Source organism: Boleophthalmus pectinirostris, unplaced genomic scaffold, assembly GCF_026225935.1.
Source record: "Boleophthalmus pectinirostris isolate CB_2022bp ecotype Guang Dong unplaced genomic scaffold, ASM2622593v1 HiC_scaffold_7, whole genome shotgun sequence".
Taxonomy (NCBI): Eukaryota; Metazoa; Chordata; class Actinopteri; order Gobiiformes; family Gobiidae; genus Boleophthalmus; species Boleophthalmus pectinirostris.
Genome location: NW_026571473.1, coordinates 29,502,399 through 29,646,577, shown reverse-complemented (window position 1 = coordinate 29,646,577; position 144,179 = coordinate 29,502,399). Strand labels below are relative to the sequence as shown.

Genomic DNA, 144,179 nt, shown 5'->3' with positions numbered 1-144,179 from the left:
GCTGCTGTTGGCAATAAACTTGTAGCGGGGTGCAGGAGCGTGTGGGGCGTCTCAGTGCAGCCTGTGCGCTCATTTGAAACCCGCGGAGACTCTACGGCACATCACAAACACACACGCTCCCTATGCACGGCTCGTCTGCAACAGCGTGTGCCCTCGTGTACCAGCGTGCATCACAGGGCAGGTTCAACTTCCTAAACATCCTACCTGTCCATCTGCCTCACGTCAGCACGCCGCCCCTCGCCTTTTCACGCTCTCGCTCCTTCCTGCGTACAGCGAACACAAGCTCCTTCCACAGTGCGGCTGATTAGAAGAGCAAGACGAAACGTGAAGCAAAAACGAGTCTAAATTTGTGCTGGCACAGTGTTGGCACAAAGCAGGTCTACAGCATAGAGCAGATCTACAGAACAGACCTACTGCCACATTTGACTGAAGTTTGCCTAACAAAAGTGCACAAATGCATCTGTGTTTGTCACTGTTACGGCCCCAGGCCTTAGTTGTAATATTTCTGCAGAGTTCTCTTGATTCCTGCTGCAGGAGTCCTGGTCTGTGATTGGTGGGGCAAGTCGACGCCCCCTCACCTGCAGCCACCTCTCCCATTTAAGGAGATTGCAGCACCTGTTTGGGCTGCTGGCCTTGGTGGCCAGTATGCCATTTGGTTTCGTGTAGTGTTTAGTCAGTTCTGTTTTGTGCCTTTTTTGATTTGGTCACTCGATTCTGTTTGTGGGTTTATGTGGTTTAATTTGGGGAACTTGTGTTTTAGTTTAGTGTGTGTCCCTAAGTTTTACCACTCGTTTTGTGTAAGCCTGCGTGACCCCTTTTCTGGCACAAAACTCTGTTTATTCTGTTGTTCTGTTTCTTAGTTTAGGTTGTTTTCTGTATATCTTTAGTGTTTTGTTAATTTACCTTTACATTCCTGTTAATTAAACATTACTTAATTTATTCCATTTTACATCTTGGTTTTATTTTTGTTACTTCCCTCACCCCAAACGAGCTGGGTCGTAACAGTCACGATGTGGGTGAGGGTCCAAAAAAGGGGCACAGAGTGTTTCAGTGCAGTTTGCTTGGCTTTGTATTAGGTAGATCATTATGACTTGGTCATTTTGTAAGTAGCTCGCACGCTGAAAAAGTGTGAGCACCCCTGCACCAAACATACACACTGACATAATTTTAATTAAATAAAACAAAAGTAATGTTTTATTTATACAATCTTAATAAAGCAGAGTTTGTCTTTTAAATATGTAATTGAAACAAAACACAGCTCTGGGTATTTTGGCTCAACAAAATATAAAATGTTTAAAAATCAAATGTTAAAAAAAAACAAAAAAAACAGGACAGATGTTATCCTTGGTTGGTGTGTGTGGGTTTTTTTAAGGTGACACCCATGCTTACATTTTTAACTATGCCCCGATGAAGAGCAGTCATGGTCGAAACATACTTTTCCTCGAGCAACTTTTACTTTTTTGGAGTGCCTGGATTTCATTGTGTCCAAATTTTTTTTTTCCTTTTTCCAAGAGCGCTCTCTACAAACAGCCACATTTTAGTTTTTCTTTACAACTCCAGGTATGTTTTTGGTGAGGAAACAATCAGATTAGAAAATAGACTAATCAGATCAGGGCCCTTTAACTTTGATTTACATGGAACAGTAAGTCCCAACCCTGCACGAGCTAAATGAATATTCTGAAGTCAGACTATTTAAACCGTACATGTTAAATCATCTTGTACCCTTAAAAAAAAATTGAAATATCAAACCTCCTTGGATAGATTTTCACACTTTCCTAACAAACTAGAACAAAAGTGCAACTAACTATTTTCAGTCTCGCAGCTCACTGATTCCCATTGGGCCCCTGTCAGGCTGGTGTGGAGTTCGCGTGTTGCTGTACGGGCTAATTAGCAGTGCTAGCTCAGCCTTCTCTGTACTGTAGAAGTCTATAATGTAGGCTACATGTGGCACTGGGCTGTCAGGAGTGTACAGTGTGAGGCAGAGGGGCAGGCTAACCACTCTGCTAATGTGACGGGAGATACAGGGGTTAAAGGGCTTATATTACGTTATTTTCTGATCTAAAGGCCCTGTCACACCTTGACGTGAAAAGAGCATGGAAGATTGTGTCTTCTTGTGTCAGTCATAATCTGAGGGACATTTCTTTTTTTTTTTTTGCTTTATGGTCATTCACAAACATGGATTTCTGTATTTTGGCTAAACAAATGACAATTTATGCTCCACTTTACTGTTGGCAGGGATCAGATTAGTCAAAAAAAAAATTGTGATAGTCCTGTTTTAGGGCCTGTCCACACGACAACATTTTTTGGTCGAAACGGTGAAGTTTGTATTAGTTTTGGCCTTTCGTCCACACGGAGACGGCGTTCTGGGTGGGCAAAAATTGTGTTTTTTGAGAACGGGTTCCAGAGTGGAGAAATCTGAGAATGCCAGCGTTGCGTTGTCGTGTGGACAAACAAACCACAGCTTCTGGACGCTACTTCACAGCCTTTGAACTGGCCTCTGTGGACAACAAGAGCGTTGCCGAAATGGGACAGGTGTAGCCTACGGAACCGCTCCTGTCGGCCAGCGACCAAGTCACGCTGTTAGTGCTAATGTTAACAACACGCACCACAGAATACACACACGGAAAAATGACAAAGATTACGCACGGGTAATTAAATTGTTGGATTTTGAGGCCAAGTTTTTCTAATAATTCTCATCTAAATCTTATGGCTAAAAACTTATGTTTAACTTCTGCAAAACAATACAGCGATATTTCTGGGATACTTCTAAAATCGGCTTAATTACCTTAAAGTAAAAAAAAATAAATAAATCTGCATTATTATTAAATATTATTATCATTGTTAACAGCGCCACATACAGGTGTGGCAGATGTATTACATGGTTTTCACTCAGTGCTCCGTTGTCGTCTGGATGTGAATATTTATTGATCCGACACATGTGTGGACGTACATTTTTTTCAGGCCATAAAATAAAATCCAGGAGCATTGTCATGTGGAAGTAGCCTTAGTGTTGATGTAGTCCTGGTTTAATCTTAGTTTAGTCCTGGTTTAGATCAAATTGTTCAAAAAATAGGGACGCCTGGGACATTTCTTGTATAAAATTGGGACAAATCACTGGCTTTGAATAAATCTGCTGGGACAGGGGGCACAGGCCTCAAAACTGGGACTGTCCCGGGTAAATAAGAGCATGAAAGATGTTAGCTTGAAAACTACCACCCCATGACATCACAAGGTGGATGGGATTTGGAGATGTAGAAAGACTAATAATAAAGGGTTACTCAAACATGTGTGAATGAAACAAAACACAACTCCAGGTCTGTTTTTGAGGAGGTAACATTTTAACATGGCTTAAAGCTCACAGGAGTTTATTTTGTATAATATAGGACCTTAAATTGAGGATTGTGTGACAGTGCGTGGAAGTCTGATGAATAAGTGGATGGATATAAGGCATAATTAAAGAAAACAAAACATCCAAATTAAAGCAATATGTAACTTTTAGCCATAAAATTGGTTAAAATAAAGGAAAGTTTGTTTGTTTTTTCAACTTGCTTGTGTTTAATGCACTGAAAAACAAAAAACTGGCCTGCATCTCTGCAAACCTGACACTTATTTGGTCTGGAGGAGGGTCTCCTGCTGCTTGTTTCCATGTAAATGTGTTTTCTTTGGCTACAATATTCCACAGTATAGCAAAAAACATATCTCCATGGAATGTTTCAAAGTATGGTTTTAACTTTATATGGGTGTGATGTGCCACCTCTAGTGAGCTTGTCTACTCTTACAAATAACAAATAAAAAAATATTAAAGGTAGACTATAACCTTTCTTTTCTGGTTGATGGCAAAGATGCTTTACCTGGAAAGTTCCACATTATAATCTCTATGGCAACAAGTGGCACAATCAGGCCATGTCACAAGTTAGATCTGTGGAGGATATTCAATCAATCAATCGCTTTAAGCACATTGAAAAGTAAAATACAATACCAACAGAAAGTTCAAACAAAAGTCTCAAAGCAGCTCCAGCAGGTCGCGTCATCAGGTCTAGTCTCAGGGCAGTTTGAGGAAAGTAGCAACCCTCAGGACAAAAGTGTTACCAAATTATGTCACAGAAAAGTTGCACAGTGCGGCATATTGTTCTCTGCAATATCTCATTTTATTACAAACAAGCATTTTTGCAAACTCACAAAATGTTCTGAAATAATTAGCCATTCATCTTTCAGTCTCTCTCAAATGGACTTTTTTAATGTGTACTTTCGCAACTGAATCTCGAAATTATAACATAAAATGCAAATGTAGTCAAAAGAGTAAATGCCTAAAATAGTAATTAGATATTTGTCCACAATTGTTCGACTCAAGTTTGTTAAATGAGAAGTCACATATAGTACGATTGTGGTGTTTTTGTTGTTATGTCTTTTTCCCAAATTTACTTGCACAAATTGTCTCTCATTTATGGATTTAAAGGTGCATTGTAAAACTTTTCCTAGTGGAGGGTTCGTCATCTAGCCAGGCTGGCGCCACCTAGTGCCTCCGCTCAATTTCATTTTTCTCCAGCAACTGGGTCAGGAATCAAAATACAATAGATGGTTCGCAAAAACCCCGGAAGTGCAAGTTCGGGCACCAGCCAATCAGCGAAGAGTCATACATTCAGTGTTGTCAATGAATCCCGAGATCGAGGATTTAAAGCCAGAATAAAGAGAATGTTTGGTGAATTTCATCCAAGCCCCGGGATTTCAAAATGGCTGCCCATTCAAGTCAATGGGCTGAGCTCAATGGTCCATGCAGTCCAGATTCGCCATTACTCCGGCTACGTACTTCTAGTGGCTATGGGCCGACCGAGCATGCGCAGTAGTGCTCTTTTCTCCCGCGGGCACACACGAATCTATGCAAACACACGGAGCATGGTCTCATGTGTCACTTGATCGCTTTGACCAATCAGAGTGAGAGGAGCTAGAACGGAGCAGAGCGGAGCCGATTATAATACAGCTGAAGGATTTTGAGCTGAGTAAAAGTTTATGATCTAAAAATAGGTAAAAATCGCCATAAAATCCGACTTTGTTTTTTGAAAGTTGGAGTCGCCCTGTCAGACGAACTCGAGCAGTTTGTCATTACATTGGACTCTATGAGAAAAATCCTCTCTCAGCCCATGGGTTTTTTTTCCACTGTAGTACCAGTGAGTGACCATTACATCAACCGGAGGCAGCTACAAGCAACAATACCCTATCCAGTTAATTTAATAGATCCATTATTTCATCAAGGGCAAAGACATTATTGCCCTTCTTCCTATGGGATTTGGGAAAAGCTTAATATACCGGTTAGCCCCACACATTACATACGTCGTGACCAAATAGCAGTGATTGGTTAAATGATTAAAAGTACCCGTCTACCGTCAAGAAAACAAATTCTAACACTGCGAGGTCAGACGGTTTCTTCGAAGTGAAACCGGCTGATGAATCAGGCTATCCGTCATCTGCGTCTCTGTGGAAATGTTATTGCTTTGCCTGGAATATTCCACGGTATGACATTCAACACTTCTATCTAGCGTTTACTCATAACAGGTGTTTCTGTTGCTCAAAAATACAATAATTCTCTCTGTGAATAGGGTCGCCTCTTCACAGATCTGACCTGTAAAGATCCCTATAGTTGTTTCCCTTGTGATAGATGCTGTATGTTTAGTCCATACCGTGGAACATTCTAGACAAAGCAATAACATCTCCATGGAGACAAGCAGGTGATGGACTCCATACCAAAAAAAACGCACCTTTAAAGAGGGGGTATTATGTTAAACGTGTTGATTTTTTTGTTTTGCTTTTCTGCCATTGTGAATTCTGAACATTGTTTCCTCCTCAAAAACAGCAGGTTTGAGTCATTTAGCGATCTCTCCCGAGCCCTATCACCCTCCTTAAGATTAAGATTATTCTGTACAATGCTCCGCCCACAAGCCTACGCCACCCATGACCCCACTCGACAATTCTCCATAAATATACAAAAACATGATACGAAACTGAACATAACAACTTGACAAACTTGATGCTATGTGCACTGGTTTTATTAGACAATTTCAAAACAAGTAAAGTTACCATGGTGATCTAAATATGTTATGTATTAGCAGTTAATACCCCATAGAAGTAAAATACCCCCCCTCTTTAACTAAATCTAGTCCTAGTAAAGACCGTTGTTTATAATACATGGTTTGTGTGTTACAGGTGAGCTGGCTGGAGGAACTACTTTACTTAGAGGAGAAACGTTACTTCAGCCTCGTCAAGAGAAATCAACAACAAATGCATTTTAAAATGGTGAACTCATTTTTTTTAATTAAAGGGACAATATTGCACTATTTATTATCTATGTTATAATGTTGTTTCCTCATCAAAAACAAACCTGGAGTTGTGATTTGTTTTGTTCACACACGTTTAACACACAAACCCAGCTGAGAAAACATTCTGATCCATCTTGTGATACAGAAAGTGCTTTTACACTCCATACCCTCAACATGCCTTAACATTACGTAATTAATGTTAATGTAAGCATGCGGAATTAAAAAACACAATTTGGAGTCAGAAAAGTTTGGTAATGATTTAAGGCGCAACAATCCTGGGAAATTTCAAACCGCTTTCTTTTTTCTTTCTTTCTTTTTTTTTTTTTTTTTGAGGCTCAAAGACAAAGGATTAGAGAAACCAGAATGAATTAAGCTAAAACTAACCCAAGAGGAAACAATGGCCATGTTTACATGATGTTTTTTATTTCAATTGAATTAATTAATTTGGAAATTAATCATTTCTTTCAGGTTTCTATGGAAATGATAATTCCAAATTAAGGTTTACATGGAACATATTAAATCGGCTTTATTTAACATTTAATTCTGCTCAACGTCTGGCAGTGGGGAACGGTTCTGATTGGACAGGGACACGAACGCATTTACGACCGGAAGAAAACACACTCTTCAGCTGCTACCGTTTTTTTGGGGGGGGTTTTTTTTTTTTTTTTGAGTGATCCAGTGAACATGCGCTGAACGACCGGAATTATTTTTTAAGTGGAATAAACGTTTACATGATCGCGGAATAAATTAATTCAGCTTTAAGATCGGAATAAAGCACCCATTTAATTTGGATTTAAGTTTAATTCTGAATAAATTTTATTCCGGATAATCATTAGGAATGGTCTTTTTAAAGCGGAATAAATTTTTATTCCGAATTAAATTATTTTTAATCAGATTTAAAGCTGTCACGTAAATGGGGCAAATGTTAACAGGGACTCCACTAGGTTTTCAGGGTAAAATGGGAAAAAAAAAATCTCCCCTGTACCTGATTTTTACTTTATTAAAAACATGAAAAACTGTAGATTTTTAAACATTTTGCAGTGGTCCAAAGATATTCCTCACTTACCTTATACATCCTAATTATCCTAATTATTCTCCAACATAAGTTTATAAGCCCCTTTTACCACTTTCAGAGGCCGGAGTGGAGTTTTGTAGGGTCAGCTAACAACAACTAGCATGCCAACACACACTTCCTGATTACAATAAAATGCTTCTTAACCTGTTTACTCAAATACATGGGGGGGGACAGATCCAAGGCCTTTAAAGTGGCACTGTGTAACTTCTAATGTAAAGGGCCGGCTATTTGCTTGTCATTTCTTTGCATGGAATGTTCCACAGTATGGAATTAATACGGAAGCCTAGAGGGGTCACAAGAAATACAAATGCGACAACACAACAAAAAAAGCCACGACGGAAATGACCACGGGACTCTATTTTAATGCAAACGTCGCAACAAATACAAACGCCACAACACAAACGCAAATGCCGCAACACATTAAAAAGCGAATAATCATAAAACAATAAATTACTTTTACTTACATTTCCAACTTCTCCGTTCCTTTACTTTTCACGTTGTAGTTTTTCTTCTTCACTTGCCGCTTGATCGGTCTGTTGGAAAGTCCCGCGGTCACTTCTGTTGTCGCTTTTTAATGTGTTGTGGCTTTTGTGTTTGTGTTGTGACGTTTACATTAAAACAGAGTCCCGCGGTCACTTCCGTTGTGGCTTTTTAATGCGTTGTGGCTTTTTAATGTGTTGCGGCATTTGTATTTGTTGTGGCGTTTGTATTTGTTGCCGTGTTTGCATTAAAATAGAGTCTCGTGATCATTTCCGTTGATGCTTTTTGTTTTTTGTTGTGGCTTTTTTTGGTTTGTTATGGTTTTTTGTTGTGCTGTCACATTTCTATTTGTTGCGGCGTTTGCTTTTGTTTTGACCCCTCGGCTTCCGTACGTTAAACTTATCTATTCAATTGCAGGTGTTGTAGAGCTCAAACATACCTCGAAAAACATGAATTCTCACTATGTGCAGGCTCGCTTCTCCACAGATCTGACCAGTAGCTCATCTCCATCGTTATAACCAAGATTATTTCCATACTACTTTGTCATAGACTTACATCACCATGGAAACAAGCCAGTGGCAGATCCTCCACCAGAAAAGTTACACAGTGCACCTTTAAAGAGAGTAAACTAATATTGGAAAGATCATGGGGTTTGAAATAAGAAAAAAACGACTGAAAATAAAAAAATAATTGCAAATCACATAGAAAAAGAGTCAGGTTCAAAACATTCCAGCTATTTTCATTTCAACTTTTATGTTAATGTAAGTTAGCGTTCCCCTTGCTGTTCTGGGGAGCAGCTCTACCTTCCAAGACATTTCAAAAATCACTGAATATTTATCGTTCTGTCTTTATTTGCCTTTTCCATATTTATGAATTGTTTTGACCAGCAGTTGACACGACGTCGTGTTGTGATTTTGACCCGGGCGCTTTGTAAATTTGAATATTTATTAAACAAAAGCAGGGCAAAGAGAGGATGGATGACTTCAGTTAGTAGGATTTTGTTACGCATTTTGACAGAATAACACTGCGTTTTACTTGGTTAAATATATAAAGAAAAATAAAGCAAAATAAAAAAAAGGTTATTTTCATTTGACGGAGATTTGACATTTTTTAGAAAATTTAAATAGTAAAAGTGTTGAATTTCTCACATGTATTTGAGCAAAATATGCTTTTCCCAAGTGTAAGTAGCTCTTCAGGTTAAACTAACTCTGTTTTGTTCTGTCTGCATCTAATTAGAAAGCATTCTGTATTCGATAATCAGGAAGTGTATGAAGTTAGCATGCTAGTTGTTGTTAGCTTTACCATCTGAGCAAAAAAAAAAAAGAGTTGTGAAGAGAGCTCATAAACTCATCATGGTGAATATGTAGGATGCTCTGAATGCATGAGGTTAAACTATTCTAATATATGGAGAGGTGATGTTCAGTTAAAAAAAAAAAAAAAAAAACAAGACCACAAAACCAAGTATACCTAACCAAATAAAACGTAGGGGAGAGTGATACTGTTGTAAGTATTTCCTGTAGATGCTGTATGTTTTAATAGCTTTTTTTGTTTTTGACCTGTTTTATTGTTTGGAAATATTGTTGTATTTGGTTTATTTTGAGCCTATTTTGTTTTGTGCATATGATATTTGGCCGGCATGATGAGTCTGAGGCTACGTTTATAGGATGACGGTCTGAACAGAAGACGCAAAACTGGCGTCGCGTCTTCACTTTTTATTCCGCGTTTAGACGAGAGTTTTCGGGAGGAAATCTGTGTGCATACGGTGATGCAAAAGTGTGTGGAATTCGATTGGGTATAAATGCCAGGCGCTAGGTGGTGATGTATGTGATGTAAACATGTACGTGACATGGGCAGTGTAGATGGAAACGCTACGGCGGAGCGTATTCAACTTTTACACTCTGGAGGGTGGTTTCAGATTTTCGCATTTTTAAGCCCCAAAAACGCTGTCACGTCAAAACGAAAGGCACTTCCGATCAAATATTTTGTCGTTTTTACCCGCAAACAGAAATCTTTGTTAATGTAGGGGAACAGGACGTCACTTTTCTTTATTTTTGAGAGATGAACTCAGCCTAAATATGCAGGATTTGTGTATTTAACATGTGTGAATGAAACAAAACACAACTCCAGGTCTGTTTTTGATGAGGAAACAACATTTTTATACAACATAGATCAGTAAGTAGCGTAATTTCAAACCTTTACCCAAACTAACAAAATACTTAAAACATTTTGTATTCTTTTGTGTTACAGCAGGAACCCAGACCCTTCAAATACTACAATCGATTCTTCCTCTACCAATTACAAAACGCAGATTCATTTCCTGGTCCATATCTTCTGCTCGTCAGCTCTCCACTTGGCATCTATCCCGGGTTTTCATCGCCAGAATAAAGCAATTGATAGAAATATGGAATGTGATTGGTCTAATTGAGTGGGATTAACTGTTAATTTTCTGTATAATAATTCTATAGGAAGTCCATTAGAGGAAAAGGAAGGAGCACCCAGGGACAATTTGTTTTGAATGGTGCTCTTTTGTTTAATATGCAAAGAATCTGACAGCCGCTGTGACATACTGTATGTTAATGTAGTGTTCACTGAAGAAGGCTCTACAGATATTGTCCATGTGTAAGAAGGAATTAATTACCACTTAAACTTCTGCGTTAATACTGTTTACCAGTACTGTGTTGACTGAAATACACTCAAACTCACAAACAGAATCTTTATGTGAAGCCAGAAGGGATTTGCTAAATTTAAAAATACTACTTCTTGCCAAATGTGTAGGAATGATGTAAAAGGTCAAATGAATTTCTTCTAATAATTCACTGTCAAGATCATTCATTATTTTGTGTTTTTAAGGTGCCGTGCGTTTTACTGCAATTTGAGAAGTGCTTTTATTTGGTTACTCGTCCCACTGTGAGTAAATGGAGCGATCTGCTGGAGGTCACACTTCTCTCCGCTCTCTGCTCCTGTCTGCAGACTCTGGCTCCTCCTCTGTCAGGTGCAAGTGCTCCTGTCTGCAGACTCTGGCTCCTCCTCTGTCAGGTGCAAGTGCTCCTGTCTGCAGACTCTAGTTCCCCCTCTGTCAGGTGCATGTGCTCCTGTCTACAGACCCTGGCTCTTTCTGTGTCAGGTGCATGTGCTCCTGTCTGCAGACCCTGTCTCCTTCTGTGTCAGGTGCATGTGCTCCTGTCTGCAGACCCTGTCTCCTGTGTGTGTGTCAGGTGCATGTGCTCCTGTCTGCAGACCCTGTCTCCTGTGGGACTGTCAGGTGCATGTGCTCCTGTCTGCAGACCCTGTCTCCTGTGTGTGTGTCAGGTGCATGTGCTCCTGTCTGCAGACCCTGTCTCCTGTGGGACTGTCAGGTGCATGTGCTCCTGTCTGCAGACCCTGTCTCCTGTGTGTGTGTCAGGTGCATGTGCTCCTGTCTGCAGACCCTGGCTTCTCCTCTGTCAGGTGCATGTGCTCCTGTCTGCAGACCCTGGCTCCTCCTCTGTCAGGTGCATGTGCTCCTGTCTGCAGACCCTGGCTCCTCCTCTGTCAGGTGCAAGTGCTCCTGTCTGCAGACTCTGTTTCCCACTGTGACAGGTGTATGTGCTCCTGACAGACTCTAGTTCCCCCTCTGTCAGGTGCATCAGCTCCTGTCTGCAGACTCTGGTTCCTCCTCTGAGACTGTCAGGTGCATGTGCTCCTGTCTGCAGACCCTGGCTCCTGTGCTCCTGTCTGCAGACCCTGTCTCCTGTGCTCCTGTCGGGTGCAGAGCGGGTCAGCAGATCTCTCTCGTTGGTGTGAGCGCTGCATACATTAGCGTGAGTCTTTATTGAGTGTTGAGACGGAGCGGGCGGCTGCAGCTGGCACTCTCGCTCTATCGGCATGTGAGAAAGATGAATTGTGCCCGTGCTTCTTTCCAGTAGCTAAACAATGATTATAATTCCACGAGCTTCATGTTTCATTAATGAGAGGATTAAAAGGCTGACGCAAGACTCTGGAGCTTTCCACGCGGAGGCGACGCACAGCAGGTACAGGAGAATATACAACTATACTACTTCAGTGGATATGTCACCGCTCTGCCTGGAATGTTCCACAGTGTGACATTAAGCAGCTCTACCTTACGTTTATTCAATTATAGGTGATTTTAAAGCTCAAAAATACCTCGAAAAACAGGAGTTCTGACTGTGAGCAGGGCTGCCTCTCGAAGATAGAAAGGTTTAATGCCATACTGTGAAACATTCTAGACCAAGCAATAACATCTCCATGGAGAAAAGCATTTGATATTTGACAAACCCTCCACTAGAAAAATTGCACAATGCACGTTTAAGTAAAAGCACAGATACACGGTCAAAAAGTGACTCAAAAGTAAAAGTATCACATGAAAAAATCTACCTAAGTAAAAGAATTAAGGTGCCTGTTTAAAAAAATGCCCTTAAAGAGTATTTTGTGGAGATCTTTAGAACAATTAAAAGATGAAATGTGGTGATTTTGATAAAGAATTTAGCTGATATGAAGTGATTCGACTCATTGGCGGAGTCACTTCGGATTAGTCAAGTCAGGTCTTCGGTTTCTCAGTGCAAGTCCAAGTCGTCAAGTTTAAGTTTGAGTCCATTTATCTTCTAGTGTCCAGTCCATGGCAAGGGCCCAAATTCAGCCTTCAGTCCTCCCGCTGAACTGGGCCAAATGATCACAGTTAGTTTTTTTTTTGTTTTTTAACTGGGAATTGTGTGGAATTGTTCTCACAGATACAGCAACATAAAAGTGTGGTAAGTAAGTAATGTAACCGCCACCACTGGACAAGAAAAGAGCGGCTCGGTTGCAAAGAAAGATGGAGATGGAGGAAGGAATTGGTGTAGTACACTTTTTTTTTTCCAACACAGAAGTGACCAAGTGCAAAAAGTGCATTTGTGATGAAGTGCATTGGAGGATTGCAGAGATTATGTTCGTGGGCATCAAGATTTCCTGGGGTTGTGATAATAACTGTAGGCAGTGCTTGGTCTGAGGCTTTCTTAGACTTTAATCCATGCTTTATTTGAGGATCATGAACGTGAACAATCGTATTAATCACAGAAAATGTGTTGCTTAAATCCATTTTATATTTTTTGTCAGTTTTCAGACATATTGTAAAAACATTTTTGCCGCGTTTTTTCTAAACTCTGTAACATTTGGTCATTCATTTTTCTAAATAAACCAAAAATAAGAACGAAAACACAGCAATTTTCTTCATTATTTGTCTCCAAAACCAAAATGAAAAAGCGGATAACGATTCGTTTTTCAGTTTTCGATTCTGTGTTTAAACGAATAATGGAAAAATTGGATAACAGCCGTTTCCCATTTCATCCAATTACTGACCCTTACAGACTGAACCAGGACTGAACTAGGGACTAAAACAGGACTAAACCAGGACTGATCCCAGGACTGAACCAGGAGAACTAAGCCAAGTCTAAGCCGGCCGTAATATGTTTTTTCCGTTATTCATTTAAAAACAAAATTGAAAACTGAAAAAATAAATCGTGATCACTCTAAATACAGCTCTTTTTTGGTTTATTGCTGATCCACTGATTTTTAGTTTAGCTTCTGTAGGATGACCAGACGTCTCTGTTTACCCGGAACATGTTAAGTACCCAAAGTTGTGGGGTGTTTTTTGGTTTTTTAGCAGTCTGTCTTTAAAGCTCAAAATGCTCTGTCCCACCTTGTGATGTCATGAAACGGTAATTTTCAAGTGAACAGCTACTGTTTACCTTTAGTTCAGTAGGAATTTGCTAGCCTGATTCATCAGCTGGTTTCACTTCTTACAAACCATCTGACCTCGCAGATTTTGTTCACTGGACTGTAGGTGGGTACTTTTTTATTTAACCAATTGCTGCTGTTTGGTCGTGATGTATGTAATGTGCCGATTATGAGGCTAAGTGGTATATTAAACTTTTCCCAAATCCCATCGGAAGAAGGGCAATAACGTCTTTCCCCTTGATAAAATTCACCAAACATTCGAGGATTAAACATTCCGGCTTTAAATCCTCGATCTCGGGAATCGTTGCCAACACAGACGCTGATTGGCTGGTGCCCAACTCGCACTTCCGGGGTTTTTGTGAGCCGTCTAGTGTATTCCGATTCCTGACCTAGTCGCTGGAGAGAAATTAAAATGAGCCGAGGCACTAGGTGGCGCCAGTCTGACTAGGAATTTGCAATTTCAGGGCAGAAATCCCAACGATTCTAGTGAAGGTTCATGGAGTTTAAAAACACAGTTCAGCACTTCCTGTATTGCCACATGACATCATAAGGTGGAGTGTTTTCTGTTTGAGAGAAGAACTCAGCTTAAATATGAAGGATTTGTGTGTTAAACATGTGTGAATGAAACAAAACACAACTCCAGGTTTGTTTCTGATGAGGAAACAACATCAGAAAACAGCGTAATATGAGCTCTTTAAATTCAACTCTTTCTCCCTCCTTCCCTCGGACACAGCTCCTTAGCTCGGCTCTCTGGATGAATCTGCTGCAGTCTTATTTGTGAACAATCAGCTCTCTCTCTCCATGTCTCTTTCTCTCCCTCTTTCTCTTTCTCCCTCTCCAACACAAAAGCCTTCAGCGGCCCTCCTCGCTCGCCCGGGTGAGTTTAGGACCAGGCAATTACCCAAAAGGAGATTGGAGCGGAGGAGATGCGACCAGAATGGCAAAAAGCACGGAATATTTTGGACTGTAAAGACGCGGTGTCCAGGTACAAAAGGTGTCCAGCGGTAATTCGCGTCCTGACAGATTGTATTTACACAAACCAGGCCCTGTCACTTCCTGTTTGTGTCACATGACCAGCGAGCTCCAGACAGGGGCAAAAGGAAGTTAAAAGGGATACTGTGCTGCTGCTGTTGTTGTTGTTTGTTGTAACTATCTGAATACTCCCTGTGTTAGAGGAAGCAGAGTTTGGATGGTCCCAATTTGTAAATAGCATAGACTGGAGTTATTTAAAGCTGTATTATGTAACTTTTCCTGCATTGTCCATAGTGATTTTTGACTCTTGTGAGCTTTTCCCCATGTTAAAACGTTGTTACCTCCTCTAAAAATACCCAGATTTGTGTGTTGTTTTGTTCACACATGTCTGAGTAATCCTTTATTATTTGTCTGTCTACTTCTTCAAAGCTCAAAATGTTCTGTCCCACCTTGTGATGTCATGAAGTGGGAGTTTTCATGTTAACCTTTTACAATCCATGTATCATTCGTTTATTCGTTTTTCAATATAAACCCAAAAATAAGAAAATGAAAAAGCAACTATTTTCTTCATTATTTGGCTCCAAAACGAAAATTGAAAAAAAAAAAAGTCATTAAATTTTTCAGTTTTCGATTTTGTGTTTAAATGAATAATGGGGGAAAAAATGGATAACGGACATTGCCCGTTTCCATGATTTAAACTAGGGACTGAACCAGGACTGAACCAGGACTAAACCAGGATTTAACCAGGACTAAACCGGTCTCAGTACTGGTCTCAGTCCAGGTCTGGTCCTAGTCCCAGTTCTGGTCTGGTCCTGGTCTGGTCCCAGTCTCAGTCCCGGTCCCGGTCCTAGTCTCGGTCCCGATCTTGGTCCCGGTCTCGGTCTGGTCCCAGTCTCAGTCCAGGTCTCAGTCCTGGTCTGGTCCTGGTCTTGTCCCAGTCTCAGTCCCAGTCCTGATCTTGGTGTCGGTCTCGGTCTCTGTCTCAGTCTCGGTCTGAGTCCTGGTCTGGTCCCGATCTCAGTCTTGGTCTCAGTCCTGGTCTGGTCCCGGTCTCAGTCCCGGTCTGGTCCCGGTCTGGTCCCGGTCTCAGTCCCGGTCTCAGTCCCAGTCTCAGTACCAGTTTCAATCCCGGTCTGGTCCCGGTCTGGTCCCGGTCTCAGTCCCGGTCTCAGTCCCAGTCTCAGTACCAGTTTCAATCCCGGTCTGGTCCCGGTCTCAGTCCCAGTCCCAGTCTCAGTCCCAGTCTCAGTCCCGGTCTGGTCCCGGTCTCAGTCTCAGTCCCAGTCTCAGTCCGAGTCTCAATCCCGGTCTGGTCCCGGTCTCAGTGTTGATCACCCAGAAACAACATTATTGTTTAAGATGAAGCACAAAATAACTGCTACTACAATTTTATTATACAAACCATTAAAAAAAAAAAAAACATCCAAAACTCAACACTAAGAAAAACATAAACGACAAAGTAAAGTATGAACAACTAGTCTATGTGCTCTTATACTTGTTCTGATACAGCTCAAGATTAGAGAGCAACCAATATATTATGTATTTTTTCTTGGCCAATATCGAATATATATATATATATATATATATATATATATATATATATATATATATATATATATATATATATATATATATATATATATAAAAAACTGTTTAGAATCCAGAGTAAATGGCCAGTGAGCTCTGCCGATATTTTTTTGGGCCGATATTTAGATTTTGATCATTTTCTCCAATTGGATTGGAGAGTTGTTTTGCAGTACCATCTTTGAATGAAAGCGTCAAATTACGCTTTACACATATTATTTATGCATAATTAGACAAAGCAAAATATCGGTCACAGCTGGAGTTTTAAAGCCGATATCTGATATGTAAGAAAATGCAAATATCGGTCTTGATAAATCTGTTTCTACTCAAGATCATTCTAAAGTAAGTCAAGAAAGGTTCATTTCTGTCCTGCAAATGTGATTTTTTTATTTTATTTTTTTAGTATCCACACCTGTTCAAACGAGTATCCAGCATCGATACTAGTTTTAATACCGATTAGCTTCTGATTTTCGATACTTTTGACAACCCTACTTCGAACAAACAAGAAACACACTGGCCTTACATCACATATGGGCCTCTAAAAATACATGCTTTTCAGGGGTCACCGGCGCCGCACTCCCGGTACTTCTGGATAAAATCACAGAGCACTCCACGCCATTACCCCCCCCCCCCTCTCTCTCTCTCTCTCCTGCCCCTCCCCCCCTTCGGCGCACTTGCTTTTAGCTCGTGTGCAGGTGCAAAAAGTTCACGCTCGGAGGAAGTGCACTTGAATGGAGCTGTCGGGCTGAGAGGCGCACCGAGGGCCGCTCTAACAACTATGTTTCCTCACACTCTCCTCCGCGTCTGGCAGCCTCCATCTTGTTTTTTTCATCGCTGGCTCAAAAGAAACGGTCAGAGGTAGCTCAGTGTTTTGTTTTGTTTTAATATTTTGTTTTCCAGTGTTTATTGAGGAGATATTATCGATCTGGTTAGTCTAACTCTGCTTAAAGGTGTAATGTGCACAGTGTACCAACTTGTGTTCAAGAATTTACTTGAAAAATTGTGAGCGGGATCGTCTCTCCACAGATCTGACCTGTGAGCAAAAATGTTTATATTGACAGAGCTACAGTATAGCTTTCAGAACACATTCACACATTTTTTTTAAAGGTGCATTATGTAACATTTCTGGTGGAGGGTTCGTCAAATGCTTCCATGGATTTGCCATTGCTTTGATTGAAATGTTTCACAGTATGGCATTAAACCTTTATCTTCACTGAGACTAGGGGTGTGCAAAAATATTGAAATATTGATATATCGTATCGCTTAATGTGATGATACAGTATCGATATCGTGTTGTATATCGGGTTGCTGTATCGATATATCACCAAGAGTATATTTTGGTATATTTTACTCAATTATTTTGTTACAGAGCTACAGTTTTGTTACTTGTTTAGAGGAAGGAAACTTTTTTATGCAACACATTCGACATTTTCACTGTTTTGATGATTAAAATGTTTGTGTTTCATATGAACTTTGCACAAAAAGTGGTTTAACAAAGACTTTTAGTATCACAGACTTGATTTAGCCTTTCTTTTTATTGAACTGTATCGAATCGATTTGAAATATATCGTATTGAATCGAAAGCTCACTGTATCGAGATATGTATCATATCGTGGCCTATGTATTGAGGTATGTATCGTATCGGCAACTTCTTAATGATACCCAGCCATAACTGAGACCAAACCAGACCAAGTTACAGGTCAGATCTGTGGAGAGGCAAACCCGCTCATAGTCAGAATATATGTTTTTTTTTGTTTTTTTATGTCATGTGCTCCTGTGTTTTGAAACTTCATACTCCTTCACTAGAATCATTTGAATAAATTCAACCCTAAAACTGCCAATCCCTACTGAACTAAAGGTAAAAAGTAGCTGGTAACTTCAAAACTACTTCTTCATGACATCACAAGGTGGAATAGAGCATTTTGATCTTTAGAGATTTAGACAGATTAATAATGCAGTGTGCAGTGTAATGTGTGAATGAAACAAAACACCTCTGGGTATGTGTTTGAGGGTGTAACAACATTATAATGGTTTGAAGTTCATAAGAGCTTTTTCAGACAGACAGGTGAAGCAGGTGGACCACCCCAGGACAGCCAATCAGCTCTCATCAAAGACACATCATAAATATGGTTATGAGGCAAATATTTGCAAATCTAAATCTGTCTGTAAGAGTATGTACATTTGCAATTTCTAAAGCACATTTATATTTGCAATTTAAAAGGCATTAGTGCAAATGAAGATGCAAATATTTGCAAACGACAATGTGCTTGTACAGAGCAGTTTGCACATTTGTATTTACAAGTACCGTTACTTTTGTAGAACATATATGTTGTGTTTTGTCAGGGATTTTATTTTTTTAATGGCAGAGGCCTGAAATGTAAAGACACAGTACGTAACTTTCTGGAGATGGTATGTCACCTGCAGGATTACATGGAAATGAAACTTTAAAACCAAACTTTGGAACATTCTCCATGGAGATAGATCTGTTTTATACACACAGGGGCGACAGTAGCTCAGTTGTTAGAATGTCCACTAATTCAAAGGTTGGCGGTTCCAATCCCGCTCTCGATGTAAACGTCATTGATTGAGTGATTAAATCCACAGACCAACAGGTTGGCTGATGTGATTCCAGCTCCCACAGATGAATGTTGTTGTTGTGTTCTTGAGCAAGACACTTAACTCCCCTTTTCCCCCAGTGTCTGCGTACACTGGTGTATGAAAGTGTGTGTGTATAGGTGAGTGGTTCTTTGTTGTAAAGGGCTTTGAGTGCCTTAGAAGTGGAAAAGCGCCGTTTAAAATGCGACTCTTTACCATATTGTGGAAGATTTTAGCCAAAGGAACACGATTTCCACAGAATTAAGCAGGAGGAAGCTCACCTCCAGGTCAAGTAAATCAGGTTTGTGGAAATGCAAGCCCACTCTCATTAAGGACAAAGTTTGTTTTATTTATTTATTTTTTTGTTCAGCGCAACAAACTCAGCCAAAACAAAAAAGCTTTTATTTTAGTCAATTTCTAAGCCAAAAGGTTATATATTGTGGCTTTGAGCAGAGTTACATCTTTTAAAAATAAGAAAAAATGTGTTTTTTAAGTACGGAAATTCTTCAAAAACCAATGATGAAAGAAATGGCTCAATACTACTTACTGCTATTGACACCGATACATTATCCCACCATAAGAATCATAAACATAACCTCGACATCACCCCATTCCCGTAACAGTGCACTCACCTTCCTCTCCGCGCTGTAAACAAACCTGTCCTTAGCGAAAAGTCGATGCATTCTCCTCTGCTTAAGTCTTCATAAGCACTCCGAGCCCGGGTCGCCATTTTTCTTCATTTGGGACATTGATCGGCATTCCTTCACTCACTCCTCTACCTCCTCCATATTGTCGTTCAAGGCTTGTTTAAACTTTAAAGATGTCGGAGAAACAGCTCTTGGTAATGAAGTGTTATCTGAAGGGGTTTGAGAGACTGCAGTTGTCGGGAGTGGGAGCATTGATCCAGGTAGTGCTTGTCGCCACAGTGACAGTGTACGGGGAGACAATAGAAATGCCACCGGGCCAGTAGACAGGTGAGTAATGGCGGGTGTGTGGACTGAAGAGGCAATTAAAGGGACAGAAGGGGCAGATGCAGAGGAGGAGGAGAGAGGAGAGAAGATGGTAAAAAGATTTCTAGGTAACAAGTACTTTATTTTTGATTGTAGACAAATTAACTTTGGAAATAAGAGCAAGTTATTGGGTATTTTTGGTAACACTAGAATAACAGCAACAATTCATTCATCCATCCATTTTCTTATGCTTATCTGGGGTTGGGTCGCAGACTTTCTTCACTCCAGACATTTCCTCCAGCTCCTCCAGGGGGACACCAAGGCGTTCCCAGGGGAGCTGAACGACATAGTCCCTCCAGCGTGTCCTGGGTCTTCCTCGGACCCTCCTCCTGTTGGGACATGCCTGGAACACCTCCCAAGGAAGGCGTCCAGGAAGCATCCGAAACAGATGTCCGAGCCACCTCAGCTGCTCCTCTCTATGTGGAGGAGCAGCGGCTCTACTCTGAGCTCCTCCCGTGTGACTGAGCTCCTCACCCTATCTCTAAGGGAGCGCCCAGCCACCCTCATTTCAACTACTTGTATCTGTGATTTCGCCCTTTTGGTCATGACCCAAAGCTCATGACCATAGATGAGAGTAGGAATGAAGACTGACCTGGTAAATCGAGAGCTTTGCCTTTCGGCTCAGCTCCCTCTTCACCACAACTGTCCGATACAGCGACCGCATCACTCCCAACGCTGCACCGATCCGCCTGTCAATCCTCCCCTCACTCGTGAACAAGACCCTTGAACTTGAACCCCTCCACTTGAGGCAGGGACTCTCCACCCACCTGCAAAGGGAAAGCCACCGTTTTCCAATCGAGAACCATGGGCTCAGACTTGGAGGAGCTGATCTTCATCCCAGTCACTTCACACTCGGCTGCAAACCGCCCCAGTGCACATTGCAGGTCCTAGCTTGATGAAGGCAACAGGACAACATCATCCTCCTGTGGATCCTGTGGTCTCCAAACTGGACCCCTCCGGCCCGACTGCGCCTAGAAATTCTGTCCTTAAATAAAATGAACAGAACTGGTGACAAAGGGCAGCCCTGGCGGAGTCCAACATGCACCGGGAACAGGTCTGACTTACTGCTGGCAAAGTGAACACAGCTCTAATGGTGTTTTTTTTTTAAAAGGAGGTTATTAAGGGGTATAATACAAAATCGATTTTTTTGAGCTTATGTTATAAAGTTGTTCCTTCATCTAAAAAATGCCTGAAGAGGTTTGAGATCATTTGAGTCATCCGTGCATGTTTCAATAATTTAGCAATCTCTCCAGGGCAACACCACACCACAATTCTCCATAAATATACAAAACCAAGATACAAAACTGCACACAGCGACTTGACAAACCTGATGCGATGTGCAGTAGTTTCATATTTGTCATACTGCAAATGGGGAGCAACTGAAGGGGGGACTCCAAGTGCCAAAAATGTGCAAAGAGAAACTTATTAATTAATTTTAATTTGCTGTTTTTTGGCAAATATCACATTTGCACACAATAAGAGGTAACATGGTGATCTAAATTTGTTATGTGTGACCAGTTACCCCCCATAGAAGTAAAATCCTGCCTCTTTCATAAATCAGAAAGAAAGAAGTATTTGCTCATTATGAATTCAGAATGTTTCCCTAACCATTTTTGGACAGTAAAAGTGCTCTGTAATTAATCGCAAACAGTACACAGCCGACACTAACTCCTAACCCTTTGATTAAGCAGAAACTAAGCCTGAGTCATTTTCATTATTAAACTATCTGTTCATTTTTAATTAAGTCAGTGCTCGTGCTTTATTAAGACTAATTAAGGTAGTTATTGTAAAGTGGTCGTGTGTTTTTTCCGAGGAGGGCGAATAGACAGGTGAGTAATGGCGTGTGTTTGGACTGAAGAGCCAATTAAAAGGACGGAAGAAACAGGAGGAGGAGGAGGAGAAGAAGGAAGGGATGAAGGGGTAAAAAGATAAAGGTACCAAGGACAAATTATTCCAACTTCGCTTTTTAATTCAGAAATCTTAGACATTGTTTTGTTTTGGGGCTTAAAATAATGTGCAAGTATCTGGAAACGAGTAATGTAAGTAATGTGTTTTTCATTACAACTGTACAACTCACCCATATGTAACAGATAATACTCCCTACAACTGTACAACTCACATTTATGTAGCAGATAATACTCCCTACAACTGTACAACTCACCCATATGTAACAGATAATACTCCCTACAACTGTACAACTCACATTTATGTAGCAGATAATACTCCCTACAACTGCACAACTCACCCATATGTAACAGATAATACTCCCTACAACTGTACAACTCACCCCATTATGTAGCAGATAATACTCCCTACAACTGTACAACTCACCCTTATGTAGCAGATAATACTCCCTACAACTGTACAACTCACCCTTATGTAGCAGATAATACTCCCTACAACTGTACAACTCACCCATATGTAACAGATAATACTCCCTACAACTGTACAACTCACCCATTATGTAGCAGATAATACTCCCTACAACTGTACAACTCACCCTTATGTAGCAGATAATACTCCCTACAACTGTACTACTCAATCTTATGTAACAGATAATACTCCCTACAACTGTACAACTCACCCTTATGTAGCAGATAATACTCCCTACAACTGTACAACTCACCCATATGTAGCAGATAATACTCCCTACAACTGTACAACTCACCCATATGTAACAGATAATACTCCCTACAACTGTACAACTCACCCTTATGTAGCAGATAATACTCCCTACAACTGTACAACTCACCCTTATGTAACAGATAATACTCCCTACAACTGTACAACTCACCCATATGTAGCAGATAATACTCCCTACAACTGTACAACAACTCACCCCTATGTAACAAATAACCTTCTGTCATGTCATGCTTATACAATATATTCGTACTGGGGCAAGACAGCTTTTACTCAAATACATAAAAAATATATAAATAAATTAATACATTTAGATAAAATTAATAAAATAAAAATTGGGTACAAGCCTTTTAGGAACTTGGCAACCCTGAATCAAAATTCTGAATATGATGAATTCTGATCTCCTTATCATGAAATAAAATATCCTTGGTAGCACAAAAATGTCATGTTGCAATGTCACATGAATCCACACCTACACATGAAAAATCAAGACTGTTTCCATAACGATTAACCATGTAAAAACTTATTACACTGACTGAATGGGGAAGAAAATTCTCAAAGCATACTGTATAGCAGAAAGCTGAAACCCATGAATATTTTTCCCGTGTCGGTAACATGTGCATACAGAAGAGCAGCTCATTGAATTAGGATCTGCTCGTTTGAAGGGGGGCTTGAAAGAGAGCGAGAGCCAATCAGAGCAGTCGATATCTGCGAGCTGCGTCAGAGCCTGTATTGACGTTCAGAAGGTCAGCCATAGTCCATCCATACCGGGAACAGGGCCATTCATTTAAACATACGTAAACACACATGTTTACCTTGAGAAGCTTCAAAATAGATATGGATATATGTGTAAATAATGTCTTTTTCTCCTCCACAAAAGTACAAGGGCGTAAGATAGATTATGTTGTTTGGTGGGATAGTACACAGGTGGAGATACTTTATATTTCATCAGTTGGGGGGTGGGTTGATTTGTGAAAAAACTCCATGCAATTCAGAATTAGCCTGATTCATCAGCCGGTTTCACTTCATAGAAACCATCTGACCTCGCAGCATTAAAATGTATTCACTCGATGGTAGGCGGGTGTTTTATTTAACCAATTGCTGCTGTTTGGTCGTGACTTATGTAATGCGCCGCTGACAGGGCTAACTGGTATATTAAGCTTTTCTTAAATCCTGTAGGAAGAAGGGCAGTAACGTCTTTCCCCTTGATAAAATTCACCAAACATTCTCTTTGTTCCGGCTTTAAATCCTCGATCTCGGGAATCGTTGACAACACTGAATGTGTGGTTCTTCGCTGATTGACTGGTGCCCAAACTCGCATTTCCTGGGTGTTTGCGAACCGTCTTGTGTATTTTGATTCCTGACCTATAGTTGCTGGAGAGAAATGAAATTGAGTGGAGGCACTAGGCGGCGCCAACCTGGCTAGCACCGCCCTGCGAGATGGGGACGTTCGCTTTCTTAAGCTCCATCAAACACGGAGAAGCGGAAATGAATTAATTGTCTAAAATGTGCGCAACATTAGACCATGTCCCCAAATTTAGGATGCTTAAAATGTTTTTATTAATGCCAAATAAAATATCCAGCACAAATGATGTGTGATAATGTGTGATAGGTTTACATTAATCATTTGTATATTTTACTTTACACTCATATCTAGTTTGGGGGACTGCAGTTTATCATCCCACCTGCCCACTTCCACAATGAGCTTTCAAAATGTGTCCTGCGCTGCACTGTTTTGCATCAGGTCCCACGGGTTGCAGGGCTCTACCCTAATGCACCCAATGACATCCCCACCACCACCACCACCACCACCACCCTACTGTGAGTGTCTCCCCAGGAAGGAACCCCACATTTTTATAGCCCCTAAAATGTTTCATGAAAATCAGTTTTTTAGGTAGGCAAATGTTAAGCATTTGCTTTTAAAATCTTTCGAGGAAATGCATTGTTTTTTCTGAATTACAGCTCAATGCCAGTAAAGCCCTCTAAAAGACCAAATGCATTATGGGTAAATATGCCTTATGAAGGAAGCGAAGCATACACTGATGTATCTTCGGTAAATTGCTAAAACACAAACCATACAGAGGACACGTGCTTGTGGAGGACATGAACAGGAGCACAGCTTGGATGATGTGGACGTCTTACCAATGTCAGAACAGACCAAGGTACTTAGGCTTTGGAAAACAGTCTCCTCGTCTCCGCGGTGAACACAAGGACAAGACACGTCCTGCTGCATGGACATTACACTACATTACTTTGCTGAATCTAGACTGGACACTGATTAGACCAGCGGAACAAAAAGTTACACAGTGCACCTGTAGTGGACCAAACAGAAAGGCAAAGACAAGGTTTTAAAAATGAAGTTTAAATTTAATAAAGTAAAAAAAATGTAGTTGAACAAAGGCTCAAATTAGGTAAATCATTAACAAAAAGCTGGGACCAACTGGGGTAACTTAAATAAGTGATTTTTAACCATAGGGTTGGGGCCAAAAGTAGGGTCAGGACCACTCCTTGGGGGCCCCACAATCAATATCAATATAATGCATTTAATATGAGATAGGGCCTCAGGTTAGTTTGTTCAGAAAAAGTCGGACCCCAAGATTGAAAAGGTTAAGAATCCTTGACTTAAATTGAACAGAACAAAACTAACCCAAGCAGACAAAGAACAGGAGAATTTAAATACATGAGGTCCAACTAAAACTGAACACAAGAGGGAGGAATTACACTAAATTAACTTAAAGTACTAACTTAATTAAAATAACAAGAACACAAATAAGTATAATACAGAAAATAATAAGTGATAATAAAGTGATCTTAAACAAACTAGACAAACTAACTTAGTAATAGTGCTTACCCTCTTTGTTTGGCGTGGATGGTCTCTGCCAAGGGTCCTCCGTCTGGCCACTCAAACAAAACAAAAAAAAGTAAAAATTGTTTGCACCCAAATTGGAATCCAAGTCTAAATAAAGGAATTAAATTAAACTATATGTGCTGTAATTAACTTAATGTATATGAAATGAAATAATACGAACAGTGCGGAGTGGTGGCAGAGGTCTCCACCACAGCTTTTTCTGTGACTTAAACTGCAATGCTGGTCTTTTGCGCCTCATACGGACTGAACCAGGACTAAACCAGGACCAAGACTAAACCAGGTCTAAACCAAGTCTAGATCAGGTCTGAACCAGGATTGACTGTTGGGACAGGCCCAGAGGTGCGCCCGTGTAGACTGTCGGATGATAAGGACTCAGACCGGGACCAGAAAAGGACCAGGCCAGGACTGAGGCCAGGACCAAACCAGGACCAGACCAGGACTGAGACCAGTTTAGTCCTGGTTCACTTCTGGTTCAGTTTGGTTCGGTTCTGGTTTAGAGCTGGTTCAGTCCTGAGATCAGTCTGGGTTCAGTCCTGGTTCAGTCCATATGCGGCGCAAAAGTCCGGCATCACAGTTTAAGTCACGGAAATGAGAAATGGTCGTTATCTTTTTTTTTTTTTTCCATTATTCATTTAAACATAAAATTGAAAACTGAAAAAACAAATCATTATCTGGTTTTTCATTTTGGTTTTAGAGACAAATAATGAAGAAAATAGTTGTTTTTTTCATTTTCTTATTTTTGGTTTTATTTTGAAAAACGAACGAACGATACACGGATTTGTAGCGCCGGGATCGGACGTTGACGAGCAGGTTTAGCCTCGGAACAGCTCTTTTACTTGAGCACCGTGTCGGCTCCTCCTTCACCTCCTCCAACATGAAGACATCTGTTAGTAAATTACTCTGATGTTCCTTCAGTGCCCTCTAGTCTCCGCACTGCCCATTTCGCTTGTCCTCTGCACCTGCTGTCCACCTCCCCTCCCTCCATCCCTCCATCCCTCTTTCAACCTCTCTTTCTTTCTCTCTCTCTCTTTGGCTACACCACTAAAGACCCGTCACAGCCAACTTTGAAGTCTTCACAAAGGCAAATATGAAAGCCCACCGCCGCTCAGTAAAAAGGAACATCTTTATTGTGGCTATTCCCCAGACCGGCTTTGCCCCCAGGCTCATCTCCTCCTCCTCCTCCTCTTCCTCCTCTTCGTCTCTCCACGCTTCATACGCAACACACAGGAGGGTCCCCGAGCTTTGAAGAGCCGGAGAGGACAAGCACAAAGCAGGGCGGTCATCATAGCAATACTAATGGACGGAGCGAGCGCGGGGCGGAGGGGTTAGGTTAACGCTGACGAGGCCAAACGGACGGTGTGAAGTGCTCGTGGATTCAAATTACGGCTAAAACGCTTTCAGGCAGGTCAAAGGAGGCAAACTGTTGTACAATCTGAGGCGACCTGTGTTTTATTTTCATCTAATTTGGATAATATCAGAGTGGTGTTTGTAACAGTTAAGAGGCCACGGAGACTGGGACATTTAAAAGGTGCTGTGCCTGATTTTTGCTGACATGAAAAAAACAGAATTGTGTCATAGTTTAAATGTTGAGTTTACGCACGTCTAGACCATCCTGCGTTTCTGAGACACATTTTCAAGTGTCAGTGCGGCGTGAATCAGGCGAAAAATCTGAACCTTTGGCCAGAGATGTTCATTTTGTCTTTTTATGTACTGTAACTTCTTGGGTTCTTTTTAAAGACAATACAGTAAAGTGTGTTTACCTTGTATTTACCCACACTTTTCAGCTGTACTTTCGTCTGTCCCAGGTCCAGCTTGACGACCTGCTATCCTGCATTGGTGTGCGGATAATCTACACCGGAATGTAGTCCCTGATTGGTTGACACGGTGCATGAAACGCCAAAGGTTCAGTTTAACTTCTTAGGTTATTTTTTAAAGACAATACAGTAAAGTGTATTTACCTTGTTGACATGTTTCGGCTGCAAGCTGCAAGTCATCTTCAGAACTGTCCCCGGTGTTGGTGGTGACGTGTCGTATATCAGCTGTTGTTACTTCCTGTACACGTCAGTCTGATGGACCTGCAGGTCGCTCAGACTGACCACGCCTCCCGTCGCCTGGTGTTCTCTGGAGGAGAGTGTCCCAGGTGTGTGAAAGGAGGAACGCTCCGTCATCACGGTTAATGCTGTCCGTGCCTCGTTTCCTGATTTCACTGTCCTCCCTGATCCAGCATTTGAACTTGTTGCTTTCCGATCCAATTACCTGAGCCCCGTCCCGATCCATAATGTGGTTATTTCAGTTAAATAATTTCAGAGAGATGAAATAACCACATTATGGATCGGGATGGGGCTCGGGTCCAGGTCCATCAGGCTGACGACACCTACAGGAAGTAACAACAGCTCATATACGACACGTCACCAATCCCGCTGACAGTTCTGAAGATGACTTGCAGCTTGCAGCCAAAACATGTCAACAAGGTAAATACAATTTACTGTATTGTCTTTAAAAAGAACCCAAGAAGTTAAACTGAACTTTTGGTGTTTGATGCACTGCGTCAACCAATCAAGGACTATGCTCCAGTGTAGATTATCCATGCACCAATGCGGGACAGCAGGTCGTCAAACTGGACCTGAGACAGACAAAAGTACCGCTGAAAAGTGGTGGTCGTTTCAGACGGAGCTCCTGGAGATAAACTCGGAACGCCTCTGAATTATGTCATGTACCCAGACACACTGCCATGGATGTTTTTGATGAGGGACATTTAAAAATGTGTATATACTAATCAAGTCATGATAATATGTAATTTATTAAACACATGTTGATTGAACATAGGCTGATTCATCAGCTGGTTTCACTCTGTAGAAACCGTCTGACCTCGCAGTATTCTGATTCGTTTTCTTGACTGTAGACAGGTACATTTTTTATTTAACCAATCACTGCTGTTTGGTCATGACGTATGTAATGCACTAAATCCCGTAGGAAGAAGGGCAATAGTGTCTTTCCGATTGATAGAATTCACCAAACATTCTCTTTGTTCCGGCTTTAAATCCTCGATCTCGGGAATCGTTGCCAACACAGAATGTCTGTCTTCGTCTACATCCATCTCAACCGCTTTGTTTACTGTTGTGCTTGTACCACAAAAGGGACCCAGACAGGCGCTTGAGTCTGATGTCATGGTTTCACTGCTCTTCGTTGATTGGTCAGTGCTACAACTTCCAGGATTCTTGCAAACCGTCCAGTGTATTCCAATTCCTGACCTAGTCGCTAGAGAGAAATGAAATTGAGCGGAGGCACTAGGTGGTGCCAGCTTGTCAAGACAGAACCAGCCAGCAACTGAACTTTTTCAAAAACATTTAATGGTTAGCAGTGATCCGAAGTTATTCCTCACTCACCCTATGCATTTGGAACATCCTAATTATTCAGTGACGAGGTTATAAACACTTTTCTCAGTTTTCAGAGGCCAGAGCAGAGGTTTGCCGAGATGATAGAGATAAAACTGAGCATGCATCACACAACAAACAACACACAGATCTAAAAAAAAAAAAAAAAAAAACTTTATTGGGTAGGATGTTAACTGTGCACTTTCTGATTACAAGGCCAATCAATTGTTTTATAGTTGGATGCAGACAGTACACAGCTGACTTGGTTTGACCTTAACACTGCTCATACAAAATATCTGAACTGGGAAAAAAAAAAAAAGTCAGGTACTCATCCTTGAGCGCTGTTTTGCCTCATCAAATCCCAACTCTGTTACTAAATAAACAGCCTCTAGTTTCTTGATTTTAGGTTAGTTATCTCAGATCAGAACAGCCTAGCCCCAAAAGTGAATTCAAAATGGGGGCTATGCAAAGGGGGGTTAGTGGGAAAGTATTGGAGAAATTCTGAACCAACTCTGATCAAATAAAGTACAGAGGAGTTGTCTTCAAAGTGCTATGCTAATGACGTTTCACAAGTCCCACGCTCTGCTCCGCGCCCAGAATATGCACCAATCACACGCCGCCCAAGGACCCTAATGGATGATTTATCGATACACTCAGGACTTTCTCTCAGGCAAAGTTTGTTTAATGTGGAGGCTGGAAGAACTGAACCAAGTTGTTGATTTTGTCAAACCAACTAGAGCATCAGCATCGAACACCATGTCTATTCATTTTTACCAAGAGCGTAGAATTTTCACTTTTATTTATGTTCTGTTCGTCGTTTGTTCTCTTATTCGAAAGTTGGTGGATCAAATCCTCAACGCTCTCTCAGATCCATTGGAGCGTAGGTTGATGTGATTCCATCTTTCACAGAAGACTGGTGCTGTTGTGTCCTTGGGCAAGACACTTAACCTTCCTCTCCCCGAGTATTTGCATTCAAATGTGTGTGAATGGGTGAGAGGTTCCTTAATAAAAGTGCTTCAGTGTGGAAAATCATTATATAAATGTGCCCATTTCACCATTTACATACATAATACAGGCATGAAAATAGATTTTTTGTGGGGGCACGGGAGGGTTTTTAACTTTCTTTAGAAATGTTTAAAAAAAAATAAGAACTAACTATAAATACAAGAAATTAAAGAGCTATATTTTGACTCCTGTGTCCTTTTTAAATATGTTGGGACTCACCTTTTGGGGTCATAACAAGGGGTGGAAAAGGTGCACTAGTGCTTTAATCAAGGCCTCACTAATCGAAACCAAGACCTGTCCGAGACCACAGGGCCCCGAAACCAGACCAAGACCTCTGAGCGTCGAGACAGAGACCACAGCCCATCGAGACCAAATCAAGATCATCTTTGTCATTTTCTACACTTACATTTTAGTTATTTTGCTACATATATATATATATATATATATATATATATATATATATATATATATATATATATATATATTATATATATTTATGTTTCATAAATCTATCCCCATTTGAGCTGATAAATGTTCATTTAGGCATAAAATAAGCCAAGCAAACTGTACTGCACTTAAATACTCTGTGCACCTTTTTTGGACCCTCACCCAGTTTTCTCAAACTTCTTTAAGAGAACTTCCACCTGCACTTTACAGAAAACTGAAAAAAAGTGAAGAAAGTGGGGAGAATTTTTAAACCTTTTTTTTCATTCCTAACTGGAGTTACATTCTCTTACTGGTTTTGCAGTGGGATTTAGCAGTCTCAGCACATTTACGAAGACAAACACATATTTATTTGGCAAACTTCAGCCCACGTCGCAGTAGGTCTGCTCTGCCGACACTGTAGCATACATTTAAAGGAGCAGTGCGCTGACGAGGCCGACGTACAGGTAGAAAGTTTTAAAACAAACCTGCATACAAACTTACAACCTACAAACCTAAACTTTTCTCATTGGATCTACATGATTCACGTAGGTCACCTGTTTTGGCTTCAAAACAGCGAATTTTGCCAAAAAGTGAAAGATTTTCATGCCTGATAATAACATACTGTACCTTTAAACTTATTCTGGTCACTGTTTGTACTCGAGTAATTGGGCCAAAACCACAGTGGGACAGAGACTGGACCAATCACAGAGCAGCATTGTGGTTTGGGCTGAAGCCAAAGGTGAAGTGCCCAAATAAACCAAATCAAATGAGGCATATTTTATATTTTAGCAGAAATAAAGAAAGTAAATTGTGCATGTTCTTCATTTTTGTTACAGAAACTGGGATTTCTCCAGTTGTTCCAGTGTTGTGACACCTTTAAGTATCTGTAGAATGTCCCGTCTTTCAGTAGATTTGATTAGATTGTAATCCTTAAAGATGCATTAACTTTTCTGCCATCTGCTTGTCTCCATAGTGATATTAATGCTTTAACTGGAATTTTCCACTGTATGGCATTAAATGTATCTATCATCACTTAATTTACACTAGTTTTGGATGGATGGATGGATGAATGTATGTATGTATGTATGTATGTATGTATGTATGTATGTATGTATGATGTATGTATGTATGTATGTATGTATGTATGTATGTATGTATGTATGTATGTATGTATGTATGGTATGTATGTATGTATGTATGTATGTATGTATGTATGTATGTATGTATATGTATGTATGTATGTATGTATGTATGTATGTATGTATGTATGTATGTATGTATGTATGTATGTATGTATGTATGTATGTATGTATGTATGTATGTATGTATGTATGTATGTATGTATGTATGTATGTATGTATGTATGTATGTATGTATTAAAACTATATCTAAAAAATCCCTTGAATAAGAGGATTCTCACTGTGAACAGGGTTGCCTTTTGACAGATCTGACCTGTAACACGGTCTGTTGTCTCTGTGGTGATAGATACGATGTTTAATGCCATACTGAGGAACATTCCAGGCAACGCAATAAGATCTCCTTGGAAACAAGCAGGTGGCAGATGTTGCACAGTTCACATTTATTTCATATTTGAACATCATTAAAAAATATTCAAGGATAAAGTCGGAATAAAAATGCGGCGTTCTCCACAAAAAGTCAAAGCAGCAACCGTATCCATGGTATTATGATCCACAGTAGCAATAATCAAAATGTTCTTTTCAAATAATGAAGGCATTCAAGTTAGCTTTAGTGACAACTCTAGCTCTTTTCAAAACATACTCGCCAACCTTGAGTGTAACTTCTGTAGTAATGGAAGGTCAAGACTCACTATTCACTTGAACTAACAGCGAACAAGATGAAAAAGCGCTGAAAACTGGAAACAAAACCTTTTATTTTCACAAAAAAGTTGTTTCTTCTACACCTACGTCCGACATTTTTTGTGCTAAAAGAAATCATACATGTTTTAAGTGCATTTAATAACATAAAAACAACATGACAGAGAGGAGAAAAGCTGACATAAAAATGGAAAACACAAATAGCAACGAAAAAACAAGAATAATTGAAAAGATAAGCAGGATTCCTTTTAAAAGTTACAGCACAGATAATGAGGGGGACGGAGATGTGAGAAACTAGCCTGAACCAAAACCAAATTAAATTATGTTAAAGAGACAAAAATCAGCATTTATTGTTAACAGTAAGGTTTAAAGTGTGGCTTTAGTCGGAAAAAGGCACATTTTGTCATTAAGCAGCAGACCAGGTAGGCTATAAAAGGATAATTACAGAATGTTTACAAAAAAATTACAAGAAAATTTTGATTCAATAAAAAATTGTACTTCAAATATTTACTACTATAGTAAAAAAAAAAAAAAACTAACTCTGATGCTTTTTGTGGTATAAAGTACAAAGTAAATTTAGTTATAAGAAGTGAGCAAAATGTTGAAACTAAAATGTCAGGATCTCGATAAACACAACGAAGCTTAATACTGTTTTTAAGAAGTGTGTTCTTCTACTGGGACTTCATACTTCATTATGATTGGTTAAACCCACCTGTCACTCACTCCAAATCTGACAGAGCTGACCAATAGGAGGAGAGATTTAATTTAACCAACAACCAATATATTGTTTATCGTAATAATTGTGATAAAATGGATTATTAAAGACGCACTGTCACTTTTCTGGTGGGGTCGAACCACTTCTTGTCTCCATGGAGTTGTTAATGCTTTGCTTGGAAGGTTCCACAGTATGGCATTAGATATGTCCATCTTGCGTTTGCTAGAAATTAGTTTGAGCGTGCTTGCCTCTCCACAGATCTGACCATGGAGACAAATACGTTTAATGTCACACTATTGAACATTACATAACATTGGAGACCCGCAAGTGGCAGATCAGACTATACCAGAAAAGTTACATAGTGCGGCTTTAAATACTACTCTATATCAGGGGTATAATGATAAGTCTCACGATACGATACTGTCATCGTATGAACCTCACACTACAATATTTATTGTGGGGAGGCTCACGAGTAGGGATCTAACAATATCCAAATCTCTCTGTACGATATTTTCACGATATACATTTCACAGTACCATATTTATTGCAATATTTTGTGGAGGCCAATATGCTACTTTTTCCTCTTAAAATGCCTTGACAAGACTTAATCCAAAGTACTAAGACTTAAAAGTGCTTAGAACTGTTATTTCTTCTTATAGTCTGCATTGAAATGGAGCAAAGGATCATGGTCTATGTAGTTCTCTGTTGTTTGTCTTCTATTGCTACACCATATCTCTTAATTTACGCAAAGAGACTTGTGATTCGATATATTGTGATGGTCCACGATATTATTGTGAGAACTTTGACGATACGATATCACAATATTTTGGTTATTGTTACATCCCTTCTCTATAGTCATGTTATACACGGAGGAGTTTGAGATCTAACAAGCAAAATAAACGCACAAATCCTACCCTTGCTGTTTTGAATGCACACAGAGTATCCACGTGTTGACATATTTATTCCACAATTACCAAACGGAAAATTATCAGACTGTGCATTACCATAAATGTGTTTTTATGTTTCTAACTCCAGCGCACGCACACTGTTGGCCGCTGCTCTCCAGACTAAAGCCACTGTAAAACTCTTCACCTCTACCATAAAGATACTTGGACCATCACTTTAAATATGAGCTTTATAAAAGCTGGACACTACTTTAAGACAGTGGGTTAATCATAATAAACATATTATGAATAATATATAAAGACTAGACCTACATTAAAACAAGTATAAATGTCAGTTATAATATATGGAGCTCTCTCTCACCGCGCTGCATAAAAACGAGAGAACCAACGCAAAAAGGCCATTCGCTGCCCCAGACCTTCCGAGGCATCCGTGGCCAAAACAATACAGATGTGTAACCAGGGACTAGCTCCAAAAAAAAGTCGCCCAGAGATTAGTTCCCATAGCAACTGGACAAACACGAGCCTTTATTCAGTGGAACCGAAAGTAACACAGCAATTCAGACTTGCCCGAATAAATTACGGCGCTGGCAACTTTTCTGGAGCTGCCCCCAGGCGTCAAATCCTACCACCAAGAGTTAGTGTGGTTAAAGATGCACTGTGTAACTTTTCGGGTGGAAGGTCCTTCGCGTGTTGCTTGCTTTGCCTGGAACGTTCCACAATATGGCATATATTTGTATTTATTCCCAAAAATATTCGGTCCAAAAGAGTTGTTAAGCGATTATGTTAATTCCGGGTCCAACCAGAAGCTTTGTTTTTGTTCCTTTTTCATCAAACTAGAAACAATTGCCTTTCAAAAGTGTACGTTTAACCACAAATCGTATCAAATGTATGTAAATTTGATCATTTTATAACTTTATCACAGCTAACTACTGATCTATGCTTATAACCTCACTAAATTTAAACAACTGCACTCACTTTTTAACGTTTAAAGAGTAAATTGTGAACATATCCACTGTTTTTAATCGGCTAATGGAAGTGACATCAAATTTAACTCTCTAATCACCTGCTTTGTCAAGTCATTTTGTGGAACATTCCAGGTAAAACATCATCATCTTCATTTGAGATAAGGTGGTTTGGGACCCTCCACCTTAAAACGTACACAGTGCCGTCACAAATATCCTTCATTTAAAAAAAAAAAAAAAGGCAGCAATATTTACACATTTGGGCCTGAGAACGTAATGCCGTACCATTCCAGCCGCACAGTCCCACCTGTACAAAAGTCCTTATATGGAACATGATGGATAGCATCTCCATACACGGCCTTATTTCAGTGCATTTTTCCCCTGTGCTGAAGCGGGGTTTCTGCAGTCCTTATGTTGCATTCTGGGTTTGTAAAGTCCTCTCAGAGTCAGAATGTTCAGATCAAGTGCGTACTCGATCGGCTGAACGTGTGGTACCTCCTCTCGAACATAGAAGGTAGATGGACCATGGACGGGGAATGGTGGCGAACCTAGGACACACAGAAAGAAGAGAAGAGAAATCAAATTTAAAAGGAAATTATTTCTTAAAAGTATTAATTACGCTTTGTTGGTCAAATTCTGTTTCAAAGGAGACAGAGGAAAGGATAGAAGAGATTCAAGGTTCCCACGCTGAATTGCATTTGAAAATTTTAAACTCAAAATAAAATTGTACAAGTTAATATGATGGGAACATTACTTCAGGTTTTGACTGGCTTTTAAAACACTATCATTAAAAAAAACCTCTTTGATTGGTCCTTTCCATTGTGAATTCAATGTTGGCAGAAATTGCAATATTTAATATTTTCAGAGCGGCCTTCAACCTTTAAATATACCTTGGGACTTGCACAATAAAGTTATAAAGTCATTAAATAATCAAATTTAAATTTAAGAAACCGTTTATCACTGTGCCTTTCTCTATTTCAAATGTTTCAAATGAACTGCTATACAGTAGTGATGGGCAAATGAGACGGAGCTCCGGAGCACGTCTCGTTCTTTCTGAAACAAATTGCTCCGAAGCACTGCCTCGGAGCTCGTCTCGCAGCAGCCGCTCACGTGACCAAAGTGTCGAAGTGTCGGTCCCTCCCCCTACTGCTTCACTCTGCCTGTCAATCACTTCAGTGTATCGAAGCGTTTCATTGGCTCAGCGAATGTTCCGCTCTGCGATTGGTTCAGAGCTTCAGAGTGTTCAGCGCACTTCCGTGGTTTGACAAGCACTGAACAGTATAAAAGATGCACCAATATTTCTTAAAAATGTTGGGTAGTGAGGAGTATTGTGTGACGTTAGTGGTGATTTTGGAGACTTTTGGCATTTGTTTCATTTTCGATGGCATTTACAAAAGGAAAAAAAGCGATCCATGGTTTGGGATCACTTTGATCTAATTCCACCTAACACGGTAACCTATTTTCTTATTTACAGCTGCTATTTATGTTGCTCTTTACGTATTATTTTAAATCATCATTATTATTGTTGTTGTTAGGTACGGTGTATACAAAAGTATTGTCTTACACTAACAATACTTCATCGATGCTGAGACACCTGCATGCCAATGGTTAAATTTGTCCACTCGAAGTCAGTGTTTCTCCAAGGCCTCAGAGACGTCGAACCATTTGAGACAATATTGCGACTGAGGTGTCAATGCTTCACGAGGCTCCATTCGCCCATCACAAGTATACAGAAATCCAATCAATTATAAAGGTTTGCTTCACTAACACCAGCAAATGTTGGATTTTTGGGCTGAGCAATAATAAAAAAAAAAAGTTCAGATTTTTTAATTTCTTTTTGAGCATTTCTGATTTTCAGTAGTTTTTTTTTTTTTTTTTCAAGAACTAAATAAAAGTGGCTTTCAGAATTAGTTTTGTGCGGAGAAACTGACTTTTAAATCATTGGCAAACATTTCCAAGAAAAAAACGTCAAATTCGCAAAGTTTGAACTCGAATGGGTGTGGACTTCTGTAGACATCTGTAGACCCAAGATGATTTCTGTCTTGATTTAAATTTGATTAATTTCCTAGTCCTCTCGATGATTTCAATTTACCCAAGCCACAAGAATAAAAACAGGAGCCACGAGCCGATCAGTAAAAATGTTAAACTGCTTTTTTTGGTCACAAACAGATTTTGACGCTGACAGGACAAGCTTGAATGAAAACCCACGTGAATCTATGTAAATCCGATTCCTTTTCCCCATTGTAATGCGGACGTTTTGACACAGCGAGCATCAAAAGTTCAATGGTGAATAATGAACCGAGCCTTGAGCATCTCCTCTCAGCCGTTTAACTCTGTTCCACACCAGCGGCTGCCGTGTTTCGTCTCGAGCTACGTCTGTGTCATGCAGGCGTTCCTCTCCTGCGAGGAGTTTGAAGGGGAGGACAAAAGGTCAGTCTGCTCGTTCCGCCTCGGTTTAATTACACAAAGACAAAGGTTGTTAGCGGCGCAGACCTCGCCAAACAGTGCAGAGAGCTAATGGAGACAGCGCACCTCTGCCAGACACACAAAAGCTGGACTGAGGGTTTACTCACACAGCGCAAGTCCTGGAGTTTTCAAGAAGACTTCGTAGGAGTTTAAAAAAGTTGCACGACTAGTACGTAACGTTTCTGGTAGGGTTTTGCCATCTCGTCATCTCCATGTTTTTTGATGTTATTGATTTGCTTGGAAAGTTCCTCAGAGTGGCGCTGAATTTTACTTTATTTATTAAATTAGAGATTTTTTGAAGAAAAAAACTCAGTGGGGTTGTCGTTCCACAGAGTTGACTCGTCATATGGTCTGGAGCTATCACCTGCTTGTCTTGAGAGAAGTGGAAGCATTGTTGGGGTTAAATTTCTTTTTGAACATGGTTTTAGTCTACGTTCAGAATGCAGGGCTTAATGCTCAATTTGGAAATTATTTGTGAAATCAGATTTTTTTGCGAGGCCGTTCACAATTAAATGCGACTTGTATGTGATCTCCAGTGTGCACTTTAAATGCCCCAAAAGTGTGTAGCATTGAGCACCTGGTGATTTTAAAGTTGCTGTTGTACCGGAGCCAGCACATATACAGCTTATTTGATTTAAGGAAGAGTTTGAAAAGGACGAGGTTTTTGGCCATGGCGTTTCGTGGGGCAGTGGCAGCAACGTTCGTAGAAAAGAACGTCTGAGTGTGGAGTCGCAGCCAAGAATGGTGGGATTGCGATGCGTTTTTCAGCTTCACTGACACAGAGTTCATATACAATTTTCGTACCACGAGAAGATCGTTTGTGTACATTTGTGACGTGTAGGTGGGACGAATGCGACCTAGCCGTTCAGACTGAAGTCGCATGTCAATAGATTGGATATGTATCGGTTTTAGGAGCACATATATCGAAGTGGCCTGGGTCGCATTTGAAAAAATCGGATCTGTCTCGTTCAGACTGTCATTAAAAGATCAGATACAGGTCGCATAGGGGTGAAAAAATTTAATTTGGGTCTCTTCAGGCTGCAGTCTGAACGCAGCCTTAGTCACCTTGAGAAGCATTTTACATAAAGTAAAATATTGTCTACATTTGGAAAAGACAAACAGTGAACATGACCATGCTTGTAGTATAAAAATGTACTTGTGATAGAGTAAAACAGTCAAAAAAAAGGTCAAAGGCACTCTGCTGGAAATATTATAAAAGTCCTTTATTGGTTGCATGGGATGGGCATCCCATGCAACCAATAAAGTCCTTTACTGCATGAACATCTTCACTGTTTGATAGCTTTTGAGCCTTGTCCTTGAAGAGCACCTGTTCAGTACTTGCAACTAAGAAAAAAATCCCCTGAATGTCTCACCCGTTCTGTGTTTTTATACTTTTTTATTTGGAAAATACTCGTCCTGAGTTTTTATACTTTTTACTTGGAAAACCACAGCTCCAATTCCAAAAAGGCATTTGAGCATCGGAGCTCTCTGGTGTCAACAACGGGAATGAACAAATAAAAAATGATGAAAATGAAATGAGGCCATTAAGCAACGTGACTCTTACGCCCACAGAGTAATGAATTTGCTGTGAACATTATCTGAACACAGAACAAGTCCGGTGATGGTTTATGGGCTTAAAAACTGCACATGAGAAGTCCTTTACGTTACAACTATTTTTACTTATGACGAAACAATCTGAGGAAAATGCCAGTTGAGCATTTTCGAGTGCTCAGAGAAAAGTGCGTTAGATAAATGGATTCATGAAGCAAGTTTGAATGAAGCAAAATAAACCTCCAGGTCTGTTTTTGATTCGGGGAAAACAATATTACGTGACTAAAACATCTATGCGTCCTTTAATGCCATATTGGGGAACTTTCCAAGCAAAGTAATAACATCGCCATAGAGATAACCAGCTTCCACCAAAAATTGTTAGGTATGGAAGCTATAGGATTGTCACAAACTGCTTAGTAGTCTCGCGGTTTGGAAGTTTCTGAAAGATAATTTTTCAGTTCTGACAATTAGCCGAATGTCTCTCCTCACTCTTTACCATATTTCACATTTACTTTGTCCCAGTTCAATAAATGGTCTTCAAAATATGCAGCAAAAAAGGAAGAACTCATCACAGATTTCTCGTCTCCTGTCCTGACCAAAATCCTAACTTAAAATTGGAAAATGGGTCCTTCGGCTCAAATTGAGAGAACACATTTACACAGAGAAGCGTCTTACTACTTCCGAAAGAATATAAAAGAAATAGTGGTAAAGTATTGTAATATTTATGCAAATGTAATAAAATCCTGCTTCTATATTTGTCTTCCCGGCACAGGTCCAACAGAGACATAGCACATTATACTGATTTAATGCTTGCCTACACTAAACTTTACCCAGATGTGGTTTTATTGGAGGAGATAAAGAGGGTCTGATCACTGCGCCGTGACAGCCGCTCTGTTCCTGCCTCAGCCCTATATCAAACCTAAAGAGACGCCGCGGCTAACAGGCTGTGACAGATGTATGCCAACTACGCACTGTACAAGTCTGCAATCGCACACATGCGAACGCTACACTGTACAAACATGCACCGTAAAGCTATGATCAAATCTGGAAGGTGAACCCAAGATGGCGCCGTATTGTTTTCAATGGCCTGTGCTCATTGGCGCTTGGGCCCAAAAATAATTTTCTCTTCTACATTTACTTCGTCAATAGGGGCGAGCTCTTCCTACCTGTGAGACGTCTGTAATGTGCACAGTGTGGAGTGTTTGGTCCAATCAGAGCGAGAGCTGCTAGAGTGGAAATAGGCTAAGTCTTACAAAGCACACTTTTAGGCGCTTTGAGGATTTAAAATTGTTTAAAAGTTTATGTTGTGAACAGTGATGGAGTTTGCAATTTGTTCTTGAGACATGCACATCTTTATTTATTTGAATTAGGGGTGGATTGGAAACTTGTTTTATTAGTTTGGTAGCTCACTAGCCAGAACTGAAAGTAGATTTATTTGTTTGCTAGTACAATTACATTTTTGTTTACATCCATTACATATGATTATTATGATTTTTCTAATGATTATACTTTAAAAGTAAACTACTCTCATTTAATGTCATACTGAGAGAAAATCAAACTGCTCTGAGGCCTCGGCCATTAGTGACACTAAGGGCAATTTTTTCCCTAATGGTAGCGCCGCCTCTGATTGTGAAAATAGAAAAGAATCCCTACAAAATCAGACTTTTGTGAAAGTTGTGGATGCCCTGTCAGCCGAACACTGGCAGTTTCAAGTCCCAAAAAAATGCATTGTGCTCTTATGGGAGGATTCTTCTGAGGCCCAAGCTCCCGGGAGCTGCAGTGCCTGAAGCGGCCACTAGTCTGTCTTGAGACGGGACACAGAGGGAGTGCCTTGTCGAAGGGTATTATAGATCCACAGTCTGCACTCACATAACACTGCACTAACACTACTCTGTACAAGTATGCTAATGTACTACTTCATGAATCCGAGAGAGGTGAAAAGTGCCACAAGTTGCAATAGTATCATCCAGACAGGGTTTAAAAGGAGCATTTGTGAGGGTCCACCACCTGTCTGTCGCCATGGGGATATTATCGCTTTGCTTCTACACAGTACAGCATCTCCATGGAGACAAGCGGGGAACCATCAGGCCAAATTACTTTTATAATCTGTGAAAGTGCTCTCAGTAAGGATACATTTTTCGTTTGCAATAAAATGCCTGTAGTTGATAAACACAATATAGACAAGTTAAAGGGACAGTTTGGAATTTTGGACATAGGACCTCATTTCCTAGTGAGCCAGAGTGTTGGAAACGTGTGGAGACACTTTTTAAAATATTCCATCCAGTCCTTGTATTTGCAGAGGTCGCTGGTGCTAGGCTAGTGCATGTCAATGGCCATAGTTATCCTGTCAACTAAAAACAGTCTTACCCACCCGAAGCAAATCTGTTATTACTCCAGACTGTCGATGTAAATGTCTGTGTTGATAGAATCATTTTAGAAGTAAAACCAACCTTGCATTTGAAGGATTTATGTTTGAGCAACAGCAGCGAGTTGTACTTCCTGATAGAAAGCTTGGCAGTGGTGGACTGATATATGAGAAAATAGTCCTTCAACATGTGACGATTCATGCAATGCAAAGGTAATTTTATTTCAAACTTTATTCTATCAACACAGACTTTTACATTAGCAGTCTGGTGTAATAATAGATTTCTTTTGGGTGTTTTGTGGAGTGGGTAACACTGTTTTTAGTGACAGGATAACTATGGCCATTGACATGCACTAGCCTAGCACCAGTGACCTCTGCAAATACAAGGACTGGATGGAATATTTTAAAAAGTGTCTCCACACGTTTCCAACACTCTGGCTCACTAGGAAATTAGGTCCTATGTCCAAAATTCCAGACTGTCCCTTTAAACGCTTCGCAATACTGTTTCACTTTCCAGACAAAGCAATGGCATCTCCATGGAGACAAGCAGGTAGCGGACTCCTCACCAAAAAAGTTACACAGTGCAAGGTCAAGACACTGTGACGGCAACTCAGAAATGTTTCTTTCTGAAGTTAAGCTGGTCTGGATAGCTGGTGTGTACTGCCCTCATGGGAGGAGTTTAACCCATTAGCTTGTCTTCTCTGCCCCATTGTTCTGTAATGGCATCCCTCTCAGAGCTGCTAAGTATCCAATCTGTAAAACTATTTGTAAAAGGATACTTTGCCGGGGATCTGAGATGGTCTCTCTCAGTATAGGTGTTTTGTATCCCACCAATTCCAAGTAGGGGGAGAAAATGCATCAGTTTTCTTTTCTACATATGCTTTGTTTTACTTGCCAGTTTCATTTCTCTCCAGCGACTAGGTCGGGATTCAGAATACACTAGACGGTTCGCAATAACCCCGTAAATGCGAGTTCGGGCACAGGACAATCAACAAAGAGCCATACATTCTGTGTCAGCAACAATTCCTGAGATCGAAGATTTAAAGTAATAGTTTAGGATTTTGGACATAAATCTGTATGGCATCCCCGTGAGCAGTGTTGTGCATCCACACTGACTTACCCCCGACAGCGTCCGGTGAGCCGAGATACTGTCTGTTTTCGGTGCTGACGAAAGTAGTCTGGCAAGTTGGCTGGGGACTGTATAATAAAGCGTTTTTCTTCTCAAAACAATATGTGTTCAAAAGAGTGATACATTTGCATCACAAAATCATAGTCACCTAAAACGTCAGACCTCATAATCGTTTGGCACTATTTTCTTTACGTTCGTATCACTGTGCGCTGCCGCCAGGTGAAGAAAATAGTGCCAAGCGATTATGAGGTCTGACTTTTTAGGTGACTATGGTTTTGAACACATATTGTTTTGAGAAGAAAAATGTTTTATTATACTGTTCCCAGCCAACTTGCCGGACTACTTTCGTCAGCACCGAAAATGGCCAGTATCTCGGCTCACCGGACGCTGTCGGAGATAAGTCAGTGTGGATGCACGACACTGATCACGGGGAAGCCATACAGATTTATGTCAAAAATCCCGAACTATCCCTTTAAAGCCGAAACAAAGAATATTTGGTGAATTTTATCAAGGGGAAAGGCGTTGTTGTACTTCCTGTGGGATTTGGGAAAAGCTTAATATACCAGTTAGCAACGCATTACATACATCACGACCAAATAACAGCGATTGGTTAATTAAAAGAACTACCCACCTACCGACAAGTGAATGAATTCTAATGCTTCGAGGTCAGACGGTTTCTACAAAGTGAAACTGGCTGATGAATCAGGCTCATTTTACATTCTAAAACACAATAATACAAATAAGGTCTGTAAAAACACACTGACTAGTAGCAATCGCCTGAAGTAGCTGTTTTTATCGAGGTCTGATAAAACCCAACAACCCAACACTCCTTCGCAGTTACAACGTGATAAATTTGATAACTTTGACCTTAAACCAAGTCCAGATAACCACCATAAAAACCTTTGTTACCAGTGCACAAATCTGCACTTAAATCCATGGAGGCACAGTGCGCTTCATTCGAGCAGTAGCGAGCTGCTCAAGTACTTCACACCTCATGTTAATGCGGCACATTTGCATATTGCTTTTACTTTCTGTTGCAAATGCAAAACAGCGATTACATAATTTTCCATCAACATCTCCAACTCCATGGAAATCTCTCTCAACCGGGAGCAGAACTAGTGCACGTACTCTAATCATGTGGGGGTCTTCGGTTGGGTTAGGGCCTATCGCAGCACACGTGTGTTTACCCGCTCACATAATGGAGTGTAGGAGGCTTGTTAGTCATCTTCTTCTCCAGAGGGCACATTCGAGATTGGCTTTTAGACCAGGCGTGACATGGAGGCACTGCTGTCAGGCCGAAGGTATGAAAAGTTAAGATGTACTTCTGACGTGTGACGCAGAGCTACCGTGAAGAGCATTATGAGAGAGTTGCGACTACAAGTGTGTTTTTGAACTGCGTGCAATTGTCAACATTTACTTGGCTGGAGAAATCTGAAAACTGCAGTAATCAGATAACAATTGTATTTGATTATTGGCGTGTGCAACTGGATGTCAAAATAGAAAATATTTGTTTCAGTCGTTAACATTTTGGCTTTTCTACATTAGTTACATCAGCCGGTAACACTTTAGTTTAGGAACTACAAATACATGCATCATAAATTTCTGGTCTTCCGGTCATCGTGCAGTGCATACTGGGAAGGATTTTACGAAAACGTGAGCATCAAACCGCCATTTTTGTTTTCCCAGTGGGATGCGTCTATTGACAAAGCCAGTCTTTTCTAGTCTTTTGAACCATATCGCTTTTGTTTCTGGTTCTGATATTGTCATATTTTAGTTATGGGATTTGGACATGGTAATTGTGTGGTTGTTGGATGTCCTAACACTATAACACATACAAAATGTTCGCTGCAAACTGGGATGATTTCTTAAGCAGCCAAAGGTTAGCTTTTTGGTCCTTCTTGTGTATCAATACTGCCCATCGCCTTCACCTTTCACTATTTTTCTATTCCATTGGGAAGGGAAACTGAACGCAGGTTTGCAGTCACACAGAGTTCTCAAACTTCCAAAGCCCATTTCTCGAGCTGTTTTCCGCTGTTAGGACATCCATCAACCACACAATTACGATGTCCGATGTTTGTCCCATAGATAAAATATGACAATATCAGAACCAGAAACAAAAGCGATATGGTTCAAAAGACTAGAAAAGACTGGCTTTGACAATAAATGCATCCCACTGGGAAAACAAACATGGCGGTTTGATGCTCACTTTTTCGGAAAATCCTTCCCAGCATGCATTGCACGATGACCGGAAGTCCGAAATTCGTGATGCATGTATTAATAGCTAACTAAGTGGTAATTGGTATGTTAATTAGCTCTTACTTAGCTATTAGTTGGTATTGATGAAACACTTATTAATACTTAAGATTTCAATGTATGCACAAAAATATCTCTTGTAATCTCCACAACTTTATTGGGAAGAAAATAGTTATTAATGGGTTAGTACTTGCAAAATACAGCCTTAGACAAAAATGCATTGAAAGTACAATCTCTACTGCAGTGTTTTTCAACCTTTTTTGAGCCACGGCACGTTTTTTACATTGGAAAAATCTTGCGGCACACCACTAACCAAAATGTTACAAAATGACACTATACAGTATATTTAATTACAATATAATTTCTACATTAATTTCTACTTACTCAGTGTGAGACCTGCGCCTGTTTAGATGAACACAAAGCTGATATCCTGGCAGGAATAGAAGAAAGACACACACAAAGCTCTTCATCAACAGCTCTCAGTCTCTCTCTGTTTTTAGTTTTTATAGCAGTTAAGCTTGAAAAGCTCTTCTTCTGGGTCAGAATTTTGTCCAGGGCCCAGTTCGGAGTTCGCATTCGTCCATTTTAAAAACTTTTCCATGACTGTCACCACGCATTACTAATTCTTTTAAATCAGGGGTGCTCACACTTTTTCAACATGCGATCTACTTACAAAATGACCAAGTCATAAAGATCTACCTAATACAAAGCCAAACAAACTGCACTGAAACACTCTGTGCCCCTTTTTTGGACCCTCACCCACAGTTTGAGAACCCCTTCTTTAAGAGAACTTCCTCTGGCACTTTACACAAAACTGTGAAAAAAGTGAAGGAAGATTTTTAAACCTGTTTTTTAAAGTTCCAAACTGGAGTTGCATTCTTTTCTGGTTTTGCAGTGATATTTACCAGCCTCTGCACGTTTATCAAACCAAACGCACATCGTGACAAACACAGATGCATTTGTGCACTTTTGTTAGGCAAACTTCAGCCAAATGTGGCAGTAGGTCTGTTCTGTAGATCCGCTCTATGCTGTAGACCTGCTTTGTGCCAACACTGTAACACAAATTTAGACTCATTTTTGCTTCACGTTTGGTCTTGCTCTTCTAATCAATGCGCACTGTGGAAGGGGCTTGTTTTCGCTGTATGTAGGAAGGAGCGAGAGCGTGAAAAGGCGAGGGGCGGCGTGCTGACGTGAGGCAGATGGACAGGTAGGATGTTTAAGAAGTTTAACCTGCCCTGTGATGCACGCTGGTACACGAGGGCACACGCTGTTGCAGACGAGCCGTGCGTAGGGAGCGTGTGTATTTGTGATGTGCCGTAGAGTCTCCGCGGGCTGCACTGAGACGCCCCACACGCTCTGGCACACCTGTACAAGTTTATTACCAACAGCAGTGGCCGTAATGAAATATGATCGCACTTGTTGAGTGTCAGACCTTGAGTGAGAGACAAGACCGAGTCCAAACGCGAGTCCGAGACGAGACACGGCGATCTACCCACACTACCTTGGCGATCGACTGGTAGATCGCGATCGACATATTGAGCACCCCTGATTTAAAGGAACGAGGCAATTAGCTGCCTGTTGCCACCCGGACGAATATTAGATCACTCTGCGTGATGTGTCCGTGCTGTAGTAAGTACAGCACGGACACTCGACAATGACATAATATTTGCAGGTAATAATTAATCAATTTTAATTTAAAAAAAAGTGATATTGGATAATTTGTCACGGCACACCTGACGATCTCTCACGGCACACTAGTGTGCCGCGACACAGTGGTTGAAAATCACTGCTCTACTGAACTAAAGGTAGCAAGCAACTGTCAACTTGAAAACTACCACTTCATGATACTACAAGGTGGAACAGAGCATTTTGAGTTTTGGAGATATAGACAGACTAATAATAAAGGATTACCCAGACATGTGTGAATGAAACAAAACCCTACTCCAGGTATGTTTTGGAGGAGGAAACAACATTCTAACATGGCTTAAAGCTCACAAGAGTCAATTTTGTCTAATAGGTGCTTAAAAAATCTGATTATCTGAGTCATAATTGCGCAGCTGTAATGTAATTTTGTGATAGAATACAAATCTGTACCATAACTATACAAACTATAGCCTCGTTGCTCTATTGAGGACAGTGCGATGAGCTGTGATTAAACGGCTGAAGGGAGACGGGTCATACTGCTCTGTAATGTTCTGTTCTCTGTTCTGTGTGGCTCAGGTCAAGCTGCCACCTCGCATAAGAGCTTCAGAAGCTGCCCGCTCCCGTGTGAATACATTGACATTTTCATTGGACTGGGCTTTGCCAGTGTAAACCAGCCCAAACACTCAAAATGCAGCCAAGACCTCACAATTAGCATAGGTATTTCTTTCTTCCTTTGACTCGCAATAGCATCAGACACACAGGCACGTTTATCTTAACATGAACACAAAAGGACCATGCACTAGATACCATTTTTGTAATTTAAAGGTTCTATATTACGCTGTTTTCTGATCTATGTTATGTTCTTTCCTCATCACAAACAGACCTGGAGTTGTGTTTTGTTTCATTTGCACATTTAACACACAAAGCTGCATTTAGGCTGAGTTCTTCTGTCAAACTAAAATCATTTAGATAATTTCAGCCCTGGAATTGCCTATCTCTACTGAACTAAAGGTAAAAGGTACAGTAGCTGTTAATTTGAGAGCTACCATTTCATGACATCACATGGTGGAAGAGAGCATTTTGAGTTTTGGAGACGTAGGCAAACTAAGAAACCAGGATTGCTCAAACATGTGTGAATAAAAAGTAGCATTTTTTTTCATGGTTTGGGTGGTCCTGCGAGTTATACTCCGGTGCGACTTATTCAAATTTACACACTGACAGCCTCGAGGGGGCGCTCTAGACTTGTGTGCCAGTATCTGCTACTCCTATTACTCCTGTACCACTCTCACTTCACTCTACTGCACATGTCTCCAGCAGAAAGAGCCTCTGTCCTGTCTGTATCATGTCACTCGATCGCATCATTACTTCGGTACCACTGAAAATGTAACATTTAGGCGACTTCAGTGACACCGAAACCATCCTGTCGGGATTCAGAAAGTTCGAAATAATTCTAACTGGAACTGATGCCAAGTCTGACGTCAGCTACACGGAAGAGGAAGCGGCGCTCCATTTACCTCCGGAGGTTGCGAAGTCACTCAGAAGTGACGCAGAGAATGAAGAATTCAATGGATTTAGTGATTTGGAGTGAGATGGAAAGTTTGGTAAACTTGTTGTGTTGTTTATGTTATAGTTATCTGAATAACAGCCTGTTGTTCTACTGTCTGGCTTATAGTCCAGTGCAACTTATGTTTTCTTCATCTTTATTACGCATTTTTTGGCTGGTGTGACTTAAATACTGTATTTTTCAGACTATAAGTAAACAACATGTAACATTATAACATGGCTAAATGTTTACGAGTGAATTTTGCGAAATGTAGGACCTTTGAAGATGCACTACGTAACTTTTTAATTTAAACTTGTATTTGATTTAAATGAAATTATTATTATTACTACTATTATATTTGTTTTAATTTATCTTTACTATTTTACTTAGTCTCCATGTGATTTTAGCTCTCCATTTTTATTTTTACTACAACCTTCAGGAGCTTTACGTTTTATGTTTCTGTTTAAATTGTTGTACATATGGATGAAACAGTGGGGTTTGGGTGTGGTTGTGGTTGTTTTAAATCTCTAATTTTTCTTCTTTTGTGCTAGATTTCAAATGTATGAAAAGTGCGATACAAATAAAGTTTGATTGATTGATTTTCTCGTGGAGGATCTGCCACTTCTTGGAAAGGCTCGTGCCTGGAATGTTCCACAGTATGACTAAACTTCAATCAATCATGAATGTTGTTTTTTTTTTAATTACTGGTCTTTTTATTGGAATCTACTTATGTCCACAGAGATAGACAAAGCAATAACATCTCCATGGAGACAAGCAGGCGGCAGACCCTTTTTCACCGCTCTATGTGCACTTAGCTTTTTATATTGTGCCTTTTGAGCTACATTGTTCAAGGCATTTTCTTGAGGATCAGTAGTGTCGCTTAAAAATTCATACTTTATCAAATATCAGCGTTTCAAAAGTGCGGGAACACAATTCAGTCGTGTGACATTAAGAGATAACAGTGAATTTTACATAAACTCCATCGTCCCCATTTCTGCCAGTCAAAATCCAGTTTCAATTTCAATCACCAAGTGTCCAGCCACCACCAAACACCCACAACAATTAACTCATGATTTCAATTCAACTCCTGCCAATATCCAATCCTAATTACATTACATTTAAACAAAAGGAAATGAGGATTAAGGTTGTTTTGATTAGTCCATTGTGCGGTAGGGATGTGACAATATAGGTTTTCAAGGCCCTCAAACAGGACCATTCCCTTTGGTCTTGGGTATCTATTCTAAGAACTGTAGCTTGATTCATAAGTTTTGGTTAATATATTGTCACATCTCACTGTATGATTAGTGGTTCCAGTCTGGAGCGCTAGTCTGAGTAAGAAGAAACTGCAAGGCAAACAAAATCAGAGCTACTATGGCTTCAAAATGATCAATATCACAATATAGGCAATGCAATTTTAATTATCCACATTTGCCTAGGAAGAGAGACTTTTGTTTGCTGTAAAATAGTAAGTTTTTTTTGTGTTTTTTTTTTTTAAGATACAAGTTAAAGCTACCATCTGTACATTTATCTGACTTTCTTTTACGGTAAATGGCACATGCATGCTCTGTGGAGAGGCCATAGTTTGTCGACACTGCTGATCTAAAATGTAAATGTACAAACACATGTCAATCCATCAAGTCAACTTCTTGGCTATTGAACACCTCATCTAACCTGCGCCTACTGTAAATCGGACTGCGTAGTTACATGCAGCAGGTATCAGAGTTTTAGATTCTATTCACAATCACTCAATCGAAGTTCGTAGTTCCTGAGTTTACATGGATTTAAAAAAAATGTGCATACACGACCGGTCAAAAGTTTTACACTTTTTCCAGTTTTTTTACCGTTTACTGTTGACCAAAACATATTCTAAACTTTTGATTCATGAAAGTGTCCACCTTTGGCAGCTGAACACACTCGTGGCTCGTTCTTTTTACAATAGAAATCAAATATTCTTCAGAAAGTTCTTCCCAAGTCTGTTGCAGAAGTTCACGTAAATGTGTGGCACTTGTAGGTTGCTTGGTTTTCACTCTTCTGTCCAGTTCATCCCAAACCAGCTCGATGGGGTTCAAGTCTGGATGGAGACTGTGCTGGACACTTCATGTTTTCAAGTTTGTCATCTTGTTCTTTTTTCCTGAGGTAGTTTTGGCAGAGCTTGGACTTGTGTTTTGTTATCTTTTTTTTTTTTTTTTTTAACGACTGGCTGTTCAATATTTACTTTTGTACCATTTCAAGCTCTTCAATGGACTTGCACGACTTGAATTGCAATAAATAACTGGAAAAATTAGAGTGTTCTAAAACTTTGGACTTCTGATTTTTGCATCTAGTGGTGTTATATGAGAATACAAAAGGGCCCAATCGACCAGTGTACAAATGGTAGCTTTAACCTTGGTTTTAGTCTCAATTAAATCCTTTAGTGTATCACAATAGTACGATATTTGTCTGATACTTATCCTTATATTCTTATTTCTCATCTTTTCTTTTAACTAATTGATGGATTAAAAACAAAAAAAACTAAATTATACCATTTCTTACTCAGAATAGGTCTCCCCGACAAAGAACTTTCAACAACAAAAGCAGTTAGATTTTGAGCCTTTCAGTTGTGTTGATTGAAATGGTTGTTACTGAGTTAAAGAGACCAACACAAAGAAAACTAGTGGGATTAACGTGATTGACAGCAGTGCACCCTTAGTGGACAGACTTTGCTAAGGCTTTGCTCACATCAGGGTCCCAGGCTGGTCTAGAGGAGGGTCTCCTTACGAGGACTGGTGAGCACAGACCTGCGCTGCTCCACCGTCACCTCTTGGCACGACTCGGCGGGACTAGCTTGGAAGTTGATCGTGTCAATCGTAGGTTTAAACCCCACGGACGGGATATGCCAGGTGGGATACTTTGCAGATTTTGCCTGGGCCGGTTTGGGTTGGACCTGGGTAGGATTTCTGGCGGAAGGTGTGGAGGCGGAAACGGGACCAGAGGGAGAGAGGGCGGATAGCGGGGCGTGGAGGATGGAGGTGGAGTTATTGTGGGACATGGCACGGGAGTAGAAGCCTGGACTGACGAGGGTTTTGTGTGGTATGGGACTTTGGGGCACTTGGTTGGGCATGGGGCTGCAGGGCGTGCGCACTTGGACGGGCACGCGGGCGCGGAGAGGGGGGTGGTCCAGGGAGTTGGAACGCTGCACCACGGCTCCGCCCTTAGAGTCGCTGCTCAGACTGAACGTGGAGGTGGAGCGGGACATCTGGAGCACAGGATAAAACACACACATACACACGCACACACAGACAGGCAGACGCACACACACGGGACACACGCTGCTTAGCCTCAACATGTGATTTATGACAATGGAATAGGATTTGCATTTTCAGTAGGAAAAAGGGAAATTAAGGATCACATAAGAGACAAGCCACAAATACAGTGTAGTCCTGTAAAGTAGTACTTTGATTAATTGTTAACTACAGGTTCGATGTTACATTTTATACAGACATTTTACACAACCAAGCTGATTTGTATAGCTGTGAAATCATTCATTTTCATCAAAACTGGCATTAATTAAATACAAATGATTTTATAATTCTATATTTTAAGAACAGGGAAGTTATCATTGTTCAGGGCATTGCAATTATTATAAAAATCGGTGATTCCCAAACTTTTTTTTTGGTCTCGAGTACCTCCTTTATATTATATATGAGGTATATAGTACCTAATATATTTTCTTGTTTTAATGACACTAAAGTCCAAAACCCTAAATGTTCTTAAAGACGTTAAATCTACTATAAAATATTAAGACAAGACACTGCAGGTAAATAAGAAAAAATATTAAATTTGGAGGTATCAGTTTGAAACTTCTGTCATTTACTCATAAGAAAAAAGAAAAATCTATAACATCTTAATGTTTACATCTAAAAATAAGGAATTCATGTATAAAACAGCAAAAAACAACATTTTTTGGGACATTTGAGACTCAAAAATAGATGGATACAAGTTTAAATGTCTTGCTTTAATTTGTGGTCATATTAGATACTGAAAATATAGAGATTTTTGCCCGCAGTGTCTTCCATTTAAAGGACAAACAAAAACGAATCAAATTAGATTAGTTTTCATCTTGTAATTTATTTCAAGTGGTCCCAGTAGATTGGGAAATACTGATCTGTGACTTCAGCTGTGCATTTAATAAACCGTTTAATTCTACAAAAACAATAAATTTACAGTTTTCTCTCTCTTTTTTTAACACCACTAGAATCTATGTTTAAATAATTGCTTTACATTTAAGTTACTTATCCTTCAGTGAATATAAAATCTACATTGTGCAATTGCAATGAATTATGCAGTACTGCAATTGGCTTAAAAGGGATTTTACACTGTGTGAGGACAAATTTAATTAAAAGCAACAGCTAGTGAGATCCAGTGTTTAGCCATAAGCCCCATTATTAAATATTTTGTCTACAAATCCATGGCTTTCAGAATGATGAAAAATCTGAACCATTACCATAGCAATAAACAAATTAAAACAAAATACCCTATCTTTTGAATGTGAAAGAGACCTCAAAACGTTGCATATTGCAGAAATCTGAAAACCCACGGCTACAACTGCTATATTATATACTTGTTATGTATTGTGCAACCCGTATACATCTCCTGTCTGATTGCTATTGAGCGCCGGTGTCCTCGTGTAACCTCCTGGTAGCGGGGAGCGAGGTACTTACGGCGAGCGTGGCGCTGCTGCCGATGCGGTTCTCACAGCTAAGCCTATGGCCCTTCTCATCAGGAGTATTGTTGGCCAGGAACGCTCTCTGGATCACACGCTTCGGAGTCTTGGTGAATGAGAAAGCCCGAGTCACCTATAAGAAAGAAAGAAAAAAAAAATTATTGATTGTAATGTATACATCAGAGAGGATATGACGCAAAATGTCACCCATGTTCTTATGTTCTCTCATCAAAGCATGTCTGAAGAGGTTTTAAGTGCCATCCATGCATGTTTGAGTCATCATGTGATCTCTTCAGGACCCTTTTCGAACCCTCTTTATGGTTAGTTATAAGATTGTAGGAAATACTCAGCCCACAAACCTACGTCACCCATTCTCCCACGCAACAATTCTCCATAAATATATAAAAAAAAAACATGACACAAAACTGTAAGCAGCAACTCGACAAACCTTTTTGCAGTAGTTTAATTAAGGGAATGCGTGCCGATTGTGTTGTGATAGAGCTCTGAAGGGGGGGTGACTTAATGTGGAGAGCAAAGCGTGTCAAAAATGATAGTGAAATTAATATATTGTCGTTGGCGAGTTTCCAAGTTTTCCATGTATGTAAGCAAAATTTATCTTGCCAAAGTACCGTCTGCATCCAATTATGCAGTTTCATAATCTGATAATCAGGAAGTGCACTGTTAGCATGCTAGATGTTACTAGTTAGAATGACTACAACCGTAAAACTCTGCTCTGGCCTCTTAAAAAACGCTTCTAAAACTCATCACAGTGAATAATTAGGATGCTTTAAATGCTTCAGATAAGTGCAGAATAACTCTGGACCACTGCAAACTATTTGAAACTAGTTCTGTTGTTCATGTTTTTAAGACGGTAAAATGTAGGTACAGTGCTTTTAAGGCAAGTAGAATACGCAATTTTGTAAAAAATCTTGAAAAGAAAACAATATATAATTAAAGAATCAGAGACAGACATGTTGAATATTTGAGCGTATCGCAAGAGAGGTTTTTAAAAACATATTCAAAGAGATTCATTTATTGCTCAAAGCACTGTCAGAACTACGACTGAAAAAATGAGTAGTGCGCTCACATTTATTTAAATATACATTCAGCAAAAGTACTTTATGACCATTTGATGTTGATGGTATTAGAGCAGACTATACCGCCTAATAATTATCTTCAGACGTGACCTATATTTCATCCTTCTCAATTACACGTCTTTGCTGTAATCAAAACTGTACACAGCAGAACAAGAGCTTTTAATGTGAAATAATGTTCTAATATTGAAGCTCTACGAAGAAAAATCACGTTTAATTACACTGAACACTGATAGGGCTGGTTATCAAAAGAGTTGAGATGAAACTGGTACTGAAAAATGTACTATAGAAAGTTATTAGGCAGTGTCACCACAAATGAATGAGTTTTTCCACTATATGTTAATCAATGGAATTTCTGAACATCAAAATTCTTGTTATTCTAGATCATGATTAATACAAGAAAAGGTACATAAAAAAATTGTTCAAGCATTGTACTTGCACATATACATTTATATAATTATGCCTTATCTGACATCAGTCATCACAGCAGTCTCTTGATGTTTCTCCTACTTATTTAGAATGTATTATTACCATTTTTCTTTGTTATTATAATATGCTGTGAGCTGCCGTGTCCAAATAATTTCCCTTGTGGACCAATAGTTTGTTCAGGTCTAAGTCTAAGATACAAAAAAAACAGGTATTGTTCAAGCACTGCTACCCTAGTTATGTAGTTATTGTTTTCCTCTACACCAGTGTTTCTATACCAGTGGTACACAAGCCTCTAATTAAGAGTTTGGATGCTAAAAGACCGACTTAAAAGCATAAAAAATACAGTTTCATAGTAACAGTAATGCGTGTTTGAAAAGATGTTGATTGGCCAGCTCACGACGGAATCACCAGAGTCACCACTTTGCTCCATTTAACAAGACCTGCCAAAAAGTGTCTGACACTGCACTTCCATTTGCTTGTACAGCGAATTAACACCTGGAGAAATATTGGCAATGCATCGACGAGAGGGTTACCAAGGCAGCACTAATTGTTGCACCTCACTGTGGTGTTTCTCACTTGTTTAATGTATTCAGTATATAAACCAATATACTCCAAAACTAACCACACACAAGCCTTACATGAATTAAAATACATTAAAGCGGCTGTACTTTTTTTTTTTCCATGTAGTTGTAGTTGAGTAGCTCTTAGGATAGAATTGAAACTGGTGTTTGTGGTCTACATTTTATTATAAAGAAACGCATCCTCCAAGAATCAGGAATTGCACTAAATGTTTGTCAGCATTAGGGCTAGAGGTGTGCAAAAATACTGAAATATCGATATATCGTATCGTTTAATGTGATGATACAGTATCGATATAGTTGGCTGCTGTATCTATATATCGCTAAGAGTATTTTTTGGTATGTTTTACTAAATTATTTTGTTACAGTGCTACAGTTTTGTTACTTGTTCAGAGGAAGGAAACTTATTTAAGCAACACATTTGACATTTTCACTGTTCTGGGGATTAAACGGTTTGTGTTTCATAATAACTTTGCACAAGAAGTGGTTTAACAAAGACTTTTAGCATCACAGCCATGATTTAGCCTTTATTTTTTATTAAACCATATAGAATCAATTTGAAATATATCGAATTAAATCGAAATCGAAAGCTCGCTGTATCGAGATATGTATCGTATCGTGGCTTTTGTATCAAGGTATGTATTGTATTGGCAACTTCTAAATGATACCCAGCCCTAATTAGTGCGCTCTCAAATTGTGAAAAATAATATGCTCGATTAATTTGGACATTTGGATGCATTAGGAAAGGAAAAACAAACTAAACTGCTAAAATCAGTGCTTCCCGCAGTGCTTTAAAGTTAGGGCAGCCGACTTGACAACAATTGCCCCGCGCCATGACTACATCCCTCCAAACTACATGAATCCTGCAGTTTTTTTTCTAATTTTGAAGACAGTAAAAACTCTCTTAAACCTCTTAAAGTCAAACAGAGCTGCAAAATTAGGCAGTACCTGAAGAACTAAATTAAAAAAGCAGGAGAGGCAGAAGTATGAGGTGCATTTCAAACTCTAGGTGTTTGTAAACGGAAACACCTTACTGTAATCCGTGTAGTCTTTTGTGATGTCACGTAGTACAGGAAACTGCCAAGGCCACTGAAGGCACCACAAACTTGGATTGAGGTGGATTTAGCTGCAAATGTACCTACTTTGCACTCAAGTTGCCAAAAAATTACTAGTAATAGTATATAATGCTACTAACACCATACATACAGTAGCAAAAAAAAGTGTATTTAAACTTACAACTTAAATTTCAATCCTAAATTTCTCCACTTTTAACGAAAAAAAAAAAAAAAAGTTTGATTTCAGAGTTTTTTTGGTGAAAGTTTACGCAGTTCAGCATGTAGCCGGGTAAACATTTGGAGTGTTTTCAAATGCGAGCGTCCTGCTGTTACCTTCTTGGAGGTCTTCTTGATGGCCCGGGAGGCTTTGCTCAGAGTGCTGTCCATGTCCTTGGTGCTGACCTGGAGAGAGTCTGGATCTGTGCTCTGAATCAGGTCCTCCTGGTTAGCACAAATTAGGGAAGCCAATTAGCGATAAACATCAACACGAGGTGCGCATTAATAAATACGCTACTACAAGTTTCAAAGCACATACCACTTGACCTGGCCGCTTTAAAAGTGCATATGACAGGTTTTCATGTTTTTCTAATTATGTTTTGGGTAGGTGGAGTAGTACCGGTGGTAAATATTTATCATAGTTTTACATCTGTTTGAGTGTTAGTTTATATGGGGGAAAAAAGTAGAGAAAGTAGTGGTCAGTACTAAAATGGAAAATCTCTCTAGAGCATTGTTTCCCAAAGAGTGGGTCACAATTGATTTTTTGGGGGGGTACAGTATACAGCTCTGACACATAACAAAATGTGTGAATGTATGCTTATTCCTTTCACTACTACTGTATTTTCCGGGCTATAGGGCACACTCTTAAGCCTCCAGCCCCATCAAAAAATGACTGCGTGCACCGCAATCCAGAGCGCCCTATACACGAATCCGCTCGGGTGTCCCAGCACGACTTCAGTAAACTACAAAGCCACACCACCCGCAGTGCACGCAAACACGCACGGAGCAGACAGCGACCGCACAACGAAAAAAAAAACACGCAGCCACACTCATCACTCCACACGGACGAGGAATGGAACGGAAGAACAAACCAAAAAAGCGAGTGCAATGTGCCACTTCTAGACACAAGTGAACAACTGAGTCACTGCGAACACGCCGACAATCCAGCGGTCACAGACAGCACCCTCCCTACACGCCACAACTGAACAAAGCCCAGAGTCAGAGTCACCGTGAATGCGCCAAACAAAGTCCGACTGACCCATCGAACTGTTGTGTTTCGTTTAAAGTCCGGTGCGGTTTATTTGTGAAAAAAGTTCAAAAATAGACCATTTAATGACAGTGCACCTTATAATCCAGAGCGCCTAACAGTGCGGAAAATACGGTAATATATGTGTGAGTTAGGATTTTCTGTGCTCACAAAAATGAAGACAAAGCACAGAAACAGACTGAACGCTGCACCTGATATGTGTGTTGCGTTTTCTCCTCCTGCACCCTGGACTGGAGGGCGCTATAAAGACGCAGACAGGCCCACCTGTCTCATTAGGAATGTTGAAATGTTAAAAAAAAATTTCTGTATAATTTCTAATCTTTTTATAATTATTTTATTGACTATTTTGTTCCAATCTTGTTGGTTCAATTGAATGTTGAATAGAAAAAGAAATGAGCTACATTTAATGTCCAAATTGGAGACTTAAGGAACCTTTTATCGCTGCTTCAATGACTATTGTTTAAACTTGAGTAATATTAATTGTTCAGAGAGACACGATCACTCAGTCAACAATGAATTATTATATTAAAGTTCAATAATACTCAAATCCACCTTTATTTTATGATTTACCAATAATATGTATTGACTTGGGTTGTAAAGGTTTGTGACTTTTAAAATATGGATCCCCAGAAAAAAAGTTTGGGAAACACTGATCTAGAGAAACAATTTTTTTTTTTTTAAATTAGAGATTAAACAACTTTTTAACAACTATTCAACAAAGCAAAGGTGCTGTCCTCAATTTGTTATAGTCCAATCATAACTATAGTGTAATTTTGTTTTAGCCCTTGTTAACTTTATGTTTGCACAGTAACAGTTATTGAATTACCTCGCCGTGCTAAATCACTCCCCCTTCAGAGCACCTTCACAGCACAAACAGCGTGCATCCAGCTAATTAAACTACTACGCATTGCATCAGGTTTGTCGAGTTGTCGTCTACAGTTTTGTATCATGCTTTTAAATATTTATGGAGAACTGTCAAGTGGGAGCCTGGATGTGGGCTGAGCATTGGACAGAATCTCACAGCCAACCGTAAGGAGGATTTGAACAGGGCCCAGGAGAGATCCCATAAAATAAAACAGTCAAGAATGTAACATTTTAGGCCTGAGCATAGTAACAGAAACATGTTACCGTGGCAACCAGAGCTAGAAGATCATATCATTTTCATCACTCAGGAGCTAACTATCTACCACCAACCATGTCCTATCAGCTGCCCGTGTCTAACCAGGACGTAACATTAAAAACTTCATCAAAATAACAAAATAAATTTAAAAAGAAAAGAAAAAAATTATGTTATAGCCAAAGGTGTACCATATTTTTCGGACTACAAGTCAAATTTTTTTCATGGTTTGGGTGGTCCTGCGAGTTGTACTCTGGTGCAACTTATATATTAAAATTTTCACACTGACAGCCTTGAGAGGGCGCTCTACGCTTGTGTGTCAGTATCTGCTGCTCCTGTTACTAATGTGCCACTGTCACTTCACTCTACTGCGCATGTCTCCTGCAGAAAGAGCCGCTGTCCTCTCTCGGATCATGTCAGTCGCACCATTACTTCTGTACCACTAAATTTTTTATTTAAACAAACAAAGACAACCAAAACCATCTTGTCGGATTCAGAAAGGCCAGAATTATTCTAACTGGAACTGATGCTGAGTCTGACGACAGCTACACAGAGGAAGTGGCGCTGTGTTTACCTCGGGAGCTCGCGGAGTTGCTCAGATGTGACACCGAGGATTAAGAATTCAGTGGATTTAGTGATTTGGAGTGAGATCGAGAGTTTGGTCAACTTTTTATGTTCTGTTGTTTATGCTATAGTTATAGGTTGTATAGAAGATTTTCTAAGGAAAGAGAAATGCAGCAACTGTTTGTCCATTTTCAAATGTCGCGCTTCGCTCTTCTTCCCCTCCTCTTCTTTCAGCGACGTCTTCTTCTTTCTTTTGTGGCGAACTGGTCGTGAATTCTTGTCTGCCATTACAACAAACTTTGCGTGAAACTTTGTGTGAGAGGAAGCTGCAGTTCGAAAAAGACGCTAAGAACCGCTGTGTTGGTTGAGTAAACAGCATCAGTGCGTGAGAGGCGAACGTAAACCACATAATCCCAGCGCGCCGGCAAGTCAGTGACGCTAGAAAAGGAGGGAGATTGATTGACTACCCAACAGCCAATAGATAAAGAGGTAGCCTTGTTATCTATTGGCTGATGTTTATCTGCCCCCACCACGTCCACAGTTGATGGATTTTTTTATTTTTTTGGTCATCATAATTACAAGGCTGATGCATGTCTATGATTTTATTTTGAACTTTTGTCGACAATTTGAAACAAAAAAATAATAATCCTCCATACAACTTTTATCTGAACTGTTCAGATGCGATAACTTGCCTTTCAAGATGAAATGTCGGTTCCTGGTTTTATAAAATAAATTTCCCCCAAAAAGTGCAACTTATGTTTTTTTTCTTCTCCATTACACACTTTTTGGCTGGTGCGACTTATACTCGGGAGCGACTCACAGTCTGAAAAATACGGTAGTCCAGCATGTCACTTTAGTTTACTTTTCCACTTAACTTCACTTCTTTGGTGGGTTTTATGTTTTGTTCAATTGAATGGTGGAAAATCTCATTCAAAAGTTTAGAGTATTTTTCAGCCCATCAATAAAGTATTACAGAGTGACTCGCTTCACAACAATTGATCTACCACAACAAAGCGTTTACTCAAGGGCTACTCTGCTGATGTTGTGATTCTGTGCTCGTCTATGATTAAATGCTGCTCAAGGCTCAAACACAGACACTTTTCTCCACTAACTCCTATTAGTCCGTTTAGGTAATGCTGAGTGAGTGACAGGGCGTTTTAACCAATCACTGTGAAGTATGAACTCAGAAGAAGCAGAGGGCTGGAGCTCCCTCTTAACGGCAAAACAAAGATACAAAGATAAATTGCGCTTAAATCCAAATTGCTTTTTAAACTCACATTATGTTGTAAACAAGTATCTTTCATTTTTGGACAGCAACATTTATCTCAAAAAATAAAACTGATAAAAATCTGGGTGAAGCACTACAAGAAAGAAAGCGAACAATTTCAGAATCCCATTACTTAACTGTGCACTGTGTAGCGGCTTGTCTCCATGGTGATGTGATTATCTGGAATGTTCCACAGTATGGCATTAAATGTATACAGCGCAACAGAATCAAACAGGTGATGCCACACAGGAAAGTAGGGGACATTTTTAACCATAAAAATGATTGAATATATGCAAGATGGATACGTTTAATGACCGTAATGTGGATAATTCCAGGCAAAACAAAAACCATGGAGACAAGTTTAGGTGCTCACTCAAAACCACGAGCTTTGACAAACTTTACAAAGACTTTACAAAGAATCAACACGGATTTCTGCAGAATCAACAAACGAAAGAAGTTTTATATGAGAATTTTCTAGCAAATTAGCCGCTGTGGTTGGACTGTTTAAAGTAGGGATGGACGGATATGATACCAGTGTTGGATATTGCGCCAATATTGAACATTTTAGTGGATCGGATATCGGGGGTCAACAGATACTCAAAGCCAAAGTATCGATATTGGTATCTGAACAGAAAAAAGCTGGATCAGTGGATCCCTAGTTTATTGTTAAGATGGTTTGTCACTACTGTCGGATTCCGGACTTTTCTAGCTTCAGACAGAATGTAGAAGAGATTCCCTGGTCAAACAAGAGACAAAAAGCTGGCAGGCCATCCACCTGTTACAAACTTTTTCCGCAGTCGTTCCAGTGATAATTGAGCAGCAGCTCGAGAATTCTCTCATCGCACTTTATGTACATCAGCTGATGAGGAGAAGGGAAGAGTGTCGGAAAAGGGAGAAAGAGGAGAAACTGAGTCAACGGCTGCTCTACCTCAGCCCACTTAAGCATCCTGCTCGCAAATCCAAAGAGCAGCGGATGAAAGCCCGAAGTGAGGACTGGTGGAGCCAGATTGTCCGGATCATGCCACAAGGGTGACCCAACGAGCATGCGCTGAACAACCCAAATTATTTTTAAGAAGAATAAATGTTTACATGATTGAGGAATAAATACATTTTGCTTTAAAACTAAAATAAACCACCCACTTACTTTATTTTAATTCCAAATAATAATTTTTGTTAAGAATTAAGTGTTTACATGTTTTTTTTAAAGCAGAATACATTTTTTATTCAGAACTAAATAGTTTTATTCGGCCTAGCCTAGCCAGGCTGGCTCCATCTTTCATTTCTCTCCAGCAACTAGGTCAGGAATTGGAATACAATAGACGGTTTGCAAAAACCCCCGTAAGTGTGAGTTCGGGCACCAGCCAATCAGCAAAGAGCCGTATAATTCTTAATTCCAGCAAAAGACAATTAACTTTCAAAACCACATGTTTAACCACAAATTGTATCAAATATGCATAATATAAGGTGACAGTAGCTCTGTTGGTAGAGCATTTGTCCACTGATCTGAAGGTTGGCGGTGTGATTCCAGCCCCCACAGATGAACACTGTCGTTGTGTCCTTGGGAAAGACACTCACCTCGCCCCCGCTGGTGTGTGAATGTGTGAGTGAATGGCTGAGCGGTTCCTTGTTGTAAAGCATTTCGAGTGCCTTGAAGGTGGAAAACCGCTGTATAAAAATGTGACAATTTACCGTGACCATTTACTCCAAACTATTCACCATATAGTAACCCTCAGACGCCCAAAAAACCATGGCAACCCCAGCTGTATCATCTCTCTATAACATGCCTGGAAATAGCAGCTGGAATAAAGCCCTAACAAATGTAAAAACCTTGTCCGAATTGGCAGGGCTACATTGTGTGGGCAGAGGGCTTGCATCACGAGCCTGACATGAATGGTACGTAACCTGCTGTAATGAGATCGCGGAGCCGTGGTGTGCGCCTGTCAAAGAGCGGCAGGGGCGGCAGGAGAACTCTTCATTTGTCTGCTCCTCTTCGCTCATTTGGTCTAGTCTGTTCTGTTCACTGCCTCCCTTTCGTTTTGCAGTGTCCCTTGTACTCTTCCTCGCTCACTCTCCCTGCTCTCCATCTCTTCCTCTACCACCGTTCTCTTTATTTCAGGCTCTCTCGCTTTCTTTCTCTTGCTATATATTTATATCTATCATTTTCAGTTTTCTTCCTCTGCTGCTCAATTCTCTCGTTTTCCTCCATCTTTCTCTCCTGTCTTTATTTCAGGCTCTCCCACCTTTCTGTCTTTACCGATTCTTTTTCTTTCCCTCTCTCTCTAGTTGCTTTTTCTCTCTCCCCTCTGTCTTTCAGGTACTGTCATCCTTCCATCTCCTTCCTTTTCTCTACCTCTTTTCATCTCCTTTCCCTCCTTATATCTTAACATTTTTGTGCAATTCCTTCTCGGTTCTTCGTCTTACCGTTGTTCTCTCCATCTTCTTTCTCTCCCCCCTCCATCTTTCTTTTAGTCTCTCTCTATCCCTCCTTCTCTTGTTCTCTCCATCTTCTTTCTCTCTCTCTCTTCCATCTTTTTAGACTCTTTCCCTTCCATCTCCCTGCCCTTCTTCTCAATTCTCCCTCCTTCTCCTGTTCTGTCTTCTTTCTCTCCCCCTCCATCTTTCTTTTAGTCTCTCTCTCCCTCTCAATTCTCTCTTTTGTTCTCTCCATCTTCTTTCTCCCTCCTCCATCTTTTTAGTCTCTCTCATTCTCTCCATCTTCTCTCTCTCCTCCATCTTTTTTAGTCTCTTTTCCTTCCATCTCCCGTCCCTCCCTCCTTCTCTTGATTTCTCCATCTTCTTTCTCTCCCCCTCCATCTTTCTTTTAGTCTCTCTCTCTCCCTCTCGATTCTCTCTTTTGTTCTCTCCATCTTCTTTCTCCGTCCTCCAACTTTTTAGTCTCTCCCCCTCTCGTTCTCTCCACCTTCTCTCTCCATCTTTTTTAGTCTCTTTCCCTTCCTCCTTCTCCTGTTCGTTCCATCTTGTTTCTCTCCCTCCTCCATCTTTCTTTTAGTCTCTCTCTCTCCTCTCAGTTCTCCCTGCTTCTCTTGTTCTCTCCATCTTCTATCTCTCCCTCTTCCATCGTTTTTAGGCTCTCTTTCCCTTCCATCTCCCCTGCCTACCTCCCTCTAAATTCTCCGTCCTTCTCTTGTTCTCTCCATCTTTTCTCTCCCCCTCTGTCTTTCTTTTAGTCTCTCTCCCTTCCATCTTCCCTCCCTCCTTCCTCCATCTTTCACTTCGCTTGTTCTTTCCTTCTCACCTTTTCGTTCTCTTCCCTTCCCTGTCTCTTCTATCTCCCTCCTTTTCTCTCCTTCTTTCTATACTCCTCATATCCCTCCATCATTTTATCTTCTCACCTGTTCTTTCTGTGTTTCTTTTCAGGCTCTCACCATCACCCAGTCCCTCTTTTTTACTCGCCATCTTTCTATGCCCTGATATATCCTTGTATCTACAATTTTCTGTTCCTTCCTCATTCTTTGTATCCCTCTCAATTCATCCTCCTCGCCTCCATCTTTCTCTCCTTCTCCCATCCTTACACATCTTTCTCTCTTTATCTCCCCTCTTTCACTCCCCCACATCCTCATATCTAAAATTTCTCTCCTCGCGTGCCCCTCTCTCTCACCCTTCCCTCCTCTTTCCACCTTTCTCTCCTTCTCCTCTCCTTCTCCATCTCTTTCCCTCTCTCCGTCTCCCCCTCTCCTCTCCTCCGTCTCTCCCCTCTCCCTTTAACAGCGCTCCTGTCTGCGTGGTGCTTGGTATTCACACCGCAGCGCTGACCCACTGAAAAACGCCATTAGCCATGCAGCTGCGGCGCCAGGAGAGGAGAGGCCAACAGCGCCCCCTGCTGCACGCCTCCGGAAAGCTGGAGTCTTGAATAAACAGGCGGTTGGTCGGAAAAATAGGGGATGATTAAGGCATTCTGACAAACTGAAGTTTCTTTGTTAACAACCGATTTTTGATAAAGAATATAAGTCTAGAAGAGTTTCTGGGCGTGCTGATTTTGCAAGCGCATTTGTGTCTAGGATTGTGTGATCGATGATTGTGATTTTTTTTTTTTCCAAGATCAGCTTTTCTGTAGTTGCGAGAGAAAACCATCTGCCTCTATTTAGTCTGATTGTCTTCTGCTTGCTTGAAAAAAAATCCTCTTTCGCTAATAAATGCTTTGCTCTTGTAATGTGCTTTACAGACTTGCCAAAGCCTCTCAGAGCTCTACAATATAGTCATTATTCACTTATTCATCACTCAGCACTGAAACGAGGCAGCCTGTCAATCTAATCTAAATGTGCAAATTAAAAAATCTAAAAATATCATTATACTATTTGTCTCACGGTACGATATTATCACGATATGCTCCTCAGTGTATGATAATTATTGCAATATTTTGGAGGTGTTAACAAAATTGTACATACGTTATTTTTTCCTTTTTAAATACCGTGACCAGTCTTCAATATGACATATTCCAACGATATAAGATTTAAAAGTGCAAAAGTGATAAACCTTGCTACGATATTCGGATATTTCGATTATTGTTACATATCTTACTATTTGGTGATACAGTGTTGTTACTGTGAGCTGTTGTATCAATATATCGGCAAAAAAAATTTGGTATCTTTGACTGAATTATTTTGTGACAATGCTACAGTTTTGATGGCCAAAGAAAATTCTGTCAACTGGACAAAAGTTTTTAAGTGACGACTGAGGGATTACACAGATAGTACTTTATATTACCATGTGGTCTTCTATGATTTAATAGTCCAATGAGGTTCATTTGGTCTTCTGATATTTTATGTTATTAGGTTCTTTTTTCAGACCAAGAGTTTGTTTTCATACCTGACAGTTTCGACTGCTCACTGCGGTCTTCCTCAGAGTGGTCACGTGATGTTGCTGTGACGTGTCCGGTCAGCTGATTTAAACAGGTTTTGGCGCTGTCTTCCTACCGGTGGAGGCAGGATGACAGCTCCATCTGCAGTCCGACTTACTACGGAAAGGACTATAAACCGGGATGAGGGGCTTTTTTTACTCTCACACACCTGGGATACTGTCCTGAGGAAGTCGGACTACAGATGGCGCTGTCGTCCTGCCTCCACCGGTAGGAAGACAGCGCCAAAACCTGACCAGACACGTCACAGCAACATCACGTGACCACTCTGAGGAAGACAACTAGAGAGCAGTCGAAACTGACAGGTATGAAAACAAACTCTGAAAAAAGAACCTAATAACATAATATGATTTAATGTTGAAAATTGCATTCTATTGTCTAAACAAAGAGTATTTTTAATTATAGTGGTATTGGAATCTTTATTTGGTTTATTTTTTTGTTTTTTTTTACCATATTATTTTGTGACAGAACTACAGTTTTGATGGCAAATGGAAAATTTAATTCTGTTAACTGGACATAAGTTTTTAGAATGAAGAAAATCCTATCTGGACAACGTTGATGTTTACTGAGAGAGTGGAAACTTGTTTTTGCAATAAAACGTCCGTCACCTGATTGTCTCCATGGAGATGATGTTGCTGTACTAAACTTATCTATCTCCACGGAGACAAGTGGTTGGTGCCACGAGGCCAAGTTACAGGTCAGATCTGCGGCGAGACGATATATATATATATGAGAATACAAATATATCCAAGTTGAATGCAGTCATTTATCTTTAACTTTTTAAAGAGCTTTTCATACAGTTTTTTTTTCCTGTGATGGTAAATATTTTTGGGTTTGTGCCATGCCCCACCTCCTCCCCAGCACCACCTTATCTCGTTGTCCTTCACTCTCCTCATCCTGTCGTCGTTCCTTCTCTCTCTTCATCCTCATCACTCCCTTCACTCTTCTCATCCTCTCATCACCCCTTTCACTGTCCTCATACCATCACTCTTCTCATCCTCTCATCACCCCCTTCTCTCTCCTCATACGCTCGTCGCCCCCTTCACTCTCCTCATCCTCTCATTGCCCCCTTCAGTCTCATCGTTTTGTCGCCCCCTTCACTCTCCTCATCCTTTCCTCATTCCCATCACTCTCCTCATCCTTTCATCGTCCCCTTCTCTCCTAATCCTCTCATCGTTCTCTTCATTCTCCTCATCGCCCCCCTTCTCTCCTAATCCTCTCATCGTTCTCTTCATTATCCTCATCCTTTCGTCATCCCCTTCACTCTCCTCTTCCTCTCACTGTCCCCTTCACTCTCCTCGTCCTCTCATCGCCCCCTTCACTCATCTCCTAAATGCCCTCTAACTGGCCACGCCCTTCATTGCAGAAGATAACTCAATAAATCTTACTAATATTTTTCTCTTTGTGTCTGAGTCTTTCCCGTTTGAAATAATAGTACTTCAAAAATTACAGCCTTTGCGATTTGCCAATTTCATTCATTCAAACTGTGATTTTGATTCAATCGCTATTAATCTTGCAATAAACAAACAAAAAATACTCCTCGTACACTTCAGCTATGTATGAAAAATTACAACACGACGCAAAACTTGACTGACATTTACATAAGGTTGTGTTATTATATATATATAGTTTTCTTGCAGGAATGGCCTTTGCTACGTGATACGCTCAGCACAACTCTGAAATAATCTATGCTGGAGCAAACAGATTTCACAAACAGTGCACACATAATTAGATGTCTGTGTGGGCTGGAGTAATGCTTTCCAATATCACAGGCATTTAATGTAAAGTCCCCATGGAAAAGGATGGGCCGAAACGCCAACCATACTTAAGGCTAATGCAGGCAGCAGATCCAAACGTTTTATACATTTGAGTAGTAAAGTGGCTGTACCTGACATTTTTCCCATGCATTTGTGTAAAAGTGTTTTCAGTTTTCAAAAGAGTACAGACATATTGTATAAGCAGCTCTTAGTCAAAAGTGGGACCGCTATTGGCTGTCTGCATTCAATTATAAAGCACTCCAAATAAGGAAGTGTGCTGTTAGAATGCTAGTTGTTTTTAGCTCTACATTGACAGCTCTTGTCACCAAAAGCTGGTAAAAACGCTTCTAAACTCATTACGGTGAATAATAGAAAAGCCAGGTATGTGTAGCAGAAATAAGAAATAATTTTTGAACCACTGCAAACTCTTCAAAATTAAGGATTTGCGTGACTTATTTTTTTGGCAGCCACACTGGAGATCAAAGTTGGGGTTGATCTGGAAGGTGTTATTCAGTTTCTACAATATAATCATGGCTACTTTAAACAGCGCCAACAACAAAACTGTCTGAAATTGCCAGCTCATTAGATCAGCCGTCATTAGAAAGATATAACGCTAAAGTCGTCCTCCTGGGTTGTGGAATAGATCCCTATCCAATTCCGATGGAGCGCTTTGTCGGTCTAATCAACACTGGGTCTGTGCCCAACCTCCAATATCCAGATATTTATAATTACTTAATTCATTCTACATCGTCCTACACCAACCAAGAACTGAAAGGTTACAAGGGGTTAAAGGCTTATAAATATTTTGTAGCGGGATGCGTGAGATCTTTGTTGATCACCAAGTCATCACATCTATTCCCGATAACAGCCAAGATGAGTAGAATGGGGGTTAAAATCAGAGCCGTAGCGACCCCAGGCGTTGGAAATTGAGGGGGAGGAATTCCGTGTCAGCGAAAGTGAGGACCACACAGCACGTCCTTATTTTTTCTCTCACAAGTACTACACGTTGGTCCAGATGGACAGTTTGACCTCCAATATGGTGGCCTAAACAACAGGTCATGTGCTCTTGTGATGTAAATGCAAAACCTTAATAAAAGTTCAGTTTTAATGTTTTTTAAGACAGTAAAAATCAGATACAGCTCTTTTAGAAAGTTGGGCATGTACTATAATTTGTATTTAAAATGTATTAACATGACGTACCGAGGTGACAGATGGAAATGTTCAAATCAAATATTGCTTTTACAATTGTAATACTGATTTACTCTTAATTACAAAAAGCATTGGACATAATGGCTAAGCTGTACATGTTATTATTTTAAGTTTTGGTTATTAGGCTGTTAGTATAATCAGTTTGAAAAGAATAAAAAAATAAAATAAAATCTAAAGTCACTGGATAGCCGCTGCCTACACCCAAGCACCTACAGTCAGTCATGAATCAGTGCGTCAGTGTAGAGCCCTGCACTCGCGGGACCTGACGCAAAACAGTGAGGCGGGACTGCACAAAGCGGGAGCGGGCGGGTAGGATGATAAACTGCAGTCCCTCAAACTAAATATGAGAGTAAAGTAAAATATGCAAATGATTAATGTATGCCATACATGTAGGTCAGATCTGCGGCATATGTGTATCATACATAATTTATACTGGATATTTAATTTGGCATTAATAAAAACATTTTAAGCAGCCTAAACTTGCAGATGTGGTCTAATCTCGCGTACATTTTAGACAATTCTTTTCCGCTTCTCCGTGTTTGCTTTTTTAAGATCTATCAAATGTCCTCATCTTGCGGGATTTGCGGGCGGGAGCGGGACAAAATATCGCAGATGTGGGCGGGAGCGGGAATGATAATTACAGTTCTTTGCGGGTGCAAGTGGGAGCAGGACGCACAAACCTCTACCTCAGTGATCAAAGATGGCGCCACACACCTGGTGTTATGGCGCTGAACAACATACTTGAACTACGGTAAATTTAATTGCACTGAAAGTACTTTGTATTGTATATTTTGGATATATTCAGTCAAAGTCTTTTTTTTTCATTTACCTTGTTTTACTTTTTATGCATACCTTTATTTTTTTTTTTCCATCTAATCATTTGTTTTATGATGCACCTCAACGTCAAATCAAGTTCCTAATTTGTGTAAACTGTGTTCACTGACAATAGCGATACAACTTATTCTGATTCTGAGTGAACTCTGGAGGTTCTGAGCTTTCGCATGAGCCTGTCCATATACTGAGAAAGAGAAAAACTTGTACGTGTCCTCTGTGTGCAGGTTAAGGCACTGACAGCCCAAGTTCAGCTGAGATCGTAGTTCTTTTGGTAAACCAGACAGAGCAGAGGCCAAAGCTAAACTCTGCAAAATATATATTATATAAGTTTAACTCTGCCGTATAAAACTAAAGTTCAAACATGGATACAAGCCACACTCTATAGCTGCTTCTCACTTGTCTGTTTGTGATCAGGAGGTAACAGCTGAGAGGTGACAGGGGACCACTCACTCCCCCTCCTCCTCCTCCTCTTCCTCCTCTCGCGCCTGTCAGCCTCTGTAAACTATGTCACAACACCACACACAAGTGACTCATACAAGACCAAGCCCGAGCTAAATGAGCCCTGTACAAATACAAGTCCACCTACTGTTACGTATAGATTTCACCGTATGGATTTGTTCAGCACCAAGGATGAACAATGAAAGACTACAATACTTATAATATGTCTTTGTTGCTTATGTCAGGTTTAATTTCTCCTTGTATGTGATATAGTCCCCTGTATTACATTATATTCTTATTATTTCAGTTGTCTTTTTGATTTTTTATGTTTTGATTTATTTATTTTTTTCCCCAGAGAATTTCATTTGGTGTGTTTGTGCTGAAAAAATATACATATCAAGACAGGTTGGTGTAGCCAGGCTGGTGCCACCTATTGCCTTCACTCAATTTCATTTCTCTCCAGCAACTAGGTCAGGAATCAAAATACAATAGATGGCTCCCAGAAACCTCAGAAATGCAAGTTCGGGCACGAGCCAGTCATTGAAGAGCCATATATATCAGTGTTGTCAACGATTCCCGAGATCGAGGATTTAAAGCCGGAATAAAGAGAATGTTTGGTGAATTTTATCAAGGGGAAAGCCGTTATTGCTTCCCCATTAGCGTCGCATTACATACGTAAAGACCAAATAGCAGCGATTGGTTAAATGATAAAAAGTACCCGCCTACTGTCGAGCGAATGAAATCTAAGGCTGCAAGGTCAGACGGTTTGTACGAAATGAAACGAAGTAAAACCGGCTGATGAGTCAGGCTAGGGTTGGTGCAAATGTGTAGTCTAAAAGTAAAAGACTCTTCTATCTTCTCGTTAGAATTCAAAAGGTATAGGGGATCAACTGGGAGATCGGATATTTCTCAGTTGAACGTTACAAGTTCTGACCTCAGAGTGTTCCAGCTGAATTAACTCATACGTTACAAATGTCTAACTTATTAAATCACAGAATATTCTCAGATTTAACTTGTTTACTTTGGTTGTGTACTGCTCAGCATTGTTGTATAACGTCACAGTTTAACTCATATCTGTGGGAGTCCTCTGATCACCAGTATCCCACTTACCAGCTGCCAGGAACACTTCATAAACCAGTCAGTGTCTTTATCTTGTAAGGATGAATGAAACTTTATAATCATCTTGAATATAAATGTACTTCTGCAATACTTTTACCAGTTACTTAAATTTAAACTAAATGATCAACATAAAGCAAACAATAAAATCTTTACTTTCTGAATTTTGTAAGTTGCTTTATGTTATATTTTTATTCTCAGTACATCTACAGACCTCACGTAAAAGCTCAGAACCTCCAGAAGTCACTCAATGAGCTGCATAGGCTACACTAGCACCGATTCAAGACTGGCTGTAGATGTTGGGGTTTAGGTAGTGACCATTCAGATCAGAGAAATGCATTTTAGCGTTAAACCAACTGGATTTCAGCTTTGAAACTGGCAACCCAAATACTTGTGAGCACATTTTGCTTTCAAAAACCCAAAACTGGCCATCATAACTGTTATAATGTTTTGGTAATAAAGAATAAAACAACATTAGACATTTTATCTGAGGAGCGTTTTTCATTTGAACATGTTTAATCACATATTTGGTGTGACAGGGACAGGTTATGTTTACGGAATAAGAAAAAAAAAGTACCTTCATCCACAGCAATGGTATACAGAAATGCTATTGTTTGTTTAAACACTGAGCTACCACTGTTGCCAACACAAGCAATAAGATATGGCTCTAAAGCTCTGCATGGTTGTCAGACACCATATGCACAGCAAAAGAATATTTTTGCCTAAATGTTCAACAGCTTAGAATAAGAGGTTGGAGAGAATCTGCAATCTGTCATGTTTTTTACCACTGGAACAAAGTGTGCTAGTAACAGATTTGGATAGAAAAAAATATATATTTATGTGAAATGAAAAATAACAATCTATGACCCAGAGTATTGAAATTATACTAAAAAAGTATATTAGTGTTGTCAAAATATCGAAAATCAGATACTAATCAATACTAAAACCAGTACTGAAGCTAGATATTCATTTGAGCAAGTATTGATACTAAAAAGAGTGACATTTACAGGACAGAAATGAAAGTCCTGAATAGTTTTAGAATGATCTTGAACTGTATCAGAGCAAGTATAGGAGCACACGGACTAGTATACGTCCACTATGGAAAATACTTGGATTACACTGGGGGATTACACAGATATAAAACCATGATGTTATATTTTAAAAATTACTATATTTTAAAGTTGAAAATTGCAAAGAGCATTTTTGATTATCACTGTGGTATTGGAATCGGTATTGAGTACTGAGTCTATTCCTCGCCACTTAGTGCCTCCACTAAATTTAATTTCTCTCCAGCGATTAGGTCAGGAATCGGAATACACTAGGTGGTTTGCAAGAACCCTGGAAGTTGTAGACCGCCCACTGGTCAATCAGCAAAGAGCTGTGAAGCCACGATGTCAAACTCAAGCACCCGTCTGGGTCCTTTTGGTGGTACAGCAAAACAGTAACCAAATCGGTCAAGATGGATGTAGACGAAGACAAACATTCTGTGTTGGCAACGATTCCTGAGATCGAGGATTTAAAGCCGAAACAAAGAGAATGTTTGGTGAATTTTATAATAGCAGTGATTGGTTAAATTTAAAAAAGTACCCGCCTACAGTCAAGAAAACGAATCCTAATGCTGCGAGGTCAGACGGTTTCCACAAAGTAAAACTGGCTGATGAATAAGGCTAGCATTGTCTATGCTGACAACGCTAAATTGTACAGAGGAAATAGAAAATGGATAGTACTGTAAAGGATGTACAATTAAGGTACAACCTTTTTTGAGTACTAGACTAATGCGCTTTTATCAGGTTGAGTAAGACACAATTTAACTTAAGTACATTTGAGACAGGACATTGTATGTGGTTTATAACTCTTTTCATTACATCACTCATTCCCACTCACATATGAAACTGAAAGCGAGGTGGATTAAGTGTGTCTTGCCCAAGGACACAAACAGTACGCATCTGTGGTTAAAACTGCCAACCTGTGGATTTGCTGGAAGCAGGACTCGAACTGCCGACCTTTGGATCAGTGGGTGTTCGCTCAACAGAGGTGTTCAAACTTTGCATGAAATAATGAAACATATTTGAAGCAGAGAAGCAAAGGTTTTTATTTTTCATTCTGCACTCTTCTCTCGAATTTAATGTCTCTCTCTCTTTTTAATCTTTTTAATTATGTTTTAATTTGTTTTTGTGATTTTAATGTATTTCTTATTCTGTAAAGCACTTTGAATTACTATGTGTATGAACTGTGCTATACAAATAAACTTGCCACCTGATGTTCAAAACACTAAATCACTCAGGTACATTTGACATAGCTTTAAGAGGGCAGTGTAAAGCTTATTAAGATCCTATAGTATGTAAGTTTTTGGAGGCGGCACGTCACCTGCATTACTTCATGGAAATAGAAAGTTAAAACCATACTTCAGAACATTTTCCATGGAGACAGATAAATTGTATGCCATACTGTGAAGTAAAATAGCCAAAGGAACAACATTTACATGGAAACAAGCAGGAAGAGGCCCTCCTCCAGCCCAAATAAGCGTCAAGGTTGTGGAAATGCAACCCTGCTCACTTTAGGACGCATGTAAAGAATGTTTTTTCAGTGCCATAAACATGCAAAAAATTATATTATACAGTAGGGGTATGCAAAAATATTGAAATATCGTATCTTTTAATGCAGTGGTCTTCAACCTTTTTCCCCTGGTTAGCTACTTTTACAAAACAAAAATTTAGTAAATATAAGAGCCATGGTGAGCCTTAGATAAGGTACAATTAGATGCCTATAAAACATAAACCATAATTTATTTATTAGTGTACACAGTTAGGCATCAAAATTATACATTTACAATGATAATAGGCATTTAATCAATCAAATCTGACTTATTCAGCACAATGTGTGTAATTCAGAAATCCCTTGGGGAGCTACTTGGAACGGGGTATAGAGCTAAAAGTTGGAGACCCCTGGTTTAATGTGATGATACAGTATCGATATCGTGGGCTGCTGTATTGATATATCACCAAGTTACAGAGCTACAGTTTTGTTGTTTGTTTAGAGGAAGGAAAATCGTTTATGCGACACATTTGACATTTTCACTGTTTTGTTGAGTAAAATGTTTGTGTTTCATTTAAACTTTGCACAAGAAGCGGTTTAACAAAGACTTAGTATCACAATCATGATTTAGGCTTTATTTTCACTGAACTGTATCGAAACGATTTGAAATATATCGTACTGAATCAAAAATGCACTGTAGCAAAATATGTATTGTATCGTATAAAGTATATTTTCTCAAAAGTTACATACTGTGGCTTGAAACTCATAGTAAAAATGTACAACCTATAATAATGTGGACAAATTTAGCAACTTTTAGACACTCCTGCTCTACCATATACGACTGCACTCTTCCAATTACATATTATTCCCAATGTGTCACTCTGATTTGATGTTTTTTCCAACACAACAGGGAAAAGGAAACAGTTTAACTCAAATGTGTTCTTCCACTTTCATATCATCGTGTCTGTAAACGTGCGTGTTGGTCTCACCGCATCAGTCTTGCAGATGGTGTTGGCGACGTGGCGGCAGAGCATCCGCAGCCAGGCACTTTTAACCGTGTCCTCCCCGGTCAGCTGGAAACTGAACAACAAGTTCTCCTGTTCTGTGGGAGGACGCACCAACAGGGCAAAGGCGTTCACACACTCTGCAGACGGAGGGAAAGAGGGAGAGACAGAGAGAGGGAGGGAGAAAGATAGTTGGAGAAAGAGAGAAGAGTAAGTGGGAGAGAGTTTTGTACAGAGAGATGTACACGCAGAGAAGGAAAGATGTACAGAGAAAGAAAGATGTATGGAGAGAGAGATGAACAGAGATGTAGAGAGAGATGTAAAAAGAGAGATGTACAGACAAAGAGAGATGTGCAGAGAGAGATGTAGAGAGAGAGAGATGAACAGAGATGTAGAGAGAGATGTAAAAAGAGAGATGTACAGACAAAGAGAGAGAGAGAGAGATACGGAGAGAAGTAGGGAGAGAGAGATGAAGAAAGAGGAGAGATAAACAGATGGAGAGAGAGAGAGCGGAGAGAAAAACAGATGTAGAGAGAGAGAGAGTACAGACAAATAGAGAGATGTACAGAGAGATGAACAGAGATGGAGAGAGAGATTAACAGAAATGGAGAGAGAGATGAACAGAGATGGAGAGAGAGATGAACAGATGGAGAGAGAGATGTAAAAAGAGAAATGTACAGACAAAGAGAGAGATATACAGAGAGATTTAGAAAGGAGAGATAAACAGAGATGTAGAGAGAGACAGAGAAATAGATGTAGAGAGAGAAGTACAGACAAATAGAGATGTACAAGAGATGCACAAAGAGAGATATATGGAGAGAGAGATGAACAGAGACGCAGAGAGAGAGAGATGTAAAAAGAGATGTACAGACAAAGAGAGTTGTACAGAGAGATAGAGAGACAATGATATAGAGAGAGAGGACAGAAAAACAGATGTAGTGAGAGAGAGATGTACAGACAACGGAGAGATAAACAGATGTAGAGAGAGAGAGAAAGAGATGTACAAACAAATAGAGATGTACAGAGATGTATAGAGAGCGAGAGATGTATAGACAAATAGATGTACAGAGATGCACAGAGAGAGAGATGTAGAGAGTGTAGAGATAAACAGAGAGAACGACATACAGACAAATAGAGTGGTGTACAGAGATGTAGAAAAAGTAAAGAGAGAGAGAGAGACATACAGACAAATAGAGAGGTGTACAGAGATGTAGAAAAAGTAAAGAGAGAGAGATGTGGAGAGAGATGAGAGAGATGTAGAAAACGAGCAATGAGACAGAGAGAGATAGAAAGATAGAGATGTAGAATGTGAGATGTACAGAGAGAGAGATAGAGAGAAAGACGTGGAGAGATGAGCGAGAGATGTCGAAAAAGAGAGATGAGAGAGAGAGATAGAGATCGAAAGATGTGTGGGGAAAAAACAGACAGGAGAAAGGGATGGGGGAGGGAGAGATAAGAGACCAAAAGAAAAAGCAAGGGACAGGAAGAGAGGGTCGACAGAAAATGAGGATGACGGACCATAGAGAGAGAAAAAGAGTGACAGAGGGGTGGGGAGAGGCAGAAACAGAAATCAAGAGAAAAAGGAGAGAGAGAAACAGAGACAGAGAGACGGAGAGAGAGGAAGGGACAATGTTAAAGCAAATCCGGGTTTAAACTGACGCAGACACAACTACATGTCTGAGAAACGATAAATGCATGAACACATTACAGATCGGTGGGACAAAACGCACAAAGGAAAAGAAACAGATGGGCGATCGAGGAGCACAGAGGCATTGAGAAAAAACTATGGGAGACAAATATACTTTGGTGGTGCGTTTAAGGAACATTCATCACAGGCCTTCGCAGAGCAGCAGATGCACACATTTATCAGGCCATTGTCCCCTCTCCAATCGCACAAAGGGAAAACAGGAAGAATGCCCACTTTTTTTTCCTCTGTGTGGTCATCAGAAACACAACCAGCTACACAGATAAATAGTTTTAAACACTGGGAGATCTTACAGTAGGGCGTAGATATTCTCTGTTTATGTGCAATTGAGTATCAGTAGAAAAATGATCACTTAACTTGCCATTTTTATATGGAAAGGTTCAACAATTGGGCTAACTACAGTCGTCCCTCACTTTCGCAGATTTTTTTTTGGGTGCTATTTTGCATGCTTTTTTTTTTTTTTTTTTAACAGCGTATAAACGTGCATTGTGTCCCTCTGTGTCCTGATTGGCTAAGGGACTGTAGACCATTGTCAGTCAGTCTCCTCTGTGCAGTGTCTCCTGTACAGGACAGGTCAACAAAATGTTGACGAAACTTTCTGCACCGACAAAGGCTCCTGCGGTCGCACCCAAAAGGCAGAGGAAGATGCAAACCATCGCACAAATAGTTGGACTTCTGGACATGTTGAAGGAAGGAAGAAGCACTTGTAGCAGAGTCCTGCACCAGGTCAGGTACCCAGGGGCAAATAGAAACGGGCGGTTTTAACGTTCTGGAATTTTACGGGCAGGTAGTGCAAGGTAGACCTCTGCACCGGAACACCGATCCTTTCTCCTGCGGTCACCCCTGAGGCCGTCTCAACAGTGAGTTCTGGTTCAATTCTGGTTTAGTCCTGGTTTAGTCCTGTTTTACTCCTGTTTTACTCCTGTTTTACTCCTGTTTTACTCCTGTTTTACTCCTATTTCTTTCCTGGTTTAATCCTCCTTTTCAGTCCTGGAATCAGTCCTGGAACCAGTCCTGGGTTAGTCCTGGGTTAGTCCTGGGTTCAATCTGTGGCGTAGGCAGCGCTAAAGTTTGATATAATCTCGGGTTAATGGGCAGGTGCGGTGCTGTACTGCGCGGGTGTGGGTCTCCAAAAATGGATCCGTGCAGGACTCTGCGCTGTAGGCTCCATTACAGAATAAATTAATCTTCGGTTCGTTACATAAAGAGGAAAATAACATAAGGACGACAGCAGCAATAAGTTTTAAGAAGGATGCATAAAAGGTTAAGTGTCCTGTCTGAAAAAAGTGTCTTAAGTGTGTGGTGAGGGGTTTCACGGCCTTATAACAGATAAAATTATTGTAAAATATAAAGTTCACTACTTCACGGATTTCACCTATCGTGGGTTACTTTTAGAAAGTAACACCCGCGATAAATGAGGGACCACTGTACGTTGATCTCATCTGAGCAACTGTTTAGTAAGGATAAAAAAAAAAATATATATATATATTTTTTTTAAATCGCACCAATTTGTACAGTCTTGGATTTGACTTTGTACTGCAGCTTGATATTATTTTCTAAAACTCTGAATTGAGTTGGTCGTATTGTTTGAAGCATCACAACAGCGGAACATGCAGAGAAATCAAACTTTAGTCACACCCAGTTGAGAGAAAAGCACAGACATCTTCCCTGTCCACAAACGCACAAATGTCAGCGTTGCCATGTTTGTTTTGGTTCGTTTGGGCACATTGCCTTTGGCTTCTGCACAGACATCAGTGCTGCTCTGTGATTAGTCTGCACCAGCGGCACGCCAAGATGGATTCTCATGTGCGCTCACAGATATCGCGAGAATCCATCTTGCTGTGCAGGGTTAACAGGCCATGTCCGGTAATAGGAATGTCAGGATCTGATGAAAGCGGTAGAAATTCACTTCAAGGTTTGGCCTATACATTATTGCTAGGGATGTAACAATAATAACCGAAATATTGTGATCTCATATCAAAAGTCTCACAATAATTTCGTGGGCTGTCACAAGATATCGAATCACAAGTTCCTTTGCTTAAATGCATGGTTTTATAGTTGCAACTGTTTGTAAACATAGGAAACTACATAACCCATGATGCATTTCAGTGCAATGTGAAGAAATGTGTTTTTTACTTGAATTCTTGGGCTTACGATGGAAATAATTCACACCAAAATCTTGTCAAGGTATTTTAAAAGCAAAAAAGTGTCCCATCTAAAATTATATCAGCCTCTTCAAAATATCGTATCGTGAGATGCATATCGTGATAATATCGTACCGTGAAATTGGGATATCGTTACATCCCTACATTTTTCATAGATGCAATGTACTTCCATAATTACATAGAGAATAAACTTAAAATTACAGTACACGTTATATTTTTGCTTTTGACATTTTTGCTTTAAAGAAAAAAAAAATACCAGAGAGACTCAATGTTTCCCTTTAAACAGAATTTATAAATGATACCATAGTGTTATTGATATCAGAGCTGAAAAAGCGTACTTGTGTTTTGTACAAGTATGCTTTTGTACTTGTACTTATGTTACCCTCGTCAAACAAGGGCACAACAGGCACATATAATCTTTGAGTGCTTCTTACCCTCTGTGTCCTGCAGGTCCAGCACTCTCCTGATCTGGGACAGGGGCATGAGGGCGATGTGCTTGAGCGGGGGCGGGGGTCGTGTCTGTCCCAAAGGACTCTTGAACGTATTGATGACTTTGTGGCGCTTCCGTGCGATCTATAAATACAGACACACAGAGAGAGGCAGAGTGCGTGAGGCTCCGTGGGCAGACAGGTCGGATCGAGTGTGGTTAGCCGTGGGACCGGGGACGTCATTAGTTAACCTGGCAATTCGTCAATGGAGCAGCTCATTAATGAAGGCTAATTAGGAGAAGAGAAGGAAAGAGCAGACGCAGTGATAGTGTTTTTAGAACTGGACAAAAAGTGGCCTGTGACATAAATATTTAGCAACCTCTGCTTAAATCTCAAGTGCTTACGAGGTTAATACACTCAATTTAACCTTTAACAATGAAGCTTTAAAAAATACTATTCCATCATTGTATCTACCCTGACAATATCTTTCTGCAAAAAATGAATAAAAATTTGTTAAGATAAATTGTAGTCATCTTTTGAACAATGTTTGTACATCACTACTTTCTAAAAAGGTGGAATGTCTTCTTCATGATTCCATAGAAAATAGGGATGGCAGAAGACAATTTTCACGAGACGAGACTCACCATGAGATTGGGTCCACGAGAAAGAGACAAGATGAGAATAAGACAGAATTTGTAATAAATAACATAATGCAATCAATTTTGGCTGTGGTCACTGTAAACAGCTTTTTTGAACTACAGCTTTTGAAATTGTACCAGCTTTTAACTTTCTCATGTATGCTCAATCTTGTGGCAATTTTGTCTAGCAAGATTTTGTGGCATGAGATCTTGTTCCATCCATTATAGAAAAAGAAAGTTAAAACCATACTTCGGAACATTCTCCATGGAGATAACGCTTTATGCCATACTGTGGAAGATTATTAGCCAGGCTGGCGCCACCTTGTGCCTCCACTCAATTTCATTTCTCTCCAGCAACTAGGTCAGGAATCAGAATACACTACGGTTTGCAAAAAACCCAGGTGTGTGAGTTCAGGCACCAGCCAATCAGCGAAGAGTCATATATTCCATGTTGGCAACGATTCCCAAGATTGAGGATTTAAAGCCAGAACAAAGACAATGTTTGGTGAATTTTATCAAGGGGAACAAGGTTACTGCCCTACGGAATTTGGGAAAAGCTTAATATACCAGTTAACCCTGTTAACGGCACATTACATACGTCATGACCAAATAGCAGCGATTGGTTAAATTAAAAAAGTATCTGCCTACCTTCAAGTGACAAATTCTAATGCTGCAAAGTCAGACGGTTTCTACGAAGTGAAACTGGCTGATCAATCAGGCTAGAAGATTATAGCCAGGAACAACATTTCCAACACAAGCAAGTGGAGTAAGAGTCAGGTTTGTGGAGAAGCAAGCATGCTCAGAGTAAGGATGCAGATTTATTACATTTTCTTACTGCAATAAACACAGCCAAAATGTTTAATTATATCATTTTGAGCTATACAGTTACATACTGCAGGTTTACCATAAATATTAATCCCAAAATATTTAACTCTACATCAGCAAGTTTTCAAATGTTTGCAAACAATGTAAAAAGGTCATGTTCTGGCATTTTCATTTCATTTACATCAACAGTTTTGCTTCTAAACTCTGTATGGTGTTTTAATAACATTGTCTACTGTTCTAAATCATTTTAGGGGGAATTGTAGCACAAACGGGGTCAAGCTGCAACATTGTGTTAAAAAAAAAAAAGGTAAATAACTACTGTAGTGTGAGCTTCCTTCAGTGATTTCAAGTATGTAGTGACATCACACAGGACTTCAAGGCCATACCACTTTCCCCTCCGTTTTGTGCGTTCACATGTAGGGGTGGGGGTGTCCCAGTTACCATTATGGCAGACGGGTAGGGGAAAGTGGTAGGGCTATATACCCCTCCAAACGAAGATTCTCCGGTTAGCTGCAGGCAACCGTAAAAATATGCCAATAGCCCACGCAACAGAGACCACCACAGTTGTAGACGACATGTTGGATTTCTGGCAAAAGCTTGTCGTGTCTGTTTACGTAAAAGCTTGCGGACACTATTGAAGACATATGTGATTGCTGAATGGGGGTCCCAATTCGTACAGGTTTACTTTCAACCCCTACCACTTGTTGCTCAGTTTTAAGGCGCAAGGGGTAGAAATTAGAAATGGGATTGGCCCCAAGTGTAGCTATCTGTTAAACCAATCACACTGTTCCTCAAATTTATCTTAAAAGGTGCACCATTTAACTTTTTGGTTGGTCTGTCGCCTGCTTGGAGTATTCCACAGTATGACATTAAACAGCTCTATCTTACATTTATTCAATTATAGACTGTTTAAACCTCAAATATACCTAGAAAATCTGGCATTCTGACTGTGAGCGGGGTGGGCTCTCCACAGATCTGAGCTACAACTTGGTCTGGTTTGGTCTCTGTGAAGATAGAAAGGTTTAATGTCACACTGTGAAACATTCCAGATAGGGATTTAACAGTAACCGAAATATTGTGGTTATCGTATTATCAAAGTTCTCGCAATAATATCGTGGACCATTACAATATATCGAATCACAAGTCTCTTTGCTTAAATTAAGAGTTATAGGTTAAAAAGTAAAAAAAAAAAAAGACAGGGGGAACCATTTTAGGTAGACTACAAGAATAAATAACAGTTCTAAGCACTTTTAAGTCTTAGTTTTTTTGGATTTAGACTTGACAAGGCACTTAAAGAGGAAAAAGTAACATTAACAGTTTTAGCTGTTTACCATCCACAAAATCTTGCAATAAATATCGTACTGTGAGATGTGTATCGTGAAAATATCGTACCAAGAGATTTGGATACTGTTACATCCCTAATCGTGAGCTTTCCCACGATACCGCAATAAATATCCGTGACAATATCGTATCGTGAGTCTTGGATATCATTACTCCCCTAATTCCAGACAAAGCAACAACATCTTCGTGTTCGACAGACCCTCCACCAGAAGAGAAACACAATGCACCCTTAAGTCTCGCATCTTAACAACTAAACAATTAAGATGTTGAATACAGTTAAAGCAGTTTTACCCACTGTTTTAATATATAGCACATGCAAACATTTATTGTAACCATTAATTCAAATATTGAGCGTTTCAGAATAGCGCATCATATTTTCTCTCATGGCTTCCTAATAAAGCCATACCACAATCCATATCTGCACAGAAGCGCGCCGCATCATAAGTCAAAGGTCTGTGCGAGTGATTATATTCAGAGCTGTTGTACGCGCCGATCAATATTAAACAAGGCCGCGTTCTATTAACAATGCGCATTAATATGGACTGTGTGTACAATTAGCGGCGCGCACGCGGATATCGGAGATGCGTGTGTGACTGGCTCTCATTAGGGGGCGCTTTGACACGTCTGATTCAGCGAGTCCGCCCGCCCACGCACTGCATTTCCTGAAGTCTGCTCGGAACTATCACTCCGGCTAATGCTTTCTCTGCTCGTGTCAGCAACAATGGACACAATACACAAGAAGCGAGTCTAATACGAGCTAATGGACTTCGTGAACAGTACATTAGGGGGAAAAAAATGTAGGAAAAAAATTTGACATTGTGATGTGATTTATTTTTTATCAGGAATTTCATTGTGCCAATTTTAAACTTGTCCAAGAGCATTAAAGTGAGGATTCAGATCAGAGGAGTTCAGTATAGAAACTGGCAACTCAAATGAGACACTCGTGAGGCTCATTCTGCTTTCTGATTGGATACTTGTTTCTTGTTTTGAGAACCAAATTATAACAAATGAGTCCAAGATAAATTTCCCTAAGGAGGAACAAACTTGGGTATCATGTCCAATGTTTTTGTAATTATGAATAAATACAGTTGTTGTCAACTGTTCGAGGGCCAGATCCAGCTTGTGGTGCCAAAGATGAGACTTCAAACCAGAGGGGACAGGGCCTTTTCTGTGGCAAACTCTGGAACGCTCTGCCCCCCCATGTCTGGACAGAGTGTTTTAAGTCGCATCTTAAGACCCACTTTTACTCTCTGGCTTTTAACACCGCTTGAGTTGTGTGGTTATCTGTGTCACTGATTTGTTTTAATGTGTTTTTTTAAACCTTTTTATTATTTATTGATATTCTTGCTCTTATCCGTTTTTACTTTTATTGTCTTAACAGGGACTGGTGGAGCTAAATCAGGGTATCCCCCGGTTTGACTACCCCAAATTTAAGACGTTTTAAAGACCTTTTTTAGATCACTTAAGACCAACATCGCACCCAGTATGCAGGCAAAAAATACCAGATCCAATTCTAACAATGACCAACCAACTACTATATCTAGAATCTAAGAGCCACTGTGGATTAAACCGACACTTCCCCATGATCCATCCAACGTCTTCCTCCACTGTACTGATTGTTTACTCATTGCCGCCGGTGCCAGAAACCAAATATTTTTTGTGCATACTCCAAATTAGACGTTTATTCACGTTACATGAGTTCACGTTGTTTTTTTTTCCCCCCTCCCTCCATTTAACATTGCACTGCAGCACGGTTGAGAATACAAAAAAAAAAAAAAAAAGTCTAATGAAATTTTAGACGCTTTGTGAAAAAAATAAGACTTGGACAACATAATTAAAGACCTTTTTAAGACTTTTAAGACCCTGCGGCCACCCTGTAAATAGAGCCTTATTTAATATTTCTATTGAATATATTTTATCTATATTATGCAACTGTTTTGTTTATGAAATGTGCTATTGAAATAAATTGGATTGGACTGGAGTAAAAAGCTAAATATAGCTTTGGAACATGTTCACCTCATTTCTGGGAACACAGATGGTTCATGTTTATGGAATTTAAAATCTAAATCTTACATATGGTTCTATTAAGATTCAAAGCTAATATATGAACCGATAGACAAGAATCAAAAGCATTTCAAAATGTGTTTATAGAGGCCTAAACTACAGGGTTAGCAGGGAGTAATCGAATTCTAGTATAGTACAAATATTTTTAGTATAGGCCACTATGATATGTATTGCGAAGGGAAGCAAGTAAGAATTTCAGAGCATAATATAAAGTATGTTTTCACTTGTTACTACATGATAATTAGAATATTTAAACCTTTGAATCCTTTACTGAAAGGCTGCACAGTAAGGCACTTAATTGATATATCTCTGTGGAAAGCAGGAAACACTGCAAGGCCAAGGTTACGTCTCTGAAGAGGCAAGCCCGCTCACAGTAAGAATGCGCAATATGCAATAAAATTACCTGTAATAAAATGCCAAATAAACATGTTTAACGCCACAGTGAGGAAGAGTCCAACATCAAGAAACTGGCAGACCCTCCATCAGAAAAGCTACATGGTGCACCTTTAAATGACTGCTTTTTGGAATTCCCCATATGTGACCATCCAACTGTGATTTTCATTTTGTGTTCTCACCTCCAAACAGTCATTGAAGAGGAAGAGCGTGACGTTTTCCCCGCGGTCACACGGCTGGTCTCCCAGAGCAATAGTCTCGACCCTATAAACCAGACTGCGATGCGAGGACAGCAAATTGGCCTAAAAGAAAGACAATAACATGTTCTACTGATGTCAAAATTCAAGGTTGCGCAAGAAGCCATTAGGAGGTACTTACAGGGCAGCCATCAACTTCATAAACCACGTCAAAAATCTGCTTTTGGCCTTCAGTTTTTCTCTTGTCCTCATTAATATGTCTAGAAAGAACAAATGCAGTTTTATAAAATCCACGTAAGAGAATTAAGGGACGATGGAGAAATACTGTAATCTTTACAGAAAAAAAAGAACCATATAATTCAGACTATAAGTTGCCCTTTTTCTCATGGTTTGAGTGTTTCCTGTGACTTATCTATTAAAATTTTCACACTGACAGCTTCGAGAGGGCACTTTAGGCTTGTGGGTCAGTATCTGCTACTACTATTAATCTTGTACCACTGTCACTTCACTCTACTGCGCATGTCTCCTGCAGAAAGTAGAGAAATATGCAGCCGAAACGGAACAACGTTCAATGTTCAATGAGCAACAGAAACGAGCAACAGAAAGAAAGTTTGGTGTGAGCAAAAATCTTGTGGGGGACTGGCGGAAAGCGGGGATGGAGAACACAGCTTCACAACAACGAGGCGGGTGGGCCATGCAACTTTCCTGGAAGTCACTGGATGGATCGACAAAGCCTGAACTTCAGTGACAGCCGAATCCATCCTGTCGAGATTTAGAAAGGCCAGAATAATTCTAACTGGAACTGATGCTGAGTCTGACGACAGCTACACAGAAGAGGAAGCGGCGCTCTGTTCACCTCCAGAGATCGCGGAGTTGCTCAGAAGTGACACCGAGGATTAAGAAATCAATGGATTTAGTGATTTGGTGTGAGATGGAGAGTTTGGTAAACTTGTTAAACTGTTCTGTTGTTCATGCTATAGTTTATCTGAAGAACTGTTCATATGTGACGTTAACAGCCTGTTGTTCTCTATTCTATTGTTATTACTATAACTTTCTTTTCGGGTTGAAATGGGTTGGTTCCTGGTCTCTGATTTTATAAATTAAATTTCCCCCATTTTTCAGCTGGTGCAACTTATACTCCAGAGCGATTTATAGTCCAAAAAATACGGTACATGTTATGGTAGTGGGAATATCAGGTGGCACAGTAGGGCACAAGTAGTTAAATAAAATAAAAAATTGCTGTATCCTTACACAAGATACTTAACCCACCTTGTGTGAATGTGTGTTGTAGCTTTCCACCATAGAATGTTGAGTGAAAGAATAACGCACAAAACTGTATATGCCGCACTTCAAAATGTGTTATCGTGACTAGTCCATCAACACCAGTATTAGATTGGTGCATCCCTTTTAAAAAACGACTGCAACTTGAATAGCGTCCATTCGTTCTACACTCTGTTTCTTAATGACTCTAAATTACACATTACTACAAAAAGGCGAGTCTATTATTGCGGTGTTAGGGTCAGGAGTAACAAAGGCGCAGGTCAAATCTACTCACGTCATGACTTCTTTCAGAGACTCGATGGCCTTCTCCAGCGTTATCTTGTCGGGGTTGTCATCGGCTGTGTGCTTCTTTATGTCTGCCGAGTTTGGAAAGACAAAAATTGAATAAAACTTTCTCGCCGACAAATTATGAAGCGGGAGAGATAGGGAAAACGCAAGTGGCAATGTAATTAGGACAAGAGATTCATTTGTCTGAGCTATTGAAGAAGAAATAAGTGTTACCGTTCAGAAGCAGGGCAACGCTGGGCAGCCTCTGCACAGGTCGAATGAGGAGCTCCACTAATGTCTGTCTGCCGCACTCCGGTTTGGCCTGGTTTATCTGTCAAGAAAATTAAAGCATGGTAGGGTTTGTTCAATTCGAAATCCTAAAATGTAGCTATTGATACTTTGCAGAGAGGTCACGCTGGGGGTGCTCTGCATTTACGCATTAACGTGTTGGAGGATTGTTCATCAGTTACCATGGAGACACAATGTACACAGTAGGAAAGGCTGCGCGAAAAGGTTAAGATCATCTGAACACTCACAAAAACAACACATTTTCAGAAGCCTGTGATGCATTCGTTCGATCAAGAATCCTAAAATGACGCTATTGTGTGAACTAACTTGATTATTTTTTTATTTGTTTTTTATTTCAAGTTTGTGCCAAGAAAGAAATAATCATACCACATATACATTGTAAACAACAGAAAAGCACATTTCTCGAAAAGGAGAGGGAAGAAGAAAAAACTTATAAATGAAATGTATGGCTGCTCAACGTATTAAAATTGAATCAGAATTTGAGCAGGGGAATCATCAAAGCAAATAGTGAAGTTTGCAATTATTTAGGTAATGTCTATTATAAATAAAATAGTGTGTATGGTCATAAAAATGATAAAGCTTCAGTTTTTAGATAAAATATTTAAAAAAACAATATTTAGCATAAATAAGTTATTTTTTTCTGTAAATTCGTTTTAATTAATTTCATTTTATTTTGGTTGATTTTCACCAATTACATATTGTTTCGAGGGTAAGTTTTTACGGGTGCACTGCCTTAATTGAGAGACACAGGAGGACTGACCTCTGAGCCAAAAGGATATTTTTTGTTTTAAAATGAAAGTTTTCAAAAGCTCAAGACTTTATTCCCTTTGAGTAGATGTGGCCAATGAGGTACATTTTGTGCTATTTTATTGTGTGATTACTTTTCTGACCGTGTTTTGTATCCGAGGGTTAATTTTAAGTTTCTTTTTTTTTCTTTTCTATAGTTCTGACAGAATGAGTCTGCATTAAGGTTCATTTACATGTGAAGACATGTAAAAGACTCCAGTCCGAATAAATGCTTGTTAAAACCAAAGAATGATTTTGAGCCTTGTTTAACCTCGAGGGGAGTAACACTGTCCATATACTGATGTGACAGGACACACTACAGTTCCTATACAGTATCTTTTATGTTCCTGGAGTCGTTTACAATGAGTACTCTGAACAAAATCCTGCTTCTTCAAACATATATTGTAATCACAGTTCCAATACCCCAAAATTGTGTTTCTCAGTTATTTTGATTAAAGCTGAACTGTGCCTTTTATTTTAAGAAATGTCATTAAAGTTCATAATATGACATGGGTAAAATATTGCGTAGCTTTTAATAGGCCCACAGAGTTATATTCATAAAAATATGTTATTTACGCTTAAATAATAGATAGGAGAATTTATAGTTCCACAGTGGTGCTTTGGGAGACTGGTTTCTTAATTTAATTTATTTGCTATTTGCCACAACAGCCACATTCAATTTTTTTTTCTTTTGCTCTTGCTGCTATTTGTTACAGTTACAATTGTAAAGTGCTGGTTTAATATTTATTTGAAAATGCTTTATTTCTCAATCTTATTTGGTTTTACTCCAGGTTTCGTCCCAGTTTACTTAATAGCAGCTTGAACTGAATTAAATTTTAAAGCTGTAAATTGTAGAGTTTTGGTTTAGAATTTTTTTGAAAATATTCTACTTCTCATCTTATTTGGTCTAGTCCTGGTCTAGTCCTGGTCTAGTCCTGGTCTAGTCCTGGTCTAGTCTGGTCTAGTCCTGGTCTAGTCCTGGTCTAGTCCTGGTCTAGTCCTGGCAGAGGTGGGACCAAGTCGTCATTTTGCAAGTCTCAAGTAAGTCTCAAGTTTTTGACCTCAAGTCTGAGTCAAGTCCCGAGTCAAATACAGGCAAGTTCAAGTAGAGTCTTGAGTCACTGGCCCATAAGTCCAAGTCGTCTCCTTAGAGCTTCAAGTAATTTCAAGTCTTTAAAGCAAAGAACCAAATATAGGTTTGATTTTACAATTTATATGCATTTTAAGATAAACTGTACTTAGAAAGTCAAAGTACATTTATATATGAGTATTTATACAGTATATAAAAGTAGTAGAAATGCATTTTTTTTTCCTTTTTAAATGTCTTGACAAAATTTTAGAGTGAATCATTACAGTCAGAATAGAAAGAATTCAGATTTAAAAGTGCTTTTGTAGTCTTCTCAAGTCCAAGTCAAGTCCCAAGTCTTAGCCCATTTTATCAAGTCAAGTCTCAAGTCCTAAAAATAGTGACTCAAATCGGACTCGAGTCCAGGTCACGATTTGCAAGTCCCCACCTCTGATTCCTGGTCTAGTCCTGTAATTCATACAGTTCATAATAATTAGCAAACCTATACAAATTAAATAAAACTTGACTGCAGGTCCTTACAGACACAATATTTGCATAAACTGAATTCAAATTAAATTAAAAAGTTGTAAATTGTGAAGTTTTGGTTTAGTCTTTATTTGAAAATGTTTTTCTTCTCATCTTATTTGGTTTCAGTCCTGGTCTAGTCTTGGTCTAGTCGTGGTCCTGTAATTCATACAGTACATAATTATCAGCAAATCTATTCAAATTAAATAAAACTTGGCTGCAGCTCCTTACAGACAAAATATTTGAATTTGAATTAAGATTTAGTTCTGTGTGTACAAAAGGTCACATGGAAGCCAGAACATACCTTGAGAAAAGCATGAAAACGTGGCTTCTGTTTCTCACAGCGTACAATGGTCTCTTTGCTCATTTCAAAGAAGTTGACAAAAGGTGGATAGGTCCTCACCAGGTCTTTGGACTGAAAACAAGAACAACCGTAGTCATGGCAACACATCATAAGCTTCACAAAGAGGTACATGAAATTTCTCAACATATCCTAACTGTTTATAGGTGAACTATGTCGTTTTTTGTGTCGTTTCTTTGCCTGTAATAGGGGTGTGCAAAAATATTGAAATATCGATATATCGTATTGTTTAAGGTGATGATACAGTATCGATATCGTGGGCTGCTGTATTGCTGTACCACCAAGAGTATTTTTTGGTATATTTTACTGAAATATTTTGTTACAGCTACAGTTTTGTTGCTTGTTTAGAGAAAGAAAACTCATTTAAGCGACAAATTTGACATTTTCAGTGTTTTGATGATTAAAATGTTTGAGTTTGATATGAACTTTGCACAAGAAGTGGTTTAACAAAGACGTTTAGTATCACAGTCATGATTTAACCTTCATTTTTAATTGAACCATATCAAATTGATGTAAAATATATCATATCGAACCAAAAACTCACTGTATCGAGGTATTGGCAACTTCTTAATGATACCCAGCCCTAGCCTGTAATGTTTAACAGTATGGCTTTAAATTTGTCTATTTCCATGGAGACAAACGACTGACTGGACCAAGCCAAGTTACAGGTCAGATCTGTGCAGAGGCGACCCTGCTCACAGTAAGAACGTTTGTTTTCAAGGTATCATTGAGGAATAAAAATATCTGTTTAAAGCCATACTGTGAAATATTCCAGGCAAAGCAATAACAGAACTCCTATCACCAGAAAAGTTACATAGAGGAGCTTTAAATAAGAATGTGTTGATGTTTTCGGTTATCTTAATAAATGAAAACACAAATAAATGATTCAATTGCAAATACATTGGACTTGAACTCACATATTTAAGGATAATATCTCCCACACTGTTGTCTTCAGACCAGTCTGTCAGAAGATCCTCCAAGTCGCTCTGTAAAACACCACGCAATTAGATTTCAGAAGATTATGCAATGATGTCAAACTGATACGAACAGATATTGCGCACACCTTTATCCTCTTGTGAACTTCATATATATCCGGAATGCTACCAAATATGGTCTTGAGTTCCTCTTGTGCCAGAATGGGCCCTCCCACTTGCCCCTCTTTCTCCAGTGGAATCTTGAAGAGCTGAAACGGAAAAGAAAAGTACATATAAATACCAAAATTGACCAAATCTCCAGCTAAATCATAAACTATTCCTATATGTAAATGGACATAGCTACCCCGCCAGCCGCCACGTCCAAACAGAAAGTGATCATGAGTATTCTTCCAACTCCATCGACTCTTTAATATTATTATTTCATTATTTTGTAGGGATGAGACAAAACACATTTTCCACAAGAAGAGACGAGATATGAGATGAGATTTTAATATAATTCCTAATATATACATTTCACAATTCAGTTTTCAATTTTGGCCATACAACATTTTATTAATTTGATTTCATATTTTTGTTTCCATTCTAAAAGCCCTGGGACAGTTTTTGTCTCATGTATTTGATCGAAATGGGTCTACCCCAGTGCAGATATATTGTATAAGCAGCGCTTGTGAACAAAATAAGACCTCTGTGTACTGTCTGCATCTAATTTCAACGTGTTTTATTGTCCGATAATCAGGGAGTGCACTGTTAGCATGCTGTTTGTGACAGTAAAACTTCACACTAGTCTCTAAAAATTGTGAAATGTGCTCAAATTTGCTGCAGTGAATAATTAAGATGCTCGTGATGCATAAAATAAGCGAAAAATAACTCTGGACCACTGTTTAAAATGAGCTAGTTCTGTTTTTCACATTTTTAAGACAATAAAATTCGGCTACAGCACCTTTAACTGACATGTAAAAAACAGAAATGCCAGAAAAATATAGTGTTGTCAAAAGTTTCGACATACAGATACTTATAAATACTCAAATTTATATCGAAACTAGACACTCATTTGAAGTTATATACTGAAAAAAAAAAAAAAAAATGAATAGATTTAGAAAGATCTGCAGTGCATATTAGAACTAGTATAACCACGTGCTTTTTATGCTGAAAATTATTGTCCAAAGAGTCATTTTATCATCATGTGTGGTATCAAAATTGGTATAGAGAATTTTCCTTAGTATCAAAATAGAGTTAAAAATTTTAGTATGGTGACAGCACTAAAAATATAGGAGAGCTTTATGTGTGTGGACCATCTGCCTAGAATAAACATCCCTCTCGTACTCTTGAGAAAAATACTACCTGCCCAGCTGTTGTTGCAATATAATGACAAGTTAGGTCATCCAACAACATTATCTTTGAGAGCAGTACAATATTACTGCGTGGTGTGGTGTATACCGAGTCTCTTCCCAGGAAGTTTTCAAAAAGTGCTTGTTCGGATTCAAACTAAGGCTGCTCGACACTGAAAAAAAACATTTTAATTATACTTAAAATTTCAATTATTTGCTTAGAGAGAAAGTGGGGTACAAGCACGCCTAAAATGCAGCAAATGAATAGCTGAAATGTAAAAGGTGTCACATGTCTGAGAAATAGATACTTTGACAGTCTACATGTATGTCTATGGTGGAATGTACAGCAGTTACCATGGAGACACAATACACACATTAGCAAATACTGTCAAAGAAGGTCTGAAAACTCAAGAAAAAAAATACAAAATACAAAATTGAATTAAAGAACTCGTTTTCAGGAGCCTGTGATCAGAGAAACCAGGATACTCATGTCCCTGCGTACATGCGGCATTACAGTATCCTGGATATTTAGAGTTGTTGCTATGGTAACTATGGCGCAGATATGGCAAGGAGCTTAACATGTAGCTAACTCAAGTCTTTTTAATGGGTTTCTAAAAACAAAAAAAGAAGACATAGATTTGAGTAAGAACATGAGACTGTGGAGCTCTGTCATAACTTCAGTAAAAGGTGTTTTTAACAGCTGAAAAACACAACAGAGCCTCACAGAGTCAGTTTGGTTCAAGAGCAACACAAACCACCACAGAAGTAAGCCTGGTGTTAAAATGTGGTTGAATTAAACAGTAGACTACTATATTTTGCTTAAAAAAAGTATTAAGTTTAAAAGTATAAAGTATAAAATATTATTACTTTAAAAGTTCCTGGTAGGAGATAGAGTTGTTTTGGGAAAGTAACTGCTCCTACCATATCTGTTACTTTAGATTAACCAGTTTTGAGAAATTAGGATACTGTGGCATGCAGACCAAGTACCCAGTAAGAGTATCCTGGTTTCGTATAACTGGGATATTGGCATATCCAGAATACTGAAAGTCAGGATACTGCATCTACATGGACACTCACATAACCAGGTGTGCAAAAATATCAAAATATTGATATATCTTATCATTTAATGTGACAATACAGTATCAATATCGCGAGCTGCTGTATTGATACATTATTTTTTGGTATATTTTGTTAAATTATTTTGTTACAGCGCTACAGTTTTGTTGCTTGTTTGAAGGAAGGAAACTTGTTTATGTGACACATTTGACATATTCACTGTTTTGATGATTAAAATGGGTGTGTTTCATATTAACTCACAAGAAGCATAAGAAGTGGTTTTGCAAAGACTTTTAGTATCACGGCGATAATTTATTTTTTATTGAACTGTATCGATTCGATTTGAAATATATCGTACTGAATTGAAAGTGCACTGTATCGAGATATGTATCATATCGTGGCCTGTGTATCGAAGGATGTATCATATCAGCAACTTCTGAATGATATCTAGCTCTAACCAGGATGCTTAAAAAACCCGATCATAACCAGGATACTCGAGCGCATGTATACACACTCACTGACAGCCCTTGTCCATGGTGAACTTATGGGCAGAAGGATTCTATTATGCGAAGGTTAGAGCTACCAGACAGAAAACCAAGAGGACGGCCAAAATATGACTCTTTATGGATGTAGTGTGGAGTGGCCCATGATGTTAGATGATACGACACAAAAAAATGCAGAGGATAGGGTTAGCTGTCAGCTGGCTATGATGACCCCTGAAAAACTACGAAAATCTTGAGTTCACAAAAACAGCAGAGGCTAGTATAAAAAGTAGCCCGATAAAATGGAGAAATCAGAAGGGAAAAAAAAGCAGATAGCAGAGAAGAGAAGTTATATTTTTGGAGGGCGGCGAAAACGGTCAGGCAGGTCATTTTCTCCCTGGCTGGTTCGCTGTCCGAGTCTGAGCTGGGACCGGGTGATAAGCGCGCACACTTTTAATGACTAGAGCGCTGTCAGGGGCAACGGGGGAGCGTGGAGAGGAGAAGGAGGGGGAAGAAGAAGAAGAAGAAGAAGACTGTGTTAGCTACGAGCGGAGGCGGCTAGCTACCTGTAGGAAAGTGCCGAGGATGTTATAGTGATAGAGATAGTTGCTCTGGTGAGGGGTTTGAATACTGAATATATAAGATGTTTTTTTATATAGGTTACAAGCTCAAATTGAATCTTGTTTGGATATAAATTAGAATATTAAGTATATATTTAAAAGAAAAGTCAAATAAAAGGTGAGCCATGCAACTTTTCAGGTGGAGTGTTCAACTGTTGGAGTTGCTTTTGCTTTGACTGGATTTTTCCACATTAAAAACTTAACTAAGGCTTGGGCGATATGGTGGAAAAAAAATAAAAAATTCCCCCATACTGATCAATCTAGATTTTTGATTCGATCTTCTTCCATCTTATTAAAACACATACACAGGCGGACTTCAGGCTAAAAGAGAGGGGTGTCGTTCACCAAAGTTTTTATTTCGTGTTGATAGGACCAATAACTCAACAGAAACACGTGTGATGTCTCTGCGCTAAATCAGGACTTAAGTTTCACTCGTAAACGGTGAGAAAATACTTGTTTACTCTCGTAACTTGAATTATAATTATAAGAGGAGAGAAACAGAGGAGAAAAGGTAAGGAGCTGGATCAGAGAGGGAGGGAAAGCGGGGAGAGGGACAGTGGACTTTTAGTCATACTTGTGAACGCGTGAGGAGACAAAGAGACGTGCTGTGGCTCAGGCTGCTTTTTCCTAAACAAGAGAGCATAATTCCTCGTCAGCACCATGCACTCTTACTGCCACACGATTGCCTGCAGACTTGTTGATTAAAACACGCATGCCATATAATCAAAATTAAAGAAGAGATTGCGATCTATTGATCTTTCGATTTTTAGCACAGCCTACTATTAACTAGTCTGATTCGTCAGCCAGTTTTACTTTGTGGAAACCGTCTGACCTCACAGCATTAGAATTTGTTCGCTCTACGGTAGGCGGGTACTTTTTTTATTTAATCAATAGCTGCTGTTTGGTTGTGACGTATACAATGCGCCGCTAATGGTGTTAACTACTATATTAAACTTTTCCCAGATCCCGTAGGCAGAAGGGCAATAACGTCTTTCTCCTTGATCAAATTCACCAAACATTCTCTTTGTTCAATCTTTAAATCCTTGATCTCGGGAATTGTTTCCAACACAGAATATATGGCTCTTCTCTGATTGGCTGGTGTGCGAACTCACATGTCCGGGGTTTTTGCAAACCATCTAGTGTATTCTGATTCCTGACGTAGTCGCTGGAGAGAAATAAAATTAAGCAGAGGCACTAGGTGGCCCCAGCTTGGCTAACTATTGAATATACAAACTATCTCCATAGTGTCTGTGTAATCCCTCAGTCGTCCAGGTATGATCCTAAAACTTTTCTCTTTTGCTCTCTCCATAGAGAAAAAAGAGCTGACGCTATCAGCTCAAGTTACAAGTCAGATCTGAGGAGAGGCAACCCTGCTCACTATAAAAAATGGCATGTTCTTAAAAGCAAAAAACACTTATAATTGAACAAATCCAAAATATGTGTTTAATGTCATGCTGTGGAATATTCTATACAAAGCTATAACTTCTCAATGGAAACAAGCAGGAGACAGAACCTCCATCAGAAAAGTTACATAGTGCGTCTTCAAACAATTGGGAAGAAAAATAAAATAAAAGTAACTTCAAGTATATCATTGTGAGAGTATAAAATTTAAACCTTAGTCGGGCCACTGTTCACTGAGGCAAAGTGTGTGGTCTGGGCAGAAGTGGACACTCGCAGGCAAAGACACTGGTACTTGTTTATTTACAAAGGGAATTATGAGTCTGCTGCCTCCAGATCTCTGTGCAGATATTCAACAAAGAACAGATCGACGGTATTCTCTGCGATCTCAGTGTTACTTTCTGTACCGACTATTCACAGAAACTGGTCAAGTAGCATTTCAATATTCTGCCCACAACCTGGAATTTACAAAAGTCCTTGAAACTAAAAGAACGGGTCCCAAAAGGTCAGTTTAAAATATCGCTTTGAAGTGTGGAAATGGCATCTGTGGTCTTTAACTGTTAAGTTACAACTTCTTGTGAGGGGTTTTGAATGGTCAAACTTTTTAATCGATGTTATGCCCACGGCTCACTTGAAATCGTGACTTTCCTAGTTAAACTGAAAGGTTCACTGTGTAACTTTCCTGGAGAGAGTCCACAACCTGTTCCATGGCGAAGTTGACACTTTGGTTTAACTTGTCTGTCTTAATCTGTCTTGTACTTATTCAACTACAGGTGTTATTTATTCCTCAAAAGTACAGTATCTTAAAAAAAAACATGAACTCTTACTGTGAGTGGGGTCACCTCTCCACAAATCCAACCTGTAATTTGGCTTGCAAGTCTCCATGGAGATTCTTAAGTTTACTGTGGAACATTCTAGAGAGGTGCATGCAGGTGACAGATACCCAGGCTGGCACCACCTAGTGCCTCCGCTCAGTTTCATTTCTCTCCAGCAACTAGGTCAGGAATCAAAATACACTAGACGGTTCGCAAAAACCCCTAAGTGCAAGTTCGGGCACCAGTCAATCAGCAAAGAGCCATACATTCTGTGTTGGCAACGATTCCTGAGATCGAGGATTTAAAACCGGAATAAAGAGAATGTTTGGTGAATTTTATCAAGGGGAAAGACGTTATTGTTCTTCTTCCTACGGGATTTGGGAAAAGCTTAATATATCTGTTAGCCCCGTTAGTGGCGCATTAAATACGTCACGACCAAATAGCAGCGATTGGTTATATGACAAAAAGTACCTGCCTACCATCGAGCGAATGAATTCTAATGCTACAAGTTCAGACGGTTTCTACAAAGTCAAACTGGCGGATGAATCAAGCTAGGTGACAGACGCTCCACCGGACAAAATATACAGTGCACCGTTACGGTTAAATAAATGTAAAAATTTGCACAATACTCAAATCTCAATCATTTAATATAAAGACATGTTAAGAACTATATCAGTGGTTTAAGAACAGAGATTAGCCACCTACCAAAGTGGAGCTGTAAGTGGTGATGGAGCTAAAAAAGAAAATCTGACACTCTAGGTTGCGATCTTTGCTTTGGTCGATCTCGATAAGGCATGCGCATTTTAATCGACAGGTCTTCAGCCAATCGTGTGGCAGTAAGAGTGGTAAGCATGCTGACGAGGATACACTCTCTTGTTTACAGAAAAAGTAGCCTGAGCCACAGCACATCCCTTTGTCTCCTCAAGTGTTCACAAGTTTTGACTTGCATCTGCACAAATTGGCTAAAAGTCCAGTATCTCTCCCTCTGGCTCTGTTTGTGCGGTGCTGTCTGTCCACTCTCTCTCCCTCTCTCTGATCCAGCCACAGCTCCTCACCTTTTTTCCTTTTTCTCTCCTCTGGTGCTTCTGATCATTATAACCCAAATTACGGAAAGTAAATGTTTTCTCACAGTTTATGAGCTCTGTTGGTAGCAGTAGAGGACATGCACGTGTGTCTACCACTAAAACTGTAGTGATCCTGAAACCTTGAAACCTTGCCTTATGCATGAAGTTCACACCTCTATGTTATTAATAAGATGGAAGAAAATCGAATCGAAAATAAAGATCGATCAGTATGTGGGGAAAAAAACATGATTACTTTTTCTCCCATATTGCCAAGCTCTACTCTCATGTACAAAAAATTTTAATCCTTCATTATTACATTGACCAGCTGTACTTGGGCCAGTTTGTCTATACTATACTGTCATTATAAAGTCTTAAAACCACAACATTTCTGCACTTTTTTGTTTGTAATTTTAATTGACAGCATTTACGGGCATGTTTTAGCACATTCTTGCCAATTTTTTTGTCCTCTTGACGATAATTGGATTGCATTTTGCACTTTTTTTTATTCCCCTCGTCACCCGCCACTAAATTTAAGACTTGCTTTATACACTTGCTATTCCTATTTTAACCAAAAGTCCCTGGAGTTGTATCCCTGGTAAATAGTTGCTTTTAATGACTGGTGCGGTTGTCAGGGGCAGAGACGCGGGGGGGAGGGCAGGAGCAGAGATGCCTGGTACCTGGAGGATGGTGTTGAGGATGTCCACGTAGTTGCTCTCCGTCTGGTACAGCTCCTTGGAGACCTGCCACCGCGCCGACTGCTTCGACACCAGCGGAGTGGAGCTCTTCGAAGGCTTTGAGCTCTCTATAGGAGCCAGACCGACAGGGGAAAAACAAGTGTTAGAGACAAGAGTAGACTCCTCCAACGCAGTCTTAACCCTCGATAAAATAATTTCTACTTCCTTTGGCGCAAATTAAAGCAGTCAATCTGATAGCTTTCTAATTGTGTTGAATTTAAATAGGGTGTATTAGACTTCTATATAGTAGCTTCAATAGCAGCTTAGCACCACAAGCACTGAATGAATGAATAAATGGTGAACGGAATTGTAAAGCGACTTTGAGCGTCTGAAAAAGAGCTATATAAGTATGTTATTAGGTTCTTTTTTCAGACCAAGAGTTTGTTTTCATACCTGACAGTTTCGACAGCTCACTAGCGGTTTTCCTCAGAGTGGTCACGTGATGTTGCTGTGACGTGTCTGGTCAGATGATTTGCAGTCCGACTTCCTCAGGACAGTATCCCAGGTGTGTGAAAGTAAAAAAGCCCCTTCATACCAGTTTATAGTCCCGTGGGCACGTTTCCGTATTTCGATTGCCTCTTTAATCCAGCGGTGATGTTTGTTTTCCTCTGTCCCAGTGATGTTTGCTCCATCCCAGCCCATAATGTGGTTTTCTCTTTTACAGTGGTCACAGATGGCCGATTTGAGTTGCTCCTGTTCTGCTTTGTGTTTTTGTTGTTTGTGTGCACGCCTTTGCTGTTTCATTCTCGCATTCTGTTCTGTGTTCCTTTTTTCATGTACTGAACACCCTCCCCGTTTTCCCGATGTATGTTTTGTTGCAAAACATGGAGGGTATTTCATATATGACATTACATTTATGCTCCGGTTCTATTTTGTCTTTCGGGTGGACGAGTAATTGTCCGAGTTTTTTACTCTCACACAGCTGGGATACTGTCCTGAGGAAGTTGGACTGCAGATGGCGCTGTCATCCTGCCTCCACTGGTAGGAACACAGCACCAAAACTTGTTGCTGTGACATGTCCGGTCACATGACCACTCTGAGGAAGACCGTTAGTGAGCAGTCGAAACTGTCAGGTATGAAAACAAACTATTGGTCTGAAAAAAGAACCTAATAACATAAAATATTGGAAGCCCAAATGAATCTCGTTGGACGAAGAGCTATATACGACTAATGCATTATTATTATTATGGGGTATAAATTACTAACATAAAATATTCAGAACACCATTTTACCTTTTGTTTTGAAAAACGAAGCTGAAAACAACCTATTAACATGTTTTATAAGTTTCGCCACTCTCCTGTCAGAGCGAGTGTGCATTTTGCTAATGAAACTATTGCACATCGAATCAGGTTTGTGAAGCTGTAGTGCAGTGTTTTGTGTCATGCTTTTGTATATTTATGGAAAACTGTTATGCGGGAGCTTGGATGGCGTGGGCATGTGGGCTGAACATTGGAATCGTACTCGTACAGGGCCCCGGAGGGATCGCAAGATTACGCAAACATCCATGGATGACATAACGGCATGTATCTGAATGGTTGAAAGCGCCAAAAAACCCAACAGATTTTGCATAACACTCGCATACGCCTCTTTAATAAAATAGAACTAGATCAGAATTAGAACTGGTTCCACTAGGTCAGTTTAAATGAATGCTGAGTTTTGCAAATTGGATTTGTCTAAAAGAATAATTGATGTTATGACTGGAAAAAAAAGAAAAAAAAAAAAAAGAAAGAAAGTCTAGTCCTCTGCTGCTGTCTTAGCTGCCTTGCAAAAAAGTCAATTTAGTCACTTTTTATTTTAGACATGTCAAGGTTGCATAGTCATCACAAATATATATATAAAATAAAATTCCTATAGTTTAAAATTAAGATGGAGGACAGGTCTGAATTCACTGATGTAATTTGCTGTATAACTGTCAGATTACAGATTTGTTGACCTGGTTTATGGTGAATATGCCTGTCCCAGTTTTCGTTTTATGTGAACAGACCCAGTAATTATAAAGTTCAAAGTCTTCTCTGATAACAAAATATGTGAAATATTAGTTTCATGGTGGCTTCAAAAAGGGATGCTATTTCTTAACTGCAAGGATCGTCTGTTAAAAGGACGATAATATGGGAAGTTTGTGGAGTAAATCTCAGATATTAAGGTTCAATATTTTTGGAACTTATGATTGGATATTTTTTTCATTAACGGTAAATCTCCCTTAGAGTTACTAGAGTGACAGTGGCCGTAACCTTTATCTGAAATGTGATGTCAACAAATTACAGAACGCCAACACAGTCTATTAAAATGTCTAATTAAATTCAGATTTCAAAACCAGCTAAACTGCCAACTAAAAATGAAAGTAGCAGTCAAATGTGTAGAAATAAACAGGCATGATAGTGCGCTAAAATGAACAAGTGATTTTATATTATTAATATTTAGCTAATATATTTTTTTCAAGTGTTGCTCACTCAGACCTAAACCTACCCTAATTCTTTGAAAAATGTCTACGAGTCTGACTAAAAGGAAGTGGATTTCTCTGAAACTACATTGATAACATTCTCTGAACCACATTAATAATATACTTTACAGAGATCGGGTTTGTCAGACTTCAGGGTTGTAAATGGGATGATAAGTTTATTTGGCTCTAGTTCTAATGCGAGAACAACAGAAATAAATTGCAAGAGTTATTCAAATTCCTAAGTTCCCAATAGTTCCAAAATAATGTACCAATGTTTACTATTTGGCTAATAATAAGGCATACTTGTAATGAAAATTGAGACATTCCAGCCTTTGCGTTTTGGCAATTCCGCCCACCAAAATTGTAATATTTATGTTGCTTAGTTTCTCAGCCTTTTTTTTTTTTTTTTTTTATTTACATGATTTTAGTTATAAACAAAGTCCACTCTCCATTTCTCTGGCGTTGGCCGTGGGGAGCGGCGGCGGGCTGGTGTGGGCCTGCTCATTGCCCCACAGCTCAGTCGCTGTGTGTTGGAGTTCACCCCGGTGAACGAGAGGGTCGCGTCCCTGCGCCTTCGGGTCGGGGACAGGTCTCTCACTGTGGTGTCGGCCTACGGGCCGAACAGCAGTGCTGAGTACCCGGCCTTCTTGGAGTCCTTGGGAGGGGTACTAGACAGTGCACCGACCGGGGACTCCGTTGTTCTCCTGGGGGACTTCAACGCCCACGTGGGCAACGACAGTGACACTTGGAGAGGGGTGATTGGGAGGAACGGCCTCCCCGATCTGAACCCGAGTGGTGTTTTGTTATTGGACTTCTGTGCTAGTCACAGTTTGTCCATAACAAAACACCATGTTCGAGCACAAGGGTGTCCATAAGTGCACGTGGCACCAGGACACCCTAGGCCGGAGGTCGATGATCGACTTTGTCGTCGTGTCATCTGATCTCCGGCCGCGTGTCTTGGACACTCGGGTGAAGAGAGGGGCTGAGCTGTCAACTGATCACCACCTGGTCGTGAGTTGGGTTCGCTGGCGGAGGAGGAAGCCGGAAAGACCTGGCAGGCCCAAGCGTGTAGTGAGGGTCTGTTGGGAACGTCTGGCGGAGCCCTCTGTCAGAGGGACCTTCAACTCGCACCTCCGGGAGAAGTCCTCCCGGAGGTGGGAGGCCGGAGATATGGAGTCCGAGTGGGCTTCATTCTCGGCCTCTATTGTCAATGCAGCTGCTCGGAGCTGTGGGCGTAAGGTCTGTGGTGCCTGTCGCGGCGGCAACCCCAGAACCCGGTGGTGGACACCGGAAGTAAGGGATGCTGTCAAGCTGAAGAAGGAGTCCTATCGGGCCTTGCTGGCTCGGGGGACTCCTGAGGCAGCTGACGGGTACCGGCGGGCCAAGCGTGCTGCAGCCCGTGTGGTCGCGGAGGCAAAAACTCGGAGCTGGGAGGAGTTCGGGGAGGCCATGGAGAAGGACTATCGGACGGCCTCAAAGAGATTCTGGCAAACCGTCCGGCGCCTCAGGAGGGGAAAGCAGTTCTTCACCAACACTGTTTACAGTGCGGGGGGAGAGCTGTTGACCTCGACTGGGGACGTTGTCCGGCGTGGAAGGAATACTTTGAGGATCTCCTCAATCCCACCGTCACGTCCTCCGAGGAGGAGGCCGAGGCTGGGGACTCGGAGGCGGACTCATCCATCACCCTGGCCGAAGTCACTGAGGTGGTTGGCAAGCTCCTTGGTGGCAAGGCTCCGGGGTTGGATGAGATCCGTCCTGAGTACCTGAAGTCTCTGGATGTTGTGGGGCTGTCTTGGCTGACACGCCTCTTCAACATCGCGTGGCGGTCGGGGACAGTACCTCTGGACTGGCAAACCGGGGTGGTGGTCCCTCTGTATAAGAAGGGGGACCGGAGGGTGTGTTCCAACTATAGGGGGACCACACTTCTCAGCCTTCCAGGTAAGGTCTATGCCAGGGTACTGGAGAGGAGAATCCGGCCGATAGTCGAACCTCGGATTCAGGAGGAGCAGTGTGGTTTTCGTCCTGGCCGTGGAACACTGGACCAGCTCTACACTCTCCATAGGGTGCTCGAGGGTTCATGGGAGTTTGCCCAACCAGTCCACATGTGCTTTTGTGGATCTGGAGAAGGCATTCGACCGTGTCCCTCGTGGTGTCCTGTGGGGGGGTGCTCTGGGAGTATGGGGTCCGGGGCCCTTTGCTAAGGGCTGTCCGGTCCCTGTATGACCGGAGCAGGAGCTGTGTTCGCATTGCCGGCAGTAAGTCAGACCTGTTCCCGGTGCATGTTGGACTCCGCCAGGGCTGCCCTTTGTCACCGGTTCTGTTCATTGTATTTATGGACAGAATTTCTAGGCGCAGTCAGGGGCCGGAGGGGGTCCGGTTTGGGGACCACAGGATTTCATCTCTGCTGTTTGCGGACGATGTTGTCCTGTTGGCTTCATCGAACCAGGACCTGCAATGTGCACTGGGGCGGTTTGCAGCCGAGTGTGAAGCGGCTGGGATGAAGATCAGCTCTTCCAAGTCCGAGGCCATGGTTCTCGACCGGAAAAAAGGTGGCTTGCCCTCTCCGGGTGGGTGGGGAGTCTTTGCCTCAAGTGGAGGAGTTCAAGTATCTCGGGGTCTTGTTCACGAGTGAGGGAAGGACGGAACGTGAGATTGACAGGCGGATCGGTGCAGCTTCGGCAGTGATGCGGTCGCTGTATCGGACCGTTGTGGTGAAGAGGGAGCTGAGTCGAAAGGCGAAGCTCTCGATTTACCGGTCAGTCTTCGTTCCTACTCTCACCTATGGTCATGAGCTCTGGGTAGTGACCGAAAGGACGAGATCGCGGATACAAGTGCTCGAAATGAGTTTCCTCCGCAGGGTGGCTGGGCGCTCCCTTAGAGATAGGGTGAGGAGCTCAGTCACACGGGAGGAGCTCGGAGTAGAGCCGCTGCTCCTCCACGTCGAGAGGAGCCAGTTGAGGTGGCTCGGGCATCTGTTCCGGATGCCTTCTGGGCGCCTCCCTCGGGAGGTGTTCCGGGCATGTCCCGCCGGGAGGAGGCCCCGGGGAAGACCCAGGACACGCTGGAGGGACTATGTCTCTCGGCTGGCCTGGGAACGCCTCGGGGTCCCCCCGGAGGAGCTGGAGGACGTGTCTGGGGTGAAGGAAGTCTGGGAGTCCCTGCTTAGGCTGCTCCCCCCGCGACCCGGCCCCGGATAAGCGGACGAAAATGGATGGATGGATGGACAAAGTCCAGTTTGCCTCTCTCTCCCTGACCTGCCGTAGCTGTGGGCTCCTCCTCCACCTTGTTGGCTGCTTGTTGGATGGTACGGAGGCAGGACCTGGCTCTCCTTTGCTCCTTTTCTGTCCTACTGCTCTCCCTGTGGTCGGTAGAGCGCCCCCTCACCTTTCTCCTGGTCACTGCACTTCCATCTCTTGTGCGGTCTGAGCTTACCCTGACCCTGCTCTCTGCAACCAACAGTTCAATCACTCAGTGTCTGTTAGAAGAGGTTCAGTGGGATTTTTTTTAGAGTTGCACAATACTAGAAATGCTCAAAAACTTGGAGAATAATTCTGATGTCTAATTGTACTATGTATAAATACAGGAAAATGCCTTCTACTCCATAAAGTATATCTTAAAAGGACCTGAGTGAATGACTTTGCCTAACCATGGTTTTCAGAATGATGAAAAATTAGGACTGTTGCCAAAGCAATTACTCCGGATGGTAAGATCTCGCGAGACACAATTGCCACAAGATTGTGCACACAAGAGAAAAATTATCTTGTGAGATTTTTTTTTTATGTGCTTACATTTGTAACACTGCAAATTGGACAAAAACGGTTAGGTGTTCGTAAATTACATCTCTTACAGTTCCAAAAAGCGGTCTGTACTTGAATGGAAACAAAACGATGAAAGTAAAAAATTTTAAAATTTGTGAAGCCAAAATTGGAAACCAAACCGTGAAATTTATATATTAAGAATTATGTTAAAATCTCGTCTTTTCATTCTTGTAGGCTAAATCTCATATCTCCTCTCGTCTTGCGGAAATTGTGTCTCATCCCATCCACAATTCACAATGAAATATTTCTTTTCAATGAGGAAAAAGTCTTACAAATTTTGCTTCAGAAAGCTCAAAACAATGAATACATTTTAAAGGCATTTTGTTAGATATGAACCATAAAGAAGCAACTAACCATTTTGAGTCTTTGCTGTGAAAGTTTGAGCCACAGAAACCCGGAGGAATGCACTGGAGGGGACGATTTTCTTCTCGATAAACTTTAAATTTGATTTTTCAACCAAATTGATTTTTGTCCAGGAACAGAATAAAATGTATTATTCATGAAAATCTGAAATTGTTTCTTTGTCATGGTTCAACATCAGAGTGAGAGAAGGAACTAGGTAGTTTTAGAGGCTTAAGTAGAGTTTCTACACCAATATTTTTTCTCCTTTCAGAAAAAATACCACTATCGCTGCTTTCTTCCAGGGAGGATTTTGACACCATTAAATCGTTTGGACTGTCCTTCATGAATCGTGAATTTAAAAAACTGCACAATATTGTAAACAGGTATTTTTTATATTGTTGTGCAGCCCTAATTTGAACCTGTGCGCCGTTACCTGCCAGACTCTTGCAGGTATCCGGGGTGTTGGAGATGTCGAGCAGGGAGCCCATGGACAGCGAGTGCTCTGCAGACGCCCTCTTTCGCGGAGGGGGGAAGGGGGAGATCTCGGTCTCTTTGGTCAGCTGGGCCAGAGTGTCTTTGAGCCGCCTTCGCTTCCTGTTACTGGTGGGTGTGGTGAGGGAGAGGAGGGACACGGCTTTCTTCATGGCAGGGCTGTCGTTCTGAGGGAAAAGTCAGAAAACAATGGTAATACTTTAGGCACGTTCCCCGAAAACATATCAACTCATATTCAATACTTTTGAATAAGAAAAAATTTTTGCTTGTAAACATACAGGCTACAATATAGAAGTAACTTTATTTAATCTTAAATCAGTCCTTTTTTTGATTAGTAAAAGTGATAAGTGACACATTTACTCCAAAAAAATAAGGATTGTCTGTGTACCCACCATCTCACCATAACAATACGAGTATCATTCGCTCATTCGTTTTTCAATATAAAACCACAAATAAGAAAACGAAAAAAAAACCAACTATTTTCTTCATTATTTGTCTCCAAAACCAAAATGAAAAAATGGATAACAATTTGTATTTTCAGTTTTCGATTTTGTGTTTAAATGCATAATGAAAAAAACAGATAACGGCTGTTTCCCGTTTTCATGACTTAAACTGTGATGCCGGACTGAACCAGGACTAAACCAGGACTAAACCAGGACTAAACCAGGACTAAACCAGGACTAAACCAGGACTACACCAGGACTAAACCAGGACTAAACCAGGACTAAACCAGGTCCGGGACCAGACCGGGACCGAGACCAGGACCGGGACCGGGACCAACACCAGACCATGAGCGAGACAGGGACCAGACCGGGACTGAGACCGGGACTGAGACCGGGACTGAGACCGGGACTGAGACCAAGACCGAGACAAAGACCGAGACCAAGACCGAGACCAAGACCGAGACCAAGACTGAGACTGGGACCAGACTAGGATTAAAAACGGTTCAGTCGTGGTTCAGTCGTGGTTCAGTCGTGGTTCAGTCGTGGTTCAGTCGTGGTTCAGTCGTGGTTCAGTCGTGGTTCAGTCGTGGTTCAGTCGTGGTTCAGTCCGGCATTGCAGTTTAAGTCATGGAAACAAGAAACAGCCATTATCTGTTTTTTCCATTATTCATTTAAACACAAAATCGAAAATTGAAAATACAAATTGTTATCCATTTTTTCATTTTGGTTTTGGAGACAAATAATGAAGAAAATAGTTGTTTTTTTTGTTTTCTTATATTTGGTTTTATATTGAAAAACAAATGAACAAATGATACATAGATTCATAACCCTGTAGGAAATACTGAATCTGAAATTTCACATACAGTATAGATTTATGGATGAAAGTTTAGTTCACTTCTGTTTTATATCGATGTACCATGCACTATTAATAAGGGTGGGACGAGACAGAATTCCCACAAGATGAGGCAAGACATGAGAAGGTCCACAAGATCGAGACAAGGAGAAATTTTGATGTGAATGATAAAAAATTAATTGTGCCATTCAGTTTTGGCCTTTATATTTTTGAAATATATTTTATTGAGTACTTTTGCTGTCATTGTAGAACTGTTTTTTTAGAACTACAACTTCTCGGAATGTAGCTCACCAGCGTTTAACCCTTTGTTGTCTAATCCAAATGTAAACATATGGGGAAAAAAATCTCACAAGATCATTTTTCTTAAGTGTACACAATCTTGTCCCATCCCTAACTATTAAAGGGACAGTTCGGAATTTTGGACATAGGACCTCATTTCCTAGTGAGCCAGAGTGTTAGAGATGTGTGGAGACACTTTTTAAAATATTCCATCCAGTCCTGGTATTTGCAGAGGTCACTGGTGCTAGGCTAGTGCATGTCAATGGCCATAGTTATCCTGCTGCTAAAAAGTCTTACCCACTCCACAAAACACCTGAAGCAGAACTATTATTACACCAGACTGTTGATGTAAATGTGTGTTGATAGAATAAGTTTAGAAGTAAAACCAACCTTGCATTTGCAGGATTTATGTCTGAGCAGCAGCAGTGAGTTGTATTTCCAGATAGAAAGTTTGGCAGCGGCGGACTGATATATGAGAAAATAGTCCCTCAACATGCGATGATTCATGCGATTCAAGGTTAATTTTATTTCAAACATTATTCGATCAACACAAACATTTACATTGACAGTCTGGTGTAAAAAAAGTGTCTCCACACGTCTCGAACACTCTGGCTCACTAGGAAATGAGGTCCTATGTCCAAAGTTCCAAACTGTCCCTTTAACAAATAGCACTATCAGCCATTTGAATGTTACACCTACATTTAGTTAGCCTGGTTGACTGTCTATAGGAGTGGACAATTTTGGGGGAGGGGGAAATAATAAATTGAGTAGGCTCTGTACACCACAACATGCTTATTTTGTCTCAAAGTTAAAGCCAACTTTTATTAAAAAAATATATAAATATATAAAATAAATCTATTAAAATTGAAGGCAAACTGTTTGTGTTTATGTGTATAATTATTATGTATTTTATTTATTATGCCTAGGGTGACCAGATTTTCAAAATAAAAAAGTGGGGCACCCCCGGTTTAGGGTGGTTGGTAAAAATAAAAATGTGAATTAAGTGCGTAATTAAGGGAAATTGTTCTGCACTCTGCCCATTCATGACTAATGTGTCAGTATAGTCAAATTTTATTTGTGTTTTGGTAATTTTAAAGCAGCTTTTCTGTATTTTACCTAAACAAATGACAATGCATACGTCTCTTCACTATTGGCAGGGATCAGATTGGTCAAAAATAGAGACACCTGGAACATTTCTTATTTAAAACTGGGACAACTCACTGGCTTTGGATAAATCAACTGGAACAGGGGAAACAGGGCTCAAAATTGTGACTGTCCTGGGTAAATAGGGACATCTGGTCACCTGAATTATGCCTCAAAATGAGCATTACGTCATTTTTAAATAAATAAAAGTCCTCCAAAGAAGTTTTCACCTTATTTGTTGAGTGTTTAATGTTGTCAGTGATATCCACCCAGGACCTACTGTCCACCGCCTGATCTTAAAATATTTATTGGTTTTAGCATGACTCTGCAAAAACTCCACAGAGATACAATTAGACATGAAGTAGTGTCTAACAGTGAGGATGCTGAGCGCTGTGGTGCACATAGCCAACTGTGATTAGATTTGTTTAAAAAAAAGAGGAGGATTCTGTTCAGAGTGCACATAGTAAACAACTCCAGGAGCATTAACGTCTGAGAGGAGACTGAAAAATGAACAGCTAAACTAATACAAGCATCTCACATGTAACAGATAATACTCCCTACAAATGTACAATAAATCACCCTCATGCAACAGATAATATTCCCCTAAAACAGTACAACTCACCCATATGTAACAGATAATGCTCCCTACAACTGTACAACTCCTTTATGTAAAAGTAATACTCCCTACAATTGTGCAACATCTCAACCTTATGCAACACATAATACTCCCTACAACTGTACAACGTACTCTTAAATAAAAGATAATACTCCCTACAAATGTACGACAACTCACCCTTATGTAACAGATAATACTCCCTACAACTGTACAACTCACCCTTATGTAACAGATAATACTCCCTACAACAAAACAATTCTCCGTTATGTAACACATAATACTCCCTACAACTGTACAACGTACTCTTAAATAAAAGATAATACTCCCTACAAATGTACGACAACTCACCCTTATGTAACAGATAATACTCCCTACAACTGTACAACTCACCCTTATGTAACAGATAATACTCCCTACAACAAAACAATTCTCTGTTATGTAACACATAATACTCCCTACAACTGTACAACGTACTCTTAAATAAAATATAATACTCCCTACAACTGCACAACAGCTCACCCTTATGTAACAGATAATAATACTCCCTACAACTGTACAACTCCTTTATGTAAAAGTAATACTCCCTACAATTGTGCAACAACTCAACCTTATCCAACACATAATACTCCCTACAACTGTACAACAGCTCACCCTTATGTAACAGATAATAATACTCCCTACAACTGTACAACTCACCCTATGTAACAGATAATACTCCCTACAACTAAACAATTCTCCGTTATCTAACAGATAATACTCCCTACAAATGTAGAGTTTTGGGGAGTATTATCCGTTTCATAAGGCTGCTGTACAACTCAGCCTTATGAAACAGATAATACTCCCTACAACTCTGCCTTATGTAACAAATAATACTCCCTACAACTGTTACACACAACCTTATGTAACAGATAATATTCCCTAAAACTGTACAACAACTCAACCTCTTGTATAACAGTGACATAGGCCCATATTTTATATTTACTTGTACATTTACATTTATATAATTATGTCTTATTTGACATCAGTCTCTTGCTTTTTCTGCTACTTATTTAGAATTTATTATCACCATTACACTTTTTTTTTCTCTTTGTTATTATATTTATTGTGATGTGTGAGCTGCTGCGTCCAAATAATTTCCCTTGTGGATCAATAAAGTTTGTTTTAGTCCAAGTCTAAGTTGTAGAGGTCTGAACTTTCACTATAAATAGTCCAGGATTTTTTTGTTCTTTGCGAAGGACATTGCACTAAATAACTGCAGCTTTTGCGATTTGCACCGAGTCAAATCGCAATTTCGTATTCAATTGTGATAAATCTAACCCACACCCGAACCCACACTCACCTTCTCATAGAGATACATAGACTCTCCGGCTCGGGCATCCATCTGTATACTGCCCCAGAACCACTGCCACAGAAACAGAGAAAAAAATAACAGATTTTGGATTTATTTACACACAAACTGGATTAGGACGAAATGAGAGGAAAAAGCTTCCCGGTAGAATAACTGCGTCGTCCCTCTTTGAAAATCAACTAAACTTGGCAGAATAAAGAAAGGAGGCTTATTGATTGCGGGGTTATGAGCACAGCTAAACCACTCCGACAGCTAGGTTCAAATTATTCATCCGGTGGAGGAGGAAATTTTACATCGACCGCGCGCTGACAAGAGCTAGTGCACGGGAGAAAGCATTGATCCAGAAATCCAGGGCCATTTCGGGTTGCACAAAACATTCATTATTTGAAGTAGGATTCTGATGACCGCAGGCTCTGTGCATGTAAAAAGAATTTATTAAAGGTGCACCGTGTAACTCTCTAGTGGAGGGTCTGTCACTGTCTTGTCTCCATGGAGATGTCGTCGTTTAGTCTTGAATGTTCCACAGTGTGACATTTAACACATTTATCAAGCCACCAGTGTAATTACAGGTCAGGTCTGTGGAGGAGCAACCCGTACTATACTAAAATCTCTATCATTCGTTCATTCGTTTTTCAATATAAAACCAAAAATAAGAAAACAAGAAAACAAAAAAACAACTATTTTCTTCATTGTTTGGCTCCGAAAGCTAATGGAAAAAGCAAATCATGATTTTTTTTTTTTTTTTTTCAGTTTTTGATTTTGTGTTTAAATGAATAATGGAAAAAAACGAATAACAGCCGTTTCCAGTTTCCGTGACTTAAACTGAGATGCTGGACTTTTGCGCTGCATAGGGACTGAACCAGGACCGATCCCAGGACCGATCCCAGGACTGATCGAGGTCTAAAAGAGGTCTAAACCAGGACAGAACCAGGATTGCGTGTTGGGACGGGCCCGAAGGTGCGCACACAGATTGTCGGGTGATCAAGACTCAGACTGGGATTGAGACCGGGACTGACAATGTTTTGAGACTGTTTTAGTCTGTATGCGGCGCAAGAATCCGGCATTGCAGTTTAAGTCACGGAAAGGGGAAAACTAAACTAAATATGTAAAATATACAAATGGGGGGCTAAGGAGAGGTTCACATTCACCCAATTTGAAAACCCCTGCTTTGGAACATTCCAGTTAAAGCTGTGAAAGCACTAATATTTGAAAACAAGCACCTGACAGACCCTCCACCAGAAAAATTACAAAGAAAATCCTTAATGATGCACTGTCATTTCTAACAAGATTTTTTTTTTCTGTTTGACATTTGAATAGTAAGTGGTCACATGACTGGAGGTCATGTGGTGAAGTCATGAGGTCAAGGTGAAGTACCTTTTTCCTGTACAATAAGGCAAGTGCAGTGCTGACCTGAAATCACCCTCACATTATGTTTCAAGATTACATTTGAGTCCTTGTCATATAGAAAAATTAGTCTGACAAGTAAATTGGATTTCCAGGAATAATACATTGGTGCTTTATCAGACATACATTCAAGCTCCAAACAGACAGACCTTGATCAAACTTAACATTATGTGTTCAAGTGTAGTGAGAGGGTGTTGAACAGAACTCCTTGAAACATCACCAAGTAAACACATTGAAGGGGTCCGGATGAATAAACTTTCTTTTCTCAGAAAAATCATTTTATTAACATTTCAGGTCATATTTTTAATCATACTTAAAGACCCTGAACCTGACTTTCTTCCATGTATTTGAGAAAAATTTCCCAGTACAGAAAGCTCTTGAGGTCAAAATATGCCAGCAGTGTACGGTCTGCATCTGAAGTGTTTCCTTGTCCAATAATCAGGAAGTGTGTATTAGAGTGCTAGTTGTTGTGTGCATTATTGTGATGAGAAAACTCTACACTGGTCTCAAAGCGGTGAATAATCATGTTCGAAATGCATAAGGCAAGTAAGAAATAACTTTGGGCCACCACTACAAAACTAGTTCTGTCACATTTTCAAGAATTGCCGTTAAGCAGCTTCCCAACCCTATCGTTTTGTACTAGTTTTCTATCAGAAAAATCTTCATTTACAGAACACTGATGGCCAAAGTGTTAAATTTTATATTTTATAGTGTCAAAAAAAACAACTCTTCAATATTAATAAAATCAATATAAAAAACTAGTTGCCAACCTAGTCCACTGATAGGTGCAAGCAATACTACGAACTTTCAGAAATAGTATGACCAAACGGTAAAAAAAAAAGTAAAACTCATGCTTGGGGTGCTCTACATGCATCTCTAATGGTGGAACAAACTACTGGCAAATGCTAGTAAGCTTGTGACTAATTTTGTGTGACAGACTTGTTTAACATTGCATCAGCTGCAAAGTATTCATTGTACAATAATTATAATAAAGCTTTCTGAAACCTATGAGGAACAGTTACTTGGACCCCCAACCACCTTTATGTTTTGTATGTTCGTCACCTGCTTGTTTCTACGGACATGCCACTGCTCTGTCTGGAATGTTCTACAGTATGACATTAAACAGCTGTACATTACGTTTACAGTATTTTTCGAACTATAAGTCACACTTTTTTCATGGTTTGGGTGGTCCTTATACTCCGGTGCGACTTATATATTAAAATGTTCACACTCACAGCCGCGAGAAGGCGCTCTAGGCCTGTGTGTCAGTATCTGCTGCTCCTGTTACTCCTGTACCACTGTCACTTGGCTCTACTGCACATGTCTCCTGCATGTGTCCTGCTGCACGTAGTGAAATATGCAGCCAAAAAAAGTAATGGAGCAGCAGAAAGAAAGTTTAGAGGGAGCGAGAAACTTCAGACAACCAGGAGGGTGCGGCATGCAACTTAACTGGAAGTCACTGGATGGATCGACAAAGCCTGGACTTCAGTGACACTGAAACCATCCTGTCGGGATTCAGAAAGGCCAGAATAATTCTCACTGGAGCTGATGCTGAGTCTGACAACAGTGTTGCAGAAGAGGAAGCGGTGCTCTGTTTACCTCCGGAGGTTAGTGAATTGCTCAGAAGTGACAGAGGATTAAGAATTCAATGGATTTAGTGATTTGGAGTGAGATGGAGAGTTTGTTCAACTTGTTCTGTTCTGTTGTTTGTGTTATAGTTATCTGAAGAACTGTTCATATGTGACGTTAACAGTCTGTTGTTCTATTGTTATTACTAGAACTTCCCTTTCAAGATGAAATGTTGGTTCCTGGTTTCTGATTTTCTAAAATAAATTTCCTCCAAAAAGGGTTTTTTTCTTCTTCATTACGCATTTTTTGGCTGGTGTGACAAAAAAATACGGTACTCAATTACAGGTGGTTTTATTGCTCAAAAACACCTCCAAAAACAGGCATTCTGACTGAGCGGGGTCGCCTCTCCACAGATCTAACCTGTGACTTGGTCTGGTTTGGTCTCCATGAAGATAAAAAGGTTTAATGCCATACTGTGATAAATTCCAGACAAAGCAATAACAGTTGCATGGAGAAAAGCATTTGACAGACCTCCCATCCAGAAAAGTTCCACAATGCACTTTTAACACTAGTTCTAAAAAATGCACATCGGAGCCGCTAACCCACCTCTTGCTTGACGACATAGACCTTCTTGTTGGGAGGAAAGGGCAGTTCCTTCACAGAGTTCTCCTCCACCACCATGTGCGTACAGCGCTCGTTCCCCACCTCCAGATAAGTGCCACCTAAGGGACACACGGACACATTGCACAGATATAGATATTTACAGAATAACCTTTATGCAGCCCAACGGGAGGTGGTTATCTCTGCTTGACATGTACGGGTTTAATTTGGCTCCCAGGGTAGGCCTTTCTGTACTATTCATAATAAGGCTTAATCCCACGGTGATGGAGACGAGGACCCGGGGTAATCTAGAGAGGATAACGCGCACTCTTGTGTCTACATTGGTTTATTTTTCACTTTGACGAGTTTAAGGTCAGAACAGGTAAGTTCAAAGTAAAATCAACTGGGTAATATGTAATGTGATTTGGCATCATACAGTGTCAAACAAATGACTGTTTCGTTTGATGACAAGTCAACAAATTCAATCAATGTCTTATTTTACTATGTATCAAGCTCTAGAGTATATAATAAGTTACCACTGTGATTTATTTGTTATTTTATTGATTTAAGATAAGAACTAAAAAAAAAAAAAAAAAAAAAAAAAGGAACAATCTGTGTGATGGTTTTAAAAAATATCTAACACTGTATTGTTTGAAAGATATAGAGCTCTGGAGGGAATTATGCATTAACTTTTGTTTGTTTTAATTAATATTTTGTCTCTTATAAGTCAGTATGTAAGTCGTAAGCAAGTTGTGAGTGAAACCGTAAAGACAAACTTGCTGTTTTTGCTGCTTTTTTTTCTTGGAATTCTGTCATTGTTTGACAAGGGTTTGGCGTTATAAGTTCTTTTTACTTCTGCCTAAACCCTTTCGGTCATGATCTATGGGGTTGTAGTTTATGTTTTGTTTTGAAGTGCTGCAAAACGACCAAATAAAACTACTAAATATTAATATTATTAACATTAAGTAACATTAAGTGCATCCAGTGTGCATGTGTGTTTCTGCTTGTAGAGTACATTTGAATTTCTGTGAGATACTTCCCACCTTCTCACTAAGAAAATTACCATTAATCGTTAATAATCGTTTCTGTAATCAAACAGCCTCACAGCATTTTATAAAAATAGATTTGAATTATGATTCTATAAAATAATTGGGAAGCTTCTTGGCTCACATACGTGTTTTTTTTCTCAGTAGCTATTTACATGCACACTAAAGTCTGATCCAATTTCTGGACTTTAAGATTATTTAAAGGGGTCATTATTTAGGATTATTTTAAGATAATTTAAAGGGCCCATATTATGCAAATTTCTGATCCATTTAATATTCTAATCCATATTCTTTACTCTTTGTTATTATAATATATTGTGATGTGTGAGCTACTGTGTCCAAATAATTCACCAATTACCAATAAAGTTTTTGTAAGTCTAAGTCTAAATCTATTTTATATCGATGTTTCCTCTTCAAAAACACACCTGGAATTGAGTTTTGTTCCATTCACACATGTTTAACACGCAAACTCTGTACATTTGGACTGAGTTTTAATGTTTTTGATGGGGTAACAACATTCTAACATGGCTTAGATTAAATTAGATGTAACTGCAGCCAGTGTTGCAATATGCCAGGTGTGTTTTGACAATTAACTTCCTTTTACATGTTCATTTTTGCGGACTGCTACGTAACCTTGAAAAATGTTTTGCACTGAATCTTGGGCTAAAATACAGACCGTGTTTCAGTGTGCGCTCCTCCATGTTGGCCTTTTCTTCATCTGAAAACCCAAGAAAACTCAGAATACAGTCCTGAAACGGAGGGACTTTGTATTCTGTTCGGAATTCCTCGTCTCCAGCGTGGAAGGACCTGGACAACCAAAGAGGAGACAAATGATTTATAGTTATTTAAAAAATCGTCAATCAAAAGTAGTCATCTGGTTGGTGAGTCTTTGGTTTAGAAATTCAGATTGCAGATGACTAATTATTAAGAATGATTTTACTTACACGTCATCTCTTCTCTCCCAGGCCTTGAGGATCCAGTTTGGAGTCAGGATAGGCGTCCCCATGCAAACCGCCAGCTGTAAGCAACAATATAGTGTACAGAAAGTATGTTAAATAAAGTAAAAGATCAAGATATTTAGCTCAGCCAACCAGACTGTTTCCTATTTTATACAAAGATTCTGATTTTGGAGAAGAAATTTGGCTATTTTGTGTTGATGATTTGAAAGTCTGTTTTGTTTATATTCCGAAAATTAATACTGAAAACCAGGGGTGGGACAAGATACAGTTTCCACAAGATGAAATGAGACACGAGACTGGATGTACAAGAACGAGAAAAGATGAGACTTTGAAATTATTTACTGGGGGTGTAAGGGTACACAAAAATCACGGTTCGGTATGTACCTCGGTTTTGAGGTCACGGTTCGGTTAATTTTCAGTACTTTATGGGAACAAAATGGAAAACCATTTGCTTGTTGTTTGTGTTTTTATTAAACCAACAATTTATTTTGACATTATACGAACGGGAAAATAAAATAAATGCAAAGTGCTGCATCAGTGAGGGGCGGAGATTCTATGCTGACGAAATGCGAAAGTGAGGAACGTGGTGCGACGACCGTAGTTTTGCGACGATTCAGAGGGATGTAGTCAAGATGGGGGGAAATTGTTGTCAAAGTGGCCGCCTTAACTATAAAGCGATGCAGGAAACACTGGCACCCTAATCACAGACGAGTTCCCTCCTGAATATTACACCCCTATTAGTTACTGTACATAAACTGTGCAATCAAGCTCCTAATTTTATTCTCGCCGTATTTTATATTTTTGCTGTAGCACTGCTATTTGTGACTGTGGCTTCTCAAAAATGTATCTCGTCCCCAGTACTTAACGTTTTATCCAATCCGAACGTGAAAACAATGGGAAAAAAATTCTGACAATTTTGAAAAAAGATTAATATGAGGAAAAATGTCCCTAATACTTTTCTAATGATATCGCCAAGCCCCAATTCTAAAACTGTTACTAGTAGTTAAACTAAATTGATCTTTTATAGTGTTCAAAAACCAGCACCAAAGGACCAGAAGGATTTTCCCAGTGAAAAGCGATTTGTTTATCTCTCGCAGAGTGGGGAAATTACATAATGGCAGTCTGCCCAAGTCTCTTAATCCAAAAAGCCCCAGATGCATCAAATTACAAGTCAATAGAAATCCACTAGACCAAAATAGATCAATTAACGAGATGTAATAACGATTTTTAACTGTCAAACATTTTGTTCGCACAGTGCAAGGTTGGAGTTATATTTTGGCCAAGGGTTGCCACATTAATCACAACTGAATCGAAATCACAATCTGAAGGATGCAATTAGAAAAATGCAAAGGTTACAGTTTTTGAAGTACTGTAATTTCCTCCATAAACAACAAAATCTCCAGTTTTATTCTGCATAAAAACTGCTAACCCTGTTTAAATCTGTGTAAACATGTTCTGATGTAATGTAATTCTTACACCTGATCTTTTTTCCCATATATTTGAGCTGTCCCAGTACAGATATATAGTGTAAGCAACTTGTGAAGTCAAAAATTATCCGTTGCGAGCTGTTGGCATCTAATAAGAAAGCATTTCATTGTCTAATAATAATCAGGAAGAGTGCATTAGCTTGCTAGTTGTTGCCAGCTTCACCATCATGTCAAAGCTCCACCTCATACTGTTGTGAAAAGCACTTATAAACTCATCAATGTGAATAATTAGGGTGCTTAGAATGCATAAGGTAAGTGGGAATAACTTTTGACCACTGCAAACTAGGGATGGGCATTCGATAAAATTTTCTTAATCGATCGTCGGGAGAATTAACGATCCATTTTTGATTGATAATTTTTAGATTATAATTAGCCCATTTGAGATTATAAAATGCTTAATGCAGCTTTGCACACATTTGTTCTCATTTTACAGAAACAAAACTTAGAACCGCATGGCTACTTTGCATAAACTGTAAGTGCTGAAAAAACAAATGGCTCTTTCCTTGTATCCGACAGAAGCTGAACCACATCAGGGCACAACTCAGTGGAATATGAGTGTTCTTTCTGTGGGATGTTAATGATGCTGATGGTGAGTCTGTTCAGAAATCATAGGTGTGCAGGTTTAGCGCTTTAGCTCTTAATTTAATATTTCACTCACTTTATTTACCATATTTTCCGCACTATAGGGCGCTCTGGATTATAAGGCGCACTGTCATAGAATGGTCTATTTTCAAAGTGTTTTTCACAAATAAACCGCACCGGACATTCAACGAAACACAACAGTTCGATGGCTCAGTCGGACTTTGTTCACGGTGATTCTCGGCTTTGTTCAGTTGTGGCGTGTAGGGAGGGTGCTGTCTGGGACCGCTGGATTGTTGGCGTGTTTGCAGTGACTCGCAGTGAGTTGTTCAGTTGTGTCTAGAAGTGGAGCGTCCGGAAAATACGGTAATTTGGCTACTGTTGTGATGAAAAGACTGAAAAGTGTTTGCCTTTTGGACACTGTTGCAGTAACCGGGATACTGCCTTTTTATGCACCATGATGAAACTGGGGTACTCAAAAAAACCTGATCACACCCGGGATACTGATGTACATGTAAACACTCTCATTGAGTGATATGGTGATCTCCACGGAGGTGCCTGAGCCGAAATGAGGGACTGTGAAGCAGCAACTCCAGTGTTTGTCAGATGCAGCCTCTTCTTACGATACGCTACGCACAGTAACCTACTTTCCGTTTGTCGATTAAAAATGAACATGATCTACGAAATTCTTAATGATCAATTATCGATTAGTCGACTAATCATGCCCATCCCTACTACAAACCATTCAAACTAGTTCCGTTTTGACATTCACAACAGTAAAAATCCAGTACAGCTCCTTTAATTTGTCAGTTCATATTTCAATCTTTTTGTCAGTTCTTCTGGACGCGTTTAAAAATGTAAACATTGAACAAAAATACCTCAATTAAAACAAACTCCAAATCCGATCGCAATGCTCATCAGATAAATCACAATTTGATATTTTCCCCCCAAATAATCCATCCTTATTTTGTGCTCTACCACTGCCACAAAGGTACAAACAGTTTCCCACTCCAGGCGCAATTCAAAACCAAGCGTGAGGGACTCGACTGGAGAATAGCTTCTTTCTTTTTTTTCTTTTTGTTTTTTTTTCGTTAGCGTGCTGCTTTCAAATGGAAAACAGAGCGCTCCGCCTCTGACAAAGTTTCCTCACTTGTACTTCCTCGGCAGAACAAAACCGCGACAGGAGAAAAGGCTTTGAGCGGTAAAAAGGCCAGGTGGAGGGGAGGGAACGCCGATGACAAGTCTGATGGGGAATGAGGGAGATGACGCAACGCTGTGAACTGAGGCAGGGCTTGGCATTTGGTTCGGCGATGGCAGGCTAAGAAGATCTATGGGAGGATTGTTTTGTATTGTTCAGGGTCCTCACTATAAACAAAAGCGTCAAATGGATTAAAAACGTCAAATCTAATTATGCGCATATAGAAAAATGGCAGAAGGGAAAGTGAAATTATAAAGTATGTGCAAAAAGTGTTTGTATTATTCATAGTTGTTGTCATTTCAGTGAAAATGAATGTTGGAAGATTAAATGGCATGTTTGCTGAACCCAATCAAGATGTATTTATGTTTTCTGTACAAGTATATTTTCCAGAATCTGATATACTCAAATTAAATTAGATAGAAGGACATCATATTAATTATTAAACTGTATCGTTATTTGCAAAGTTCCAAGAACAAGTCGGTGTTTTTTTAAATGAAAATTTGATGAAGGGCAGTTTTAAAAATGTTATTTCTTTGAAGTGCAAAGTGGCTGTAAAAACTAATTCTAAACATCAACATCAAATGTAGAGATGCAACTAAGAATTATTTTTCTAATCATTTAATCGAGTGATTATTAGGGGTGTAACAATATCCAAGTCTCACAATACGATATCGTCACAGTATGAACCTCGTGGTGCGATATTTATTGCGATATTGTGGAGAGGCTCACGATCAGGGATGTAACAATATCCAAATCTCTCGGTATGATATTTTCACGATATACATTTCATGGTACGATATTTATTGCAATATTTTGTGGAGGTCGCAAACAAAATATGTTAATATGCTATTTTTTCCTCTTAAAATGCCTTGACATGACTCTTTTTTGAGCTAATTCTGCACCATAACTCTCAATTTAATCAAAGAAACTTGTCATTCGATATAGTGTGATGGTCCACGATATTATTCTGAGAACTCTCAACATACAATATTTCGGTTATTGTTACATCCCTAGCGATTATCGTCTTCACTTAGTTAAAACTGTGAAAAGCCAGTGAGTACAACATTTGTCCTAACTGTACCCAGATAAAGCTGAAGGGAAGTCACTTGAGGACATCCTGGTGTTCTCAAGCGACTACACTACATTGTTGTTTGTTTGTAATTCCTGATCTGACCTTCCCTCTTGTCTCATGACGTTTTGTGTATAAACCATTTAACAATTATTCAATTACTTAAATGGTTGACAACTATTTCAATAATTGATTAGTTGTGATTAATCAGTTAACTTGCAACCTTAATCAAACGCATTAGTGGTTAATTGTTCTGCACTTCTAAATAATGTACTAATGTTCACTCAGTAAGAGCAAGTTCACAGTTTAGCAGCTTTATCTGCATGCATCACTTTACCTTTTTGACTTTAAATTTTATATATTAAAGGTATGGGGAGGAAGCAATTTGGTTCTGTCTGCACTGTTTTATACCACGCACTGCCAGAATACAAAGCAGCAATATGTAACTCTTCTGATGTGGGGCGGGCCGTCCTTTTGCCCGTTTCCATTCTTTTATTCCCAAACTACAGAACTAAGTTGAATAGTCTGCCATCAAAACTGTTTAACTTGCATGAATTCAATTAAAGGATTTTTGCCGTTTTTTTAAATGTATAATGTGTATTCCTTTGTGAGTAAACTCCCTTTTTTACAGATTCGACTTGTAACTTGGCCTAATGGTGACACTTGCTTGACTCTATGGAGCAATCAAGACAATGGAAAAACCTCTCCATGGAAAGAGGCAGATTGTGAACCTCTATCAGAAAAGTTACTCAGTGCATCTTTAAATTATTAGATTGCTGGTTTCTTACATTATTTTAGCATATCGATCAAACTATAAACAAAAAAAATAGTAAAAACCATCATCCTCACCCTGTACTTCTCCCCATGTGTGGAGTAAGCGATCAGATGGGTGACTTTGGTGCTGAAATCCTTCCGGATGGTCCCTCCCATATGATGCACCAGATTCACCAAGTTCTTCTGCAAGAAACATTACAGAAACTGTTCTTTTTTTTTTTTTGATCGAATCTAACAACATTCTGCATTATCAAAGTCTTTTGTCATCCAATTTTAAAGGCAGTGTGGGGATAACTTATTTTCTAAAGAACATCATTTTCCCATTACGGTGGCTTTGGGTCTGGGCTCTTTTCCAATGTTATTAGAGGCCCGATGCTTGAGTGCACTGACCATTTCCTCCTTGTTCCTGAAGCCGGTGAAACACAGAGACAGGTTGAGCATCGTGGTGGAGTAGAGCGGGCGGCACGAGAAAGGCAGAGGCTGAGGAAGGACAAGAAAAAGACTTAAAATGGACGTTGTGTTATTCATCTACAAAACATCAAGGATAAGTAGCTTTTTGAGCACATTCTGGTGTTAAATCTTGATTACTTTTGTGTATACCGTATTTCCGCACTATAGGGTGCTCTGGATTATAAGGCGCACTGTCATTGAATGGTCTATTTTCAAACTTTTTTCACAAATAAACCGTACCGGACTTTAAACGAAACACAACAGTTAGATGGCTCAGTCGGACTTTGTTCAATTGTGGCGTGTAGGGAGGGTGCTGTCTGGGACCGCTGGATTGTTGGCATGTTCGCAGTGACTCAGTTGTTTAGTTGTGGCTACAACTGGCACATTGCACTCACTTTTTCAGTTCGCTCCTCCGTTCCATTCCTCGTTCCGCGTGGAGTGATGAGTGTGACTGCGGCTGTGTTTTTCATTGCATGGTCACTGTTTGCTCCATGTGTGTTTGCATGTGCTGCGGGTGGTGTGGCTTTGTAGCTTACTGAAGTCATGTTGGGACACCTGAGTGGATTCGTGTATAGGGCGCTCTGGATTGTGGGGCGCAGAGTAGTTTTTTGATGGGGTTGGAGCGCGCCCTATAGCCCGGAAAATACGGTAATCATGATAATCGCCAACAATGTCCCAAAAACGACTATTGTCTACCCTTTTTAATCACAATAAATGGCATTATTTAAAACACAACGGACTCTACGCACTCCAAAGAAGTAAAAATCACACGAGGAATGTTGCCCTGATGAAAACCAGATTGGTCGAAACACGTTGGCTTTGGCCATTTAAATAAAGGCCTTTTAACTATATTTTTCCTTGTGCGATTTTTACTTCTTTGGAGTGCCTGGAGTCTGTTGTGTTTTAAGTTTTGATCCTGTTTCCAAGAGCGTCCTCTACCTGCTCCCACTGACTGGAACACCTGCAGCAAACCGCCACATTTTTGTGAGTCTTTCAAAACGATATTATTTGTTGTCCCAACCTTACAATAGACCTGTTGGAGGGACTCTGGCAACACAAACCTCTCCCACATTTTTTGGATTTGTTGGACTGTTGTTAATACACTACAACATTTTTAATACAATATTCTAAAGAAATGCAGTGTACTGTACAGCAAACTTTGTAGAAAAGGTGCTGAAGGACGATCATTTTTCGGTCTAGCTCAAACTTTACCAAATCAGCAGCAACGGACATCTATCTCATGGAAACACTGAAAGTTTAAATCAGGTCAAAGATATCAGAATTTATTAAAAATCACAGACTTTGGGCTCTTTAAGTCCAGGCTCAAAACGTATCTATTCAGACTGACTTTTAAAACTTAGTAATGCAGTGACACTATGTACAGTTTCTTTTATTTCATTGTTTAATGTTTTTTATATTGTGTTGGTTTTATTAGAATGCACTTTGGTCACCTTGAGTTGTAAAGTTGTAAAAAGCTCTCTAAATAAAGTTTGACTGATTGAAAAACTGGAGGAAATGAAGTCAAACTGAATCAATAGTCTTATAGCATTTAATTAAAGGTTCAACCAAGATGTATCATGTAACCGATTCTCAAAGTAGTACGTCTTTCTGGATCGGCGTGGATATCAGATACCAGCATTCGATATCAAAGTTCAGGTTAAGTTTCACAAACAAACTTGCCATTTATCAAACGCAGCTCAGTGATTGCTCCTGGATTTTAGCTCCCACGTATACACCCACACCAAAGCTACACCTCTGTACTCGTTACAACTTTTCCTATGCATAATCAAATAGTTGTGTGGTCTCGCCGGTATTATTTGTTTTGTAAATTGAGTTTGGCCGGACCCCGCTGTGAATAAATAACATACTTCGTCTTTGGCGGCGCAGTGCATCACCACGGGGGGCCCCACGATGCGGTTGTCCCGTTTGTAGAGGTACGTGTAGTCTGGGGAATCAAAGTGAGACAAGACGAAAACTGTCTCGAAGTCCGTGTTCTCGCCGTCCCCGAACTCCTGGACGCTGTCGGTCATTATACAGGGGGCATTGATGTCCTGCAAACAGAGAAATGAAGAGGAGTTATCCAGCAGGGCTCAGACGACTGATGTGCAAAACAAAATAGAATACAAAAACAACAACAGCAGCAGCACAGAGAGAGGAGAGCTACCAGTGTGTTTTAGGGTAGGATAAATCATTTTTAGTGGGCTTTATTATTCATGTTAGCACAGTGAGGTGAATATAAAAGTGTACTGTGTAACTTTTCTGGTGAGGGGTCCGCCACCTGCTTGTCTCCATGGAGATTAGTTAGTGGCTTTTAGTGTTTGCCAGATAGTTCAAATCTATGACACCCGTGGATCATTATCTTATAATTTGCTCGTGTACATTCTTTTTGTGCTACTGTTTATTTTTTGTACTACCATAAAATTGAAGTTTAGGGTAACTGACTATAGGGTGATAATAGGGGACCTTCTAAGATTGATTACTGTATTTTTATATAAGGCGCAATATCAATAATTATCAGTAAATAATTAGTTGAATTATCTCGCCTATTTTCATACATAAGGTGCACGGGATTATAAGGCGCATTAAGCGAAACAAAGGGACGACACTTGAGACTGATCACTTAGCCCACGTGTCCACGATCCATTGGCAGATCGTGGCGTAATTTGCTCGGCGTTGCCTCCCTGTCTTGGTGAATGTGTATCAGGAATGTGAATATGGGTGGATAATTTAAGATGGTTGTTTTTATTTTCTACAAGGAGGACTCAAATATACATTTAGTAATAATGTGTTTAATGCAGCTTTGCACATATTTGTTTACGTTTTACAGAAATGAAACTTAAAACCACATGGCTCATTTGCATAAACTATATGCGCTGAAAAAAAGTGATTTTGACAGATTTTTGAGCGTCATGTACCACATAAAATCGGTTCGAAGTCAGTACGCACAACCAGAATTAATATATAAGGCGCACTGGATTATAAGGTGCCCTGACGATTTATGTGCGCCTTATAGTCTGAAAAATACGGTACATTAAATTTTTCTTTATTGAAATTTGTGTTTTTTGATATTGTACATTTAGAATTTATTTTATTTTATTTTTTGAGATACTCTTGCTTTAAGGTTATCGTGTCAGCGGCATTTCTAAATTAATTTCAATGTTATCGTTTATCATCCCAATTTTCTTCTGCAGTCATGGCAGGCCTAGTTGTGTGGTCTTTTGTTTCTTATAATTTTTTTTTTCGTTTAAGCATTTATTGTATTTTTATTTTTTATTTTACTGGTTTATCATTTCAGCACTAGAAGGATCAGATTGACCATTTCCATCTTTTTATTGTTTTCTGTCACTGTAGCACATTTTCTAAATAGTTTTCTGGTGCTATAAAGCAGCTGTGGATTTGCCTGAAATGTTCCACAGTAGAGTTTTAAACATATTCTCTAGGTTTTAAGTTTTTGTTGCTTAAAAATACCTTGAAAATAATGTACTCTTAAGGAGCATTGCGTCAACACAGATCTGACCTGTAAACTCTGCCTAGTGGCACCTTGTCTCCATGAAGAAAAACGGTTTAATGCCGCACTGTCGCACATTCTAGGCAAAGCAATAACATCGCCATGGAGACAGGCAGATAGCGTACCCTGAACCAGAAAAGTTACATAATGCACCTTTAACCATTTTCTTCAAATCTTAAGTAAATTCAAACAGCTCTGGCCTTAGAATTTTTAAGTGAATCTCAGATCATATTGGCAACGAGAACAGATTTCATTTTTAATTTTTGGTGCAAATAATTATTTTTCAGGTTAGAACAGTGAGGTGTTTGTTGCAGTAACACAATGTCTGAATATTAACTTTTTTCAAACAACAGCAAAGGCAGAGGAAATTAGAATATATATATAAAAATACTTATTAGCGTTGAAGTTTTTCAGTTAGGACCAGAGAGCACATTAGCTGGGTGAATAGTTCAATTTCATTTTTGTTATTCATATTAGGACAATGTCTGCATTTCAATTTATTTCTAAGCCAATGTAATAAAAATTTCATAAATTTCATTCTGGCCTTGGTTCACTAGCCTGAAGTTGCATTTTTTGAGGTGTATCCAGTTCATGAAAATGCAAGTTTTGAATTTTAAAAAGCGCGAACTATAACTGTAGTACAGAGGTGTGAATAGCCACTTCCTGTTGCCTTTATACAAATTTCTGCCTTGTACAAAATTGAATAAACTACCACAAGATTTCATGAGACGAAATTGCCACAAGATGAGAAAAATGATCTTGTGAGATTTTTGTAAGTTTTTACAGGGTTCCCACTCTTTTTCACAAAATTTCCATGACTATTTCATTACCTAAAGTGAATTTTCCATGACTTTACGGCACCCTACACGTGTAAAATTTAACATATTTTAGGGCTAAATTTAAGTTTTTTAGGGCTTACTTTATGGTCTGGTATTACAGTTTAACATTCAAAATACTGTCAGTGCATTTATTGTCGTCTCTTTTAAACAAAAGGCACATATGTTTTGAAATAATCATAATAGCCTAATAATGACTTAACAGAACGCTGTAGTTGCGTGAAAGAGATAATAAAATTCCATGTCTTTTCCAGGCCTGGAAAATTAGATTTTCATTTCCAATTTCCATGACTTTCCAAGGATTTCCATTACCGTGGGAACCCAGTGTTCACATTTAGATTGGACAAAAAAGGGTTAAGTATTAGTGACTTACATCTCTTAAACAAAAATCTGAAATCAACTAAATATAAAATTGTGAGGCCAAAACTGGAAACTGAATCATGAAATATAAATATTTATAAATATAATTATATATTAGGAACTGAGGAAATTGATTCTTGAGGAAATTGTGTCTCGTCCCGTTCCTAGAATGGGCTACAAGCTTGTTGCAACCATTTTGATAATGCACTAGAAGAGACTCTTAAAAGGGTACTTGGCTGCATTTTGTTGCTCATCCAAGTAAAAAATAAATAAAATAAAAATATTGAACTGAAAAAAAAAGCAGTTAGTGTGTCATTACATTTTAGCATCACATTAGTTACAAAAACACACATATTTAGTTCTACATTTTGGAAACAGGTATTGTCGTGTTTTTAGTGTTTGAACACTGTCTCTTATGATTCATGTCTCTTCAGTACTTTTATCGACTTTTTCCCAATTTGAGAAGTAAAGCCACCCTCCCATTTCCTGTGCGATAAGTGTCTGATATTACCCATAAACCACTTTTCATAGTCCCAGGTAAGAGTACTTGTTTCCAAAATGTTTTAAAGGGCCTGAAACTGATTTTTGCCCCATATATTTGAGAGAAATTTGTCTTGGTCCAGTACAGATATATTTTGACCATAAGAGCACAAAACAATACGACACCAGTGTACTAGAGGTATGCAAACATATCGAAATATTGTGATAAAATTCAGTGATTCAATATCATTATCATGGGTTGCTTTGTCGATATTCCGCCAAGAGTTGTTTTGGGATCTTTTCACTATTTTTCTGTCATCGCACTACAGTTTTGTTGCTTATTTAGTGGAACGAAATTTGTAAATGCAGTACACTTGACATATTCACTGTTCTGATGATTAAAACAGATGTACTTTATATAAGCTTTGCAGAAGTAGTGGTTTAAGCAAATAAATATCATTGCTAACATGCATTTGTTTCTTAAAAAAAACAATTCCGAGTATCATGCAGAAAAATATCAATTATCACATATCGCCATATCGAGATAATGTCGTATTGAGCGCCTTGTATCAAGTATTATATCAAATTGTGAGGGACCCTGTGAATCCCTAGCCAGGCTGGCGCCACCTAGTGCCTCCGCTCGGTTTCATTTCTCTCCAGTGACTAGATCAGGAATCAAAATACAATAGACGGGTCGCAAAAACCCCAGAAGTGCGAGTCCGGACACCAGCCAATCAGCGAAGAGCCATACATTCTGTGTTGGCAACGATTCCCCAGATCGAGGATTTAAAGCCAGAATAAAGAGAAAGTTTGGTGAATTTTATCAAGGGGAAAGACGTTATTGCCCTTCTTCCTACAGGATTTGGGAAATGCTTAATATACCAGTTAGCCCCGTTTGCGGCGCATCACATACGTCACGACCAAATAGCAGCGATTGGTTAAATAGTAAAAAAGTACCCGCCTACCATCGAGCGAACGAAATCTAACAGCGAGGTCAGACGGTTTCTATGAAGCGAAACCGGCTGATGAATCGAGCTTGTGATTCCCAGCCCTCCTGCGTACTCTTTACATCTAATAAGAAAGCATTTTATTGTTCATTATTGCCAATCAGGAAGTGCACGTTAACATGCTAGATGGAATGCATAAGGTAAGAGAGGAATAACTCTGGACTACAGTACTGCAAACTGTTTAAAAAGAACTAGCTGTGTTTTCCACGTTTTTTAAAGACAGTAAAACTCAGGTAGCGCGCCTTTAACACTGGATCAGTAAAAGGACTCAATTAACTTTACATTGATTAAACATTATTACTGCACAAGCGAATATGCATTAATCAATTATATTATTTCAAGGCAACAGTAATTCACTTGCATTAGGTCTGCGATCCCATTAAGGGCCATAAGCGTTTCATCAGATCTATAATCCTAACATAATGTCCCATAATGTAGCTTTCAAATCGCAGAATCCTCTTATAATTCAGAGCCTTTTCATTCCGTTGCCAAGAAGATGAACTCTGCTGTGTTTAACTGGCACTTACATCCGCCAAGCATTTTAAAAGGACCAGAAAAACGTATAGAAAATCTGTCCCGCACACAGTGACATTTGCAGGCGAGTCTGTTAGTGTGGACCGGGGCTGAACGAAAATCGAAATTTTAATCAATTGTTTGTAATTAGCGAATCCCAAAAGCAGCAATTATTTACGTAGGCAATACATTGTTCCCAAATGTCAAGGATCTATTAGTGTCAAGTATTGATACTGGAAAAAGACATAAGAGGAAAAATCTGGAAATGTCTTGAATAGTTTTAGAATTATCTTGATTTATATTAGAATTATTATAAGACCACATGTAAGTTTATCAGACAAGCATGTTTAAATTAACATCTTACTGTCAAAAAAATTGCAATTTGTATTTGTATTGTAGAAACTGGTATCGAGGAACTAGTGTTGTCATGAAACACTGTGATTTTCAACATTAAATAATAATATTGTTATTTTCGGACTAGAAGCCGCTACTTTTTTCTCACACTTTGAACCCTGTGGCTAATAAAATGATGCGACTAATATATGGACGGATCATTTGTTTGGCACATTGTCCATTCATATATACGGTCTGTGGTTTGGCAACACAGCGGATGCGCGCGGAGCCTGAGTGCAGAAAGCGCTGCTGTCTGTGCAGGTAACACATGGATCTAGGGTTAACATGAAGTTTCAACACGAGCGATTTTGTCAGAGCACTCCAACAGTTGATCGCCGTGTGATAAAATAAGTTATGATGCCAAATTAACATTAGTGAGGGGGATACGTCTTACCCGTATGCGTTAAATGCAGGTGAGTGCGTAAATGACGAGAAGAAACATCTCAGACTTCAGTAGCCAGATATCCACTCATACCTGATCGATAAAACTAACCTCGGGAGAGCCTGAAAATCTGCTGAAATTCTGTAAGATATGCGCGTGACACCATACAGGACAGCAGCTCTTTCTGCAGGAGACATGCAAAGTAGAGCGCAAAGAGAGATGGGGGGGTGATGCGGCAAGGAAGATGCTCGTTTTGATTGTGTTTTGAACAGTTACTTTCCGCTTCGTACACACACCCTCCTTATGGAAAACACGCGAAGAAATGCAGATGACGCAGCTTTTAAATTAAAGGCGATTGATCTGGCTGTGGAAGAAGGAAATAAACCTGCAGCAGGTAAGCTTTGCTACAATGAGTCGATGGTGAGATTTTGGCGACGGCAGCGGGACGAACTGACAATGCAAAAAGATGACAAAAGCTTTTAGAGGCAAGAAAAGCAGATGGCCCGAACTTGAAAACGTTCTTGAAGATGTGGACACCTGCGGCTTATATTCAGGTGCGGCCTACATATGTACAATTTGAAAGTTTAGTTAAAATTTAGTTGTTACGGCTTATATTCAAGGGCGCTCAATAGTCCGGAAATTGTGGTACTTTTTTTTTTATATCTGTGTAACCCCTCAGTGGTCCAGGTAGGTTTCACAGTGGTCCATGGGCGTATACTAGTCTATGTGCTCTTATACTTGGTCTGATACAACTCAAGATCTTTCTAAAGCTATTCAGGAAACGTCCATTTCTGTCCCATTGATGAAACGTTGTTAGTATTGATACTTGATTAAATGAGTCTCTAGTTTTGATACTAGTTTAAGTATACTATAGATTATTATGTGATTTTCTATACCTTTGACAACTCTGGTAACAATCCCTTTCATTTATTTAATGATTTTTGCATTTGTCTAGGAAGTACTTACGCTCCCAGTTCTACAATCTTAACTGAGAACTGCATCTCAATCACAAATCAAAAATGTATCACTAAATTTGCCCGACAATTTATACTCTTCCATATTTCAGAGAATCGTTCAGCCCTGGAGTGCGCTCCCATATTAGCGGTTTGATTAATTACACTGAAATCGCCACACAAATCACCACAGATTGGCCATGCAGTGCTCGAGAGGACAGGACAAGTGAAGCAAATCCCCAGACACATAGAAGCACACGATCTACTGTACCATATTGACAATAGATTTTATCATCGTTTTCTCCTCGGCCCCCGTGTCCGCGTCTCTTATCTTTACCACGGGTACTTCCATAACTCGGATGTCCTGGGAAAAGGCAACCAGCAACAAGTCAATGTCACACAGTGTAATCAGAGAATGGCATCAGGATCCGGGCTGTAGATGGCAGATACACTGTAAAGTCAAGTTTAGAAAGACCTGCAAAAGAAAAGTGGATTATTTTAAGGGTTAGGTCAGTGTTGAAAAGTTTGTATCATCTTGGGGGTTTCTCTTGGCGTGTTGTTTCCTCATTAAAAACATACTGGATTTGTGATGGGTTCCATTCACTTTTTTGAGCGATATACATTTTGTCTTTCTCTCTTCAAAAGCTTAAAACTCCACATTTTAAAAGCACCTTTGATTTAATAATATAATACATCAGCGCTTTTTCGCAGTAACACAAAGACGCTTCACAATAAAGTAACACTAAAACAAGGACAGGACAGTAAAGCGGAGCAGTCATGTGTGAGGGTTGTAGGCTATGAGGAAAAGGTGTGTTTTGAGCAATTTTTTAAGGTGTTCAGAGAGTATGAGTTTGATATGAAAGGAGAGAGTTCCAAAGGGTTATGGCAAAGGCTCGGGCCCCCAAGGTCTGATGCTTTGATTTGACTTTGGGAGTGAGATTGCGATATTTTGGAGAGGCTGATTGATATAATTGTAGATAGGACGCTTTTTTTGCTTTTAAACTACCTTGACAAGATTTTGGTGTGAGTCATTACTGTCATAATCTCAAGAATTCAAGTAAAAAACATATTTCTTTATGTTGTCTGCACTGAAATGAATCATGGGATATGTAGGTCCCGATGTTTATTAGCTAATGCTACTATAAAAAAAAATGCATTTAAGCAAAGGAACTTGTAATTTGATATATCTTGTGACAGCCTACAGTGTTATTGTGAGATTTTTGACAATATGATATCACGATATCTCGGTTATTGTTACATCCCTACATCCCTATTCATTTACACTGCTACTTCTCTCTGTACATACAAAAGTACATGGCAGCTGTACTCAAATATCTGGGTTGAATATGGTTTACTTGTTTTGTGAATTAAGCACAAGAATTAAATCAAACATGAGACGAGACATGTTTTAATAATTTAAACAATGTCACAAATTCTCAAGATTATATTCTTTAGAATTTGTGACAATGTTCCAATCGTGTGAAACTAAAAAAAAGCAGGCAAAAAGACAAAATTCAATCAATTCAAACAGCTTGATGGTAATGATAAAAAACACATCTGAACATTCCTTAAAAAAAAAAAAAAAAAGCCAAATTAAGACTTAAAAAAGATTCCAGGGCTGAGTGTACGGAGGTCGAAAAAGAAGAGTAAAGTTAACAGTGTCAGTGCCCCCATGGAGTTTAAAAACAGTGAGTTCAAACAAATATCAGACCAAGGGGGGGTGGCGCCTCGAGGGACATTTTGGCACAAAATGAATCAAGATCAAAGTAAATAAAAAGCAGAAGAAAGAAAGAGCGGTGGTGGCAGGGGGCAGTCGAGAAGTTAAATCGATAATCAGCATTATTTGGAAACAAAGTTAGCCATTTCAAAGCAAAGCAATCTATACTCGCATTTACAGTAAGTGATCACTGCTGTAAATGAATACACTGGCTTGTTGCCTCTCCACAGATCTGACCTGTAATGTAGCACAGTTGTCTCCCTTGAGATAAATAATTTAGTTTCCACTGTGGAACATTCTAGACAAAGCGATAACATAAATAAATAAATAAAGCAGGTGACGGACTCTAAACCAGAAAGGTTGCACCCAAAACGTTAACCCAATTTTTAATCATGACATCCTTATTTTTTCAGTATAAACCTTTTTCCTCAAGTGAGAGTAAACAGAGAGAGATAATAATTTTGGCGGTTCCAAGAAATTGAGGAGGAGTTAAATGGGATGGGACAAGATCTTGTACCACAAGATCTCACGAGACCAATTTGTTACACATGAGGAAAATGATCTCGGGAGATATTTTTCTCATGTGTTTAAATTTGGATTGGACAAAAAAAGGCTGAACGCTAGTGAGTTATCATTTTGAGAAGCTGTAGTTTCCAAAAGCAGTGCAAAAATGGCCACTAAAGTACTCAATAAGAGATATAAACTGAACTGAATGCCACAACTGATTTACTGTAATATGTAAGGGTGTACAAAAATATCAATATTTATATATAATAGGGATGTAACAATAACCAAAATATTGTGATATCGTAACAATATCGATATAGTGGACCATCACAATATATCGAATTACAAGTCTCTTTGTTTAAATGAAGAGTTCTGGTGCAGTAATAGACAAAAAGACAAAGGGAACTACATAGACCATGATCCTTTGCTCCAATTCAGTGCAGATGACAAGAAATAACAGCTCTTTTAAGTCTTAGTTCTTTGGATTAAGTCTTGTCAAGGTATTGTAAGAGAAAAAGTAGGATATTAACAGTTTTGTTAACCTCCACAAAATATCGCAATAAATATCGTACCGTGAGATGTGTATCATGAAAATATCATACAGAGAGATTTGGATATTGTTACGTCCCTAATCGTGAGCCTCCCCACCATATCGTGAGCTTTCCCAAGATATCGTAATAAGTATTGTACCGTGAGGTTCATACCATGACAATATTGTATCGTGAGACTTCGATATCGTTACACCCCTAATATATAGTATAGTTTAATCATGTGATTATGCAGTATCGATATTGTGGCATGTTGGATCCATATATATTGCTAAGAGTTTTTTTGGTATATTTTACTAAATTATTTTGTTACAGTGCTACAGTTTTGGTGCTTGTTTAGTAGAATGAAACTTGTTCTAATAAAGTGGTTTAACAAACACATTTTTTTATTGAACTGTATTGAATCAATTTGAAATATATCAAATAAAAAATGCCCTGTAATTGAGACATGTATCGTATTGTGGCCTATGTATCGAGGTATGTATCGTATCGGCAACTTTTTAATGATACCCAACCCTAATAATTTATATCAAAATCTTGCCTTGTCTCGATCTCGTGGACCTTACCTCATGTCTAGTCTCGCCTTGTGAGTATTCTGTCTCGTCCCACCCCTATGAGGCCTATAAAATAAGAACCACTATCCATTTATCCGTGCACAAAACTGGGCATCAAAATGGCGCATGCACAATGGAAATACTGATTTAATTCATCAAATTTTAAGTTATTCAGCAAAATATGTACGATTCAGAAATCTCTCGGCGAGCTACTTGAAGACTTTTAGTATTTCATTTGTGTATTTTGTTTAGAGAAAGGAAACTGGCTGATGCAATTCAATCACGTATTAAAACTTAAAACAAAAGAAGCGGTTTTGTTACAGACTGTGGTAAAATAGTTGTTATTCATATATGGGATTCTCCATTTTACACCAGGCCTAAAGATTGACATGCACAAACAGATATTTTCGCAGGACGCCGTCAGAGTGACAGGGCCCGTGGGAGACACAGGGGGGAGGGAGAGTAACTGCACTTAGGCAGACGAGAGCCACGCCCCCAAATCACCTTCACAGGGCCCCCTCCACACCTCCAGACACTCGGAGATGTACAGAGCGCAGAGACAGATCACGCTGAGAGGTGCATAAATATACAAAACAAATATACGCGCTCCAAGAAACTGTCGACACCTATATGTGAAATCAGACATCTCATTTGTTTAAGGCCTTTATATAGCTCGCCTTACAGCTTCTCAGTGTCTGTAGTTTTAACGGGACTGTATAAGCAAGCACTTCCCGTTTATAATTGATACTTTGCAACTCTCTGTACCAAAGTATGTAAAAAATATCATTGCATTTGTTACTCTTATTGTCCATGCCTGGATTAGACACATTCTATATTTTGTCAACATGTAAAAAGAAAGATGTACCGTATGTTTCGGATTATAAGTAGCATTTTTTTTCATGTTTTGGGTGTTTCCTGCGACTTACTCCGGTGCAACTTCTATATTAAAACTTTCACACTGACAGCCACAAGAGGGCGCTCTAGGCTTGCGTGTCAGTATCTTCTATTATTATTCTTGTACCACTGTTACTTGGCTCTACTGCTCATGTCTCCTGCAGAAAGAGCCACTGTCCAGTCTCTATCATGTCAGTCGATCGCACCATTACTTCTGTACCACTGAAAATTTTAAATTTAAGTGACTTAAGTGACAACCGAAACCATCCTGTCGGGATTCAGAAAGGCCGGAATAATTCTGACTAGAACTGATGCTGAGTCTGGTGACAGCTACACAAAAGAGGAAGCGGCGCACCATTTACCTCCGGAGGTCGGAGAGTTGCTCAGAAGTGACACCAAGGATGAAGAATTTGGGATGAGATCAAGAAATTGGTAAACTTGTTAGGTAACTATAGCATGAACAATATAACATGAGCACATTAACAGCCTGTTGTTCTCTATTCTATTATTAATATAACTTGCCTTTCAAAATGAAATGTCAGTTCCTGTTCTCTGATTTTATAAAATAAATTCACCCCAAAAACTGTGAAGAAACTTATACATATATTTTTTCTTCATTACGCATTTTTTGGCTGGTGCGGCATATACTCTGGAGCAACTTATAGTCCAAAAATTACGGTACTCAAAAAAATCTGAAGTCCGGGTCATGGAAGTCAAAGCCATTTCAGGTTAAATTTTTCAGGTTACAATGAACACATTTTAAATAATTATCCATGCATGGTCATAAACGCTGAAAAAGCCTGCCTTCTTTAAGCAAGTCAAATTCTCAGCCTGTAAGTGCACATTATAGGAAAGCCAAACAGACTCGTTTAAAACCAAAAGGATTCAAATGATATTCAGTAAGTCTCGGCTAAGAATGTACCTGATTAAAAATGTATGAGCCAATTAAAGCAAAAATGCTGTGTAATGAAATGGAGATCGCCCGTGCTCATTTTGCTATGCTTGTACTAATTCGCAGAATCAAAACAAGGAACTCAAATTAAAATATTTCTGGACGCCGTACAAAAAGTGTGATTTCCGTAGGATTCGCCATGTTAGAGGCACAGGCAGTATTTTTTTCTCAGATCAATGAAAACACGACACATGCACCTATACCGATACTGGTGTTGGATATCGGTGCCGATACAGGACAGTCTGGATCATATCAGTTCTATAAGATCGTTTCAGCTGATCTCCACTATTTACTGACTGATGAAGGCCCAGGACATCATATTTTTGTAGCTTTAATTCATACAAAACTATTCTGTAGTTATTTTCAAGATAAACTTGCAAAACACAACTGGATCAAATTTGTTTTCAACTGTTTTTTGAGAGAAAAATGCAATCCCTATACTGGTACTGGTTAATATCTGCACAGACGCATAAAGCCACAGTATCAATATTTGTATCAGGACTGAAAAAGCAGGATCGGTGTTTCTCTAATTTGAACGCTTTTTTTAATTGTCTCATAATCAGGAAGTGCACATTAGCATGCTAGCTGTTCGCTTTACCGTCACGGCAAAACTCCACAGTGGTCTCAGAGTTGTGAAAAGCGCTTGTGCTTGCAGTGAATAATAATAAACACAGAACTATCAAATCTTTATGGCAGTTTCATATAGTAGGACGTGAAGTAGACAGCTAAACAGATGTTGTTTTAAGAGCAGACCAGACTTGAAAATTGGCAAGACAGTTGACAGTTTACTCTCCCCCATGAGAAAGTGCCATGACCTCATCTTGAATGCAAATACTGGGACTTTGAATGAAAGTGTACTTACTGATTTGATAAACAAATATATGACTACATAATTTGGCTTCCCTTTCCTTTCATTCTTTCCATGGTCGTGAATATAAGCATTCTCTCTCAAACAAAAAAAACAAAAAAAAAATGGAAAAAAGAAAGAAAAAAACTATACTCCGATACTAATCAATACTAAAACAAGTAAGCACAAAGTTAAGAGTTCTAAAGAAAGACCTAATAGTATGAGACTAGGTATTGATAAATTACTGATTGATACTGGAAAGTCCTCCCAAATATCGGTCTTCAGTACATCAGATTTATCATCAGGGGTCACCAAACTTTTTTCTCTGGGGGCCACATTTTCGCTTCTAACTGTGATGGCGGCCGGGGGCAGGTCGGGCGTATAACAGAATTGTATGACTCTGACGACACAGATTATATTCTTGGAAAACCACCACACGTTCTTTACGTACCAGACAAACTGCACGGTCCTTACAGTGAACCAATAAATAATTGGTCGTCCACTGTTCTTTGAAAAAAAACTGCACTCTCTGTCAACTTTTCGTACTTTAACACGCGCCATTTCGCTGTCCTTAACTGCACTACAGAACTCTGGGAGTGCGTTGACTGTCACTTTTTGATCTCGAGCTTGTCAGGTGACGAAAATTCAGCTGCAAATGAATAATGATGAATAATGAAATAAATACATAAAAAATTGAATATAAAAACTTCATATAAATATCATTTTTAACTGAAAAAAAATATATATACAAAACACAAGATGCAAACATGTTTTTATTTGCCAAAAATTAATAATAAAAAATAAAAAAAAAGGCCATGACAACTTTACTGATATTCTTGGTCGGAGTTTCAAATACGGAACTCTTCTACAAATTCACCCGTATAACTTCTAATCTCGATGTGCTTCATTTGACTGGAGACAAATGCTATGGGTGACGTCACACGCCCTTAATCCACTTCTTTATACAGTCTATGGGCTTTATGATTAAACGAAAACAAAATGTTATAACCCATTACTTTATATCCCACATAATTTGATAACTTAACATCGATTTGTAGACCTTGCTATTAAATCTATTGGAAAATATCTGTCATAGCAGCAAGACAAATATCAAAATTGGAACTGACTGAAAAAAATCCATCCAAATGAGTTTATGTTTAAATTGACTTTTAAAAATATGGTTTAAGATGTTTCTCATATAAAAACAATTGAGAAACTTTTATCACTCACACTGCTGATTATGCTGAGTGTCTGTGTTCTTTCAGTGTGAAGTGAATATTTATAATTTAATTAAATGAAAGTGCAATTGCAAAAACAAATGCATCAGGTTTCAACAGCCAATGGTCCAAATTTGCAACTATCACACTGGCATCTAAATGTATGTTTTATTTACAAATACATATGTACAAATCTAAAAGTGTGCTAATAAGTACAAAAGATTTGAAACGATGATGCGAAAATTACAAATAACGATTTCCTCTCTCCAAAAGAAAAACAAAAACAAACAATGTCTTCTTTTCGCAAAGTCAGAAATGCCAGAAGCAAATGGACTAGGTGTAATGAGCCTCGAAATCAAAATATATCACATTCTCAAAATCTTCTACCCAAGCACCCCCTCAGAAAATATTTCGCTCTTAAACTACCACCTCCAAAAAACTGAAAAAAAGGTTCAGCCAGGACTAGTTCAAAACAGACAAACCCAGAACTAAGCAATGGAGAGCTGTGTAGTTAATCAACTTTTAATAAGGTTAGAACTTCAGTCAGGCCTATAAATAATCAATAATCAGGTTTGGGTTTAATCAAGAGGTCCACAGCCAATCATCTCTCAGGAAACGCCTCCGGTTTGGAGCAGAGTGAAACTTGGAAAACTTGAAATTACCATACTAGGGACACACTGATCTGATACTGAAAAATTTGCTGGGTCAGATATCGGCTTCCAAATATGAGTTCAGTCGATATCCTGATTAAACAAAAACTGATCCGTGACTCTTTACTGATATTAGTCGGCCCAGAAAGTCTCAAAATGTGTTAATTTTTATTCATGCAAAGGTGTTCAGATACTTACTTGACAGATAAATAACACCTACATAACACCTTTTCAACTTTGTCTTATGTTATTTTTGTTTAAAGGAAATATATGCTGCTTTAGGTCTCTGCACTGAAATCGGCTGATGTCAGGTATCGCCAAATACTGGATCGGTGCGGCCTGATTACCAAGATTTTGCAATTTTAAGTATCATAATTTCCTCCACAAACAAAATATCCTGTCTTATTCTGCAAAAAAGCTGCTAACCCTGTACTTGAGATCTGTACATACAAATATGAACTGACAAACACTGCATACGTTTGTCAGTTCATATTTCAGTCTTTTCGTTAACAAGTTTAAAAAAATAAAATCACAGATCTGATCGCAATGCTTGTCAGAAAAATTACAACTGTATATTTTTCCCAGATCACGCAGCCCTAGTTAAAGTTGCACTATGTAACTTTTTGGTTCGGTTTCTGTCACCTGCTCGTTTCTATGAATATGTCATTGCTCTGCCTGGAATGTTCCACAGTGTGACATTAAACAGCTCTACCTTACATTTATTAAATTACAGGTGGTTTTATAGCTCAAAAATACCTAGAAAAACAGGCATTCTGACAGTGAGTGTATCGCCTCTCCACAGATTTGACTAGTAACTTGGTCTGGTACGGTCTCCATGAAGATAAAAAATTGTAATGCCATACTGTGAAATTCCAGACGAAGCAATAACATAAAAGGGCAATTATTAAAGTAACTTTATTGGTTTATGTTCAAGACAATTACACTAAAATTAAGACTTTTTCCCATTTAGTTTAAATGCTAAAATAGACAAAATGTTTTGTTCTTTTCATTTTTGTGCATGCATTTAGTTACTTTCAGAATAGAAATAGAATAGAAAGCCTTTATTGTCATTATACAGCTGCTCCATCAAAGTGCAAGAATTAAACAAAATAAATAAAACAAATTAACAGTTTTCATTCAGTATGGTGACAGCTTTGGGGAAGAAGCTGTCCCTGAGTCTATTGGTCCTAGCTGGAATAGACCTGAAGCGCCTGCAAGAAGATAACAGGTTGAACAGGTGGAATCCAGGGTGTATATTGTCTTTCACACTGGTAATGCAAAAAAAATACTGAATTAATGTTGAAAATAACATTCTTCTGCATAAATAGAGAGTGTTTCTATTAGGTTGCTCATAAGCACAACATGACTAAGGCACCAAACCAGCAATAAAACAGCGTCTAAATAAATCTAACTCCACCTGCCAAACAAAAGATATACAACACGCCACGAGAAATCTCTATACTGCAGTTCTAACCACTACTCCAGTCTCAACTAAAGCGCCACATTTACTCAGTAACATTAAAGTATTCAAGAATAACATTAGTAGATTTCTTGCGCTTCTTTTCAAGGTGAATTCTGTGCACTGCGTGGGCTCTATACAACTGACAATCCCCAAGACATCCTTTAGGAAAACTCGCTCGCTTCGACACAAAAACTACACTATATACTCAAACTTGTGAAGGCAGAACATACGGCTAAATTTAACAATGTGGCTGCTAGTGTTTGCCCGATTTATCTGTACAGCGAGCCAGAGGTGCACATTAGGAAAAGATACAGAGAAAACACGTTCCTACCACAACATATTAATTACTACTCACAGATACACACACACATTTTTAGATTGGCAAACCGTCTGCGCGAATGGAAATGTAATCAAAGTTAGACTAATTGCGGAGTTCAAAGCGTGTAGATATGGGAAATTAAAATGCACTGCGAAGTATGTAAATAAGTGGATGGCTTTTTCTGATAGAGGCGAGGAACATTACCGAAAATGTGGCGGGGTTGACACGAATGTAGGTCACAGAGGGTTTTAGAGATCAAATATAAGGACATTAAATCAGTGTGGTACAGTTAGAAAGAAATATTTATTGTTAAGTCTAAATTAGGGGCTGTTGATTTTTTTGGGATTGCAATAATACAGAAAACAAAAAGTAAGTGTGTCAAGATATTGGGTTAATTTTCCTGTGAATGTTGTTCAGATTATCATGGCACACATTATTTTTCTTTCATATATTTCATCTCTTTATGGAGTATAAATGTCACTTATTATCATTTTATTTTATTTATTTGTTTGAGCAAGGTAAATCAAAATCAACAACACTAAACAAAACAAGGATATGTACAAGTACCGTATTTTTCGGACTATAAGTCGCACTTTTTTTCATGGTTTGGGTGGTCCTGTGACTTATACTCCGGTACGACTTATATGTTAAAATTTTCACACATTGACAGCCGCAAGAGGCTCTAGGCTTGTGTGTCAGTTTTCTGCACATGTCTCCTGCAGAAAAAGCCGCCGTCCTGCTGCAAGTAGTGAAAATGGTAATCGAGCAGCAGAAATAAAGTTTGGAGTGAGTGAGAAACTGGCAGAAAGCAGGAATGGAGAACACAGCTTAACGGCAACTGGGAGGGTGCAACATGCAACTTTCCTAGAAGTCATTGGATAACAAAGCCTGGACTTCAGTGACAACCAAAGTTGTGCGGAGTTGCTCAGAAGTGACATCGAGGACGAAGAATTCAGTGGATTTAGTGATTTGGAGTGAGATCGAGAGTTTGGTAAACTTATGTTCTGTTGTTTATGCTCTGTTTATCTGAATAATTGTTAATATGTTACGTTAACATATTAACAAATATTCAGCCTCTTGTTCTCCGTTTTGTTATTACTATAACTTGCCTTTCTAGAAAAAAATGACAGTTCCTGGTCTCTGATTTTATAAAATAAATTTCCCCCGAAAAGTGCAACTTCTGGTGCGACTTTTTTTTTTTTTTTCCTTCATTACGCATTTTTTTAGCTGGTGCGACTTGTTCTCCGGAGCGACTTATAGTCCGAAAAATACGGTACATATTTGCGACCTGGTGCTCAAAAGGAGTAGGATAAAGTTTAAAAACCTTATAATGTCCTACCCCAATTGTTTTACATAATAAAATGTTTGACACTTTTTTTTCTTCACCTTTAGCTTAACACTTATGGAATATAAATTAAACAGTGGAGTCTCCTTTATAAGTTTATGATAATACAATGAGCAACAAAGTCAAATTTTGTTACACCAATATAGTACAGGTTGTTTTTAGACTATATGGTTCCCAAAATCAAAATGCTCAGCTGTAGTTTTCAAGTTAGCAGCTACCTTTTACCTTTAATTCAGTAGAGATTGGCAATTTGAAGTTTTTTTTTTGTTTGGGAGAAGAGCTCAAATGTAAGATTTAAATATGTGAATGAAACAAAACCCAACTCCAGGTATGTTTGTGATGAGGAAACAACATTATTACATAGATCTGAAAAGAGTGGAATATTGGCCCTGTAAAGACCGCTTCATGACCGCGCTCACATTAAAACATTTCAGTCCAATAACCAAATGTTTAGAAAAGGTTTACATTGCTTGCTGAACCTTGTCGTACACATTCAAACCAAACATCTGTGGAAAACCCGGACAGTTTCATCTCGGCGCGTGCCCAGTATCAGTATTTCAGGCGCACGGCTCAGAGGCCCGGGGCACAGGCAGGTCTTGGTAATGGGAAGCAGCAGAGCACAACAGAGCAGAAGAGAGCAGAGGAGAGCGGAGGAAAGCAGTAGACAGAGGGCTTTACCTGCACAGCTTTGACCAGCGCCGCGTTCCTCCCAGCGTCTCTCACCAGAACCACCCTGGTCTCTACTTTAGGAAGGAGCATCTCTGAAACGCACACAGGGAGAACATGGTGTGGGTGGGTTTATGAGCGAGACTTGATTTTGATACCAAGGATTAGACTTGATACTCAGTACTGATTCAAATACTACAATGATAGTTTAAATTTATAATAATTTCAATTTTACTCTTTACAATAGAATGAGATTTTCAATGTTAGATCATTGTACTGTATTTTCTTTTATATTACCATGCGGTCTTATATAATCCCTCAGTGGTCCAGGTAGGTGTCACAGTGGTCCATAGGCGTGTACTAGTCTTTGTGTTCTTATACTTGCTCTGATACAGCTCAATATCAATCAAAAGCTCTTCAGGAAATGTGACTTTCTTATTTCGATACTAGTTTTAGTATCTGATTTTCAATACTTTGGGCGATCCTAAGCAAAATATCCATGCGTTTTGGATTTATAAAAATTTCGGACCATTGCTATAGCGATTAACATTTCGTGAAAATGTCCTCAAAATGTTGCACACAAAGCTGAAACCCATGAATATGTAAGGGTTAGTCCCAAACATTGCTACTCACACCAAATTGATGAAAAACAAATTAGAGAAAATGCGAGACACTTAAGTAATTAACTAACTTTGCTTCCATTACTAGTTGGACATACTACTATGGTTTTATGCTACTGAAATTCTACTACAATTATACTAAATAATCAGTTAGATTCTTCTTAGGTTTAATTAGAATTGCTATTTAGATCATATATTTTATTTATCATAGATATTTTTGATACTCACTACCCTGCAAGGACTCTAGGACTGGGTAGAACAACTTGTAAACCAATTTATTTCCCTAAAAGTTTGTATAAAGTTTAAGCAGTTTTAAAGTTTGGTATTAATTAGCATCTTGGTATGGATTTATTCTACAAACCTAATTCTGTGCCTGCTGGAAGTCTCCAGAGCCAGACTCAAACACTGGGGCGATCGGGCTTTCTCTGTCGCTGGCCCCAGACTCTGGAACAAACTGCCCTCTGATATGCCACCGTCACAGACTTTTGCCTGTTTAGATCCAGGCTCAAAACTTATTCATACAGACTGGCTTTTCAGTAATGCAGGGACGCTTTGCACAATTTGTTTAATTTCATTGTTTACAGCAAGGGGCGTCCAAACTATTCTCATCAGCATATCATAGACAAAGTGCAGGGCCAATTGAGGGCCAGACCGTAGTGAATAATTAAAATATGTGCATTTATAACAGGGCAGAATGAGCCACCAGACTTTCATCCATGTTTAGACCTGAAAAGGATATTTGCATTATCAAGGTAGATGTTAAAAAACTTGCCTTAAAAAGAACTACTTGGGCCAATTCATCTGAAAGCTAAAGGGCCAAATTTGGTCCACGGGCCATGGTTTTTGCACTGTTGATTTTACTGGAAAGCTCTTTGGTCACCTTGAGTGTTGCAAATGGCTCCATAAATAAAGATTGGTGATTGACCGATTGATGTACAATACTGATCCAGTGGGTTGACCTTTAACCCTAGTAAATATTGGCTGTAGATCATCTAGTGAAGTTTTAAACCGACCTTCTGCATCATCACAGGCCGTGCCCATGAAGCCGTGATCCCTGGTGGTTTCGGCGATGCGCGAGTCGTACACCGAAGAATCCACCAGCAGACTGCGGGCCATCCCCAACGTCACGATACTGCTGTCAGCCATGACTCCGACCCCGGCGCGCTCCCAGCTGTCCAAGCTATCAAAAGTTACAGGGCGAGAGACACAGCACACGGCGGAGAGGAGAGACAGAGGAGAGGGGGAGAAGAAGGGCGACATCTGTCAGAGCACTTCAAATACAAGCAGTGCAGCGGGCTGACAATACACCTGCATGTGAACCCAGACAACCCCGAGCCGATGGAGAAAGTTTGAGAAGGAGAAAAGAAGTCCATGCAGCAACCAAGTAATGTGCTTGCCATACATTTTTTGGTACTAATATTGACTTTTAGGATGTAGGGCAGTCGTGATACTTACTATATCAACTTATCATGTTCATTATACCCTGGATTTTCGTTATTGGAGGTCAATATTTGTTATAGGTACTTTTTCTTTGTATTTTTTCTGTACTACGATACATTTTTGTTATTTTTTTTTTTAATAATTACAGCTGTTACCCTCGATGTTGATGCAAACTAACTACAGAACTATATCTCACACTGTCTGTCTTTTCTGCATAAAAACTACCAGATAAGAAGTCAGTTCATATTTCTATTTAGTGTTTGTCAATTCTTCTGGACATGTTTAAAATGTGAATTTAGAACTGTATCTTAATATTATCAAATCACAATTAAATATTTTTCACAAATCGTTCAGCCCTATCTGCTAACATGGGCACATTTACATACTTAGATGTTGATTAGTGTGCAATCAATGTCCCTTTTCAAATAAACACATAAATACAAATTGTTATTTGATCTCCACTCTTCTCTTAATTTCAAAATTATTCTTTATGACTTAATTTTGTTTGTGTTGTATTTTAATGCATCCTTCTCGTTTTGTAAAACACTCGGAATTACTTTGTGTACTAAATATGCTCGACTGATTTGCCTAATTTAAAAGGATTTACATAAACACATTAGTAATAAAATGACTCAGATATACCACCATTGTATTAAAGGTGTATTCTGCAACTTTTCTGCTGGGGGTCAGGCACCTACTTGTCTGCATGGAGATGTTAAAGCTTTACCTGGAATGCTCTACAACGTGGAATTAAACCCATATCTTTTGCATTTATTTAATTACAAGTGTTTTAACTGCTCAAAAACTACCATGAAAAGCACAATTCTCACTCTGAGCGGGCTCGCCTCTCCACTGACATGCCCCGAAACTTGGCCTGGTTGTGTTAACTACTTGTCTCCATGGAGATAGTCTAGTATTTATGTTGTTTTGTGAAGCATTCCCACCAAAGCTATAACATCTCCATGGAGACAAACAGATGCCTGATCCTCCACTAGAAATGTTACACAGTGCACCTTTAACAGTAATCTGTAGAAAAAGATTTGATGATATTTTTTCTTTTTTTTTTTGGTAATTCAATTTGGCATTCTTCTGATTAAACCATAGCACTTATTCTTACTGAAGAACAGCGTTATCTTCTATCTTTGTATTGTGTTAAGAGTGCTTTTATGTCAAATGAGTTGTCAATGGAAACAGCACCAAATTAGCTATTCAGATTGTGCAAGCAGCAGCAATAACCTTGAGTGTTTTGCCATTATAAAATGTGTTTCAAAATGATGTAGGCGTTTAGGTATTCAACTTAGAGGGCTGGCTGCAAAATAGTTTTATCACAGGAATGTAGACTGTTGCACAAGGATGGCAACACATGAACAAACAACTTTCTGACCCAAATTTATGATGAAAGAAAAGGCCATTATTGTCCATTATTTAAGGTTGTTTAGTTAGATTACCCACAACACAATCTGAAGTTATCCATGGTTTGATTTTAACTTAGGGAGACTAGATTTTCAAAATAAAAAAACTGGAATCCCTGGTTAGGCCTGGGTATCATTAAGAAGCTGCCACTACGATACATACCTCGATACAGTGAGCTTTTGATTCAATACAATATATTTGAAATCGATTTGATATGGTTCAATAAAAATGTCATGGCTGTGATACTAAAAGTCTTTGTTAAACCACTTCTTGTGCAAAGTTAATATGAGAAACACACATTTTAATCATCAAAACAGTGAAAATGTCAAATGTGTCGCATAAATTGATTTTTCTATATTTTTGCACACCCCTATCCCTGGTTTTGGTTTGTTGGTAATAATAAAACTGTGAAACAAGTGCATAATTAAGAAAAAATGTACTCAGCACAAATGTGAGTCAGTTTAGTCACATTTTCTTTGTGTTTTGATCATTTTTTAGCAGCTTTTCTGTATTTTACCAAAACAAATGCCAATGTTCAGATCTCGTTCTTGTTTTGTCTAGTTCTGGTTTAGTGCTGGTTTAGTGTTGGTTCAGTCTGGGTTTAGTCCAGCTCTAGTCCTCTGTTTTAGTCCTGTTTCAGTCCACGTTTAGTCCCAATTTAGTCTTGGTTCAGTCCTGGTTTAGTCCTGATCTGGTCCTTGTTGATGTCTACAGGGGCATTATGAGTAACTGTTGTTAAAGTTATTATCTAAAGGAAAGTTTTATTAATACTTAAACTTTGTGAGCACTGAGTTATGTCGTGCAAAGTTACTCATTAATTAAAATGTTGTTATTCTTCTCTAAACAAATGCCAAGGTATGCCTCTCTTTAGTGTTGGTCAAAAAATAGGGACACCTGGGACATTTCTTGTATAAAACTGAATAAATCTGATGGGACAGGGGAGACAGGGCTCAAAATTGGATAAATAAAGATGTCTGGTAACATTATTTTAACGTTATTCTACACAGAAAAACGACATTCCCTTGCACAACGTCATGTGAGTTCAAGATTTTTACGCATAAAAGTTGAACATTATTATTTCTGCACATTTATATAAAAAAAATACAAACATCAACTTACCTAAACTTATACAGGTGATCCCCTTTATCGGAAAAAATATATATTTAAAAAAAAAAAAAAAAAGAAACAAAACGGGTTTCCTCCCGTGTCAATGTAAACTAGCACTGGGGCTAACTCGGCTAAGCTAAGAGTTTAAGCAAATTCGTTCCAAAATCCTTCAAAGATCTTCCACCATCGTTGCTCCGATTACTCCGCGGTCCCGAGTGACAGCATGGCTAAAGTTTTACGCGGATCGAAAGCCAAAAAAAAGCAGATTTTGTTGAGTTTGTTGACGGATTTTGCTCCGCGGAGACGTCAGTGCGGCGCTGCGGGGACTCAATTCAAAAAGCAAGGCAAACAAGAGTCCTTCGCGCTGATTGGCCAACGCCGGAGAGGAGACGTGCAGTGCGTGCCCGGCGTGCGCTCTCATTGGTCCGTTCATTCAAATCGTAATGCCATGGGTGTGTGTGTGTGAGTTCTGCAGAAGGGGAATAATGCGAGTGGTGTTTGATTTATTTTGTGAGGAGGCAGGCGGACTGGGCTATA

The 144,179-nt window shown here is 39.4% G+C and overlaps 1 protein-coding gene across 2 annotated transcripts; it reads right to left on the bottom strand.

Moving 5' to 3' along the window:
* Nucleotides 1-31,862: 31,862 nt before the first annotated feature.
* ect2 (epithelial cell transforming 2) lies at nucleotides 31,863-143,960 on the bottom strand. Of its 2 annotated transcripts, XM_055165006.1 has the most exons (26): nucleotides 143,655-143,960; nucleotides 140,696-140,862; nucleotides 139,075-139,157; nucleotides 127,656-127,748; nucleotides 120,821-121,003; nucleotides 118,893-118,982; nucleotides 118,578-118,685; nucleotides 113,381-113,454; nucleotides 113,113-113,243; nucleotides 111,397-111,512; nucleotides 107,809-107,871; nucleotides 103,077-103,302; nucleotides 95,987-96,111; nucleotides 88,675-88,794; nucleotides 88,529-88,597; nucleotides 87,555-87,665; nucleotides 84,799-84,895; nucleotides 84,572-84,653; nucleotides 83,198-83,276; nucleotides 83,002-83,121; nucleotides 77,565-77,703; nucleotides 73,246-73,400; nucleotides 55,613-55,720; nucleotides 52,122-52,256; nucleotides 50,140-50,656; nucleotides 31,863-35,018 (listed from the first exon to the last, which is right to left on the bottom strand). In XM_055165006.1, the coding sequence occupies exons 2-25, from the start codon at nucleotides 140,826-140,828 to the stop codon at nucleotides 50,159-50,161; spliced, it is 3,138 nt and encodes a 1,045-aa protein (XP_055020981.1). In that variant the 5' UTR covers nucleotides 140,829-140,862; nucleotides 143,655-143,960; the 3' UTR covers nucleotides 31,863-35,018; nucleotides 50,140-50,158. The 2 variants fall into 2 exon arrangements, with proteins under 2 accessions (XP_055020981.1, XP_055020982.1); XM_055165007.1 differs by lacking the exon at nucleotides 50,140-50,656 and having other exon boundaries at nucleotides 31,871-35,018.
* Between the last annotated feature and the right edge of the window lie 219 nt (nucleotides 143,961-144,179).

Excerpts from the sequence above, each read along its gene's own strand:
- ect2 (XM_055165006.1), bottom strand. The coding sequence starts at position 140,828 with ATGGCTGACAGCAGTATCGTGACGTTGGGGATGGCCCGCAGTCTGCTG. Across the intron at positions 118,686-118,892 it reads TCAGGAACAAGGAGGAAATG|AAGAACTTGGTGAATCTGGT; the intron begins GTCAGTGCACTC and ends TGTTTCTTGCAG. Across the intron at positions 87,666-88,528 it reads GAGATATTATCCTTAAATAT|TCCAAAGACCTGGTGAGGAC; the intron begins GTGAGTTCAAGT and ends TCTTGTTTTCAG.